This window comes from Ananas comosus, linkage group 13 (assembly GCF_001540865.1).
Source record: "Ananas comosus cultivar F153 linkage group 13, ASM154086v1, whole genome shotgun sequence".
In the NCBI taxonomy this organism is placed as follows: Eukaryota; Viridiplantae; Streptophyta; class Magnoliopsida; order Poales; family Bromeliaceae; genus Ananas; species Ananas comosus.
In genome coordinates, this window is record NC_033633.1 from 10,918,331 (window position 1) to 11,056,679 (window position 138,349).

Below are 138,349 nucleotides of genomic sequence, written 5' to 3' on the forward strand. Positions count from 1 at the left end.
AAAAATCAATAATAATGATGATTATTTATAAGACCCATTATTGTGGATGATTCAAAAAATAGTAAGCCTGACAATCTAACTTGCGGCTCGCACGATATATTAACAAATCAGCTCATGTTCGACTCGTTTATACATATGCATTCGCCCGATATATTAACAAATCAGCTCATGTTCGTTTATACATATATATCCGCATCACTAGTTTAGTGATACAGCATCCAAACACAACTAAGCATTTTCCCTTATCCTTCATAGTTAAATAATCGAAACACAAAGTGCTCAAACAATCACCCTACATGTTCACAACAACAACCAAAACAAAGCTTAGGATGGAAACAGTACAAAGTTCAGAGGATGCTTGTTTTTTCTGTGTTACTATTGAATCATAAATCAGATGCAGTTTCATCATCAGACAAAGTTCCCACACAATCAAGTAAAAGAAGATCATCCAACAACACTACTGCACGCGGTTTAGTGCCGTTTACATTCTAAATGAGTTCGTGGCAACCAAAGCATATATTTTGTAATTTCCGAATCCCCCGAATGTCCAGAAACTAATGTTCAGAACTGAATTTTACCAGCCAAGTACCAGGAATGCATGGCGAGGCTGCCGAATGCCAAAATGTTGGCGAGTGACGACAGTCCGTGGATCATCCCGAACTTCTTGTTCATCGCAGCGAGATTGGGGTTCGACTTCGCCACTTCCACGTTCTTCGACCATCCGACTTCTTCGCCGATGCTCAGATCTCTCTCGATTTTGTGCCTCTTCTTCATCATCTGTGGCCAAAAATAACAGTCAAAACGTTTAATCCCTGTTTAACATGTGGCCGACTAAGGTAAAGGCTGAAATATAACAAAATTTACAAAAATAAAGCGTCAAAGGATCGAATTGACGAGTACAATAATGCTAATGCTTTACCAAATTCTCTTTTCAAAGAAGAAAGACAGGTTATATGATCAATAAGAAAAGAATCTGGCCTCAAACTAGTAACAGGCCGGTACTAATGAGGGTAAATAGGATATATAATCCGACAAATCAAAAGGAATTCAAGAACCTGGTATTCTAATAGCACGACAATCACACAAAGAAAGGTTTTTAAACTTTTCTTGCTTCAATCACTTATTAAATAGTCGGCAATAAAGTCAAGAGCACATTTTGACAATCTAACACTCCCTGTAGTTCTCTCTTTTCAAACCTTTGAATGGTAGAATCATACTAAGGAAACGCAAAAAGCAACACATATTACTTGCAAGGCAAAAATAGATATAAGGAACAGCAAGTGTGGTAGTTATATTATATTTAGAGATAATAAATCTAATGTTGCAACACCAAATCGCAGATTGTGCTTTACCATATTAAGGACATGCCGCTTGATCATAGATAGTAGTTACCATCAACAGGACAATCACACAAAGAAAGGTTATTTACACACCCTTATTTGACAAAAAAAAAAGAAGAAGAAACGGGCAAAGAGTACATTTTGACCATCTAGTACTTGTCCTTAAATTCTCTTGTGATTCCTTTGAATAAAATATCATAATAAGAATATAATTTGATCGAGCAACACATAAAATCAACACAAATTACTTGTAACGAAAGAACGAGAACATTCCAATAAATCAGCAGGAACTCTCAGAAAACTGATGATCCATTTGCATCGAAAAGTGTTACCTCGATAGTCATGGGAGTGAAGACGAGGAGGTTGGAGAGATCGAAGCCGAGGGCGGCGACGAGAAACCCTAGCTGGTAGTGCTCCAGTGAAGAGGCCGACTTCCACGGGTGTAGATAAGCGAATGCCGCTACAGAGACCGCCGCGCATACCGAAACCAACATGAAGTACGCCGGAAACATCTTGCTTTGTAGATTCCCGAACTGGTGCCTCGGCAAGTTCCTTCATAATTTTTTTTTGTTCAACCGAAAAATCAAGTAAAAATCAACATAATTCATCATAAAATCCGATTTACATAGGAAGAACTTATCCCGATTACTAAAATGATGGGAGTTTCGACAAGAAATCAACTACTAAAACAGAAAAAATCAACTGAATTTTCAGAAAATGTGAGATTAATTTGAATTTAACTAGCAAATCAACAAAATCCATCAGGGTTTCACATTCCCCACCCCCCTATTTCTGTAGAAACATATAAAAAATCACTTAAAAAACGAAGAAAAAGGGAAATAACAATCACACCAAAATGAAATCCCCTAAGATTTCAGCAAAAAGTTGAGATTTTTCCAAACAATATCACAAAAATTTGGGACCAATTCCACTACTAACGCAATTTTTTTGAGAAAAATATTACAAAAATCACTGAAAAAAAAGGCAAAGAAATTGGAAGAGATCGGCGAGGTGAGGATGTAGTAGTTGTAGTAGCAGTAGTAGTAACAGGAAGATACTCGTTTTTTTCCTTCCTCTCTCTCTCTCTCTCTCTCTCTCTCTCTCTCATCGACAAAATTGAGATTTTTCGTGACAACATCACAAAATTCGAGACTAATTTCGCTACCAACGCAATTCTATGCAGAAAAAAACTATAAAAAAGTCACTCAAACAAAAAAGGACAAAAAGGGGGAACAAAAAACACAACAAATGGGTACGTCTTAAGGACAGGAATCGAACGGAAGGGATCAACAACAAGCACATCAACAACAACAACAACAACAACAACACGCACTTGAACATGACGATGCCCCCGATGAAGGTGACCCAGAGGGCGGCGCCCCAGGCGGTGGCGAAGCAGAGGAGGTGGGCGAGCTTCGCGGCGGATACGGCGATCGCCGGCGAGTCCGGCCCCGACCCGAGCACGTCCGGTGCGAACACCACCCCCACGGCCAGGAACGCCACCGCCGTAAGGAACCGCGTCGCCCACCCCATCGCGACGACGACGACGACGACGAAGAGGAGGAGCAATACGAATTCTAGGGTTAGGGTTTCGCGGAGAGAGAATGAGTGTGCTTGTGTGTGTGTGTGTGTGTGTAGGGGTGGGTCGGTGGGACGAAAACAATAAGGGTAAATTTCAAATACCACCCCGGGTTTTCGTAATTTCTCACTTTAGTACTCTATAATTTAAAGTGTATTGAGTTAGTATCCTATTGTTTCATTTTTATCTTTCCGTCGGTTTTTTTGTTAATATTTTATTAAATTATATACAAAAAATTTCAGATGTCCTATCTAGATTTATTAAATATTTATTTTAGTACCCTTTAGTTTTAACTTTATTATTAATTTAATGAAAAAAATTAGTGAAATCGATAATAAAAAAATAAAAATAAAATCACAGAATAGTAAATTGATATACTTTAACTACAGAATATTATAATGATAAAATGTGAAACTATAGAGATGATATTTGAAGTTTTTCCAAAGAATAAAGAGGATGGGAATGGGCGAAGAGTTGGTTGGGGGTCGTTGTGCTTTAAATTGATTATTATTATTATTATTGAACTTCAAAAACCCCTGTGGTTTCGTAGTTTCTCACTTTACCCCCATGTGGTTTAAAATATATCAATTTGCCCCCCTGTGGTTTCGTTTTTATCTTTTCAGTAGCTTTTTCGTTAATATTTCATTAAATTATATACAAAAAACTTCAAATACTCATCTAGATTTATCAAATATTCACTTTAGTACCCTTTAATTTTAACTTTATCACTAATTTAAAAAAAATAATGAAATTGATAAAAAAAAAGAGAAAAAAAAAAACCACAGAGGGGCAAATTGATACATAAACCACAGGGAGGCAAAGTGAGAAAATACGAAACCATAGGGGGGTTTTGAAGTTTTCCCTTATTATTATTATTATCATTATTATTATTGTGTTATTTAGAATGAATTGGTTTTTCAAAGCACTTTTTATAAAACCACATCCAAAAATTTGACAATTTATTTATATTTTGTGCTGGACTAAGAGCTTGTTTGTTTTGCCCGGGTCGGAACAAATCTAAACTTGTGAGTTCTGATCATATGTATAATATCGGTTATATTTGATCCCTGCTTTGCTGCGATAAAAGACAAAGTCGCACTTCCACGTCATACATGAAATGTTTTGTTGGGGTCGAAACTTGTGAGTTCCGATCATATGCATGATATCGATTACGTCTGATCTCTACTTTGTTGCGATAAAAGACAAAGTCGTACTTCCACGTCATACATGAAATATTTTGCTAGGGTCAAAATAAGTCGAAACTTGTGAGTTCCGATTATACGCGGGATATCGGATACGGCCGATCTCTGCTTTGCTGCGATAAAGGGCAAAGTCACACTTCCATGTCATACATGAAATGTTTTGTTCGGGTCGAAACAAGTCGAAACTTGTGAGTTCCGATCATACGCATGATATCGAATACAGGCCGATTTCTGCTTTGATGCGATAATGGATGAAGTCGCACTTTCACGTCATACATGAAATCGGGGTTGGCACTCACAAACCATATGTTTCCAACTGCACCCTACATTTGATCTCTGAGTTTGCTAGTGTGATAATAATTTGATAGTCTAGGTTGCAGTTTTAGAGGTAAGGAATAAGGATGGAGGAAAAAATAAAGAGATAATATCTAATATACTCTTCAAACTATCAAAAAAATATCTAATATAAGCTTCATTGACCAAAATGTTCTTATTAATTTTTAAAAATTTCTTCAAGTATTTTCGAAATTACTAATGAAATTTAGAATTTAGAAGAATATTTTGATAATTTTAGAATAAATTTAAAAATTTTGAGTAATAGTTAAGAATAAATAAGTAAAAGCCCCTAAAACAAAATGAGCTGAATTTTAATATATCAGCTCATGTTCGACTCGTTTAATAAGCGAACAAACACGAGCCGACCTGAGCTTGCTCGTGTTCGGCTCGTTGACAGCTAAACACGAACCGGCCTGAGCTTGCTCGCGTTCGGCTCGTTGACAGCGTTAACTACAGCCAAACTGAATAAGGCTCTATGTACTTTTATTGACTATGATAGTCTTTGAGCTACTAAGTCTACAAAATCTTTTAAATATAAAAATAGACATTCAAATTTTTTATTTATAAAAATAGACCGATAAAAGCTATGAATTATCTAAAAGCGATGAATCATTCACCGCTTTTATCATAATTTATATATTTTCTATATCTAAACTTCAAAAGACTTATAGTATTAAACACTAAAAATAGTTTTAATTCTTTAAAAAAAGTGGTAAAATGATTTACCGTATTTAAAAAACAATAATTTCTTCACCGTACAGACCTTGTAAATAAATTTTTTAGAGCACTATTTTTATAATTAAAATATTTTCTAAGTTTATTAATAAAAAAAAAATTCGAGTATTTATAAATTTATGAATTAGGAACCGGAGTCCTATCATGCCACGTGGCGGCGGCGGGGCGAGTGGGTGCACTCTCTTTTTTTGCTTTTTTTTCTTTCCGTTTCCTTTTTTAACTCTTTTTATTTTGAAGTGTTGTGGACCACATACAAAAAATAAAAACTTAAATTAAATTTAAATTGAAATTTTAATTTTAAACCGAATTTTTTTTTATCTTGATGAATTGTGGGTCGCATATAGAAATTAAAATTTTATATTTAAATTTAAAGTTTGAATTTAAATTAAATTTTAAATTTTAAATTTGAATTTTAAATTGAATCTAATTTTGATTTCAAACTTAAATTTTTTATTTTAATTTTGATATTTTAATTTATATTTAAAATTTATAAATATATGACTTGGAAATCAAAAGAAGAGCTCTCTTTATTCGAAAATTTTGTGAGTCCCATATTTTTTTTTTCTTTTTAATTGAGGGTTAATTGCACCATTTGTCCCGACTCTTGCACCATTTTTACTCTAGTCCCTAATATTTTTTTGCAATAGCGATTATGTTCCAACTGTTAAATCCATATAGTTTCGCACTTTCTCACTTTAATACCCTATAGTTTAAAATGTATCAATTTATCCCCTTATTTTGGAAGGGTTGTGGGGTTTATATGTAACTTTTTTTTATAAATTAATCGAATATTGGTTCCAACCTTAATTTTAATGATAATAATTTACTGTAAAAATACCTTCCCGCTACATCGCGCGGGCCCTTAACTAGTTATTATATAATCTACAACCATGAAAACCTCCATGAGTATTGAGGGACGACATTTAAATAAAACATTTCATCAGTTTTATGATCTATAACCAACAACATAAGATAGATTCATTAAGAGGGAAAAAAAAAAGTCTTTTTTTTATAACTAATCTTATCAATTTTTATAATTATAAAAATAGTTTCCTTAAAAAAATAATTACAAAAATAGACCTTTAAATGCGGTGAATGATTCACCGCATTCATAACTTCTATTTAGGAGTAGAAAAACAGTAAAAGCGGTGAACCATTCACCGCTTTTACCATCGTAGAATTATAAAACGAGGTGAGAAAAAGAAAAAAAGCGATGAATGATTCACCGCTTTTAAAAGCGGTAAACCATTCACTGTTTTTATAGGACTATATCTACAAATAAAAATTTAACATATTTATTTTGAAAATAAAATTTTAGAAGAGGACTATTGCACTAAAAACCCCCAAAAAAAACCCTGTTTTCTTCCTATAACCTTAAAATAAAACGAAAAATGCGAAAGACGACAAACTAAGATATTCTTCTCTTCCTTGCATTGCATTATTCCACAAGAAAACAGTGAGCAAGAGGCTACTTGTCAAAAGCTGTAACCTTCAAAGTTTGAACTGAAAGAATGGGATCATGCAGAAATTCAAACCAGGACTCTTCCCGGGATAACACCCGAATCTGCACGCAGAATATAAAAATCAGATGCGTAAGAACGGTTGTTACAGAAATTGTGTTCAGTTTTTGACTAATCGGAAACAAAAAGAAGAATAGGGCATAAGTTAAGACGAGTACAAAGCATCAGCAGCAGCCACACCAAGCAATTGAAAGCAAAAGAACATCTCATTTATTGCAAATTCTCACTTGCTAATCTCCACTGATGATTAGAGTTAAATGCTGATGGTTGTTACTGGCGATCACGAAAGATTCTACGTTCGTTTTACTCGAATCGAACTCGATGTTTATTAGCACCATTTTACTGTTTCCTACTATTGTACAACATTTTGAGGCCCCATTTAGCAATTTCTTTTTTTTTTTTTTTAACACTAAGAAGATATTGTTCGCAGGAGATGCTGATTTACATGATTCTTTTGAGGCTAGCTTAGATTCATCAGAAGGAAAGTGAGCCCTTGAAAAGTTGAAAGGATTATGTTCACATTATGCGCGGTTGAAGAAACATACTCCGAAAGCAAGGGTAGGGGAAGGGGAACTTTTGTTTCATTCACAGTCGTGTGTGCTGACGAATGCTAATAACCCAGTTACGAGATTCAAATCCAACCCCAAGTACGAGCGTTGGATCCTAAATTTTGAACCCAATATTCATCCAGATTCTCAACGGATTTAGCACGATTTCTACCTAGTTACACCTCTAATTACAATGAGGGGGTCGCTCTCGAGGTTGATTGGCTCCTGCCTCTGAGTGTTTCATGCATGCTCAAATGCGTTAAATACTACAAAGAAAAGAAGGCACGGGGCAAAAGGGTACTTAACACTGATAATGAAGGAAGGGATTACGACAGCGTCACAATGGAAAAGATATAATGCGAAAAGTCTCGACAGGATACCGGGTGGTGATACATTGGACAATTGCAAACAAAAAGTTTCCGATCATTGGTTATATAATAAGTGACGAAACACAATTGAGCAAATCAGCCTTGGCACATAATAGCATCTATTTTAACACAATTTCAGGCAAAAGAACATTGCGTAAACAGCGCGCAAATTTACAGCATTAAGCATAAGCGAAAACGCTTACCAGGGCTCTTTAGGAAGGCAGATTTACAATGTTTCAGCATTACTGCTTCTCCTCCTTCAAAGAGTAAATCTTTGTTCCCCTTCAACATTTCGATCCAAATCTTGTTTGTGATTAGAACATTCTAGAGGGCGGGACTTCATGCAAGCTCTTGTCCTTGCGAAAAAGAATGAAGAAGAAAACAAGCATCTAATTAGCCTCCTTATAATGAAAAAAACTATGAGAAAGAAGATTGAAAAGAACGAATTTAAGATGGTCGTTATTCTTACCTGTAATGAATGCAACCTGAATAAGGATCAGAAACATTAGCTCATTAAATTCTCAAATGCCCAAGCGACATAAGAACTTCATGTATGCATACTCTATAGTCAAACAGCGCCGCTGCTTGTTCGAAGGAGAAATATATATTTGCCTTCTGTTGCAACGAGATGAATCTTGCGAATCAGTAGTTCACAACTTTGTGAGCATTTTCCGATTCAACCTTAAACCCGGGAAAGGACCTCAAAGTAATCTCCTTCTTTTCATATTTATCGATGAACTCCTGGGCTTCTTCGGACAGGCCCAAACTACTAAGGGCTTCTACAATTGGGCCGTATGAATACGAAGTCACAGTACAACCATTAACCTCCATAGCAAGTAGAGTTTCTTTGGCATCTTTGATTCTCCTTTCATCACACAAAGCTTTAATTAAAGTATTGTATGTGTAACTATCTGGAACCACACCGAATCTCAACATGGCATCGAAAAGATTTTGGGCTCTTTCTACCTTCTTCATCCTACAAAAGTTTAGAATAAGAGCATTAAAAGAGAAAATATCGGGACTAATTCCTCCTTCCTTCATCCTGTTAAAGAGCTTCAATGACTCGCGAAAATCCCCAGTGGCGCAAAGAGAACGGATCAATATATTGTATGTGAGGGAGTTTGGAGAAACACCCCATTCTTCCATTTCGCTAAAACAATCAAGAGCATCATCTATTTGATGGGCCCGACAAAGCCCATCAATAACTGAGCTAAAAGTAACGACGTCGGGCTTAAACCCGTGTTCTAGAAGCATCTTTAAGACATTTCTCACCTTATTTACATCCCCTCTCCTCGAATAACCACCTATAAGAGTATTAAACGTCACTATGTTTGGCGAAAAACCATTCTCGCGCATTTCCTTAAGTGTCTCCATCGACCTGTCCATCTCTTCTGCTTTAACGAAGCAATCGATCAACATATTATAGGATACCGCACTGCGCAAAAGTCCATCCAAAACCATTTGTTTCAAATACCCATCAGCCACTAAAATCCTGCCCTCCTTTAGCAAATATTTAATAGCAATAAGATATGAATCAAATCCAGGTTTTCCGCCTTTCTTAATAAAATCATCTAGCAACCCACACATTTCGCTCGATCCCGATCCCTTTAGAACACAAGCCATCACAACATTAAACGTAGCAGTGTCCGGAAAGTAACCTCTTCGACCCATTTTATTCATAAAATCTTTCGCCTCTTTTGCCATGCCATTCTTTGAAAGGCAATACAGAACAGTACTACATGCATAATTTTGAAGAATTTGATCTTCTTCTAAAAACCTCCTTAGCATTTCATACGCCTTTTGCGGTTCTAAACACCGAAACGCGCCATGAATCAACGACCGATAAGTGGCCTCACTCGGAGGTACATTCTTCCTCCTCATCGTATTCAAAACTCGAAACGCCTCCTCCGCCTTATTCGCATTGAAAAACCCGTCGATTAGTATGGTGTACGTGAACACATTAGGGCTAAGTCGAGAACTTTCCATTTGCTTAAGTAACCGAAGAGCCTCTTCGACTATACCACGCTTACACACTCCGTGAATGAGAGTATTATAAGTAAAATGATCCGGCGCACAACTATCCGAACTCATCTGTTGGAACTTGAAATAAGCCGTATCAAGCGAATTCGCCTTAACCAAAGCCGAGATTACCGAGTTGTAAATCCGAGTGCTCGGTTTGAAGCCCAAGAAGGCCATTTGCGCAAAGACTTCATTAACATACTTTGCGAGCCCGAATCTACCCCAACTAGAGATCAATATACATAATAAATCCTCTGTAATTTTACATCCACAGCTCTTAATCTCCTTCATAAAGGAGAGAGTTAAAACTACAGGGCCTTTCCTCCATAACAAATCTGATAAAACCCTCTGAACCGATCGATCCTTCGCTAAACCCTCATTGAAACTCGATACCCAGATGTAAAATTTGAGAGAAAAATTAGGGTTCTCCGCATTTTGCAAGACCCTTACTGCCAACTGGGGATCCAAGTGCTCCTTGCATGATTTTAACTCTGCATTTAACATCAAAAACCAATCTTTTTGGGAGAGAATTGATGAGATACGAACTGGGTCGATGGATTTCGTTCGTTTATGACAAAATTTGCTGGAAAAGTCGGAGTTCGGAGGAGGTGATTGGGAGGTAATACCATTGGAGGCGAGGGTTTGTGCGCTAGGGTTTCTTTGCCTGAGGAGTTGCGCTCCGATCGCATGCTTGGAGGAGGAGGAGGAAGAAGATGATGAAAAAGAGGATCGGAGAGTGCGAGATCGAAACCCTAATCCTCGCATGCGTCGTCGTCGTTCTCCTCCGAATCGAAGAACACAAATTGCGAATTAAAATGCGCGACAATTCCCCAAAGAAAAAGAGGGGGGAAAGAAATTTTAGAAAGGGAGAGGAGAGTGGAAGGGTTCGATGATGCTTCAACGGAAAATTGCATGAAGCCGCCTCAGCTATATGATATTTTGTAGTCGTTCCTAAACTTTATTATTATTATTTTTTGATTCACAACTTTTTTAACTTTTTAATTTTGTTTCTATTTGCGTTATTTTAATTAATTATATTAAAAATTTCATCAAATTTCATAGTTTTATTTGCTATAAACTATTAATTTCTTAATTTTTATCAAAACACTATTTTTTAAACTATTAAGTCCAATACATTACACGAGCAAAGACACCCAACGTCAAAAGTGTCAATTTTATTAAAAAAATTAATATTTAAAGTTGCCTGTAAACTCCCTCTAAATACTTTATATTATCTAAGATTGAGTCTTTTTCTTCTTTTTTTTTTTTGGTTTGGGAGAGGAAGATGTAGGTTCCTAACCTCTTTTTCCATAGTAATTAACTTAAAGGAATAAAGTTAGGAATGAATTTAATTTATAACGTATCTAAAAAGAAAAGTATTTACGACAAAAATTAACTTTACTCTCTTCACTTTTGGTAAAACAAGCGCTTTCGTATCAAAATCAGATACTCCGTATTGGAGCTTCTGCATAGAGATGGTAAAATCTTTATCTTTGCTTCCATAGAAAATTTTTGCACAAAGAAGCTAATTAATACCTTCTTTTAAGATCACTTCATAAGATAGCACGCACCCTACAAAGAGAACAAGGTAAGAAGAACACACAAAAAAGCCCTACTCAATCAATCTGCTTCACCCCACAAGCAATTTCATCTCAAGTTCAACATGCTCTCAGTTTTAATTTAGCTTCAATAAAGAGCACAAACCTGCAGAAACAGTAGTTCACGACAACAGGCGATTCGACCGAAACAGCATATACAAGACCAACAATCCAGATAAACTCCTGAGCAGCAGAAATGTTCGGAAATCGACCAAAAAGTTTCATGAATTTTAAATTTACCTGTTTGAAGTAACAAGATCAACATGCTCTTAGTTTTAACTAGCTTCAGTAAAGAGCACAAACTTGCAGAAACAGTAGTTCGCAACAACAGGCAATTCGATCCGAAACAACATATACAAGACCAACAATCCAGATAAAATCCCGAGCAGCGGAAATGTTCAGAAATCGACAAAAAAGATTCGGAAATTTAAAATTACCTGTTTGAAGTAACAAGATCAACATGCTCTTAGTTTCAACTAGCTTCAGTAAAGGGCACAAACTTACAGTAGTTCACAACAACAGGCAATTCGATCCGAAACAACATATACAAGACCAACAATCAAATCCCAAGCAGGTGGAAATGTTTGGAGATTGACAAAAAAGTTTCATAAATTCAAAATTACCTGTTCGAAAAGATCAACATGCTCTTAGTTTTAATTAGATTCAGTAAAGAGCACAAACTTGCAGAAACAATAGCTCACAACAACAAGCAATTCGACCCGAAACAACATATACAAGACCAACAATCCAGATAAAATCCCAAGCTGGTGGAAATGTTCGGAAATTGACAAAAAAAAGTTTCGTAAATTAAAAATTACCTGCTTGAAATAACCAAAACATTACGAGTTATTCACAATCCTTGTTTTTGAAAATACAGCGAAGTTTGTGACTAAAATTGCACTGTAAGTTCACATGTGTACAAAAGAGTAGTAACTGGTAAATGCTGAGCAATTCGAGTGATACAAAGTTTACATCCTAACATTGGAAATAAAATAAGCAAAGATTAAATTTAATATCAATGCAAGGAAGAAAAAAGAAAAAATAGAAAAAAAAAACCCAAAATGGAAAACCATAAATCTCATCTGCTGTAAACATTTGAAAAATAAAAGAATGATTGTTTCAGGAATGAATGAGTTCGCATGGCCACAGTGCACCAAATTTTAACAAATTACCCGCTTCGCACTGATTCAGTATCATCAGTTAAATATAACTATCGACAAAAGAACAAGGTATAGAAAGAGAGAAACACGAAGAATATCATCAATCACCGTCAAATAGAGGAGGAAAGGAAGAAGACCATGGCATGCCAAAAAAATCACTGCTGGGAATTCTTTGTGTTTTAGATCATTCAAGATAACACCAAAATCGAAACCCTAGCGAAAACCCTACTTGATGTACTGGGAGAGCCACTTGAAGCCGTCACCATACCCCATCTTGCGGACGATGCTGCACATGAAGACCTCGAGGGGACGGACGTTCGAGTCCCCCAGGTTGACCTAATTATCATATTTAAATGAGTTACGACCACTCATATGCAAACAATTGCTAAACTATCTATTTTCAAAAATGTCTCTGCGATACCCAAACTTTCATATACATTCTCCACAAACTTCTTACGTTCCATACGCAGCATAGAACATACAAATAAACTGCTATTGAGAAACTTTTTCATGATAGAAAACCAGATTCCTAGCAAATAGAATTACTCCCCACCTCCGAGGAATACTATAAAAATTCAGATTTTACACGGGTTTATGTGCAATAGATGAGTGTTTCAAAGATATGGCCATAAATGGGCGCCCACCGGCACATGTAAAGCCATAACAAGCTATGTGTATAATTTAGTAATACCCCAATACTATCCCCTTCTGGAAAACTGGTAAATAAATCTATCTCATTAGCAACTAAATGATGATCTTTTCTTAATAATATATACCTTGCCCTTGCCGGTTGTGAAGTTGCTGAGGCCGAGGTGGTAGCGGAGCTCCTCCTCAGATGCCGCGTATGGAATGTCAATCTTGTTGCCCAGTATGAGGAATGGCACGTTGGCCAGCCCATCGTCAGAGAGCAGGGCGTCGAGCTCTTTCTTAGACTCCGCAAACCGCTCCTTGTCAAATGCGTCCACAAGGTACACCACTGCGTCAACCTGAACGTGACAGAATTGTTTCAAGCGAAGCATGCATCATTTTGAAATTTCATGAACAACACTGTATGCATATGTCAGCAAAACTGTATAAGTAGATGAGCGAATAAAAGAAAGGAATATACATGCTGAACCAACGTAATAAAGAAGAGAAAAGCAAAAAGGAACCAGGTTCCGAAAGTAAGTTGGTTAGGTCCCATTGAGTGAAAAATGGAAAATTCTCATTAGGTAATTTTTCACAGCTACGAAGAAATTAATCCGCCAAAAGAACTGACAAAAAAAAACGTCCAGATTATAATATGCTCATTTCAAAAGATGGAATCAACAGGAAAAGACGNCGTCAACAATTAAACTATGGATGAAAACTCTGTCAGCAATTCATTTTTTAGTTGCTAAAATAACAAAGCATTGTGTCGTATTCCGATGTAACGCGTAAGATTTCACATCCCATCTCAACTAATGTCCCAGAATATGTACTCAGCATGCGAAATAATGTAGACCCAAAGATAAATTCGCCATTAACAGAAAGAAACGAGCAAACGCAGAGAGGGTATAACACTTATCATTTAATAAACAACTAAAAAAAAAGTCATGTACTGATTGCATAACTAACAACTACAAGTGAAATGATAAAAATGTCACTAAAGAAAGGTGAGACCTTGGCATAGTAATCCTTCCATACACGCCGAGCGATCTGATGGCCTCCCAAATCAAACGCCTTAAATTTTATCTTCCCAATGCTCAGCTCCTCCGACGTTGGGTACTGTGTCGGCTGGTGCTGAACCAACCTCTGCCCGAAGACAAAGACCAATATTTTGAACCAACATTATATGGCGTGTTGTAAATTAACATAAGGTAAAAATATGTGCGGAAATGCTCTCAATCATAGACCATCTTGAAATAGGTCTCTGAACTCTTTTTTTGGCGCAACCCCTCAACTTTCATTTCTTGAGAATAGAATTGTTTCAGTCAATTAATTGAGAACTTCTCTAAATTAATCACTGATTCTATCAAATTTCATGCTCTAACCTACATTTTCAGTTTTCAGCTCAAGAAAATTTGAATTTTTGTTTTTTACTAATTCATGATCAATAGCTAAATAAGCTATTAATTAAACGAAATCTCAAATTCAACAATCAAAACAATTAAAATCTGAGGGGGCCCTCAATCAAAAGAAACAAAGTTGGGGGGTTCTACTTAAAAATGGCCTATAATTGAAGGGGACCCTGTACAATTTTACCTCAAAATGATCAAAACTAAAGGCTAAACAAGAATTTCACAGGAACTTAGAGGTAATATTTAACAATTAAAAGCAGCGAGAAGATAAAGAAGGGATCAGAGACCTCATCTTTGAGCATGTGAAGCAGCGTCGTCTTCCCCGCATTATCGAGCCCTAGGAACAAGATCTTCGCCTCCTTTTGCCACAACCCTAGCGAGGCGAGGACGCCGTAGAACCAATCGACCAGGAACATCGCTTCCCCAAAAAGAGGATCCCTCGAGGCGACGATCGGATCTCGCCGGGTCCTCGCCGGAGCCGATCGGATCCGGCGATCGCAGCCCCCTTTCTCCTCGTCGGAGATCGATTCGTCGCCCTAGAGAGAGAGAGGGAAAGGGGCTAGAGAGGAAACCCCACGAGAGAGAGAGAGAGAGAGAGAGAGAGAGAGAGAGAGAGAGAGAGGAGAAAACGTTTGAAACGGAGGAGACGAAGGGAAAGAGGAGATGACGTGGCCGTTCAACAGCTACTAGTATTTATATTTATAATTAATATTATATAATATTAATATAAATATTAAATACTAATATATTTTTTTTATAATTATAATTATAAAATAAAAATATAATGTAATAACGAAATTTAGGTAGGTGAGCTGGACAAACCGGTGGAAATGGATAGCCGTGTGGAAGGGGCTGTTTTACAACATAATCCTTTAAAGTTTTATAATTTGCAAAATAATCCCGTCAAATTTATATTTACAATCTACCCTGGTTAGAATTTTATATAGATTATATGAAAAATAAAAAAAAAATTGTTAGGATTATACGTGGATTATTATAATTCTTATTTGATTATTAGGATTGAATGGATAGATTATTATATTATAATTTTTAGATTGTTAAGATTATATGTAATTATTAGAATTATATGTGAGATATAAAAAAGTAAAAAAATAAAAAACGGTGAATAATTATTCACCACTTTAGTGGAAAATTAGACTTTATGAAGAAAATGAATTATTCATTGTCTTTAAAAAAAAAATTATAGGATCATTTTGGAAAAAAGTCTGGTAAGAGTGTGGAGTAGTACTTGCTGGCCTCGAAGTAAGTTCGAGATAGTTGGATCGGTCGTTCGTTTAATAAATGAGTTGAATCAGTGTCAACTCGCTCGTGTTTAACTCGATATAGCTCGAAATCTTAATGGAGGAGCTGAACTCAACTCGAGCCAAATAAAAAGCTTTAATTAAATCGGATCGTCATTTTCGTAATAGGCTTGACTCGAGTTCAGTTCGATAAACTAGATCGCTATTTTCGTGATAAACTTGATATGAGTTCAATTAATTAAATCGGGTCGCCATCTTCGTGATAGACTCGACCTAAGTTTGGTTTATTAAATCGGGTTGCTGTTTACGTGATAGACTNTATATATATATATATATAGAGAGAGAGAGAGAGAGAGAGAGAGAGAGAGAGAGAGAGAGAGAGAGGAGAAAACGTTTGAAACGGAGGAGACGAAGGGAAAGAGGAGATGACGTGGCCGTTCAACAGCTACTAGTATTTATATTTATAATTAATATTATATAATATAAATATTAAATATTAATATATTTTTTATTATAATTATAATTATAAAATAAAAATATAATGTAATAACGAAATTTAGGTAGGTGAGCTGGACAAACCGGTGGAAATGGATAGCCGTGTGGAAGGGGCTGTTTTACAACATAATCCTTTAAAATTTTATAATTTGCAAACTAATACCGTCAAATTTATATTTACAATCTACCATGGTTCGAATTTTATATAGATTATATGAAAAATTAAAAAAAAAATAAAATTGTTAGGATTATACGTGGATTATTATAATTTTTATTTGATTATTAGGATTGAATTGATAGATTATTATATTATAATTTTTAGATTGTTAAGATTATATGTAATTATTAGAATTATATGTGAGATATAAAAAAGTAAAAAAATAAAAAAAAGTGAATAATTCACCACTTTAGTGGAAAATTAGACTTTACGAAGAAAATAAATTATTCACCGTCTTTAAAAAAAAAATTATAGGATCATTTTGGAAAAAAGTCCAGTGAGAGTGTGGATTAGTACTTGCTGGCCTCGAAGTAAGTTCGAGATAGTTGAATCGGTCGTTCGTTTAATAAATGAGTTGAATCAGTGTCAACTCGCTCGTGTTTAACTCGATATAGCTCGAAATCTTAATGGAGGAGCTGAGCTCAACTCGAGCCAAATAAAAGCTTTAATTAAATCGGATCGCCATTTTCGTGATAGGCTTGACCCGAGTTCAGTTCGATAAACCAGATCGCTATTTTCGTGATAAACTTGATCTGAGTTCAATTAATTAAATCGGGTCGCTATCTTCGTGATAGACTCGACCTAAGTTTGGTTTATTAAATCGGGTTGCCGTTTTCGTGATAGACTTGAACCCAGTCTGATTTATTAAGCCGGGTCGTCGTTCTCATGATAGGTTTGACCTTGATCCAATTCGTTAAGCCGGTCGCCGTCCTTGTGGTAGGCTTGACCTAGTCTGATTCATTAAGCTGGATCGCCGTCCTGGTTACCTTTACAAATTTTTATAAGCACTTGTTTGGTTCGGGGTTAAGGGGTGGAATAACTCCTTAACCTCGAAGTTATTCCCAAACACCTAATTTAGGGGGTGGGGTTAGCTAACCCCACTGCTCCAACCAAACAAAATACTATTTTACCCACTATCCTTCTTATCCCACCTACTCCAACCAAATATTATTTTATCTATATCTGGACTAAATCCAATTCTTAACCAAATACAAAATTACTCTAACTCCATCTTAACTCTGAACTCAACTCTATTCCTGAAATAACAAATTTTTATTTAACCCAGAATCAAATGGTGGGTAAGAATTTAGTTTATTTTATTGGAGTTGATAATCGATATGACTTATTCTGTCAAAACTACCGAGGATTTAAACAATTGGGATCTAACTGAAACAAATGTAAAGATTAGGGACCAAGCAGCAAAAAAAAAAAAAAAAAAAAGGGTAGGCACCAAAATGAAAAATAGGAAACCGTTAGGAAACAATGTGCAAATACTTAACCCGTGCTATAAAACTCTCACGTGCACCGCACGTGCAACACGCACTTTTGTAACCACAAGGTCAATCTCGTAAATAAAACAAACTCCGAGCCCCTATATTTGCCCCTCCTCGTTCACAGAGAGAGACCCTTCCATTTTCCCGCGCAAATCCCTCGCAAAAACCCTAGAAACCATCTAGGGTTTTTGAATTCCTCGATCAAAAAAGCTTTTTTTTCCCTTAATTTTTTTTCTTTTTTTTTTTTTTTTTGTCGATTAGAACGCGGAGCTCGATGGGCGATCGGAAGAAGGACTCGATTTCTCCCCTCACTTACATGCCGGTCAATTTCTTTCTTGTGTTCTTTGCGCTTCTTTTGAATCCTCCTAGGGTTTATCGCTCTCATTTATTGGGAGTTTTGGCTAAATTTTGAAGCCATTACTATCCCGCTTTGTGATTCAAGAGATTCTTAGATGTTTCGTTGACCTAGCTGTAGAGGCGATCACATGAAATGTAGCTGAGATCGCCTGCAGAATCTAAATTGTTAGATCCACGTTGTTCTTGGATTCATAATCGGATGTTGTTGATTTATGTGTTTGGAGTTTTGAGATGTTTCCTGACATAGCAGTAGAAGTGAGGGCATGGAAAGGAGCTGAGGTTGTTGGTGGATGTTTAGTTATTGTGTTTTATTCAATCATCAGTTTTAATGAATTTAATACTTACATTTATTTATTTTTTGGGGTTTTGTGTGTGACTGTTGTTCTTTATAGATTAAACTTTAAACACATCAATCTTCGACTTCATTAGCATAGAAATGGTTTCTGTGACACAAATATACAAAATGTAGCATTTTCACAATGCAAGAAAATAAAAGAACAGTTATCAAGTTGTCAATTTGAGTAGAATATTTACCGCTCAATGAGTCACATGATTACCCAATCGACCACCTTTCCTGGGGAAACAGAGAAAATGAATCAACTAAAATAAACTTATAAAATTAATTATAAAAACAATTAGTAGAATGTAGAACAGGACATGCATTTCTGGAAGGGAATTAGTAACACCGCATACTTTTAATTTCTGCTTACAGCATTCCTTTTTCTTGAATCTTAGATATACTGTATTTACATGCATTCTTTAATGTGTCTTCGGTGGAGTGTACAGCTGCAGCATTGCAGTTGTTTATGCAGGCAATTCATGTAATTGTTGACCTATTTGAATATTGTTCCAGCAAGTGAAGGTATACTGCACCACAAAGGACGGCAAAAGGAATGAACAGGGATCGGGACATGTTTTTATGGAAAATCTTGAGGTCAAGCTTTCTTTACTGTTATCTCTGTAGTTATATTGAAATTGTAGGCACTTCTTATCTTCTATCTTTATGGATCTTCCACCTTAGCACTCATCAAAGAAAGTTATCTGTTTCTTTTAAACATTTTGTACTGTTAAGTTGTCAGTGGTGCTGCTTAATTTTTCAGAAATTTTGTGAAGATTATTTTACGAAATCTTAATATCAGCAATTTACTTATGACTTGAAATGCAGATAAATCTAAATTGTTAATGATGTAAAAAATCAAGAACTATGCTGGTTTTATTTAGAAAACTTGTGATTTTGGAATGTAGAGTATCTGTTTTAATACTTATATTATACAAAAGTATTGTCCCTGTTCCTGGTGGTTCACCACTTGAAGCAACACTAACATGACAATCTTTAAAAGCCGAGCTTCTTATGAATCAAAAGTATCTACTAGTAAAGCATATAATTATTTAGTTAATTTGTCCAACTTAAACTAATCTAACCTAAAATTGCCCAAGGGCCTTTAAATTTTTCGATTTTAATCAACATTGTTTAGAAAGTAACATCAGATTGAAGTGAGCTACATAATCTAATCTAATATGGTTTAGTTTAACCAATAGTAAATAAAAATATTTTCTATTTATACTAGATCCAAATAATTTATCTAATCCAAAATTGTCAGTGGGCTTTAGTTTGCTGTTTAAATCAACCTTTTTCAGAAAACTAGCACGTGTGTAGCATGTTCATATGCCCAGATAGTATAGTTCATTGCTTTATAAGCTTGCTGGGCACCTTGATTATCCTCAAATCTTTATAGCTAAAGAATAAAGGTTACGTGAACATGTAGCCATCTGTTTTTTGAGATTGTTAAATATTGCCACAAAATGTAATTCATACAAGATTGCAAAGGCTCAAAAATCCATGGTAAGATCTTGATGTCTATCATATGAAAATTCAAAAATTTCATCATACTGGAATGGAACCACATCTTATTACTGTAACATTATTTTCATGCGATTTCAATTCTGAAGTATATTCTGTCCTTTTTCTTGCAGGAGAAATAATAACACATTTTTGGTGATAATACATTTACTCATTGCCATTAGGTCATGTATCTTCTTATTGAATTGTGCCGAGTGACCTTACAGATTATATACACATTTGTCAAATCTCTTCTTGCTATCAACTGCTCACCAGAAATTCCTATAGATAATTATTCAGTTGGATTACCTGCCATCTTTTTTGCACTAGGTTATTATATGTACTTCTATGGGGAAAAAGCCCCAGACAACCCCACACTTTGCTTGAATTGCAAATCACCATCTGAAGTATGAGAAGTTGAACTTCACTATGTGAACAATCTATTTGTTTCAACTACTTAACGGGCCTGAATTGTTGTCCAAGTTTTCTAGTGTGTAATTCATACACTTTGGATACCATGTAAGTAAGCATCTCATTACCAAAGCTTGATTCTAGCAATAAGCATTTTTATGTACATGTGGAATCAAAGCTTGATTCTAGCAATAATCATTTTTAGGTACAGTTGGAATGGATCTCCATTTTCCTCAATGCTGAAGCATTAAATAGTTCCTGTTCTGTATCCTTGTGCATTTTGTGATTCTATTAATCTCTTAGATGTCAATGAGCTTGATTAGCACCATAAAAGAAATTATGATTAGTGTGAATGCCACAAAGTGTGTTTCTTATCCTACAGTTCTCACGCTTTACATCTATTCTGTTATTCATTCCTTTTTGTAGGGACTTTGGAGGAAGAAAACCTTCATTTTTCTTTCTTAGAGCTTATAAATCTTCATATAAACTGGTTTTCAGAGGTCAAAGGATCTTGGTTTGATTGTTATTGATGAAGAGGATAATACTACAATACTTGTTCATCGTATATCCTATAACTGTGCATATGAAAGACAAGGTGTGATGAACCTGCTACACCATTATTTTCTCAAAATATTGTATTAATTAATTAATGAACTCTATAGATAAAATGTTTACTTTGTTTTGCCCTATTTAACAGACAACATTATCTCATGGAAAGATCCAGACTCAGCTACCGAGTTGGTATTGGACTTTCCAGTGGCCAGCGCATGCTCCTCCATATGGTTTTCTATTCACCACTTCTTGTCATAGTGGCGGTTTTATGTGCTTTAGTGGTAATTCTTATGGATGTATTTGTTCATATATATTGGATTGTGTAGGGAAAATATCCAAAAAGTACGGAATGATATATCTACTAGACTGGGAAGTAAGTTACTGGGTAATGGGTATACATATTTGCCGATCATCTCTTGGTTACACTACTCGTATATGACCTTCTTCAGTTGGTGTTGAGATTGATAGTCATCCAGTGAAGGGACCTCAAGAAGCGACTACATCACAGTCACGTGGTAACTAACCTTTTCTCTATCATAATCAATCTTAAAGTGCTACATAGTTAACCCCTTCCGTTTGGTAATATTCTCAGTTGGTACTGGGAAAATTGTCAAATAGTTCGGGACGTAATTTACTAGGCAATCGGAATACATATATATTGATTAGTTCCAATTATATCATTTGTAAATGACCTTCTTCAGTTGGTATGATGGTTTATTCTCGTCGAGTAAAAGGATCCCAAAATGCTACGACAACAGTATCATCTAGTGGTAATAAACCTCTCCCTCATCATAATCCATCTTAAAGTACTGCATCACATAACCACCATTGAATTATCTTTCAGATGAGTCATTTCCTTCTGAGAATGATCAAGTTAGTGAGTTTCCACCTCTTGAGTTATCCACTCTTCCTTTAATCTTGAAGGTATGTATGATCTAGGTGATAAGCATTGGTGTTGTGTATCTGTTCCTTTAGTTCATAGCAGAGCATCTTGCACAACCACATGGCATTTTATTATTCTATATTATATTTTTTTCTCTATCTCTTCACTAAGGGAAGCAATGCTTATTATTTTTATTATTCTATGTTACATTATGGTTCTCTCTCTTCACTAATGAAGACGATGCTTATTATCTTTTGCAATATTATTTTTTTCTTTCAAAATTTTCGCAATTAATTTTCCTTCAATTTGGATCCATATGTATGCTGGACTTTTTTGTGATAGAACTTGCATGGTGCATGTGTTATGATACTTCCATTTTCATGGCCTTTTTCTGGGTCTATCTTTCCACAATTTGCTTACTCAAGACCCTAAGAAACATTTGATTCTTTTAATTAGTGGCACTACTGATGGTTTCTTGTTTTATAGATCGATAAGACCACTAGAAGGAGACAGATGCTACCAATATCTTGTAAAAATTACATATGCCACTTACTCGTTCCAGCTTCACGTCTATATTTTAAATATTTTAGTGCAACTGCCATAACAGTAGGCAGGATTTGTCTTTTGAAAGAATCTATGTCTACCTTATATTCTTTTATTACATGGGCCTGCAAATTTAAATACCCTGATTTGGTTGGATATGTTTTGCAGAATATACTCGAGTGCGACGATAAGGATCGAACATTTGTGCCAGAATTTCTGCTAAAAGATGTAAGTTTTCTGCTAATCTTTCTTAGTAACAGTTATGGATTATGAAATGATCAATTTAAAAGTAGTCTATAGCAGTTAATTTTCTTTCTTCTTTGAATCAGTAATAATATCTGGATGCATTTTGATATTTGTGGTCTTTTGTGGCGTCCTTTGCAAATCTATTAGTTCTTTTGCGTGAAAGAATTTTAGATTCCCCGTGGCTGTTAATGGTGATAAAACCACACACTTAAGGGCAGAAAAGAATTTCATGATGATACTTAAAAGTTTTAAAATGAATCATATACTAATAGCATGATAATAAACTATTTGGTGTCATCTTTGATAAAAGTGTGTTAATTGGCTGGTTGTTTGCTTAATGGGAAAAAGAGAAAAAAATAGAGACACTTCATGAGGTTTGGTGCAATCAAACTTATGGTTGTGCCACTGTTTTAGGACCTTTTTGCTTTTGGCAGGTTACATTTGCAAAAAAAAATTGAGAAAAATATCATCAAATTTGTAAAAAAAAAAAGATATCATTTATCTAGAAAAGAAAGGGAAAGAGTGACATAATGAGATTATATGAACCAAAGTTGCATGGCGTCTGCTATTAAAGATCTTACTAGTCTCAATTTTCTATACCTTGTGATACCAATATAATATAATTGGAAGAGATGTAACAGAGAGTATATGTACTGTGGACAACATGGTCGGTAGGTGCAATGATCTTTTCTTACTTTTAGATTATGTGAAACAACCGTTGTACTCTAAAAGTTTAAGCTGTTAGGGAACGATGTTTACGTATTTTTATATTTAACATTTTCCTTAACGTCTGGGCTCAAGACTTTTTGCAAGGCCCATGATGTGGACTTGAATTAAATGGGAGGAAATTAATAATGCTAGGAGTCTGGCGTGACTCAAACTCAGAACCTTCCGCTCTGATACCATGTGAAACAATCGTTGTACTCTAAAAGCTTAAGCTGTTAGAGAACGGTATTTATATATTTTTATATTTAACAGCTTAGAATTTAATTAAGATTCGCACAAAAAGCTATTCTAATTTCTAACACCACTGTATGTTTGGCTTGAATTAGTAATATGTTTAATATGCTCTTCTTACTAAGATTCATTCTTCTTTCTCTCTTATTATTTGGTCCAGTCAGAATTTTTCCAAAAGCTAGTAAACTTGTTTAGAGTCTGTGAAGAATCACAAAACATGGATGGCCTTCACATGATTTTTAAACTAGTCAAGGCGATCAGTAAGTACTTATTTTTATTTGCTTTTAATACATGTCTTTCAGTAAGTTAGCTAACATTTTTTTTTTGTGGATTATTTGCAGTTTTGCTAAATAGCTCGGAGATCTTTGATGGAATTTTATCTGATAAGTTCATTTTGGATATTATTGGTACTCTTGAATGTAGGTCAATTTCCTCTGTTGCTACTTATTTGGCATTTATTAGTGCTAAATGTTGTTTTTTTTTATCATTAATTGTATTAAGTAGTTGGATTGCCAAAGAGTACAATGTGAACGTTTATACCGATGTCAATATATCCTCAATTTCATACTCATGAGAGCTACCTTTGTAAATCAAACAACAAAGCAAAGTGATTTATAATCATATTACCAATTATTGTCCTTGAAGTTTGGTCTAGATTTCAATTTGTCCTTGTAGTTTTAATTATCACAATTTAGTCTGTAAAGTTTATTCTACATAATAATTAGGTCTTTCTGTCAATTTACCATCCAATAAGTGCCACATTGCCATCTTTGTTGGATTGTCCATTACTAAAATTGAAACTAAGAGGATAAAATTAGTACTAGAATTAAACTTTAGGTAGAAAATTAAACTAAGGTCAGATGTTGAGAATGAAATTGAAATTTTTAGGATAGAATTAGTTTCGTATGGGTTTAAAAGTTGCAGGAATATTTTCTGAAATAAATGCTACTCCTATAAAAAAAAAGGTTTTCTTTACTAATATCTAGTTACGTCATAAATGAAAGAAGAAAAGAGAGAAAGAAAGGAGAGAGAAAGGAGAAATGGATGAGAAGAAAGTGAAGCGAGAAAATAAGGAGAGAGAAATCAAGAAAAGAGAAAAGAAAGGCAGAAGGATGAGAGAGAAAGTGAAGAGAGAAAATGAGGAGAGAGAATGAAGGGAGAGAAAGGAAGGAAAAAGAATAAAAGGAGATTAAACAAGGAGAGAGAAAGGAATGAGAGAGTGTAGAATGAAAGTGAGGGGAGAATAAAGAGAGAAAAGGAATAGAGAAAGAAAGTGAAAGGAGGCAAAAAAGAGAGAGAGAGAGAGATAAAGTAGAGGTATGAGAGAGAATTCGAGAAGAGAATAAAGGGAGAGAAAATGAGAAAATGATGAGAGAAAGTAAAGACAGAATAAAAAGAGAGACAATGAAGGAAGAAAAGTGAGAGATAGTTGGGAGGGAGGAAGCAAAGAGAGAGGAGAGAATGAAAGAAGGGATGAGACAGAGTAAAAGGAGCAATAAAGAGAGAGAGAGTGAGAAAAAAATGGAAGAACGATGCAAGAAAGGTCAAAAGTTTCTCACCTATATATATATATCATATTTTTTATCTTCTTTAACCTCTTTTTAGCCAAATTCCTCTATGTTAAAAAACATCCATTATTGGAGGGTAATAGGAGTTGAAAATTTTCACTTTCCTTAAAAGTTCACCCAGGCACCAAACACAAGTGATATGAAATTAAAGTTTACCGGAGTAACGTATCACCCCTTTTAACCCTATATTAAATGTGCCTAAGGTCACACTTTAGGGCCGAATTATTACAAGTGAAACTCTAAGAACAATAGTCAATCTTTAGAGATTAAATTTGTGGTTCATCCCAAGTTTTTCTTTGTGCAGATGATCCAGACGTTTCCCAAGTGCGGCAGCATCGTACTTTTCTCAAAGAGAAAGTGGTTTTTAAGGAGGTGGATTGACTGTATTATGTTATCCGCTTATCATTTTTCTTGGGGTGGGGGGGTGGGAGGGGTCTTAAAACTCAATTGTCTTGCAGGCCATTCATGTAGAAAATGCTGAAATATTGTCAAAATTACATCGATCTTACATGATTGGTTATCTGAAGGTCAGCTTTCCTAATGTATTGTTTAGTTTTACTTTTTCCTTTGTTTTTTCCCGCTTTCCTTGTTATATTTTGGTATTTACTATTGTTGCAACTAATTTAGGATGATATTTTACCGGGAGTATTGGACCAGGCTACAAAAGTAACTCTTGAAACCATACTTAACACAAATAATGCTCTTGTAAGTATCGCAAAATTCACTTATGATTTTAAGTTATGAATTATTCCACTATATTCGTTACTATCAGTGGTATCTAATTCTCTTGTAGGTCATTTCATTGCTCAAAGATAATGATTCTTTTTTGCAAGAATTAGTCAATAAGATGAGATCTGACAACACCTCTGCGGAGTCAAAAAAGGATTTGGTATAACTACATTCTTCTTATATGCCACTTCTTATATGTGTGTTTGTTTTAATTTGAAGTTTCTCTCCCTCTAATTGGCTATCATTATCATAATTCTCTGTTCTTTTGTAGATTCACGAATGTAATTGTGGATTTACGGATGTAACTTAATTAGACTGATCTGGGTAGCCACCATTTCTGCTACTAATCATTACAATATTGCTATTTAAGATGCATAGCCAAAAACATGATGTGGAATTAAATTGAACTTGGAATTTGGAAATAACCAAAATCAATCCAAGAACCAATAATTATTTAGGAAGCAAAATATATCTTACCCAAGGACATTCCAAAAGGCTTCATTCATTCTGTGAAATTCCAACATCAAACACAAGCGACAAAGAAAGAAAAATTCAAAATCCAACTCGTTTGAAACCAAACTGAAGCAAAGAAAATGAGCGAATGGTTTTGTCAATTCATTGGATTCAAAATCAGGTCATTTAATGTTTGGTGAAAATTTAAAGGCCAATCTTATAGGAAACAGGAGCAAATAACTCAACCCAGTAGTATATGAGCGGTCAACGACTATCAGAGACTGCCGACGTTTCTTTCAGTTGCTTCAGAATTTACTGCATATAAGCTGCAGAAAATATGGGATGGTAGTTGAAACAAGGGCCGTGGTTGTGTATGCGACAAATGAGCTGCAGATCCAGTATATATAAAAGGATATGGCATAAAAACAACAAAAAAAAGCAGCAGTTATTTTGTCCTAAAAATTGCGGGAATTTGGCCACAAATGAAGAGAAAAGAAAGAAAAAGAGGAAAAGAAATGAAGAGAAAGGGTGAAAGGCACATTTATCACATGCTACAAGATGGACAGTTTTCATGAGTAGATTATATAAGCTGCTACTTACTATATGGTTATGCCTTCCTTTTTCTTTCAAATAAATCAGTTTGCCATACTGTTATTATGTGGTTTTTTTTTTCTTTTTTATCTTTTGTCCAATTTTGAAAAGAGGCACTGATTCCATGTCTATGTCATCCGTGAGCAGGTACTATTCTTGCATGAGTTTTGCTCTCTCTGTAAATATTTGTCACTTATGGAACAAGTCAATCTACTTCGGTGGGCTATTCATGTTCTTCTTTTGCTTTGTTTTGCTTTTGGTTTCCTTTTACCCTAACTATTATTTTTGGGGGAAAAAGTTCATTTGTTGCCTCTTAATCACCAAATAACCTACTTATAAAATTTCCAATTAACCAAACAACTTGTGGGAGTCTTAAGAGACTATCTTAGGGGGAAAAAAGTATGAAACTTTCGGTCACATATGCTTTTCACTATTTTTCCCTTTTAGAAGCCTGTAATTATCTATGAACTAGTGATATCCAACAGGGATCTTGCTGCGAAAGGTGTTATTGATATCACTGCTAATGTGTTGCGGAGTCATAACAAAAAGCTTGTGTCGGCGGGGTAAACTCTTTTTTGGTCATTAGATAGAGCAGTTTAACTTTTTGTGGAAACTTCGTATCAATCGGCCTTTGTTATTTTTATCTGTCTTTCTAACTTGGTTTCCTATCTGAAATTCAGGATAAAAATTCTTTTCTGTTTCCTTGATATCATTCCTAGCACTCTCAGGTCTTATGTTATTCAGGATGACACTTTCCTTGGGCTTTTGGTAAGCAACTTTACAGGTATTTGGTTCTGAAGTATAACAAATTCTTTTGTTATCAAACTTATGGACTTGATATTTACTAGAATTTTTTTAAATTTTTTTTTGCATGTGTGTATATTGATATACTATGTTGTTGTTAGCAGATCCGACTGTTGGAAGCCGTTAGGATGTAGAAAGGGACATTACTCATTAGTTGATACTTTATTGTGATGTTTGTCATAGATTCTGCGATGTCTAGAACTTCTGCGGAAGTGCTGTAGACAATAGAGCTGCTCGTGTAGCCTCAACAGTTGTTTTCTTATGTTTATATCGATTCGACTATCAGAATAGCTTCTCGAGCAAAAGCTATGCATATAAGTTGAATTTTATTTGAAAAGTTTTCAAAAGATGGCATTTCACATATATATAAGAACTTAAAAAGTATTTGAAGGGCATACATCAAAATGCAAAATTTGTAACTATGTGTACTTGTAAATACTTAAGTTCTTATATATGTGCCAAATGCCTTACTTTGAAAACTTGTTATAATAAATTCAACTTGTATGCATAGCTTTCTCAAGAGGAAGCTGCTCATATAAGTGGAATTTTACTAGGGAGTTTTTACCTGAAGTAATTTTGTGTACAAAAGGATTTGAAGAGCATATTTAAGTTGACAACTATGTTAAATTAGTCAACTATCATGATAATGAATCATAGAGAACAAGGAATGAATTGTTGGGCATCCCTGTGAGCAGATCACTGCTGTGGACTTCAAGTACAGTTGATTGCATAGAGTTTAGCATTTAGAAATTAGAACCATATTGGCATAAAAAAAGCTGAAAAGTAAGAGTTGTTGTTCCAATATAATTACTAAATAAAGTTGTAAGGCTTGTGGTACACCTTGACATGTTAAGCCTGTACATTTCATTTTTTTTATTTGGGTGCCTTCTCTAGCATCTCTATCTACTTGAGAATTGTTCTCTGTTGACATAAATGGATCTGTTTGTATCTTCTGTGCAAGGTTAAAGGTTTGATAACTGGCTTGGGATGTGACATTCATAATGAATTTCTTGAAATTCTTCAACGATTGTTGGATTCAAAAGATATGCCCACATTGCAGGTACTTAAGTTTATGCAAGCCTTCTTAAGTTAATATCTCTCTGATTTAGTACTACAATATCATTATTAGCACTGTTTATCGACCAGTCAACATGGATTTCAGCTGATAGTCCGATACTGTTTCAATGAAATCAAAGAAATTGGATTTGAGGATGAATTCTTTTGCTTCGAATGCCTTGTAATTGGATTGACTTTATTGTTTCCTTTTCCTGTTTTACCCCCTGCTGAATAAGCCAACTAGAAGTTAGCGAAGTCACTTCATGGTTAGTTTACACAACCCTACCTTCTTAAGTTAATATTTCTAATTCCTAAATTTCTTGCAGCAAGATAGAATTATGCACATTTTCTGTGAAGGATATTTGGACGAGTTGATGGATGTTATAGAATTATGCTGTCCTCCAAAGAATGGTTCTCGCAGAGCTGAATCTGATGCCGCATATAAGCCCGAAAGTTTATTGAACATATGCGAGCTGCTTCGTTTTTGCGTGATTCATCATTTCAATGAGATAAGGTGGTTTTTTTCTCTAATAATGACTTGTTCATTTTGCTATGCTATTTGTGATAGTTTTCTTGTACATTCTCAAATGTGCGTACAACTTCTGTTTTGTAGCTTCTACTTTTATTTGAGTGACGTCATCAAAAAGATCTTATATCTAACTCGAAGAAGAGAAAGGTTTCTTGTTGTGGCAGCTGTTCGGTTTGTACGGACTATAATCTCCAGTTGTGCAGATGTAAGTATTTTTGTTTTGCACTTGTTAGATTTGGATGATCAGTACATTCTTCCCTGTTTCCTGATAAATTTGCTTGTATTGATAAAATAGCTGTGGTATTATCTGATTTATTGTATTTTTTACTTTGTTCAGAAGATTATCATTCCAGATCAATCGACTTTTGGAAGATATTCAATAATGATCTTGAAATCTATCTACTCAAGATATTCTCTTGTTCAACACATAATAATCCCTTATAATATGAAAGAGCATTTTTTACTATCTTATCTAATTTTGTAATGATTGTTCTCATTTTTAAGCCCATAGTTATGTTTCTTCGGTTCACTGGGCTATCATTGAGATGCATAAATTTTAGAGATATTTGCATAGGTACGAACACACATTGTCTAGTTAGATTTTGTAACTGCGTAAAATCTGAATTTCGTGCATCTTTGAATAGTTAAATTCTTGCATGTATATCCTTATACTTACGATGACTTCTTTGAAACAACTTTGCTGAAAGAAATCAACTAACCCCATATTAATTGGATGACTACTCAACTAATTCAGTACTATATATATGAATAGGAGATTTTGCACTATATACATGCACATACATATACTGGCTAATGAAGTGATCTGGTTTCGTTCTTTAGGATGAGCTTCTTCTTCAACATATCGCATGCCACAATCTTTTGAAGCCAGTCATTGATGTTTTTACTGAAAATGGTAATCGTGATAATATGCTGCGTTCCGGAGTTCTTGAACTGCTGGAGTATATTTGCAAGGTAATATTGTTACGCATGCAAGTATTCTACTGCTTTTGAGATTTCTGTTATACCTCAAACTATCCTAACTTACGCAGGAGGACATCGAAGTGTTATTTGCATATCTAGTTGATAGATTTTGGGTGCAACTGGTGAAGTTCGAACATTTGGGAACTATTCGGGCCTTACTTGACAAACACGCGGAGGTGGAATCTCTTCCTATAATTCGATCTAATATTTTTCAAAAATGAAATGGTGAACTTACCTGAACTCTGTTGTGATATGAAATGAACCTTGACTTTCGAAATTTTGGTTTTACCATTGAACCTTCATAACTTTTGATTTCAGAAAGTTCTGTGATGTTACATTAGAACTTAACTCATTAACTGTTTCTGTGAAAAAATTATGGATTATTCTTTCAGGTAAATATATTTTTTTCCGGCTAGGTTGCGGAAGTTTCTCTCAAAAAAGTTGACTTGTTTTGTACCTCTACATTTTTTTTGGCTTTCTTATACATCTATGCCATTGAATGCGCTGGTGGATGGTCTTCTACATTATTGTTATTGTTCATCAGCTAGCGATGCGCTGCGGCTAGATGACGAATGGTGTGTAATTTGTCTTATTTAAGAAAACAAAGAAGCTAAAAAGATGTACTAGGGAGTTTCTTTTTTTGTTGCCAAACAAACCGCTTCCATTTGTAAGTTGTAAACAATCTGCCATCCACCAGCGCATCCAGTCATGAATTTGAGTTAAAAAGGGATAAAGAAAATGAAAACAGTACCAAACGAGGTCTAACTTTTCCTAACAGAGAGGTAATTACAGGAAACACATTATAAAATCAGGTAGTATAGAAAGGATTACATTTAATGTACTTCTTTCAAAGTGCCCTACAAGTTCAGGTAAGGTCTGCTATGTTGTTACGTATTGTTTATTTACCTACAAGTTCGGTAGCAAGCATAAATGTTAAGAGTCAAAAGATCAGAAAGGAAATGTGGCACCTAAATGACTTTGACATTCAAAGAGGAACTATAGTTTTGCTGACATAATGATGCTTTTGCAGTCCTCGCATAAATCTGAACCAAAGGATACCCGTGACACATTAGACGTCCGGAAAAACAAGGACAAAAGGTTTATCCTTTTGTATTATGCACATAATAGAGCTTTAATCTTATCATTGTTTTAGAATTAATATCCCTTTCTCTTTTCAGTGATGAAGGCGGCAGTGCTAGATCTGAATCGCAGAAACAAGATCAAACTGCTGAGACTAGCAAACCTGATGCCACAGAAGTTGATGAGAAGTACGTTCAAAGTTTAGTTTCGGCAAGGCTTCTCTCTCTCTCTCTCTCTCTATATATATATATATATATAATCATCTATTGACATATATATTCATATATACCGCTTAAAATATAGTTTAGTTTTGCCAGGTAAACAAAACGCAGATTTTAGATCGGTTTACACTTTACTTGTAAACAGATGATTTTGCCATGGGCATATGCATAAACATCTAATGTTTTTCCTAATAACTTACTTGAGTATACTATAGGTAGTTACAATCTATCCGTTCTCTTGAAAACATACTATTGCTTGTAATGGTGGATTATTTTCAATATAATCTTCTAGACTAGAACCACATTTCTCTTGGTAACTTAGCAGTTCACTAAGGTACACTTTTAACACTCAAAGCCTGTTTGGCTTGGCTAGAGTAGTTCGAAGGAGCACTAATTAATTATCATATCTATTAGCGTCTCCTCTACAATATGTTGCAAAAGGAAGCATAAGTTTCAAATTCGAGCTACAGCTTCTCGGGTCCAAAAGCTCATTTTAGTGACCCTCTGCACCAAAGGCCCCAGCCTAAGTGCCAGCCAAATGCATCGTTTAGCATAGAAGCCAAACTAGAAGCCAATCTGAAACAGGCACTTGGTTTGTTAAGCTGATGTTGGACTCTCCTATCATCCGTGTAATCGACTGCATAAACATAGAGCATGTTTTCATCAATTTGTATATCTACTGGAAATGCTGACCCAAATACCTGTGATAATGATGACGACCGCTGTAGTCTGCAGGCTAAGAGAACTAAACCACCTGCGGATGACGCGGAACCCTCGAGCTCTTCCGCAGCTAACCGCGAGTCAGAATGGGAAGTCAGTAAAAGAAGGAAGAGTTTTTAGAAGTGACGGTCGGTGCAGGAATCTGTTCAGAAACTTCAGATGATTCCCCTCTTCGCTGCTTATCAGTTTGGCAAGTTAGTTGATTGCTTGAGAAAACAAAAGAATGGATCAATTAAGCTGCCCAAATTTCATCAGTTTTCTGCGAGGGATCATCCGGATTCCGGAATGGCAGCAGCATATATCGTTTGCCTTTTTGATTTGTACACATCATTTTTTAGACCTGAGTTTTAATTGGAGCACCAACCTGTGCTTATTTTCTTGTAAATTTTGCTTTTTTTTTTATTTTGGCTGAATTTCATTTGCTATAAATAGAAGAGAAACAGCTCTGTGTATCAAGTGGTCATTGCAACATGTAATATCTCAATTCAAAATGATGTAAATTCTTGTAGCTTCGCGAAGAATGTCTAGTTATTCATACTACAGACATTATGGTGGTCCAAAAGCGATCGATTCGTCACACTTGAAACATCACCAGTTCTTTGTGTTTTTTGCCTTTTTTTTGGCTTACATGTTATTGTTCAATGCCTTCATATTTTCCGGGGGTTCGAATATGTTTCAGCAACAGTACTTTGTTATTTAGATTAAAGAAAAGAAAAGAAAAGAAGTTTGCCTAGGATTTCTTGTTTCTCGCCTTTTTCGAAGTTTCTTGTTTTGTTTCTTTGCAATGCATGCGTGCATGTGTGATTGTTTTTTGCGGCAGGTGTCGTTCGTATTTAGAGCGGGCCGGGCTACAGCACGTCCCGGCCCGAACTATCGGGCTGTGTTGGGCCTCTCCCCTTGGGCCCGACGGCTCGGCACGACACGGCCTGAAACGGGACTGAGCCATGCCAGACCAAGAGGAGGCCCGTAGCCCGGCATGACACGGCCCGCTTGGGCCGTGCTAGCATAGCCCGAACCTCGAGACCCAAGGCAACATGCCTTGTCCTTGGGGGTCTGAATTCGCCCTTCTCCCCAGGAGCTATCCTCCGCAAACCTTGGGGGAGGAGAGTTTTTGGTCAAACGAACCAAACAATGTCCTCTCAATTCTTCTTTTTTTTTTCAAAAAAAGAATAAAAAATTATATATTTTTTTAAAAAAATTTAAATATTTGTTATTTTATAATTGTTTTTATAAATTTCAAAGTTTTTTAATCAAAACATTAATTTAAATAGAAATAAGTTATTGTTTATATTTTAAATTTTGCATATCTTTTTTTAAAAATAAAAAAAAAATTAAAAGGCCGGTCCCGAGCACAGCCCAGCTTGGCACTGCCCGTGCTGTCCGGGTCCAAGGGCCGTGCTGGGCCAGAGACTTAGTACCGCCGGCCCGGCAAGGCCCGAATTTCGGCCCGGCTAGTGTGGGCCGTGCCGGCCCACATTACACCCTTATTTGTATTTTGAATGCCACAGTTAAGTTAGAACTATGCCCTCAACTTTTCTTTTTCTTTTTTTTTTTTATTGAGTTATTCTAATTTGTTAAGTTGAAAATTTTATTAAATTTAATCAGTTCATTAGCGACTAACCATTCATTTTTAAATTTCATTTAGTAAAAAGTGGCTAAAATCATTAAATTTGACAAAATTTTAATAAAACTTCCAATTTGATTGACGAAAATTATTTTCGAGAAAATAAAACTAAATTATGGTAAAATCGTCTAGAGAACCCTACAACTTTAATCTTTTCTGTTTTTGAAGATGTTTGAATTGGACAATCTCACTCAAATAATAACTTGGAAATTTTATCACATTCATCTGTGATTTCATCAAACAAAATAATTTGGACCGTTTTTCAGCAAATAAAACTAACACAAATTATTAGCTATTAAATTTAACAAGACTTTTAACCAAAATAACTACTCAAATTAAAAAGAAAAAAAAAAAGAAGAAAAATTGAATCAGCAAAGTGGGGATAGTTTCCTTCTATTTTTCATTTCTCCACAAAATAAAATATATGAATCAGCATTAGAGTGGTTCTCTTTAGTAGAATGACTTTCAAATTGCATTCAACACCTTCAGATTGATTAGGTTGTGACTTTTCAGTGGCAAATATTATTTAATAAACCAAAATAGCTATTTTAATAGTCTCACTTGTCCATCCCAAAGGAGCTTCAAGTAATCACAACAACGCGATTAAATAAACTCACCGACTGTCCCCGGCACAAATGGCCAAAGGCTTGGTGGTTGGTATCCGAAATCTCAAATTCGAATTCTAATTGATTCACATTTCCATGCTACCTATCTCTAACTCGTCAAAGGAGGAACCCTGGTAAAACCGTCTCTAGCCTTGCTGTAGGATGCAGTGCTGTTTGATAAAGCATTACTGTTGTTCTACAAGAGCTTTTGCTTCCCAATCTCAAAATCAAATCTTTGAGTTTTGCTGAAAAGTTTGCTTCAGACATTTGAAATTGCCAAATGCTCTGCTGGAGATAGCTATGTCAGGAAGCAGTCCCCTAAGTCACATGCCAGAGGCACCCATCATTTTCTGATGTCCCCATACAGAGTAGTCCCACATGATTTAATTAAATCAACAGGCATCTTTCCAGGAAGATTCTCCATAGGTCAATTCTGCAGCCAACAAGGGATGTTGGAGGCTCTTTATTCCTCACTCCTTGCCAAAAGAGAATTCTCCTCATCTATTCCACCTCCATTGAGAGAGAGAGAGAGAGAGAGAGAGAGAGAGAGAATCACACCTTTGTGTAGAGATAGAAAAAGAGTTGGACCCCTCACAAGCAGTAACAAGAGAGAAGATCAGCTGAGAAAGCAAGAAAGGATCCATCAAATTCCAGTTAGGAAGCTAACAAGAAGCAACAATGAGTACTATGAAATTTTGCAGAGAATGGTAAGATCTCAACTATTTGTGTATGCATGCTGCTAAAGAACTGCAGGGAGTGAAATAATCTCTTCCAAGGATTCATTTTCTTCTAATTCTTACTTGGTATTATTTATCCTTTTCCCTTTTTTGCTTTTTGATTTGGGTATGGGCAGCAATAACATACTGTATCCAAAGGAAGACAGGGAACAGAAGGTCCTTCTTTATGCTTGCCGCAATTGCGATCATCAGGTTTCACACACTACCTAATTTGTATGATCTATTACAGATGTGCTGTCAGCTTCACCTCATTAAATCCTTTCACAAATTTGATTTCTTACATTTTTGCATTTTATCACTTCTTTGTTCTTCAATTTCCATGTGATTCATTGGATTGAAATTTATTTCATGACAGCTTCATCCCATTTTCTTTCTTTTCCACCTCAAACTAACTGCTAAAGAAAAAAGTGGGGAAGAAAGAAAAAAATTTGTTTAAGTTCTTTGCATTCTGCGAATATCCAATCAATTTAATCATGGTGAAATCAAGAGTCAAAGGTCACTGGTGGGCATTCCCTTATTCAGGATTATTAAGAGAAATGCAAAGCCCTATAAGATTAACACAGATCATTTTTCTTCAAAATATTTCATAGCTTCATTGAAAGAGCTTCAATACGTTTTCAGCTTCGGCAGATATATCACAAGCTACACCAAAGATAATAACAAAGTTATGATGTATCTTATCAACGGCAAAAAATACTATTTCTCCTAAGTACAAAATAGATCAGCATACTTTGTACTGGTTCAGTACTATTTTTTGCATAATTTATGAATGATACTCACTTGTTCGTAAAGGAACCTTACTGAGTGTAGGAGGTTGCCGACAACAACTGTGTCTACAGAAATGTGGTGCACCACTCCGCTGGCGAGTTCACACAAGTGCTACAGGACGTTGCAGGCGACCCGACACTTCCTCGTACGAAGTCCGTAAGATGTGCCTCGTGTGGCCACGGTGAAGCAGTGTTTTTCCAGGTCCAGTTTTTGCTTCCCTCCTATCTTATCTTATCTCGTCTCATACAGCGTGCCATGTTCTTGTCTCATTTGTCCTGGTCTGGCATGTTATACGACTTTAACATGACATAAATTGGACGGAATAGGGAAATATAGAATCTTTTCCCGAACTGTTCGAATTGGGGCAACTGACCAACTGGTGCTGTCCATTTTTGATTGGAAATATCTCTCATCAGCATCAATTTTCTGGTCTACAGAAAAAATGAGGTGAAACACAGCTTCCTAAGATGAAACATAACAAAAACAGAAAAGAACGATTAAATCGAGTTGATGTGTAAAGCTGAAATGGAAAGAGGTCATTGATTTCATGAAGTAGCTGGCTTTTTGTCTTCTTTAGCAGCTGCTAAAGGGCAAAGGTCCAGTCACCTGCATCATGAACTTACTAGCACACCAGGAGAATTTCTAGAACAATATTCACTAAGGGGGTGTTTGGTTCCTTAGAGAATTGCGGAAAACTATTTTGCGGGAAAATTTTTTCCATGAAAAACACCCTTTCCACAAATTTTTTTTTTTGGATAAAATATTCAAAAAACCAAAAACACGACTTTTCTATGAAATCTGGAAAAAAATTTTTAGGAAAATTACCTTTCCTAGGAACCAAACTGAAAGAACAAACTTAACCAGCCAGAAAACTATTTTTTGGAGTATTTTTTGGGAAACCAAACACCCCCCATAAGTAAACATTATTATAATCATCCCCATAATTATCATGCGCATCAGACAATATTCAAATTTTGTAAGTGTGAATTTGTAAGAAATTTCCGGTGAAAAAATTGTGCCTAGTTATGCATTGCACCAAGAACATTGCCGCAGACTTGACGAAAATTCCATGTTAAAATGGACAGCGAACAATCAAAACTATCCCACTCTAGAAACGGTTTCCATTTTTGAGCAAAACCATCAAAGTTTCTTCTATCTTAAATAATAATTCAAATAGCGCATATTAATTTGTAATAACCTGAAAAGTCTACAAGTTATACCAACTACCAAAACTGTGTTAAGTTTTTGATAAATTAGCTTGTGTTATGCAGGCTACCTCAAGAGGTGAAGAAGGTATGACACTGTTCTTTGTTTGCTGCAATCCAAGCTGCGGCAATAGATGGAGAGAGTGATGAAATCATGCTAACCGGGGCTTCCGCACTGATACCGGACAGAAACCATTGTTCAGCCGAGATTTTGATGCTTCAACACTTTGATGATATCCTGATAAAATGCTATTATGCTGATTGAAATAAATAATCGACATTAGTGGATCAAGAATCCTCTGATGTTGCCGAAACATCACTTGCTTTCCCATCATCTTGATTCATAACAACTGATAAGGATATTATTCTTTGCACTTTGTTCTTTCTCTATTTAAGTGGTGAATTTTTATGGGCAATACAAGAACAAAGGATGGAAATAAAAAAAAGATGATAGATAATAAAGAAAGACAACTGCAACTCTCCAAATGCTAATTGATAGAAGAATCAATACTATAGAACGCCAGAAATTATTTAGGCAAGAGAAAAGAAAAAGGGTCCTTTCTTCATCGGAGATAATCTTTTGCAGGTTAATCTTTTCTGAAATCATCACCGCCTCTAAAAATTCGGATTGACCAAGTTTAATATCATCACCTGGTTGTAGATATATTTTGATTCGAGCAATCAATTTCTGTCCCCATCGTAGAAGAAGATACCACCTAGTTTAAATAAGTTACATCGCAATATTCGGAGAAATTTCTTGAAAAATAGCTTTAGCAAAAAGAACTTAATACACCTTGTTAAAAGCCTTCGAGTTTTGAAACTAGAGGTTCCAAGCTCCCACTAAAATATTGATGCAGAAAATATCATGTAATTCCATTATGAACCAATTTAGAATGCGCATCTCAATCTAGTATAGATCCATCCCACTAGATCAGTCAACATAGGTCCTGGATTAACTGGAGGGAAACACGGTATGAAAGCAGAACATTAAGCAATTGTAAATTTGCTGATCTCATTGAAATACTGAAGGTGCAATATAATGAACCTTAATTGATATTAGATATACATTGTAATTGATAGGGAAATATGCATAAGTTTGATATAAAAAACTGCTATAGAGCTACACTGGAAGTTCTCATTGAGCATCACAGAAATAATGGAAAAATTACATTCCTCGACTAAACAGACAAGTAGCAAGACCGAAACCTGGAAAAAGTAGAATGGTTTGTTCAGATAGATTGACAACTGGCATAAAACTTGTGTGCCGGAAGAATGGTACTTACTCCAGCTGCTTCTTTGTGGGAATTTTCACTGCTGAAACCATATTCTTAAAATTCAACATGGCTTCAACTGTCACAACACCACTTCACTCGATAAATAGAACTCCTTCACAAAATCAATCATCCTCGTCACTGCTTAAACAATCTGGAAGAAAATCTTTTTTTTATAAATCATGAGAGATTCCTTTAGTTAACTCACTTGCCCACAAAGGAAGAGGTGCCTGAAATAGAAGCGGCAAACTGGTGATAGGATGCATGAACGACAAGCTCTCTGCATGCAATGCATGAGCATCACAAGTCTCACCCTTCCATTCATAAACCCCACCATACTTTACATCTCCTTTAATCGGCATTCCCAAATATTGGCAATGTAGCCGAATTTGATGCGTCCTCCCACTTTGAGGATAAGCTCTGACCAAGATCTCATCCTTCTTCTCATCATCACTTTCAATGATCTCAACACCCTTCTCTTGCACTATAATTGACTCAATCTCCCCCTTTTCAATATCACTCCGCTCCCTAAACTTTCCTCTACCATTAATGCCCAGTACTTCAAAGGACGTTGTCATATGCTTCGCAAGAGAACCACCCGGAAGCGTTCGACCGACATCTTTTGCGGAGTACACACGAAAAGCCCCAAATTTCGATCTTCCATGACCGGAGCTTATCTTAATCTTTTCCCACTTCGGTGCATTACCGACGCAAAGAGCTAAATATGTTTTCTTCACCTTGTGATCGGTGAACGCCTTCACTAACTTCGCGGCTACCTTGTTGCATTTGGTTATCACCATGAGCCCACTCGTGTCGCGATCTAGCCGGTTGGCTAGATGAAGGTTAGATTGGTTTGTGGCAGCCCCTGCATGTTGTTTAAAGCAGTAAATGCTTGTTTTGCTTGGGTTTTAAGAAGGCTTTTCTACACTAAGAAGCAACAGCTAAGTGTTTGCCGCGAAATTAAGAAAGAGAAGGGCAAAAAAAAGAGATTTTGCTGTGGGGAGAAGCTAAAATGAGCTTCCTATTTGATGCTTCTCTACTGCTTAAGTAGGAAGCACTCGATTGGATTTTGAAGAAAAAGCTACTAGTGCTTTTCCGAACAGTTTTATGTAAGCTTCAATTAGGTCAAATTAGGCCCTAATTGTGGTTCCTAACCACCGAAACTAGTTAGCGATGATTCAGATGAGACAAAAGTTGTGGTAATCACTAGAAACGGATTAAATCTAGGGTTTGGATCGCGGATCGTACCGCGAGGATCGGCGAGGATGGAGAGGAGGGTCTCGCAGTAGATCCCGGAGGGCTTGTTGGCGACGACGAGCCACTCGTCCTCGAACACGACCTCGGCGGCGGCGCAGGCGCCGGAGCGCGCCGCCGCCGACATGGCCCGCCGCAGCTCCACCTCCTTCGACACCGCCGGGTACGGCGGCGACAGGGGTGTCGGAAACCCACCTCCGGCGGCGGCGGAGGCGGCGGAGGGCGGCGGCGCCGCCATGGGCGGAGGGGGAGGAGAGGGGCGGGGGAGGGGGAAGAGGAGGAGGGGTCGTAGGGTTTCGGAGGGGAAGGGGAGGTGGGAGAAGAAGGGGAGGGGTATTTTCGTCATTTAACAATGGAAAAAAATTTGGTGGCTCCGGTGTTGTGTTGGGCGCAGGAAAAGTTATTGGGGTAAATTATACTTTTTGGTCCTCAAACTATATGGACTTAACACTTTTGTCCTCAAATTTTGATTTATCATAATTTTCATCCAAACTTTTTATACATTATTATAATTAAGACTCACAATTTAATTTAATTAACTAAATATTTTGGTCTTGGAGAATGCAAAGTAATATAGCATTTTAATCACCGTCACATCTTAAATCATAACTACAAGGCTTTGATGATCTGATGGGTGCAGAAAAAATTATTAAAATAAATTATATTACCAGTGCTGAAATTATGAGGCATATGATACTCTAATATAATTTTTTACAAATAAGTTTCACATCCTTATTTAGTAGACTAAATATTGAGATATCTGCGATATGAAAATAATGCCATATTTTAATTATTGTTGTGCCATCAATAACAATATATATATATATATATATATATATACTATCTCATCAACAATTATTATAACAATTCAGCAAGTTTGAGCAAGAAATTATAAAAATTAAAATTTGAGAACTAAAGTGTCACTTATATACATCATAGTTTAAGTGTATATATCTGTAATATTACTCTTATTAATAGATGAAAATTTTTTATAAATCTTTGTGTTAGAATAATTATGAAATAATCTAAGCTTAATTTAATATTTTAAAGGATCTTTATGTAAAGTTAAATTGTTTACTTTTTGAACTATTATAAAATAAATTGTAGTTTTTCATTTAAACACTGAAAAAATATATTTTTATGTAAAATTACTATTTAATGCTTTTGTAAAATATCTTAATTTAAGTAGGATTACAAAGTCTATTATAGCAAAAAAAAAAAAAGTTTAATTGTTTAATATAATATATATATATATATATATATATATATATATATATAATATATATATATATATATATGTAATATATATATATATATACATATATAATTTCATTTTTTTTTCTTTAGATGTTTTTATAGTTTTAAATTTTTAACTATTAAGGGACTAAAATGCAATGCTAGATTTACGAGCAAATGGAGTACTTTGTCAAGTCGAAATTGTACAGGGACTGTCCATATATTTTACCCTCGACCTTTTCCCCCTCTCCCTCTTCTTCGAGTTTCACCTCTGTTATTGTTATGTTGTTGTTATTATTATTATTATTATTGTCATTATCCAATGCAATTGCCCTAAAAGAAAGGTAAAATCCCTTCTTTTTCCCCGCAAAACCCATCAAAATCTCCTCGTTTTTGCGAACTCGATCGTACCTTTCTCCGAATTAGGGCTTTTTGCGGGCAATAGATCGATCGCGGGATCCAAAGTTACGATTTTTATGTAGTAAGTGGGGTGAAAGAGGGGGTGGATTGAGATGGGTTCGCGCGTGGTGACCCCTGAAGAGGTGCTCGAATCGCTTATGAACGATGGGACGATCGATGCTATTAGGATGAAGATCATTGCTCAGCTAAAGGCCAATGTAAGCTTCCTGATGTTTCTCGATGTTTCTATGTACGTTCACCACCTGTTTGTTGATATGCGTGAACGAAATCTGCTTCAAAGTTTCACAATTTTGTGTGTAAATTGCAAACAAGTGAACTTAGTGCCCTGTTGGACTAGTATAAATGTGTTAAATTTGCTCATTCTATTGTTTTGGATCCACATATGCACCAAAGGCACAACATAGAGCTTACTATTTGATAAGTCAGGTCCGTTCCGTCGGGTTCTGAAAACGACCGATGCCCTTTTCAGATGGAGAGGAGCCTTCCAGCGCCACGTTTTCCCGCTAGAATAATGCTGGCCTTGTGCCCACTGTTGAATATAAATATTAAAAAGACAATTGTCCGATAGCGTAAGCTTTTAGAGACAAACGATTGATCCATATAATATAACATGGTATGAGAGCAGAAGGATCTGAATTCGAGTCTTGTTAGGTTCCTAGTGTTATTAATCTTCTACCATTTAATTGAAATCCACATCTTAGTCCTATTAAAATGTCTCAAGCCGAGACATGAGGAAGAGTGTTGAATATAAATATTAAAAACACCGTTCTTTGTCAACTTAAGCCTTAGAGATAAACAGTTGTTTCATATAATTTGACACCCACATTATCTTTCCACTGGCAAACTTAATGTCGGGTAAAGCAATTGGCCAATTTGGTACATTTATTAATACATGGGAGGTATTAAGTTGACTTCGAAAGGTTGGGGTCAAATTGAACTCCGGGGCCTAACGGTGCAGTTTACACATTTTGTACATATATGATGGTCATTGATTGAAGAAATTATTATAATCGCCATTATTTAGTAGTGAAATGGTTAATATGCTGATATCACTATATTAAGTCCAAGCTTCTATTTCAAGTGCTCTTTTTTTTTTGTGTGTGTGTCTCAATGGATTAGAGTTTCCGTGGTTGCTTCAAGGAGGTTATTCTATATCCCTCAACTATTGTTGCAGGAGGATATGAAGAAAAATACCATGATGATGGTGGAGCAAAGTAAAGTTCTCAACACTCCAGGAGCAGAGAAAAAGACCAAGAGGGAGTTGTTTGATGAGCTTCGGCGGGAATTAGAGTAAGTTGTCATGTTAGAGAATAAAAAGGGACCATCATTTTGATGCATAGGGTTATACAAACTTCTTTTTTTTTCCCTTCTTGGTGCTTGAAGTATTTTGGGGTTTAATCTCGATATATTCACATAATTTTCTCTGCGTATCAGGTTGCTCTGAATCATTGTTTGTAGTTCTTTGAGTGTGGAAAAATGCAAAATCGCTTGTTTTTCTCTGTTGGTTTCATGTCTTAGTACATTTAGAACGTCGGATCTACATTATTCTGAATTAGTATCACACTGATTTTGGAATGGGGAATCTGATAACCATATTGGGAATCTTGCAAGTAACACCATGAAATTGGGTACAAAAAGGAAACCTCCATTTTGGGTACTCGCAACAGGTTGTTCCCTTATTTATATATCCTTCAAATGCACATTGAGTTATTCTTACAGTACTGGAAGGAAACCATCGGAAGAGTAATGTTCGCAGAATTTTTTTTTGTTCTATACCGAAAAGTAAAATTGGTAACTATTTTTTTTCGAAATTTTATTCGAAGTATCATATGACACTAATGGATGGAGAGGGTATTTTAAGTGCTAATATTTGTGTATCATCTTACTCCCTTAGAGTAAATAGACAAGTGAAGTGTTTTTTTCTGCAAATACTCATAATTGAGAATTTTTCTACTCATGGCATTCGTGAAAGTGCTAGCGTGCACAACAGTTTGAAAAGTTTCTACACACTTGGAAGAACATTTTATCTTTTTTAAGTTGTATGGTGAAGGCCGTCGGCCACAAGTTAACATTTCCTTATTGAGCTAAAGGGAGCTAATAATGCCTTCTATGCAGAACTTCAGTTCTTGAAAAGGCCTCGAAAGCAGTTTGGGAGCTAATACTCGACAGCAGCGGCTTGGGGAAAGAGATCACTGAAACCGTCGAGAAAGTCTACTGCCGTCTAAGCGGCCAAGAGCCGCCCCCACCCCCGGCCCTTCTTCCGCTCCCCACCACTTATCCACAAGAAGAAAACGAGAAAGAGAGCAAAGATAAACAGGAGGGAGAGAAGGCCAAGGAGATGGACATTTCTGAGCCATCATCGAGAAAGAGGACCTTCAGCGAGATGAACGCGCTCGAAAAAGCAGAAGCAGTCGAGAATGGCTCCCCTGACCGCACTGTTGCATCCGAGGATGGTACGTTACCATCCACCAATGCTAAGACATAATGATATGAGCTATTGTATGCTTTAGTTCCTCGTTTGGCGACAAAACTATGTTTTAGTGAATGCTAAGGCACAGCGATACGAATGCAATGTAATTATCGTAGTTGAATTTGTTCCAGTTTGGTTTGTTGCTAGGTCGTAGAAGAAACTGTAGTACTATTATGAGGAAATTTTGATTTTGTTCGCATCTGTTGGTTTTCAATTATTTGAATTGCTATTCTTAGTAGTGATTATTCTGCTAGAATGTTTGCAGCCTCCTTCGACGAGAATACGTGTGTTTGTTCGATTTGAAAATCTTATGAAATACACTTATATGACACCAACAAATAGGTTACAATTATGACATGGGAAATACTATTCCCTGAGCTGCATATAAAATTTTTATCAGGAAAAAGTTATAATTAGTTGCTGTTTTAATATTGTGTAAGAATAAGCTGTTGAGAAGGTAGTGAAATATTACCTTTTTAACCAACATGGTAACAAAGTGCAAAACTATAAAATGATAAAATTATTATTTCTTACCACCCCTTAGTAGAAAAAAATTAAAATAGAAACTACCAGAGGCCACCAGAGTGCTATATTTTGAATCATTGAATAGTAAACCATAATTGTGTTATTTTGAAGTTTTCCTTGATAATTATAAACTCTACAAAATAACATATCATAAACAAAATCTAAGTTGAATTTGTATTTGAACTTCGGAATTGAATGTAATAGAAACCTTTTAGCATAAATAAAATAAACATGCAAGGTTTTTTTTTTTTTTGTTTTGATGTGGAATTTTGAAACCAATTATACAGTAAAAGTTTTCAGATTGGTTCGACAATTAATTAATGAACTCAACTGCGCTTAGTTATAGATAAATGCATCACCAGCAAAATAAACTATAATGTTACACTTCATTACAAACACAGATGTATGAATTTTCAATCGGTTGATAACGTAACATACTACATTATAGAGATAGATTAGGGTTTCAGTAATGGTTAGTATCTGCAACTGCATTGACTAGCAAGAAGGGGATCCAACAACTTTTTGTTGATATAATTCTTCTAATTTTCTCGTAGGAATGCAAGATGAACATCCGAAACTTGTTCAGCATTTAGGCATCAATGAAGCGAATGTCAAAGGTGTTGGGATGAATTTGCCACACATTTAGTGCGGCGTACTCTTCCAGGCACTCCTTCAACTGAGCCTCGCTGTATCCCTGTCCACATTAAGCAAATTGAATAAGCAAAAAGTATAGTTAGGAATATGGTTTCTAGGAAAACATGTAAAAGTAGTAACAAGGTGAACATCCTTTTTTTTTTTTGAAAAAGAAGGAAGCAAATATTAACATAGTTTTCTCATAAATTAAGGAAATATGATGAAAAATAAGACAAAGAAGCACCAGGTCACAACATTCAGATCATACAGAGTCATCAAACTGTTATGTATAACCTGAAAACTGTGAGTTCGGATTTTTGCAGGAAGAATTAACAATGAAACAGGTTTGAAATAGTTGCCAGAAGCAAACAGCGGTGATATTCTAAATATTGCTTGGTCATGAAAAGTTTACAAATCAGAAGATTGTAGGGTTTCATTTGAATTGAAATACTGATATTCTGCAGCAGAAATTAGGCAGAAAACTATTGAATTATAATACTGATGAAGTAAACACAATGAATAACATTGTTACTCTTAACTCGTGGGAGCGTATTGTTTAGTCATTTAGTGCTTGACTGCTTTTGTTAGGGCTCTTAAATTTGTTAAATATAGAAAGAAGCTACCTCATAAAAAAACAAAGGCAAACTTAGATGATTAGATAACACTACCTTTCTAGATATCCAATTGAGAGCATGGGCATAGCTCACATCCATGCTGTTTGTCCTGGCTGCTTCATCTCGCAAGATGGAATAGATATCAGAGATAGCATCTAAACCAGATCTCTGTCGATCGTCCGAGTATAGGGAGAATTTTGACATTTGCATAAGTCGCAGAGCCTCATCGACATCACTTTGGGCAACAGTTTCTGAAAATCGGAGCCTCGCTAAAGCCTGCGCATAAAAGTTTTCAATAGATACTCCTGCAAAACCATCTAGATGTACATAGCCCAGTGAAATCCAAATTTTCTATATGTACCGTTTGAAAGTGTAAATCCTACAAACAAATAAAAAAAGGCCGCAATCTCATTCATTGGGAGAACATAGCTTTGAATTAGGAGTTTTTAAAGGGGGCATTTTGTTTAAAGTACATACAAATGATTGATTCAGGATAAAGAAAAATGAGAATATAAAAGAACTTACAATAGATATGCGGAGGATGCTAAGAAGTGTTCTGACGGTTGTATAAGAATGTGGGGCATTTGATTTTGCTTCATCTTGGCGGATGCTAGAATATGCAGTTGCAATGTATTCCTCGAGCTCCCTCGGAACTGAAGGAACAATTCTTCGTGCAGCTGAAATATATGCCCTGTGTCCATGATGAACAGTAATAAGAATCATAACCAACTATGGAGCTAATTAAAGGGCAAACAAAGTATTAAAAGATGTTAGAATTGCATTAAAGAAGACATAATTCTAGTCTTATTCTATCAGATTCTATTATCTTCTTATTTGGATGCCTAAAAGGACTGCGTGGTTCATTTCCAATTTCAGATCTTTTCTACATTGAAAAAAAGCAAGGAATTTTGCTATCACGGAAAGTAGCCCACAAAATGTAGAAATTACATGCACCAACGTCAAATGGACTAGTGTTTTAATAAGTTTGCTTTTGGGAGACATAACAGTGCACTTTTTGGAAAGGTATGTAACAGTGCAGAGATCACATGCACTACCATTAAACTGAAACAGGAAGTTGGATTTTAGTAGTGCAGAATAATTCATTCACTTTCGTTCTTGTAAAGCATAGTTCGTTTGTTACAGAATAAAGGTAATATATCTCCCCTATTGCATGCTTTCTAATGTCTAAAACTGTACTGGATTGGTTACATTATTTGCTTCTGATGCAAAAGAAGAAATTTTGGATTAGTGAAGCTATCAAGTCCATTTTACACTACATGGAGATAGAAATTTACCTAAGAAGAGATGGTTCCAGCGGTGTGAATCCAAGTGAAGGCGATTCAAGATTTTGATGGACATGGACAACATGTCTGGCCATTTCAAGATCACAATCCATGTCCGCACGATCCAGAATTAGCCAGAGTAGATCAAAACGTGATAAAAGTGCTGGAGGAAGATTTATGTTTTCAGCTGGAGTCCTCCTCAAATCATATCTTCCCCTAACAAATATAATATAAAATGCCTTTGTTTAAGAAAAGCATAGCATGGAATAACCAAAAAAAAGGCAAAAACCTGTAGATATTACCTGAACTATGTAGCTCTTTTTGAAATGGGTGCATGAACTTCAAAACTCACAATTTCGATATCTAATTTTTCACTGTTTTCTATTTCACTATCTTCCGTTAGGTACTGTCGAAACTTAACAGTCCCCATCAAAAAGTTGTGGGATATTCTGTCGAGTAACAGAATATCCTGTCAAAAAGGTCATAAAAACAGTTTGATTTTGCGAAAGAGGCAGTGGCATCAATAACAATCAGCGATTAGATACTGAAATCAAAACTTTCGAAGTTTGGGTACCCATTTCAAAGTGCGCTTGCAGTCAGATAGTTTCTGTGTTTTTTTAAGCATAAGAAATTTATTGAGATTCTATTCATACCAAGCTGGATTTGCAGCAGCAAGGACTGCAGTTCTTGCATTGAGAGAGGTAGTAATACCAGCCTTGGCAATACTAACAGTTTGTTGTTCCATCACTTCGTGGATTGCGGTTCTATCTGACTCTTCCATCTTGTCAAACTCATCGATCGCGCATATACCCATATCTGCCAATACCTATAAATCAAGAATTTTCATCTCTCTCTATTCTGGAAGTTATTAAACGTAACAATGGAAATCATTTGTATGAGATGGCTTGAATATTACGTGAAACTGCATGGTAAAAAAAAAAAACAATTGGATGGGTTTATCTGATATCATGCATACTTCTGATTTTCATGCATGATAACCTCATGCTTTTCAGAACAATCAAGCAACTTTCGATGGCGCAATACATCTGATAAAAAAAAATCCTGAGAAAAAGCATAAAAATTGCCTGAGACAATAGCTATGGAACAACATAATTTGATCAATACCATGCAAAACGAGCTATAATTCAGTATATAATTTAATCAATTCCTTTCACGCAGAAAAGTCGGCCTTATTTGACATTCCCATACAGATTTGTGGTGAACTGTAACTGCTAGCAATTCGCAAAAGTGGTTGTTCACAAAAGCATACAGAAAATGTCTGAAATCCACCAACCAGGAAAATTACTAAATTCTGAATAATTGAAAATTTCTACGAGAAGGTATGCGTCTCACCAATGCCCCTCCTTCAAGGACCATCTCATTTGTAACAGGATCTTTCTGTACAGCGGCGGTTAGACCAACTCCGCTGCTTCCTCGTCCTGTCGTATATACTCCTCTCGGCGCAACATTTATTATGTGCTTGAGCAGCTGACTTTTCGCAACACCAGGATCTCCCATTAAACAAACATGTATATCCCCTCTTATCTGTACATAGCAAAAAACCACGCAATTTGAGTCATTTATTGGTCTGAAATTGTAAGACACAAAATAATCTGAAGAGTTTATACCTTCATACCATCGGAGAGCTTCCGATGCGGAGCCCCGACAAGAAGCAATAGAAGGGCTTTCTTGACATCTTCATGGCCGAATATTTCAGGTGCTAATGATCGTGCCAGCTTGTTGTATATATCACCATCTTCAGCCAGCCGTTCAATCTGCTCCTGCTCATCTCCTTTCAGTTCGTATCTGCCAAAGAGAAAAAATAATAATCAAGTCCAAGATAACAAGCAAGGAATTTAAAATGTTATATTAATTTGCAGTACAATTTCTAATGTCGGAGTCCCTGCATTCCCACAAACACACTAAAATAATATTTTGGCCTACTTCATGCATGCATACAAGTCTAGAGATGACCTTGTCGAAGAAAACAACTTGTCTAATGAGCTTCTACACTTAAAAAGGCAATTCTAAAGTAATTAAAACAAGCTCATATCTGAGAAAGCTGGTCAAATTTGAGGATAATTTCAAAATACATAGACGATGGTCACAAGTATTATTTTCTACATGAATAGATTGCATACTAAGAGTGTTTAAGGATCACGCCCACATATTAAGAGTGTTTAAGGATCACCCCACATCGCCCAGAGTAATGACTAAAATTTTGGATCGGGATTAGAGATGGCTTACTCTTCATATCTTTTCTTGAAATGGGTGACTGACATGGTTTCTAAGTATGTGTCCGCAACCAAGCCTGCACGCATAGCTCTGAAGCCAGTGTAGGGGATTGGAAGAAAAATGCCCGACAACTCAACCACATCACCAGGTGATACCTGATCAAATCAAGAAGCATGTAAGATGATACAGGACTGATTTAGTTGAAATCAACATTAACGAATTTAAAATGCATGCTCTCCGACATTAGAACAACATGAATAATTCATAAAAGAACTGATCATAGCAATTAGTTTCAAATACGGTATTTAAAAGAAATAATATTCTTAGACAATTGATTTGCCATTGGTCATCATTTTAATTTGTTACTTTTGGATAGTTGAAAAGCGAGCTAAGCAAGAGATTGAAGTTCAAGTTAAGATGAAATGAAAAGGTGCTGTGGTTGTAATTGAGACAAAATCCTTATGCTTTGTTTTGATAGATCAAAAAATTATTTACAAATAAGTTTTCCCCTCAAAGAATAAAACCCATTAAGAAATGTTCCGCAGTAGCATATTTCAGGTGCTCCAACTGTGGTCAAGGTGAGATTAAAACCTAAAACTTTGTCTTATTAGATTAGAAACTAATCACATAGGTTTTCCCCTCAAAGAATAAAAACCATTAAAAAATGTTCTACAGTAGCAAATTTCAGGTGCTCCAACTGTGGCCAATGGAGCAAAAGAACTATAGAATCAATAGTTCAACTTGACCAGTAAATAACGATAATTCAACTTGCCTGCTTAGTAGAGGGAGTACTAAGCTTCCATTCAAGACTATCCACCTCATTAAGAAATAAAAGTAAAACAGCACGAGAAAAATTCATAGAAGTTGAAAAGGATTCTGCTAACCTTCCTAGTAAGCTCCCCTCGTAGATGAACAGTCAGAGAACGTGGAATATGGCCTTTAGGAACATGCTCTGCTAATTCCTGGATCTTAGCCTATAGATAAAGCAAATAAAGAATTCATTAAATGAAAAACGAAAGAAAAAGAGATTACCTAGTATAAGAAATAGGCCTCTTGTAAGGTTATATATTAGAAATTATAGTTAGAAACAATCCCATTTTTTCCCACACAAGATAAATAATCATAGTTGCACTATTGGCTTTCAATTTTCAAACTTGGGATAAAAGGAGAGTTTCAAGAAAGTCACCTCTTGAAATTTCAAAAATTTGGAAGCTCTAAGCTGTAGAATGAGGTTTCCCTTTGCCTTGTTGGTTTTGCAGCGGTTAGATGGGCACTCAAATAGAGGCATAAATACTCTTGCAGTCACTTCCTGATAGCGTACATTCAACAGAAAAACATAAAGAAATTACTTTCAGAAGTTATCTTTATAGAATCAATAAGATACAAATCAAGCAAAGCACAAACAGAAGCTATCACAGAAGTTTTTAACTGCATGAGTAACAAGTAATTCGACACGATGGATCAGAAAGATATGAACCTCAAGTATTAGCTGCAGTCATAAGTGTTAACCACAGTCAAATTACTGGAAACTCAGATTCTAACAGTTTCAAGCATTTGCTTAGTGCAGTTTGGAATTGATACAGCAAAAGAAGATAGTAGCTTTTTTTTCCTTGTATAAAAGTGCTCCATTTCAAGATAAATAAATCAGGCATAGCATATGTTTTAATATTTCACGGTTGCAAAAGTGAAAAATAGCATTATTTATAATAAGTTCCTTCAATTTTGCATAGATAAAACATGTATAGTTCAGTGAAAAACAGTTGAATGTATCTAGTGCTGCATACTGATGTATAGACGGTGCTACAGTTGTTTCATTACAGCTGTTCTCGGGAACAAGTATGGATTTGTAAAGGCACAAGAATATGTGTAGAAAAAAGCACTTCTCTGAATCAAAGTTTGGGAGGAGTAAGATACCTGATAAATTTCAAATCCACAGTCCTCACAAGTATAAACAGCAACTTGCATCAAAGGCTTCACATCCGAACAGCGAGTGACAATGCCAGATATTTTCACAAGCTGGCCAATGTTAGATGCTTTGACTTGTCTAATCGTAAGCGGAGTCCCTTTGGAGAATGCCTTTATGTAGACTTCACTACAACCCAAAATATCTCACATTAGAGCCCACCGACAGGCAATGTAAGCAATTTAAAATTATAAGGAAGACTATACTTTTTCTATCTAGTATATACAAGTACATCAACGAAATTGAAGAGCAAAACTAACAACCAATGGAAGGCAAATGACTCCTTGCACTAGAAATTTTGTAATCTAATCAGCTACATCTAAAAAGCGCTAATAGTAGAATAAAAACAAGACAATATAAAAGATTCATATAGAAAATTATAGTTCATGCGATATGGTTAGAAGCACATAAAAAATAGGATATTTAGCACCCATTGCTCTGTATATCAACAAAATGAACCAAAGATCAAGTTCTTCAACAAGCTACCAAGCTTGAAAAAAGCAGGAAAACAACATGAGAAGAAGTAATAGCAAGGTGCCTGTTGACCAGGAAACTAAAAAATCCTTATGGACCCTAGTAGCAGAAGCTCCAAAACGAGACTTCTAAAATACAGGTCTCCTTCGAATAGCAGTACTAAGAAGGCATTTATGCAGAAGCTCCAACCAAGACATAGAGACCCTTACTAAAGTTGCCTATGACAATCTCCTAGGATGGATTCAACTAAAGCAATAATTTTCACTAAAAAGATACTCTTTTTACCATTTAGGCATGTTCTTTTGCAACAAAATCAGCAACTAGAACATCAAATTAGAGGGAAAAAATTTCAAATTTACAGCAGAGACACACTTCACAGCTCTACTGCACTTACAAGAACCGCTTGATTTCGGAGGGCATCTTCTGAAGCGGATCGGAGTTATCAGCGGCATCTGTTCCATCATCCACTCTCTGCGTCATCAAGATGTCGCGGTCCTCATCCGCCGAGAGCACCTCGGTGGGCTCGGGCATGAGCTCGTCCACAGCCTCCGCAAAGATACTGATGTACCTCCGCGTGTTCTCCGTGACCCTCTGCAAAAACTCCTCATCCAGGTCCTTGTACTAACAGCAGAAAATAGTAGAGATTAAAAAAAAGAAAAAGAAAAAAGAAAACACCATCTCTGAATTCAGATCTAGGGTTTCAAAATAACACAAAAAATGTAAGAAAAAGGCCAAATTTTGGAGAAGGGGACGAGAAACCAATACATTGAAGAGGTCATCGAGCTCGATCTGAACCGCACGGATCTTGCGATTGGCGACATCTTGCTGGAGCAGGGAGAGATGGAAGCTAGGGTTAGGGCTATTAGGGTTAGGGTTTGCGGATCACACAAATGAGAGAAGCGGAGATCTTACGAGGATGTTGAGGTACTTGGGCTCGCCGACGGCGTCGGCGAAATTGGTGAGGAAGTCCTTGGCGAGAGCTGTAGAATGGATCAAAAATTTTGGAAAAATTTGGACAAAAATAGGCGAAAAATAGGCAAAAAAATAGGAGAAAACTGTCGAGAGATCGCGATCGGAGAAGGGGGAAGAGGAGATGGAGAGATCGGAGGGGAAAGGGGTTACCTTTGTCGGTGGCGACGACGAAGGGCTTCATGGTGTCGACAATGGAGGAGAGAGAGAGAGAGAGAGAGAGAGAGAGAGAGAAATGGGGTTGGGGGGTGTTTTTTTGGCGGGAAATGGTGGCGGGAAAGGAGGGAGAGAGGAGGTGGGTTTTGGCGGGAAACAGAGGTAGAGTGGGGCCCAATAATTGCTATTGGGCTGGGCCGGTTGGGATTTTACTCTGAGCTGAACCGGTCGTGGACCGGCCCAGTTTATTGTATCGATGAACCGGGCCGGTTTATGGCGTCTAAACTTTATTTGTATTTTTTTTTAGCCTTTTTGCATTAAAATTCCACAAATTTTGAGATTTACAAGTTCAGACCACTTTTTCAGATTTTACAAATATTGAAATATTGCTTATTTTTAGAAACCTAGTCAAATTATCTCTATATCTAAAGTATATATGTAGTATACATATCAAACTCCGTATTTTTTAAAAATTTTGTTAGCTTTTAATTTTTCGGAGATTTTTTTTTAGAGTTTTAAGCACTTTTTGTTAAGTAAATTTTAAAATTGGTAAACTTCAAATACCGCCTCTGTAGCTTCGCATTTTCTCACTTTAACAACATGTGGTTTAAAGTGTATCAAGTTAGTGCTCTATGGTTTTATTTTTTTTCTTTTCGTCAGTTCCTTCATTAATATTTTGTTAAATTATATACAAAAAACTTCAGATACCTTACCTAGATTTATTGAATATTCATTTAAGTATTCTTTAATTTTAACTTTTGTCACTGATTTAACAAAAAAAAATATAGTGAAATGGATAATAAAAAAAGAAAAATAAAACCACATGATACTAAATTAATACACTTTAAACCATAGGGTGCTAAAATGAGAAAGTGCGAAACCATAAGGGTGGTATTTGAAGTTTTTTTTAAAAAATTAATGGTTTATAGCTGATAAATAAGAAAAATTTTGAGTTTTTCTAGCTAGAGTGATTTAATTAAATAAATTATATGTTAATGAGTATTGCTATTTCAAAGAGAAATTATAGAAAAGGAAAATTTAAGCCTAAATATCCTTGTTTTAAAAACGAGAAATAGTTAAGGGGTTCTCCATAAATTTTTAATCCGTTCAATAGGCCAACGCCACGTGTCGGCGGACCAATTCAATACAACTCTATACAACCACCGTTGTACGTACACTATTAAATCACTCGGAACAAGAATTTTACGGGGACGTTCCCGAGAGTGAGACATATCATCTACCGTCCATCATGTGGGCTGCACGATTATCAAAGCATTATGGACGGTGGATGGGAGGTCTCACCGTGGGGCAATCCCCATAAAATTTTTGTACGCACCTCGACCTTTTAAAACACTTCTCCTCTCTCCGTCTCCCCCATTCTCCTCTCTCTCTCTCTCTCTCTCTCGAACCCTCTCCTCCGATCCCCGTAGCTCGGCTGTGCTACCGTGCGGCGGTGCGGCGGCGGCGGCGGCGGCGGGGTGCTAACGTGCGCCATGGCGGCGGCGGCGGCGGCGGCGGAGGACAAGTACAACCGAAAGAACCCGGCGGTGAAGCGGATCCTCCAGGAGGTGAAGGAGATGCAGTCCCACCCCTCCGACGACTTCATGAGCCTGCCTCTCGAGGTCCCTGCACCCTAGCCCTAACCCTAACCCTAACCCTAAATCAGATGCTTATGCTTCTCTTCCGCTACCTCTCTTTGGGGTTTCTTCCCGATCCGTATGGTTGGGATCTCGAATATGGTGCATTTCTTTGATTTTTCTAAGTTTTTGGAATGGATTAGTTCATCTTTTAGGGGAAAAAAAAATCGTTTTTTGATTCACGTACAGGCTCAATCTAGGATCTCTCCAGGTGAAAAGTAGACTCTTACTGAGTGAGATTGGAAGTAGTTTCTATGTTGATTTAGTAGAGTAGAGTGTTTTGATCTTAAATGCTAATTCTTTGATATGCAGTGCTTAGAAAACTCAGGGTTATAATGGAAAATTATGTTTTGTTATTGTTTTGTTGGTTCTCTTGCTCTGATTGATCTTTGTGGCTCTGTGAACAGGATTATGTATTTAGTACATTTCATCTAATTAATAATGCCCAGAATTTGAACAGGAGAATATATTTGAGTGGCAATTTGCAATCTTGGGCCCTCGAGATTCCGAGTTTGAGGGTGGAATCTATCATGGGAGGATCCAATTACCTGCAGATTATCCGTTTAAGCCTCCCGCTTTCATGATGCTAACAGTTAGTAGGCTATCCCGCCACTCTTGACATCTTTGTGTTTCTTCTTTTGCTCGCTGATATACGATTAATACGTAAATCACATTATTTTATGAAATCTCTGATGGTAACTAATGGGTTTATTATTCTTCTGCAATTAGCCGAACGGCCGATTTGAAACCCAGACAAAGATATGTCTCAGCATATCAAATCATCACCCAGAGCATTGGCAACCTTCATGGAGTGGTATGCCTTTTAAGTCTTGTGTCTCTCTTCATGGCTGCTTATTATTCAACATAATAATAATCTCCGTGCCATGTTGTTTGTCGTGTTATGTCCAAACACTTGTATTTGTGCTGGATTTGTCTTCTTTTGAACCATAGTACTTTGGAGGCGAATGGACCTTGCTTTAATTTTATGTATGAATGATGAATGCTCTTATAAGGCACCATTTCTAGTTGAGGGCATTGGCGAGAAATATTAAGTTGATAAATCCAAAGTTAAGCCTGGATTTTTATTTTTTTTTCACCTAAGCCCATGGTTGATGGCGTATAGGTGTGATTAGTGATGGGAGCATATAGATTTGATAAGAAGATGAGTTTATTTTTTCTTAATGTTGCAAAATTATGCTAGTGTTCAAGAGAAAGAACTCTCCCACGTCAAACGCCCCTTTTATCTGGCCTGCTTTCTTTCTGTTTTCATTTGGATTTCTTTTTGTAGTTTCCATATGATTCAGCTGCTTCACGGTATCATTTTTTGTTTTCAATTATTATTTCCTAGGATCTCTCAAAATCTCTTTTCATTCGACAACCTTAGTTATTTGAATTGTTTAGCAAAGAATATGATCTTTTTCTTGTCATCCCATGTCCAGTCTAGCACCAAAATTTCATAGTCAGATCTTATTCAGTGATCTGTAGACTATACGAGCATGGTGCAACAATAACCTGATTTTGTTGTGTGGTATGATATTTTACTGTAAACATTAGTATGGAGTAGCACCAAAATATCATAGTCTACTCTTATTGCTTTTGAGTTTGGACTATACGAGCATGGTGCTATATTAATTCAGTTTTGTTCTAAGATTACTTGTTCGCTGTTCTGCCCAACAAGAAAGAACAAAAGTAACATCTGTATATTTTCTTGGTACTTATTGCAGTCACTCCCATGGAACTCAACTTGCATATCTTGAGATAAGGTTCCCTAGATAATCTAAGTGAAAAATTGGAGATCATAACATGAGGTTTTATTATTTTTCTAGATTTTTTTTTTGGGAAATTACCATGGGTTCTGTACCACGAACTTTTAGTATTGATTTACAATCAACAATTATTTATCTTTGCTACTTAAAAGGCTCAGTTTTCTTTGGAAAAGGGCAAATTTTTAGAGGTTTATTATTTTAGTTTAAACGTATATGTACCTTTTTTAAAAAATTTGCACAGGCGCATGATTTGATTCCCATACAATTCGAATGTTCTTACTAAAGATACATTTCCCCCAAAAAGAGAGCTTTTGTTAAAGAAACCCAGTTCCTAAGAAAAGCCAATATTCTTTTCCTCTCCAGTTAGGACAGCCCTAGTGGCCTTGATTGCTTTCATGCCGACCGACCCGGACGGTGCATTGGGCTCCTTAGACTACAAGAAGGAAGAAAGGCATGCTCTTGCCGTTAAGTCACGCGAAGCTGCTCCGAGATTTGGCACGCCAGAACGTCAGAAGCTTATCGATGAGGTTTGTTTGGATTGATTTATACCAAATTTGGAAATTCTCCTTTAAATAATATATGGAAAAACTATAGATACCCCCTTGATTCCTTTCTGCAGTTTTGATTGAATTTGGTTTACCATCCTGGGTTGTCGTTTCAGTTGCTCATCAGGACCCATCATCAAATGCCGTTGAAAATGAATACGTGAGAATAACGTGGCTACACTATATAGAAGGATTTAATTGCTAACATTTATTCCTTACTGGAAGTTGTTTGAGAAGTGAAGTGATTGTCACATACTCAACTTTAACGGCATTTAATGGTAAGTCCTAATGGACAACAGGAACAGCACTCTTAGGACAAGACTCTTTACAATCTAAACTGCGGGATTATTAAAGTGATATCAGACTATACTGCAAAAGGGTCATCTAAAGTACTACCTGAACTTCAAGAGTAAATTTGAAGCAGGCACCTGACCTTTGAAAATTTGAGTTTAGTAGCTAACCTTGCAGTATGGCGGATTTTAGGTACCTCTTGCATTTGAATTACACGGTATTTGGAACTTTTTTGGGTGAAATATCCTGCTGACGGTGCTTGTAACCTTTTTTTTAGGAATATTCTGTACTTAATGGAATATTCTGTTGTCTGACAGAATATTCTGTAACTGTTTCGACGAAAACCATTTGTTTTAGTAGAACTTGAGGTGCTAAAATCAATTTTGAAAAGATATCCATTTCAAAATGTCTATTGTTCCGGTAGGATCTACAACTTTTACCAACTTTATTTATATTAGATGTATTGCTCGGATTTTCATGAATTCTTCTCACAGATTCACCAGTACATGCTTACCAAGGCTCCCCCTGTGCCTCCGCTCCCTAAAACCCCAAACACCAATGAACAAACAAACGATTCGGCAAATGAAGCGACCCTGACAAACCCTAATCCCGAGGTAACAGCCCCGCCAGAACCAGTCCCTAACCCAGAACCAGAGCAGAGGATTGTGGAAGATGTGCGTGAGGTCCGGCTTAATGCTGCGGCGGGTCGCGTGAGGCTCAGCTTCAGTGCGGGAGTTAGGTTAACAAGAAGGGTTCCGGCAGCCGAAGTAGCCGAACAAGCCCACGGACACAATATGAGACCCGATGCAAGGACTGAAGTGAGGGTTCAGAAGCCCGGTATCGACGATCGATGGTTTACGGGGGCTGCTGTTGCGTTGACTCTTGCTATAATTGTCCTCCTTGTAAAGAAATATTTGAAGTCCCAGGGGATCGTCGGATAATACATGTGCAACATAGATTCCAGTATAATTTAGAATGTTGTGGTTGTTATAATTCGCCGTGCAAAAGCGGAATTATGAACGTAATGAAAGTTATTTATAGTGATGTCTATTCTGTATTTATATGCAGCATTTCAAATGTTTCACCTTTTGTGCAATTTTTCTTATCTCTTGAAGTTTGGTTATTTCGGGTTGATGTTAAAATTCCTATTTCTGGAGGAGCCTTTTGAATGTGCTGAACCATGCTTTTGAGAGATTTCGGTATCTGCTATCAATCCCTTCTTTTAGTTCTGAGTCTGCTAGGGCATTATACACTTGCCTTGATTCTTTCTTAGCAGGGAGCTTTTGAAAGCATTGTAGCTCAAGATGAGCCTTTTAAAAGCCTTTTCAATGAAGTATTATTGAAAAAGTGTTGCACGGTAGTGTTGTGCTGTAAACAAAAAGTGATAAAATTTAAGACTGGTGCTGTTATAGAAATGATGTAGACTGGTGGTGTAAGCTGCTAGAGAAGTTCACTATCAAAGTGCTGTTGCTTGTTTTGAAATGTTAAAATTACTCTCTTGTCCTTGGCCCAACTAGTATGAATGAAATCTCACTTGCAAAATTATATGGCCAACTCTAAGCCATTTCAGCTTTTATTTTTGAGTTCTTTTAGTTAACTCAGGTAATGATTTTTGTTGAATCAATTAACAATTTGATCAAATTCCTTGGCAACTACTATTTTTTCTGCTTAGAGAAGTGAGGAGTTTAAATTAATCAATATCTTGTTCATGTAGATCTGCTGTTGCCATATTCATATTCTGTTTGTTCTTTGGAGTATAACATAAAAAAGAGAAGACCTCATTTTCTCAGCAATATAAGGAAAAAAAAAAAAAAAAAACTTCCATCTTGGTACCAAAATGTGACAACAAATATTAGAAAATCCTGCACTTACAGTGACATAACACACACAAAATGATCTTTTTCTGCTTAAATTTCTTTATGTATTAATCTCTTTTTATTTTTTCCTTCCTCATGCTTGCCATTCTGACAGAATCATCTTCACAACAATTTGCTGCAATTGCAGATTTAACTTGCATATGAAGTAAACAGATTACATTACTGTATAGCACACAACCCTTCCCTACAGCAAAGCAAGACCAGAAATGACCTTACTCACATAAAGGAAAGAAATTACCGACACAATCCGCTTCAATCAACTACGAAAATAAATTTTGGATATGATAAGAATTGCCAATACAATTACGCACACGATAATCATTAGATCACAAAAAGGTCTGCAAAAAGAACTTCAGTAAGTTCATCATATTGCTACTTCCTAACTTTCGAAAGTGTTTTTTTACATAAGCCTTCAATTGCAGCTGAAACTGCCAACTCATGGTGGTAAGATTATCACAAATGCTACACCACAATGGGGGTATTCCCCCCCAGAAAAAAGAAAGAGATAAAAGAAAAGAAAAGAAAAGAAAATGTAAGAGGTAAGAAATTTTCAACAGGATGTTAATGGCTGCGCAGTACCCCGAACAGCCTTATAGCACTGTAGACTGCAAAGCGGAAGTTTAGTCTTAGAATCGCGATACTTGTATTCATTTGTACATGACGGGCCCGCACATTTCTCTCGCGGAGGGGGGTAACTGCTAACATGCCAGTTCAAAGATGAAGTATTAGCTAAGAAGCGCATGAACAGAAAAACAAAGTAATTCTAACATTAAACAAATATTTGTTAGGTTTGAGGTTGTAGCATATATGATAACTTTTTAATGCTATGTTCCTACCGTCCAAGAATAAACGACAAATATAATTTTGAATATGGTTTTAAATAATAGCATTATGCCCAATTCCTTAGAAGATTCTTCCACAATGGACTCTGATAAGTGAGATTTTATGTAAGTTTTTACAGTATCTTCTTTTGTTGGAAGAAGCGATTCATCGAAACAATGAGCCACCCAGCGGACGCATCTGAGATCAACAAATGCTCGGGAGTTTGTATATATAACTACAAGAATAACTGCAATAACAAAAGATCCCTGCCTTGGGACGAGGATAACTAGAAAAAAGTAAGAACAGCGCAATTTCAGAGGTTGGCTAGAATTGTAGTTTTCAGCTTCAAGCCTAGATTCACTTCGTTTCATCAGAATAACAATTTTTTAAACCCTAAGCACTTCCTATCTTTTGGCACAATAGTTGGGAAAAATTTTGCATTATTGAATTGTCATCCCCACAACCAAATACTGCCTAAGAAAATGCAATTAATGCAGCATAAGCACACAGCACAACCTTTAACAATGCATTAGGAGAAACAATTTGCAATCAAACTAGTAAAACAGGCACCTGAAGAAAGAACAACAGGTAGTAAAACAAAATACAAGTAAGGAATTTGCCGCAGTTTACGGAACTAAGAAAGGCATCTGAGTGGGATGGTAAGTATACTGACCTATGCGGCTTCGAGTTGAATATACTTGGGAGGCCTACATTTGCAGGGAATGTAACCACAGTTCCATTTGGTCCCATGACCCACTTTATGGTATTTTCCGCCATTTTTTGTGATTTAGCCGCCTTCTCCTGCATAATTCGTAATACATCCAACAAGGAATTAAAGATTTGTCAATTGACCTTTTTTTTTAATTAAAAAAAAAGATCTTAGAGCAAGTGTGCAAATTTTACTTTTTCTTCTCGCTCTTTCTGCTTCTTCTCTTCCTTCTTTTTGTCATTGTCCAGGCCCAATATTTTCCTTATTGCCTCAGCCTGCATGTTCGAAATTTTCAATTGCACCCCTGAATTCAAAGATATCAACCCATAAATAGAAACTACTATTAGCTTAGAATCCAACCTCCGATTCTCTAGCTGCTTTTTCTACTTGCATTTTACGCCTTTGAGCAGCCTCCGCCTTCTTCGCCTGTATTTCCACTTCAGAAAGCTTTTCCTTTTGCCCTATAGTCATAATGCAATGTACCAAGTCAATCACGGCAGAAAAAGACCAAAAGTATCTTTACAATAATAAGTAAACTGCCACAAAGCATGAGATATGGTTTTTACTTCTTGAAGGAGGCGGAGGCAAACCATTGGGGAACTCGATAAAACTTCCACCGTTCCCGCCCTTTCCTGATTGAAGGGCTCGCTGGCGAGTTGTGAGGGGCTCGGTTCGGGCCTCAACAGGCGAATCGGGCTTCTGCTTCTTCCTCTTGGCATCAGGTCCACCATCCGAACTTGGTGGTTCTTCCTCTTCGGCATACTCATTATCATTCGTCTCCCGCCCCGATTTTGACTTCCTTCTTCCGTCCCTGCTCGATCGCGACACGATAAAATCCTCGTCCACCTCGTATGGCATGTTCCTACTTTTAGGAATCTTGGATAGCTTCCTCTTCTTAACGCTATCCTCCCCAGTGTCCTCGAACTCTATAGAACAATCGAGGACAATTTTCGAAGTCCTTAGTTTTTCAAGATAGCGTATTTCATCATCTTCCTCATCGTCGAATTCGCCATCCAAAACCCGCTTTTTAGGGACCCTTTTGCTCTTACGAACAGGCTCTGAAGAAGAGGGCACATTATGATTTTTATCTTCATTCTCCTTCATCCCGTGAGCAAAGCTCGACCCAGCAGAATCATTCCAATAATCTCCCTGCAAGGTGTTTTCTCACTCCGGTGAATAATCACAGCAAAATGATTCTACAGTGAAGTCAAAACTAAGGCTACAAAGGTTTTTTCTTTCCATATATACCCCTACATCAGATATGCGAAATCATGTAACATATCCTTGTAAAGTTGATATTTGCATGTGCGCCCCAAAATTCGAAACCGTTGCTTATTTGCACGTGTGCCCCCCTGTGTTAACTATGCAAAGATGGTTTTTGAATATATTCCCTGGCAAAAGCATGGTTGCAGAGAAATAAGTTTCCCATAGAATGCACGCAAACATCAACTTTGCAGTGGCATTTGAGCAATTTCACATATCCGCAGCATTTTATACGGAAAAAAAAGGTCAAATTACAAAAATTCTCGGGGAACAGCCAGTAGGCTGTAGACATCGATCAGAAGTAGATATAAATCAATACATACAACACGGAGGAAAATTATATTGCTAACAAAAGCATCCTCGATTTCTTAGCAAACATAAGACCACTCAAAATCCAAAAAGGTTGTCGACCACAGCTTATGGAACAACTTCTTTACCACGAAAAGCTGCAATTATCATTAGGCTCCAGGAAAAGAGAAGTGCTGTGGCAGGAAACCGAAATGAGCTCTCGGAACCCCAAAAACAGAAGCTCTGATACTAAGCTACAACTTCTAAAGCAGCAATGCTATTCGAGAGTATATTGATGCTCAAAAGCACTCACAGCTTCATAGTTAAGCCTTCGAGAATACAAAGAGTTTTACTAGACATAATAAGTTAATTAACTTCCATAACATAGCGGAAACAGCTTACGGAAGCGCGTACTACCTGAGGACTAAGCTTTTGGCGATGTCGAAAGGCATCTATCGAATTGGGTTTTGTTTGTATGGTCCGCGTGACGCCACCAACCTTGAGCTTAACCTTTCTCAGCTTATTTTCACCGGACATATTTTGCTGGCTCATACTGTAAACATCACCACTCTTTCCTACATAGTATTCCTTTTCGGCGCTTTCCTTAATCTTACTCGAGCTTTTCCAGTTAGCAGGCGATAAAACACCCTCACTACACCGCTTCAAATCGGAACCTAAGTAATACGCATCAGCTCTATTACCAGAAGAGCCCCTCAAAGGGGGGTTATTTAGATAAAACTCCTTCCTTTTAAACCCATTATCCGAACTCGCATTATCATCGGGAGAGAACCTCCTCAAATTGCTCAGAGGAGGCGTAGGAGAAGGCGAAATGATATCATGGAACGCCGAATTTAGCTGGGCCTCGGGCCGAGGCCGTCTCGAAGAAACACTCCGCCGCTTCCTCACCGTCGAATTCGGAGCCGCAAATCCGGAAAATTGCACTCCTTCCATGGAAAAAATTACTACTTGAACTCACAAACTAACAAGTATGAGTAGTTTTCGAATCGAAGGAAGAGGAACCTGCAATAAAATCCCCCAAAAATAAGAAAAAATTAGGAGATTTAAGAGAATGCCATAGTAAGAACAATTTGCGTTATACTACCTATGCTACAAACTGTGAAAAATTTAGACTCGCCACATTGAATTGATACCTATGATAGATAAAACTAAAATAAACAATAGCAAAAATACAGGGATTAAAATAACAAATTATGAGAAATAACGCAATAAAAAAACCAAATTTTAAGCTCAAAATTCATGGAAGTAAAAGGGAGAAAAAAAAAAAAAAAAAAAAAAAGAGGAGGCCCGGAAACCAGAACACACAATGTGAATCACGAGACTTCACAAAACTAAACCCTAGCATACCAACATATCAACCGAAAAAAAAGAAAAAAAGAAAAAGAATAATCCGAGCAAAAAGGAAGCACCTATCGATCGACCCACATCCCAAATCGCACAAAAAAATCGTAAACAGAACAAAAGGATGGAACTGTACCTTGACCTCAACAATGGCTCCAATTGAAGGCGAGGAGACCCTCGAGAGAGTGAGAGAGAGAGAGAGAGAGAGAGAGGAGGGGAGAGGAGAAGAGAAAAAGAGAGAGAGGGGAAGAGGGCGACGGAGAGATGGTGCTGGAGCAAGGAATTCGAGAGAGAGAGAGAGAGAGAGGGAGGAGGGGGGGTGGGGATTGGGGAATTAGGGTTAGGGTTTGGGGGGGCGCCTCCTCGAGAAAGGTAGCGTTTTTAGCCTACCATGATGATGATGATGATGATGATGATGATATGGGCGAAGTGTAATTTTCTCCATTATCTCTTTCTCTCTCTAACCACCCCTTTTCTCTCTCTCTCTACCCCCCTCTCTCTCTCTAAAACTCTCTCTCTAGAGAGAGAAGATGCTTTTGGTTTTGGGGTTTCTCTCACTAACGTTCTCTCTCTCTCCTCTCTCTCTCTTCTTCCTCTCCAAACCCCCATAGAAAACCAGAGTGTAGCTTGTTGAGAACGAAACTGTTCCATGGACCCGGTGCACCATCTCACCATGTGGACCACCCAATGAGATTTTTTTTAGTTTCAATCTTATATTTTAGCTCTCTGCAGTAAATTTTCGTCAATAATAATATTCGTATTTGTTGGCGCCATAAAAATTGCGCCATATGGTGAGTCGGTGTACACCGCGAAGATGGCTTTCGAAGTTAAATATAGAGCGACATGTGGTGCGCTAGGATCCGAAAAAAACGCACTCTAAATCAAAAATTGGTTGGACGTGATGCAGTTGAGAACTTGAGACCGGCCCGGAATGGCCCGTAGAAGCACGAACATGGCCGAGGCACACCCCATAGTAGGGAATAACTGAATAACAGACAGGATTATAAATAAACAGAATACACCTGCCAAAGAGGTCTTTTTTCCTTGAGAATAAGAAGATCATTTTATTTTCTACACATTTCCGGTTTTTAGAAGTAATTTACTTATAATCTTTTTTTTTTCTTGCATTTCTTATTTTTCTAGAAATAATTTTAAGGTAGATTTTCTTGTGGATAAGAGCAACAGTGAGATTCATCATTCTGTAAACAACCTTCATTTTTGTAATATATATTGGAACTACTCGGCTCATTCCAGCCGAATTCACAGTAAAATGTCTGAACTTGGCTGATTGGATCTCTCATCAGCTGATCGCTTAATTTAGTCTTGAGCACAAATTTCAAGGGTCACCGTCAGAAGCCATTCTGCCTCCCTGGTCACTTCCCGAAGCATGCTGTTGACTGGGTCAACGGTCAAGAAATTCGGCTCGCAACAATACTACTCATAAATATAATTATAAAATCTAAGAGATAATATCTAATATATCCTTCAAAATTTTAAAAATATCTAATATATCTCTGATCTGATCGATTAAAATACACTTATTGATTTTTACAAATTTCTTCAAATATTGATTTTTAAAAATTTCTTCAAATATTTCTAAAATCTAAGGAACGGGGCTTAGAATAGAAGGATAAATTTAGAGTATTTGTTGTATGAAAAAATAAAAAACATAATTTTGAGGTAACAAAAGTAAAAATTTTTGTTCAAAATTTTTGGATTACACCAAATAAACCGCTTAGGTGAATAATTTTATATAATACTTATTGTATGAGTTTTAAATAATACTTGACTAAATTATTCTGAGTTGTGAGTTTTTACGGAAAGAAAAAAAAAATATTATCACCAACACCAAATTGAATGTACATAATGATCATAATTATGTAACACTTATTTCACATTTAATAAATTATCCTTCTTTTATATGCAAAGAATGAGCTTTTTTTCAATTTAGCCCCCTGCCAAATTTTTATTTTAAAAATAGCCCTGTTAAAATTTAATTTGCAAAAATGGTCCTGATCCTGCCACGCAGGCGCCACGTCAGCACCACGCGTACAGGGCTGGAGCCAGTGTGTTAAGTTGAACACTGTGAATCATTCACCGTATTCAAATACCGTGAATCATTCACCGTGTTTCATATTTATATTCCTTTTATTCTCTTTTAGAGATGTTAACGGGTCGGATTTGGATCGGATTTTTAAAAACCTGAAATCGAATCCGAAAATCAAATTAAAACCCAAATACGAATCCGAGCCTGGTGGGTTTTAAAAATCCATACCCATATCCATATATTAAAGTTATATGAGTATGGATTTTTAAAACCCGCTTCATTCGGAGATCCAAACCCGACCCGTTGACATCCCTAAAAGAGAAGAAAATGAATATAAATATGAAACACGGTGAATCATTCACCGTGTTTGAACACGGTGAATAGTTCACCGTATTCAACTTAACACATTAGCCCCAGCCCTACCCGCATGGCGCTGACGTGGCACCTGCGTGGCAGGGCCAGGGTTATTTTTGCAAATTAAATTTTGACAGAACTATTTTTAAAATAAAATTTTTTTAGGAGGCCATTGCAAAAAAAAAGCCCCCAAAGAATCATTTATAATTAGTTTTCTTTTAAACTTAATTGCTAAATTATCCACCTGTTGTTTGCTGATGTGGTGGACTATTACCAGGTAATAATTTTTAGTAGCCACAATGAGGTGTAATATTTTGTTAATAAAAAAAAAATGGTTCTAAAAAGTAATTTTGAATTATTATTGGTTTTTTATTTTAATGTTAAAACTACTTTCTTAGTTTTTCTTTTTCTAGATGAGTTTGGATTATTGAGTTGAAACTTGAAAATATGAGGGCATTGTAATAAAATGTACACAGCTGATGTGGTGCACTAGGTTCATTCAAGAGCAAATAAAGCAAAAGCCCCCTAATGGGAATTAGACTTTAGAAGGATATTTAAGTAATTTTATAATGAATTTGAAAATTTTTTATTAATAAACAGGAATAAATAAGCAAGAGCCCTCATTTTATTTGCTGAATATATACGTAATGAAAAGGCTAAAATACAGAAAACCTTTCTGTAAATATCCTCTTTTTCTTTTTTTTTTTACTTTTGCTCTCTAACTTTCAAAAATCTATATTTTATTCTATCAAAATTTCAAATTGATTCATTTAGCCCCCCTCCAACAGGTACTAAATTGATACACTTTAAAGCACAGGGTACTAAAGTGAAAAATTGTGAAACCATATGGGTGGTATTTAAAGTTTTTTCAAAAAACTTATAAGACAAGGATAATTTGGTGATTTCACTCTCTCCTTTAACAGGACATCCAATTGAAAATATTTGTGAAATTCTAAGGGGGAAATATATAAGTTTTTGAAAGTCGGAAGAGAAAAGTAAAAGAATAAGTATTTACGGAGAATTTTTCGTATTTTAGCCTAATAAAAAATAACTTTCTCTAATAATTTAAGCTTTTAAAGGCAAATGATCATTTCACATCTTTTAACTAGATACATCACAATTTGAAAATATACTCTATGATGTTCTTTACTACAAGTCTTGTGATTCAGGATAAAAACATGAAAAAGAAACAATAGAATTCAACTCAATTCAATTCAATTTAGTTGTATTCAGTCCAAACAAGGCATTAATTCCGACGCGAAAATCAATCCGACTCGAATTCGCGGAACGTCAAATGATCAAGCAGGGCCCAATTCCGCCGTGATTTCGGCGTGGCTACTATCGGAGCTAGACGAGCTCGGCGATCGCGAGGCAGTTGCTGCTCAGCTGGCTTAGCGTCTTGTCGTAGATCGCCAGCGTCGACTCCATCTCAAATTCCTCAAACCCTTGCTCGCAGGTATCGAAGTCCGTGACCAACGCACTCAGCATGCTGTTCAGCGTCCCCTTGTCGCCGGCCTTGAGAGCCTTCAGGGCGTTGTCGAGGGTGTCCGGCACGTCGTCGTACTGGTTGATGCACGCTTCCATGATAGAGTGCAAGGGCTCGCCCTCCTTCGTGCCGGCGAAGAACTCGGAGGCTGCAGATCTCGCGGGCTTGAGGTGCGTCCGGATGGCCTCCATCTCCAGCTTTAGCAATGCTGCGGGATCGAGCGAGCCCGACGAGGGTAAGAGCGATCGGATCGACGAGACGCAAAGGTCCGGGTAGTCGGTGTGGCCGCAGATGGCGATGGCGACACCGTCGGCCAAGTCGATAGACGAGCCGGAGTTGGGGGCGGCCGATTGAGGAGGGAGGGTGGTTGGCGGGGATGGCGGCGAGGCGGGGGGCGGTGATTCACAGGGAGGAGAGGGGAGGGGGGAGGACTCCGGAGCAGAGTACGGGGGCGAGGACTCTGGAGGCACAGAGGAACCGGTCAGATAAGAAGAAGAAAGCGATGAATAATTGACCGGCACCGCATAAGGAGATGTGCGGGGAACGCAGTGAGAGGCGGCAAGGCCGGAGAAGAAGCAGGAGACGGGAAGGAATACAAAAAGTGCGATTTCTGGCCTCATGGTTATTGGCGAAGAAAGGAGGCCAGAACCAATGAAAGAAAAGTAGATGAGTGAAAACAATGTATTGCACAAGAGTATATATAGAGAGAGAAAGAGAGAGAGAGGAAAAAAAAGAGTGAATGGAGGAGAGAGGCACAAGGGATGGACAATTTTGGTGGGAATTTGGTGGTTTGTCCTTGAAAGTAGGGGGTGGTTTGTGAATTGGGTAACATTTCACAACTAGTCCCCAAGCTTTCGAGCGCGTTTCATTTTGAACTTTAGAATTTAAACGTTAAATTACGACTAAACTTTTTAAAGAGTTTCACTTTAGTTCTTTTGAAAATTTACTATCGTACAACATATTATTGCCGACCTTTCTACGATTACGCACTATGTGCGATCGATCAGTTATTTCACCTCTCTTTTTAATTGACTCAATCACCCAGTAAGTTATAATCTTTTCTTTACTTTATAGTCGAACAACTTAAAATAAGAGTATAAGTTAAATGGACGATCGATGAATTATGAACACACGGTGCAAAATAGGTAAAACATTATCGACAATTCAGAGACTAAAAACAAAATATTGTTGAAAATTCACAAATTGGTCGGTCAAATTTAAAATTTTAAAGACCAAAATAAAACTCGAGTTAAAGTCCAAGGACTCGAGTTAATGGATGTTTGGTGGATATTACTTTTCTCGCTTGCTATATTTGGGGCTTTTCCATTTTTAGTTCCATGAGTTTTTTTTTTTTTTTTTTTTTTTTTTTTTTGTTCCATTGTTTTATTAGAAAGTATAAGAGAGTTAAGTTAATAAAGTTAATAAAACCACCTTAAGAAAAGGGTGATAGTTGAGATAAGTTTTATACGTACATTTTTTTTTATTCTGAAGTTTAACAGTTACAGCTACAGTTACAGTCTAAGTAACAGAGTAAATTTATTTAAATTGCCCAAACTGTTACAACGAGCGCACGAAAAAAAAAAAAAAGGACAGTCGCAAAATAAACAAACCACAAAACAGTCAAAATAAAAAATAAAACACAAAGATTTACGTGAATTTTTTTTTGTTAGAAACAAATCATGAGCGAAAGAAGAGACAGCTTCATTGTACGAAAAGGGGAGTACAATATTATGGAAAATTCAAAAAATAACTCAGTATCGCCTCTAGGGCAAAAAGAAGAAAGAAGTTTCTTAACGGATTTGTTCAATATTGGATCTGATCCGTACCACGGGGTGCAGATCATAGGGACAAAATCAAACTCGATAATCAGATTTCGAGACACATCTATCACAATACATTTAGCCATGGAAATGAGAACCAACACAAATTGCAATATGTCACAAGAAAATTTTGGTAATTCAACTAATTTAAGCATTAGCATATTATTTTTAACTTCCCATAATAACACATTATGAACCATGAGAAATGGAGAAAAATAATGAGGTTCCATTTATTTATCTCAACATTACATTTCAACACATACATACACCAATAACCACAATGTACTTAGTAAAAATGTCTCATGATCACTTGGAACTTCAAAAACTATGCATATAGTTTTTGGTTGAATGTATAACATGATACAAAGTTTATAGGAAATAATTAATGAGCTCAAAACCAACTTAAAATTTATATAACGAAAGAGCGAAAACCGCGAAAATAGAAGGATTAGCCTTCCTGATCAAAGCTTTTAATAACTGTTACTGGACATGTAGCATTGCTCACCACATATTCACTCACACTCCCCAGAAGTATCCTGCATCACAAATTTCAAATTCAAATTTAGCACACAAATTCACATTTAAAATGTCAAAATGTAAGGTTTCGCCGCAAAATTTTACAATTCATGGTTTGATGATCTGAGTTTTCATTGTACTGACCCGATCTCTATACTTCTTATCTTATTTAAGTGCTTAGTTTCTGAACTTTTATATATGTGGCACTTCAGTCTATAATCGTTATACAAAAATCAAAATTTTCGTATAAAATGAACATTAATTTAACTCTTAAAAAATTGCAAGTATTTGAGGAGATGTTAAATTGTTAACCTCTTGATCTTGCTGAAACCCCGATTTCCGATAATAAGGTAGCTCAGGGGGATGTTGTTGATCGCTTCGCAGATCTTTTCGCGTGCATCTCCCCAGTATATTTTCATGATAACCTGGACCTGCAGATAAACACAAAGTACGAATGATCGATCTGCATCGGTATCAAATTTGTTTAGATGATCTAAGACCGTTTCGTTGTGTCGGATCGTTGGCGCTAATCATTAATCCCAAAAGCTCGAGCTATTCAGCCCAACCAGCCTCACGTCATTTCAAACATGACTCGGCCCAATATTACCTCCCGCCAGAGGGAGGGATGCTGGCCCATTTAAGCCAACAATTTTCCCTTCAGCACCTGCACACATTTGTAACATGCGGGAATCGAACCCGTGATCTCTGGCTCTGATACCACTTGTCGGATCATTGGCGCTAACCATTAATCCCAAAAGCTCGAGCTATTAGAATACGCAACCAATTCACTTAAAGCGTATAGATACAGCACCCACGGGTTTCGATTATGACTCGGTCCAACCAGCCTCACACCATTTCGAACATGACTCGGCCCACCCAACCTCATACCATTTCGAACATGACTCGGCCCAATATGGTCTCCTACCATAGGACAAGATGCTGACCCATTTAAACCAACACGTTACATGCGTTACATGCAGTTATAACTATTGATGTAAGAGGTTTTTTAAAATTGTTTTGGAGTAAACATTGATTTAATTATGAGAGTTATAATTAATTATTACCTCTTTGTCCTTTGAGATTGTGTTAAGTATATCCAATGTTTCAGCATCAACCTTCACTCCATACTTCTTTGCTGTCCCAGCTTCAGATAATTCGGACAGTGGGATATAAGCTGCAGCAAATTTTTTAAAAAAATATGATCAAATTTTTAAATTTTGTTTTGAGATTTAAAATAAAGGGTCAAATTAAATGAAAATTATAGGTTTTATACTTCTGTAAATATTGTGCTATAAACATTCAAACAGAAAGAACAATAAAAAATGATTGGTAAATGAAGTACGGTATGGTTAACTAAATTTTTCTAATGGATTCTAACGGTAGGAAAATATTTAAAAACATCAGGACTTTTATAGGGTCAATATATAAAAGTTGAACTTTATAGGGATATATTTGAAATTTACTGTATTTATAGGGACCTGTATGTAATTAATCCTAAATTAATATTCCAAAGATAGATCTGGTAAAAAAAACAGTTAATTCAACACAAGTTGTTAAATAATATGTGAAACAATTATTTTTCTTAAAAACCTTGAGAGATTGTTTGTTTGGTTCCTCAAATGAGTATGAAAAAAGTTTTTCCGAAAAAATGCTTTTCATGTAAAATTAATTTTGCTGAAAAAATAAAATTTCAGATTTCATGGAAAATTAGTATTTTCGTTTTTCTAATTTTTTCTTTCACAAAATAAAAACACTAGTTTTCTATAAACTCTAAAAAAAAAGAAAAATTAAAAAAGCTAGTTTTTCTTGGAATCAAACAAGTGGAAACCTCGAAAAGGAGTTTTCCATAAAAAGGTTTTTTGGAAACTTTTTTTCATACTTTTTCACAAAACCGAATAGCAACCGAAGTCGTCAGAGAACAGTATTTTTTATATTCGATATTTTTTCTCACGTCTGAGATCGAGATATTTACCACATAGCTATTTGATTTCTCGAAAAACGTGTGAAAATATTTTTCAAAGAAACTTTTTAATTTTTTTATAAAATCCTCCTTTTCCAATTTTCCTTCCTTTTGGTTCGAACGAAAACAAGCATTTGAAAAAATAAATTTTAAAATATCATAAAAAATATATATAATTTTTTGTTTTTCTGATTTTTTTTAAAGAAAACCTAACACCGATTTTCCATAAAATATGAAAAAAAAAAAAAAAAAAAAAAACTATAAAAGCTTCTTTCCGAGTCTTTGGAACCAAACGGCCCTAAGTTTATGACGCGGGCTTGAAATAGGGAGGAGAAAATTAAATGATATAGAATTATGAGTCGGAAAAGATTCGAATTCAGAATCTCCTACTCTGATATCATGTTAGAGACATACGTGATCCGGTGTCCTGCCAGAGGAGGGACTCGCCCAGGTCGGAGCGGGCCTCCTTCTGGACGTGGACGACGATGAGGTGGTCGCCGGCCCGCAGCGCGTTCTCCGCCGCCCACCGCAGCGCCGCCTTGCTGCACCGCGAGAAGTCCAGCGCCGCCCCCACCCTCCGACCGTCCCCGTGCTCTGCCGCAGCCATCGCCCTTCGCCGACCTCCCTAGTCTTTCTCTCTTTTTACTACTACACTATTTTGTTTAGATCTAAAGAGATTGAGAGGAGAATAAATGTGTAGAACATACAAGCAAATTAAAGCTCCTGTTTTTAATAAGAGATAAGAAGAAGATAATTGAGCAAGTTGTTAGAATACGGCAACGACTTTGCTTTTTCTGGACCACTTGCTGTTTTTTTTTTTCCATGGAATATTTGGTGACTGGTCATTGATTGGTGGCTCCATCTAGACATTATTAATGTAATGGAATAAAAAGTCATGTGTGTGGAATTTAGGTACATTGTATCGTTTTAATGCGACTATCTAATTTTATAACTAATTATTTATTTTAATAAATTTATAACTCTAAGAATCGTATAAAGTATAATAACTAAATATGTAAATATAAGCGACAAATTTTTTGAAGTCAAAATATTTTTCACTGGCTCAAATCAAACAAACTGAGAGATTAGGATTGTCGAATTAAAATGGTGTATTTATCCGAACGCTTTTTATCTTGAATTTTTTTGGTAATTTTGTGTAACTCTCGCAACAATAAATTTATTAAAGTAAAAAATTAGTTTAAATTTTAAAGTTAAAATACTGTTAACTAACTCAAATCAAACAAATGCAAAAGTTGGACGGCAAAATCAAAATTTTTAAAGGTCAGGTATAGATTCAAAATGGTCCCAAATTGTCCACAGTTCAGGGAAAAAAAAAAAAGAAAAAAAATAGAAGTCCATATGATACAACAAAAAGAAGGATGGTAATAAAACATAGATAAACAACTTAAAAAACTGCATAAATGGCTACAAGAACTCTAGATCATCCTTCTGTTGTTCCAAAACAACTGTCGCTAGAGCGCGGCGGTACGAAGTCGATCTCATATTCCGAACTAGGACAAAGATCTCCGGCCTCCTCGATTGCGCCTCGATCCATTGTTGTTTTCTCAGGATGGCCAGAAGATTTGCATTGCAGAAAGCTACCGCCGCTCTCTTGTTACTGCTGCAAAACACAATATCACCCCATGATTATCATATTGACGGTACAGAAAGAACGGCCCTCGACTAATTCGCAGTCACAACTAGGTTCGTAGATTGAATCTTTCGACTATCACTTTTAAAGTTCATGCAAAAAAGAAAAAAAGTAAAACAAAGTCGAGTACATGCGTTTTGAGTGATTTATGACAGCAACATGATGATTTTATCCTTAACAGGTGTTACATGTTGGGCCTGTTTGTTTTGCCGCAAGTGATTTTTCAGGTTGAAAATGGCTTTCAGTTGAATTAAATTCAAGTGCAAAATCTTTTTCCACCCCTGTTGGTTTAATAAGAACTCGATTACTTTGGAACTGCAATTATTCCACTTTTGTATTTATTTTACTGAAAATATTCACAAAAGGACATAAGAGAATGAAATAAATAAATATATATATATAGCAGTTAATTTTTTCTTATTTTTCTCTATCTTTTTCGCTTCCGTAATTGACTTCGGCACTGCCCAAGGCGAAGTCAATTACGACGTTTTGGGAAAGTGGAGTTACGAGCGAATTTAGTTTCCAACAAACCAAACAACGGAAGTGGACATTTACGGCCAAAAACAATTTCATCTCCTTCCACTTCCGTTGAAACAAACATGCCCGTGATGTTTTGGTACAGCAAATATTGAGGATAATATCGTCATTTTAATGCCCTAAACCGTAAAGCTAGAGACTATCATCTATGGATAGGTAAAAATGAGAGAGAGAGAAAAGTACCTTCCATAAACAAAGCCGGTTGTAACAAACCCTATGGGCCATCTAAACGCCTCCTGGGCGAGATGATCTTTGGGCAACTGCAGCTCCCAGTTCCCAGACTCGAGCTGAGTGAAGAACGATCCGACATACGACTGCGGGAGTTGAAGTTGCCACAGTTCTTCGGCCTCGTTCCCCTTTTCTTCCGATCTGTACCCCATGTCAATGTTAGTACACTTGCCTGAGCAGGCAATAATATAGCCAAAGAAGAGCAAGATGCTTTATTCTCTTGTAAAGAAAAGGGAGCGTATGTAAGAAATTTTCGATGGCCATAACACAAAATCCTGATTTTACAGGGATACTTGTGTAGATTAATAAGTTTGCAGGGTATAAATGTGCATGTATCTCAACAAGAAGAAGCAGCTTTCAAAGGCCGCAAACCTGGTTTTCCATCTTGAAAGGTCCGCTGGAACTGGAGCACAAATGATTGCCCCCTCTTCAAAGACGCCTTCTCTATAAGCACGAAGTAGAACTCTGACAAGACACGGCTCTTTGTGAGAAGAAACCTGATTTTTGCCGTTGATACTTTCTGAATACTGTAACAAATTTTCAGCTGTCCGTGGTATAAATAGTGGGAAAGATGGACCATCCTTTGTCGATGAATTTATAAGAGAATTCTCATTAGTTGATCCACTGAATTCTTTCTCATCTAGCTCAAAACCCTTCAATATGGTGGACCCTTTATTGGCGACAGCTGCGAGAACATCCCATGGAGGAGGAATAGGAACTTTTAAAGGTCTCACTGCAGGAGGACGCAGCTCAGCCGCTTGATCCAATGCAGCTGCTTCATCGGTCATAAATGATAAATAAGCTTTGCAATCAGGAAAGTCGTATGGGAAAGATGGTAACACATTCTGCGAAAAACAGATTTTGTGTTAGCCAGTAAATGCCACATGTGAACAATTTGTCATGTCTATTCAATTTAAAGCTAAAAGAGGTTTTCAGGAATTCTTTGGATCAGAACAAAAGAAAACACCATAAAGAGGCACGGCACGATTTGCATAGGCACACAACAGTAAGTTGATAAAATTAGATATTTGCATATCTCCTATGCACCGCCTACAAATTATTTTTTCACATATATATATATATATATATATATATATATATATATATATATATATATATATATATATTTATAAGAAGTGTTGTTGTGCCCATGTGAGCGATCATCTTCTTTAGCCTCNATATATATCCTCATAAAATCTGAAATATCACACATACCCTACAAAAGTTTAATTTCTTAGATAACTATATACTTGTACTTCTACTACAACCAACTTCTCCCCACAAACAGGACCACTCCACAACTTAAGGGTATTGTTGTAAGAAAATGCACCTTCAAGGAGAATATATGAAAATTCAGATTTTACAGGGCCACATAATTTTGCAGGATAACACATAATAGCTCCTATTTTATGCACCATGTATTTATTGAAAAGAGGAAAGGAGGACACAGTTTACCAGGTTATTGAGGATAACCAAATGTATGAATTCCTTAAGGTGCCCACTGCACTAAATTTCGCTACATCTTCCAGTTTATATGCGATCAAAAAGCTCAGAACAACATAACTTCAAACACTTAGAATTTTCATGCTAGTCTTTGTGATGTGTAAGTAGGGCTGGCAAACGAGCGAGCCGGCTCGCGTTCGACTCGTGTTCGGCTCGATATTCGGCTCGCTCGAGCTCGACTCGAAATTAAATGAGCCGAGCTTGAACAAAATAAAAGGCTCGAAATTCATTTCAAGTCGAGCTTGAGTATTACTCGGCTCGTTCGAATTAGGCTCGAAAAGCTCGAAAAGCTCGAATATATATATATATATATATATATATATATAGAGAGAGAGAGAGAGAGAGAGAGAGAGAGAGAGAGCAAGGCTACTGTGTTATTAGGAGCACAGCAGCCCTTGTGCTCCTAACTTTCTAACCACTTATCAAGTTTGATGAATAGTTAGAATGAGAGAGAGAGGAGATATTGAGGAGAAATTGGATGTTTCAATTTCTTTTCTTCTTGAATTTCTCTTCAATATCTCTTTCCTTTCTCATTCTAACCATCCATCAAATTTGATGGGTGGTTAGAAAGTTAGAAGCCCACAGGGCTGCTGTGCTCCTAATAGCACAGTACCCTACTATAATATATATATATATATAATATTTATAAATATAATGTATTTTAATTATATATATGCTTTATTTAATTTGGGCTATTATAGTTGGCCCATAAAATTAACCCAACAAGTACAAACCATGCAATTGAGCCCAACTCTAAATTTACATAACACACTTCTCTTTCAGACTTTCACTGTTGCACATATCCTAAAACATGATAACATTCAAATTCCCAATCCCTAATTCCCCCCCTCTCTCTCTCTCTCTCTCTCTCTCACAGACCCTCACCCAGTCAAGCAGTCACCCTAGCTCACATTTCTTGCAATTATTTTGTATTTTGAACTATTGGACATGTTGCATCAAATTGTAGGTAATGTTCTATAAAATTAAAATATTGATTATATAATGTCGAGAATTTCAATCGGCTCGACTCGAAATTAGGCTCGCTCGAGCTCGGCTCGAATTAATTTCAAGCCGAGCTTGAGCCTAGATTTAGGCTCGAAATTAATTTCAAGCCGAATTTGAGCTGACATAAGCTCGCTTGAGCTCGGCTCGTTTCCACCCCTATGTGTAAGTCCAGAATAAACTTGAACATAGATCTGTTGTATTAACTTACGTTACATGCAATCCATCGCCTCTCTCTTAAGCCTATTGCATGAGCCCCATGCGAGACAAGAGAAAACCAAAAAGTTTTCACCCAACTCAAAGGTAGAATCACGGACCACCTGCAAAATATTCACAGTCAATGCTCTGAAAAGGTTAAAAATTACAGCAAAAACCAAATAACAAAAATGTAAGAACTTTTTGTAGAAAAGGACAGCCAATGTAGGTGCAAATTACTCAGCAAAACAATTTAACATTTCTGATAATAGGAAAGGTAGGAAATCGATTAGAAAATCAACAGTTCCTAAAACAATGAAGGTTGTACGATGTCAATCTTACCCCATACACGGACTTCCATGTTCAGCTTGTTTTAAAAGCAGAATGGGGCAAGCTCGGCTAAAACTATCATTTCCTTCAGTAGCTACAGTTTCATGTTCAGTGGAATCAAGGTAGAAATGTTTTAAACGCCTTTGGTGCTTCTCCTCGCAAAGAGTCTTTTCTGGAACCGGAGGATTCGTGTTAGAAATAGAATCCCACACATTTTTAAGGTCAAGAAGATAATTTTCATGGCTTCTAGGAGTTGACCCGTCAGATAAAATATCTTCGTTCTTGAGAGAACATTCAGTGGCTAAGCCATTTGAATTTAGATTGATATCTTCCTGCAAATTATCCAAAGCAGCAGCATCAGTTTCCTGACATGGAACTTCCCTTGGATCATGAACTAAGAGGGGTCGAATTGCATGGGACTGAAGTTGCTTCATTTTATCAAGCACAAAATCTTTGTGATGCCGAGAGCTGGTACAAGCAGTCAAAACAGGATCTTCCAATGTTGAATTTTCATGAGCTGCACTATACCTGTCAAACAAACAAATAATAATGCATTTATGAGAAAGATATATTCTCACAAGAAGTTCCCATTTGCCCTGGTTTCCCAGGCTGCTTCTCTACTCCAAGAAGCTGAACCTTCCAGAAACTAGTAGACAACTGGAAGATGATTGGAGCTTCTGCTTTGGTGCAAAGAGCAAAGGAGCTTTTGGGTCCCAAAAGCAGAGCTGCAAAAGCTTCTGCTTCTGCTGCAACAAAGAGCTGTTGACTAAATTTTCATCAAAAAAGCTATTAGTGCCTTTTGAGCACTTCTCACAAAGCTCCAAGCAATCCAAAGTAGATCAAAGAAGACACATACTTTGACGTAGGGCGTAATATTTTCTGAAGAAGTTCTATTGCCCTGGACCCCATAACTTCCAATTTCCCCAATTGTCCCTCAAGTGATAAACAACTAACAGAGACACCACACTCATGCACCTGAAATATGAAGAGTAAAGCCAAAATTAGAGAAGCCATTTACAGTTTAAGGAGAAAAGCTACTGTAATACACAACAATAGCATGTTAGTTTTAGAAAGATGCCACCTCAACCATACAAGTATATCAGCAGAATACAAACATTATGAGGTTAATGATGATTATCCAACATGATATGTATATTAACATTCGGTATGATATGTTGTTCTAAATATTTCTACGCTTCAGTAGTAGCGATGAAAGGGAAGAACTGCCGACAAAGTGTCTTTTTCCCCTAAATTTCATGTTCTCCTTGCATTAAAATTCACATCATCATTTAAAGGAAAAAAAAAATGAAAATTCCCATGTATTAAGCTATACGGCTCTGGAAATAAGAGGGGAATTTCACATTACCTGCCTCTGACATGCAAATCTTAGCGCATCAATTCCTTCTTCAAAAGCAGCTGCATGGATCCATATCCACAATTTACGCGTCAAAGTCCTACGTTCACTTTCCCCAGAACTACTACAAATATTGGATGTGTCATGTTGTTCAGTGGCATAATTCTTATTGTTGCTGAAATATGGCTGCCACATGTACATCACCGGGGCAACCAATTGAGAATGAGGAGGTCTAACATCATAAAGCTGAGGAATTAAAGTCAGAACATATCAATAAAACCCTCTGGAAATAGACTTTCAAGTTCAGTATTGAAAAAACACCAGCTATTCTTTATAAAAAATATATAATACCTACCATTGCATTTTCATAGCAAACACCTTGAAACACACAATGCTGGGGGTTTTCCGAGACCTGCAAAGGTTCTGAAGGTGCAGGAATTATTACCATTCTCAGAATGGCTTGTATAGAATCCTGAATACAAATAAGGTAACCGATAGTCACCAAGAGAATGAAAGTATTAAACCTGAAAACAAATAAGGTAGCTGATAGACACCAAGAGAATGAAAATATTATTGAATAAATGCAAATCCCTCTGGTACTAAACCAAGAGATAATACACTGTACACACCATTAGAAAAGTAATAAAGAAGTAATATCATAAATAAGAGTGTGATCTACTAGATATCATTGAAAGAAATTTGATCTATAAGCAGACTGAGTTGGGAAAGGAAAAAGCGAAATTGCCTGCCTCTGGACCCTCTAGTTGGATAGGAAGACAGTAGCTAGCATCATGTACAAGCGCACTATTTTTTAACCACTTCAGAACAGCCCTTGAACCTCTTCCTCTGCATGATGTGAAATTAGTGGTGCTAAGTTACGTACGATGACACAAAATGTATCGCTAAAAAGCTTCCAAATTGATATGCAAGGTACAAAAATCAACATGAGACAACTAAGTTATGACCATAAATAGGGGTAACGATGTAGCATCAAAAGAATAGATATTCATTGCTCCATTAGTATTTCCACAACAAATAAAGCAACAAGCATGGATACTAAGATGCTGCTCTCACCGTCCTCTATCATAATTTAGGATATCAATTCTGTTACCTTCATAGTCGAGTGCTCAGAACCAAGCCATTCTAAACAAAGCTTAAATGGCTTCACAATCTATGTTGTCATAATTAATGCACAAACAGGTTCCTGTGTCTTTATAGACATTACCTCTATACAAAAATAATCATGACCTTTTGTGGTTTTCCAATAGATTTGAATCCTTATGTATTGTCCCCATACTATCTCCAATCTAGGCATTTTTGGCCCAAGCAGAGCATCTACAGAGTTAAGTGTCTGATTAGAAATATTTGAAAAGGCACTAATAGATGTGGTCTAATTCCTCCCAATAGCTGCTTGTTACATCTAGAAACAAAACTTCATGTTGGAGCTTCTGCTTTTGGTCGCTAGAAGTTCTTCTCCACTTCCTATTCCAACTGGAAGGTCTGCACTTGATGCTCGCCAAAAGTTTGTCCTCCACTCTGGTAGTGAAGTTCTTTCCGAAGCCACACCAAATAAGCATAGAATTAACGCTAATTCGGCCAATAACAAACTATTACTCGATAGTCGAGTACCCTCAACTTATCAAAAAGAGTGTAGCTCACTCCTCAATTCAACCTTCTATATGTTTCATTACTAATGCATATTTTACACAGAAAACACTACAACAACAGGAGGAAAAAGATCCTCCCTTTTTTTTTTCTCACTTTACAGCTAAGTAGATAGTAGAGAAATATCAAATTGTATCAAAATTCAAACCTTCTCTCAACAACAACGAAGCACAGGTAAGAGAATTAACCCTAACTTCTCCTTTACCTTCCCTGAAGCCCAAGAGGGAGGTAAAACCCCCACCTCTTCACCATGGCGAACCGCTTCGCGTGCCAAAGGTGCGTCCTCAGCCTCTTCGTCCCGTCCCCCGACGTCGTAAACCCTAACGGCGGGTTGCTACAAAGCTCCCTTCTCCTCCTGACCCTCCTCGACACCTTCTTCTCCTTCCCCCGACCTTCCTCCGCGCCCGACGCATCCCCGTCGCCGCCGCCGCCCCTCCGCCGCTTGGCGCAGCGGTGCCCGGTGGTGCGCCGCCGCTTGCCGCGGCGGATCCGGAAGTCGCCGCCGAGGCGGCCGGAGACGACGGCTTGGAGGGATTCGAGCTCGGCGGCGCGGGACTCGGCGAACCTCTGAACGTTTAGGGTTCGAGGAGGAGCAGGAGGAGGAGCTTGCGATCGCGCGGGAGCCATGGGCGGGGTTCGGAGAAGGGAACAAAACTCTTAACCCTAGAAAGGCGACGAGGGAGAAGCGCGGGGTCGAACCAAATTTGGAGTAGGGATGCAAACGGATCCGGGTTGGTGGAGCTCCCGCCCCGATCCGCCCCGACGGGGGCAGAAAATGGGAGAAAATAAACGGATTCGGGGCGGGAAACGGGTAAATTTTACGATCCGAGACGGATTCGGGGCAGAAAACGGGAGAAATTTTGACCCGCCCCGAATCCGCCCCGCCATGATCCGCCCCGAATCCGCCCCGAAAAGTATTTATATTTTTAAAAAATATTTCTAAAAAATAATGTATTTATAAAAAAGTTTAAAATACAAATAACTTAGTACTCTCATTTCTAATGTATTTGAAATTTTTAAATTTTATTTTGAATTATAATTGATATTTTTTATTTTTATAATTAATATTATTAAACTATATATATAATATTATTAAAAATTATTAATTTATATTTTACAAAATATTAATAATATTATAATTTTATAAAAAATATTAGTTGGCGGGGCGGATTCGGGGCGCCGGCGGGAGGCGGGTTACAAGGCGGGGCGGATTATGGGAATATATTTTCTTAACACTTGTCACGGGATTCGGGCGGGAGGCGGGGCGGGTTAGTTTGCTAGACGGGGCGGTGAGAGGGGTGGAGCTCCCGCCTCCAGATCCGCCCCGTTTGCATCCCTAATCGGAGTGTACAAGTTTGCACATTAGTCCTTAATATGTTTGAATATTACGCTGTTCTTTAAAACTTGCTTTTTAAGTTAATATAATATTGGCCAATTTGCATAAAAATCCACTATTTTTGGGCTTTTGCAAAAGTGGACCACCTTTTTCGTTCTTGCAGATTCAGTCCGATTTTTCAGCAAACTAACCAAAATACCCTTGTACCTTTTTCTCTTTCCTCTTTTTTTTTTTCTCTCGTTCTTTTTTTTTCTTTCTCTTCCCAGAGAGCGGCGAAGGCGGAAATGCCACCCCCCTGCCCCGGTGACGTCGCCCTCGCCCGCTCCGGCGACGTCGCCGGCGACGAGCCCGCCTCCCCCGCCTCGGCCTCTCCCCCGACCCCTCCTCCTACCGCGCCCTCGCCCAGGCCCTCTGCTGCCGCGGCCAGGCCCGCTCCGCCGCCTCCCTGCTCGACGTCAAGCTCCATCGCGGCCTCGTTCTTCCTCCTCCTTCTCCGTCGGCGCGCCAACGCGAGACGAAGACGGAGGGATGCAGACTCGGCCCGGAGCCAGTCGGAGTCGCGGGGGAAGAGCGCAGAGAGGTGGGAGGCGCCGCCAATCCGCGCTGTCACGGGGTTAGCAGGTCGCTACCGCGCGGCAAGCTCGCGGTTCTAAGCAAGGAGGCACGCGAGGCGGCTGCAGAGCTCCTCGAGGTGGAAGAAGGAGGAAGAAAAAAAAAGATAATAAACAGAGGGAAAGAAGGAGAAAGAAAAAAAAAAGAAAAAGAAGAGAATAAACGGAGGGAAAGAAGGAGGAAGAAGAAGAGAATAAAAAATAGTGTAAATTTCACCCAAATAGTGCAACGTTCGACTAAAAAGTATAATTTTTGTCATCCCAAATAGTGTAAATTTCATCCAAATAGTGCAACGTTCGCCTAAAGAATGCAACTCTCGTCCCAAAGAGTGTAAATTCTGTCTCAAATAGTGTAAATTTTATATAAAACAGTGTATTTTTTTAAAAAAAATTGCACTCTTTGAGACAGAACTACACTGTTTGGATGAAATTTACACAATTTCTCTTTTTTCACCGCGGATGTAGGTCACCCTCCCGCCGCGGCCGCAGCATCTCCACCGTCCGCATCTCCATCCGCTCCCCCTCCTCACCATCACTCTCCTCCTCCTCCTCTGCTCGTCGTCTCCGGCATCGGCATCGGCGTCGTCATCTCCAGCGGAGGCTGCGAGGCTGCCGGAACTGTGCCCGTCGCTAGGGCTGCGGGCGCGCGATTGGCCCCGGCAGAGTGTTGAAAGCAAAATTTGTGATTTAATTGAAACCCAAAATATGGTACTTAAATTAGTGATTTAATTGAGACGAGAAAGCAAATTTTGTGAAATTAAGTTAGATTTTAGATTCAGAGTAGTTATTAATTAATTAATTAAATGGTGGCAAGGATGGAGCAAAGCATTGAAAGCAGCTGCTCGTCGTCTCCGACGAGGGAGGAGGTAGTGGAGCGGGGTTGAGGGGAGGCGCGGGGGACCCACGAAGCCGCGCGAGGCTGGTGCAGCGGAGGCCGGAGAGCGCAAGGCCAGTCGCGCGCCCGCAGCCCCAACGACGTGCGCAGCTTCGCCGCCGGAGACGACGACGCCAACACCGACGTCGAAGGTCAAGGGTAGGGAAGAAGGAAGGGTCGGGGGAGAGGCCGAGGCGGGGGAGGCGGGCTCGTCGCCGGCAACATCGCCGGAGCGGGCGAGGGCGACGTCGCCGGGGCAGAAGGGGGTGGCGTTTCCGCCTCTACCGCTTTCTGGGAAGAGAAAGAAAAAAAAGAACGAGAGAAAAAAAAAAAAGAGGAGAGAGAAAAAGGTACAAGGGTATTTTGGTCAGTTTACTGAAAAGTCGGACCAAATCTGCGAAAACGAAAAAGGTAGCCCACTTTTGCAAAAGCCCAAAATTAGTGGATTTTTTATGCAAATTGGCCTAATATATTTGAAGTTAATATTATTTTATGTTAATTATCTAACGAATAATTTTTTTCAGGGCTTTTTTTTTGCATTTGGTCTCCTTAAAAAAAAAAAAATTTCACAAATAGCGCCATCAAATTTATAATTACAAATTGGATCCTATTCCCGCTACATCAGTGCCACGCAAGTTGGAGGGGTGTTAAGTTGAACACAGTGAATCATGCACGGTGTTCAAATACGGTGAATGATTTTTCGTGCTCCATACTTATATTTCATTCACCATATTTAGACATGGTGAATGAATTACCGTGCTCAACTTATTCCAGCACCTTTCCTTGCTTGCGTAGCGCTTATGGTGACATCTGCGTGACAGGGATAGGGTCATAATTGTAATTATAAATTTGATGGGGTTTTTATAAAAATAATTTTTTTGATGGGGCCAAATGCAAAAAAAGCTATTTTTTCATCTCATTAAAAGATTTGACTAGGTAAAATCTTATTTATTTGTTACTAAAGTTTTTATTTATATAAATTTTGGCTCCTTTCGTGATTGAATTCGGATTTCATCCTTGGTTAGAGCAAAATTATATAAATATATACTTTCCATTTTTCGATAAGACAGCAGATTATACATCGTACTAAACTCATTAAAATATATAAGACATAAATAAAATATAAAAACACTATTTTTTTCATTGTTCGTGTAATGCAATCTCTCCGTTATATTACTCACTGCAATATGTACAACCTAAATAACTAAGTGAAAATGTATAAAACTTATATGAACTACGTACGAACCTTTTGAAGTAGTTACCTAATATTTCTAAATTATAATTATTTACTGTCCAACCTTTCAATTTATTTGATTTGAGTCTGTTGACAATAATATGGTACTTCGATTTCAAAATTCCGATACGTTGTTTATCTTTACAAATCAGTATACTTTATCTTATTCTCATAATTATAAATTCATTAAAAATAAATAATTAGTTTAAATTTAAAAGTTAAAGTACTGTTAATTAATTCAAATTAAATAAATTGGAAGGTTGATTAGTAAAATCAAAATTTTGAAAGGTTATATAGTGTATTCAAAATAGTTCATAATTCGGATAAATTTACACTTTTTACCTAAATAATATGCAAAAATAAATATTTTATAACAATTTATTATCGTACTTAACATAATTTATTTGTAATAAAACTATAAGGTGGCAACCAAATAACTCCTAAAACTAAAAACATTATGAGGACAAATAAAACTTAAATGGGCTTTCTAACGACGCCTCATTTAGAAGCCCTCAATTCAGTGTCATGTGTCAATTTTGTCTCTATTTAAGAGTTATAGTATGTTCTTAGGGTTTTATTTTTTTTAAAAAAAAATATTTACAATATCTAATAAATTTTTAAATAAAGGTAAAAAATAATACATGACATTGAATCAGAATTGATCACTAAAACGTCACTGGAAAGTGCTCCACCGAAGTTTTGTTTCAGAATCACCATCACTGTTTGGATGTCAACGAGTCAGATTTAGGACGAGTTTTCAAAAACTCAAACCCGAACCCCGGACTACCAAAGCTAAATCCGAATTCAAATCCAACTGATTTTAAAAATCCACATCCAAACTCGAACTCGAAAACCTTATATTACATTAAATTGAAATTTTAAAATATAAATTTAAATATAAAATCAAACACACACACACATATACATATATATATATATAGAGAGAGAGAGAGAGTAGAGCTATTATGCTATCGGAATTATAGAGAATCTAGTGCTTCCGACTTTTTGACCCTTAGATCAACCCCTTTGATCATTTTTAATTTTTAAATTAATACTATTATCCTGTGGTGACCACTTAATTCTAGGGATACTATTTAATCCTGAGGGGGACCGCAATCATCCAAACCGTATAATTTTTCATCCAAAGGTAAAAAAGTTGAAAGCAAAAAATCCTTTATACTTTCGTTAGCATAGTAGCTCTACACTATATATATATATATATATATATAGAGTGAGGCTACTATGCTATCGGAAGCACGGAGCCTTCCGTGCTTCCTGCTCGTTTTGAGCCTATTCGATCACTAGGCAAATGATATCGAAAAATAATAAAACTTATTTTCTAGATACTCCAAATACTCTAGATCAAGTTTAACGGAGCCGATCGATGATTCGAAAGTCGCAACGTCGAAAACGAGCTGAAGCACGGAAGACTCTGTGCTTCGATAGCATAGTAGTCTCACTCTCTCTCTCTCCTCTTCTCTCTCTCTCTCTCTCTCTCTCTATATATATATATATATATATATTATATTACAAACAAATTTTATATCCAAATTCAAATTCGCTGAACTTTTATTTTTTACAGGGGAAACTTCAATACGCCAACTGTGGTTTCGCACTTTCTCACTTTAGTACCTGTGGTTTCAAGTGTATCAAGTTAGTACCCGGTGGTTTCGCACTTTCTCACTTTAGTACCCTGTGGTTTCGAGTGTATCAAGTTAATATCCTGTGATTTTATTTTTGTATCAAGTTAGTACCATGTAATTTCAATTTTCTCTTTTTATTATCTATTTCGGGATATATAATTGAACGAAATATTAAACCACATGGTACTAAAGTGAGAAAGTGCGAAACCACAGGGTACTAACTTGATACACTTGAAACCACAGGCTACTAAAGTCAGAAAGTGCGAAACCACAGGTACTAACTTGATACAGTTGAAACCATAGAATACTAAAATAAAAAAATATAAAATGATAGGGAGGTATTTGAAATTTTCCTTTTTTATATTTGAATTAAAAAATTTATTTATTTAGTATCGAATAAATTCGATCTTATTCGAATTCTAATAAAATTTTAAATATCCGTACCCGCTGACATTTCTGAATGTGTCCCAGCAGGCCACGAGAATCGGCACGGAATCTTCCCGAAGACAGCTCGGCAACAACTCTCACGTGTGTGAGTGTCCCCAAGATCACCTGCAGCCGTCCATCCCTTCCCATTGCACCCCTCAAACTCTTCTCTCTCCGCCGCTCATTTTCTCTCTCTAAAAGAAATTATTCCATGCACCCAGTGTATAAATATATATAAGCACATTTCATGAGCGGATAGTTATAAACTTATAAATAGACAATAATGATATTACCCATCTCATTATACTTAAATTTAAAATTTAAAATTTTATATTTATATTTTTAAAATTTAACATTTAAAATTTAGATTTCAAATTTAGAAATTAAATTTAAAATTTGAAATGCCAAAATTTTAAATTTAAGATCAAATTTAAATTTAAAAAATATAAAATATAAAAAACTATTTTAAAAAAAATTAAAATATCAAATTTAAAATTTAAAATTTAAAATTTAGAATTGTGAATTCTAATTTTTTAATTTTAGAATTATAAATTATAAATTTTAAAAATTTAAAATTTAAAATCTAATTTTTTAAAATTTTAAAAATAAAAATAGGTGGGAACAACTATTTCTACCCCTATTCCCACTATTGTTTCCACAACTGTTTTCATCCTTAGCATTTTGTGTTTGGGGAACAAGAGACTATTTTCACTAGGTATGTTCCTATTTCTACTAGCTGTGTTTGAGGAACAAGCAGGTTTGTTTATTTATTTTAGAAATAAACTTAGCTGAAAATGTGAATTAATTAAGATTCGAACTTTGAACCTCAAATATCAACCACCAAGTCCTTTATCACTTTTCAGGAACAATCGGTATGATATTTTTTTAGAGAAATTCTTCAATACACCAGGTAGTAACTTGCTCAACAGGTTACTATTCGTAAGGGTAATATGGGAAAATAAATAAAAACTAATTACCAAATTTAATCAACCCTATACAAATATATGTTTTCTTGTTTAATTTTGTTACTTACCAAATTAGATAGTACTAATTTGATAAGTAATAAATCTTTATAAAATTGGGAATTCTTATAAAAAATAAAATTTGAGCTTAAACTTATTAATTGTGTATATTAAATTCAATTTTAATTTTAATTTTAATTTTCTGAATGAAAAAATTTATGTTTAAATGATTAGTATATTTCAAATCAAATTGTTATTTTGATATTAAAATGACACGAAATTTCAAATTAACAATTAACTTATTGAAATTGTAAATTATGCTGTATTTATAAACATAACTTTATTTTTTATTTAAATTAAAGGCTTCTATTTTTAAAATTAAATTCAAATTGTTCATTCGATAGTAAAAACAATATTAAAGTTCAAAAATATTGATTAAAATTAAATTTTAAATTTAGATTTAGTTTATATTATAGTTAAAAAAATAAAATTTGTTAACTATTTAAATTAAATTATTCTATGTTTTGAAAATTAACTTTCAAACATTCACTTGGGATAATATTTCATATTCAATTACTAAGAAATTGTATAATATAATTTTTCAGTTGCAATATTTTATATCTACATATAATTTTTAATGCAAAAAATTTTAAATTAGAAACAAATTTAAGAGTTTATTTCATAATCAAATCATACAAATAAATTCAAAATTGGCTAAACTTTTAACCTTGGTTTAAGTCAGGTTCGAGTTTAAGGGGTAGACTAAATGATTTCAATAATATATCATTTTTTATTTAAAATTTGAATACAATATATTAGTAAAGAAAAGTTAATTTAGGAAAGGTAATTACACACCTTCCTTACTTGTAACGCCAAACCTTTCTAGCTAAAGAGGATATGTTATAAGATGTAAATTTATCAAAATGCCCTTGTTGAAAAAAAAAAAATTTGCCCTGTTAAGAGTTGACCGGTACCGATGGTATCAAATACCGGTCATCCTCTTTTAAAGGGTGCATCTTGACCGTCCATTTAAAAAAATTTAATGGTTAAGATGTTTTTGGTGTACAGGAGCATTGCTCATTTTTTTATAGTGTATGAGATTTAGGGATAAACATGGTGCATGCAACAATTACTTTACCCTCTCTTTTCCACACACACACACTCTCTCTCTCTCTCGTCTTCTTATCTCCTTCCTCTCACCCACTATAACCCTTCATCTTCCAACCACTCACACCAATACCTTATCTCATCCTCTCTCTCTCTCTCTCTCTCTCTCTCTCTCTCTCTCTCCAAAACCCTTCTCTCTTTTTTTCTTTACCCTCTACCATGGCCTCCTCCTCCTCCTTCTCCATTTCCACTTTCCCCTCCCATCTCCTCTTCAAACTCCCCCCAAAATAGCATAGCAACCCTTCTCTCCAAGTCCATGGCTTCTTCAACTCCCCCTCACTACCCCTTCACCCCTTCCAAACCCCACCACCAAAACCCCCACCACCCCACCCCTCACACCCATTTCCACAAACACCCCCCAAAACCCCACAAATCCTCTTCCATATCCTCCTCCTCTTCTTCTTCCTCCACCTCCACCGCCCCTTCTCCTAACCCTAATGTCGCCGCCGCCGTCGCCGCCGCCGCCGTTACCGCCTCCGCGGCTGCTTCCTCCTCCTCCCCGTGCCCATCTCCTCAAAATCCCATCTTGGACCCCAATTCGCCGATCCCGGCGCTGTCGCCTTACTATTCGCGGCGATTCGGCCGGTCCCCGGCAGGGCTGAGCCCCGATTTCCGGCGCAGCCGCACGACGAGGGTGGTCTCGAAGAGGAACCTCGCGTCGCCGAAGGCGGCGCGCGACCACCACTCCCGCGCCGCCGCCGCCTCCCCCGCCGCCGCGAGCTGCTTGGCCCAGATACTACAATTGGGCCCCGATGCCCGCGCCGTGCCCGCCGCGCTTGCCGCCTTCCGCGGCGCCCTCGCCGCGCCTGACGACTACTGCTTCGTCCTCCACGAGCTCGGCGACCGCGACAAGCACCCGCCGAAGGCCCTCGCGGTGTTCCACTCCTCGATGCCGCTGATGCGGGGGCCGGTGGAGCAGGGGAAGCTGCTCACTGCCGCCATCGGCGGGCTCGGCAAGATGGGCCGGCCTGACCTCGCACGCCAGGTGTTCGATGCCGGCTTTGCGGCCGGGTACGGCAACACCGTCTTCGCCCACTCCGCTCTCATCTCTGCTTACGCCCGGAGTGGGCTAGCAGCCGAGGCCATGGCCGTGCTCAACTCGATGAAGTCCCACGGGCTGAAGCCCACCACCATATCTTACAATGCAGTGATCGACGCCTGCGGTAAGGGCGGCGTCGATCTCCAGCTCACTCTCGGGTTCTTTCGCGAGATGATCCAGCACGGGCTCTGCCCCGATAGGAAGACCTTCAACTCCCTTCTCGCCGCGTGCAGCCGCGCAGGGCATCTAGAGGACGCCCGCCGCGTGTTCGATGAAATGATCCATTTGGGCATCGGCCGTGATATTTATACTTACAACACGTTCATTGATGCCATCTGTAAATGCGGTAATATGGAGCTTGCTGTTAGGGTTTTGTCCGACATGGAGTCGAAGAATGTGAGGCCGAACGTTGTTACCTATAGTACACTGATTGATGGGTACTCCAAGTTGGAGCAATTTGACGAGGCTTTGAACTTGTATGCAAAGGTGAAATCTTTGGGGATTCGGTTGGATCGAGTATGCTACAATACCCTGCTATCGATCTATGTGAAGACCGGGAAGTATGAAGAGATTGCTCGGATTTGTGAGGAGATGGATGTGATGGGAGTTGATAAGGACACAGTCACTTACAATTCCTTAATTAATGGGTATGGAAAACAGGGAAAATTTGATGTGGTGGCTTTCTTAATACAAGATATGAGGCAAAGGGGGGTCGCCCCTAGCGTGCTAACGTACTCAACTTTGATCGATATTTACTCTAAGGCGGGCATGTATGGGGATGCAGCTAATGTGTTCGTAGAGTTTAAGGAATCGGGTTTAAGGCCTGACGTGGTTTTGTATAGCTCGTTTATTGATACACTGGCTAAGAATGGGTTGGTCGAGTGTGCTGTGTCGCTTCTTGATGAGATGACGAGAATGGGGATCGAGCCTAATGTGGTCACTTATAATACTATTATAGATGCATTTGGGAAGTCTAGGGCTTTTGTCGAGGAGGAGGAGGGTGGGAGCGATGTGGGGATAGGTGCGGTCTATGGTGGGCATGGTGTTAGGGTTTTAGGGCAGCTGACGAGGGGAATAGGGCGTCCTGTTACGGAGGAGGCAAGGAGGAGGTCGGAGGAGCTGTTTTGTATTCTTGAATTGTTCCAGAAAATGATTCAGCAGGGTGTGAGGCCTAACGTTGTGACGTTCTCTGCCATTTTGAATGCTTGCAGGTGATATGCAATCTTTTTCTTAATATTCTTAAATGCCAATTAGGTCTTTTTACTGATTTTTATGGGGATTGGAATGTGAATCGCATTTAGTAATGACTTTTAATTTATATTGAATAATTTTTATGCGGTAATTTGCTTTCTGCAATGATTTATGCAGTTGTTGTCCTGTTTACGTTATGTTTATATACGGCACTTAGAAGGACAACTAATGACCCTACTGTATCATTTTTTCTTCTCAATTCAGATTGTTGAAGTAAATAAATTGGTTAATGGTACGGTTGAGTATACCTAGTGTTCTGATAAATCTTATTTTCATTATTACGGTGTCCTATATAAATAAACCAAAGTCCAAAGAGGAGGTTAAGCCTTCATATTGATTCAACTTTCTTAGGACTTGTATGCTTGCCTGGAGCTTCTGCAGACGTGCTGTTTTAGTAAATCTACTTGAAGAAGTACTAGTAACTTCTACATTAGAATCTTCTTAGTTGCTTCTGCTGCAACAGATGCAGAAACTTCAAATCAGATTTTTTGGTTTGGGTCCCAAAATCTTGTTTTGGCTTTTACATCAAATGCTCCTGACTTTTTGTTCGGTAAATGCCTAATTTCTCTTTGTTTTCTGGAGTAGGATTCCAAAAGCCCGGCTAAACAGGCCCTTGTATGTAGGGATGTCAACGGGTGTGGATACCCGAAATTTTAACCGAACCTGAACCTGAATAGGGCGGGTGTACCCGGTGCTAAATGGATATGGGTTTGGATAGCGGCATGAAAAAGGAAAACCCAACGGGGGATTTGTGCATGGATTTTGTCTGTATCCGGCCCGAACTTGAACCATAACCGGAACCTGAATAGATTTTACATTATAATAACGTAGATGAATGTTGATGTTATATCTGAATTTGTATCTTGAAAATTTAGATTTAATATAGTATGTTTTGAAATATGGTAAAGAGAAATGATTGTTTCGGGTTTGGGTTTCTGGGTTCGGGTGTCGAGTTCGGGTTCGGATTTTTGAAAACCCTCTCCGAATCTGTCCCGTTGACATCCTGACTTGTCAATATGTTTCTTGCATTGTCTTCTCATCGATTTCCTTCCATTATTTATATCTAAGACATCTCATTATGTGCTATTTTTTTCCCCAGCCGCTGTAATTCATTTGAAGATGCATCATTACTACTGGAGCAGCTTCGCTTGTTTGATAACTTTGTTTATGGGGTTGCGCATGGGCTCCTGATGGGCTACCGAGAGGTTTGGGCCCAAGCCCAGTCTCTTTTTGATGAGCTGAGGCGAATGGATCCTCCAACATCATCTGCCTTCTACAACGCTCTTACTGATATGCTATGGCATTTTGGGCAGGTAAGTTTGAATGTTTGATTACAGACGTACTTTGCAACTCTTTACTAAGATTTCACATAAGAAATCAAGAATGTACTGATTTCTATTCTTACCCCTCAAAAGTATACCAATCTATCTATATCCCTCTAAATCATGTATTTGCACCTGCGCTCTTAGAGATGTGTTTATGTGTGTATGCTCCTCCTATATGTACAATGTTCATATATGTTTAACTGGCCAGAGTTAAACCTGAAAACTGAAATAATCTTACTGGAGGACTTGAAATGGCAAAGTTGCCTTCATTTCTATTGATATCACTAACAAGAACTTGAAATCAACTGTTAAGTGCCGGAGGTTTTGTAAATGTATCAAGTGCACTGATGCAATGAATGTAGGATTTTCTATATTCATTTAGTGGGTTTCTGTTTGTCTAATGTTCTGTGAAGAGAAAGTTGAGCGGAGGGGCATAATATGCAATTATGCATCATCGCTGAGGCTAGTGCAAATTTTTACTCGATGGGTATGGATGGTAATACATGTAACTTTATGTCGTCAAATTATCGGGCTAGCCAGTGTGTTGATTGCATTAAATGCAGTAACATTACTGTGGCTCGCCACATGGCTGAAATTCTTTTTTGGCTGAGGAGTTTGATAAAACATTTAGTTGTCTCTATTTTGTGAAGGTCACTAAAGAATAAATTTTCTGATTGTTTACAGAGGCTAGGAGCTCAGCAGGTTGTGTTCGAAGGGGTAAATCGCCACGTTTGGGAGAACACGTGGAGCGAATTCACTTTGGATTTGCACCTCATGTCATCTGGAGCTGCTCAAGCCATGGTTCATGCATGGCTTCTTGCCATACGCTCTCTTGTCTTCAATGGCCGTCCGCTGCCCGAGTTTGTTAGGTACTCCAATTAGACTACAATACTTGTTTATTCTTACAAGTTCTTATAATCATCAATCTTATTTTCTTTTCATTGTTGACTCTCGTCGAACAAAAAGGAAGTGCATGAAGTGCTTTTTTGTAACAAGAAGCCAGAACAATCTTATTTCAGATTCTAAAAGCAGAAGCTCCAATTTGAAGCTTTTTGCTTTTGCTTTTGCTCCGGGGCAAAATGTTAGGGATAAATATCAATATATTGTTGGAAGTCGTGCTTTTCCAAACAATTTCACTCAACAGCGCTTCCAATGAAAGCTCCGACCAGGGCGGAGCATCCCCTAACTTCAGTTAAAAGCATTTTCACACGAGTATCTCAATTGTGGTTTTGTCGCACATGATGGTACTGTATGAGGTGCCTTATGGGCTTGATTACAAGTAGAGTTGCCTTGTCATATACCCTTTTGTTGATCTTATCAATCTCAATTGCGAAGAACTCTTCTTTTGTTTACACAACATCCTGTTTCCGACAACATCCAACAGCTTTCTGGCGTCGTAGAGGAAGAAGCTTTATATTTGTGCTTCCGCTTTTGCGGCTTATAATCTCATTTTAGTTTTCCGTGCAGTAAAATTTTCACACTTCTTGTTTGTTGAAATCCTACTTTTTGTTTGTGAGAGTAGAGAAGCTATTTTAGTAGCCAGGTCAATAACCAACAATTGAAGCAGAGATGCCATTTAGAGCGGTATTATATAGTTTAAAACTTAGAGAGTTAATTTCTATTTAGCACAACAAATTACTTATGCTTAACACTTCGGCTTTTCCATTCAGCATTTTGACGGGGTGGGGGAAGCATAGCAAGATCGCCGGCGCGAGCACCCTCCGTCGTGTGATCGAGTCTCTACTAAACTCAATCGGCGCGCCATTTCAATTGGAAAAGTTCAACTTAGGCAGGTTCGTGTCGCCCGGCGGGGTAGTCGCTGCGTGGCTGAGGGAGTCTAACACGATCAACGTCCTTCTACTCCACGACGAGCGAGTTCGGCCTCCGCCGAGCACATCAAACCTAGTTCCGAGGCTACAGGCCTTACAATTGTAGATGTATAGTGGGGTGAATAGGCAATAGTTGTTTACTTGCTTTGTGAGATTGTTGTGTATTATGTGAGTAAGGAAATTGCTTATTGGCCATTTACTAGCTAAGATGTGTTTAAAGTTGTTTATGCATTTGGGAATTAGCTTTCATTTGGTTTAGTTTGTTAATTGTACAATAAGAAGGACAAACCGAAAAAAGGTTATTTTTTTTTCTCTACATAGGAATTGTTAATCTTTTGATTTGTTTTAAAATTTATCAGTAGTTTTTAAGGGGCTTGGTGTCAAAATTTCAAATGTTTGTTTTGAAATTTATTTAACAGACAAACTCAACTGCTGTAATTACATTGCATTTGTGTTGCGGTGCCTTAGCTAGGGGTATCGATGATGAAACGAGTTGAACACGAGCTGACTCGTTAACGTATCGAGTTCGAAAAATTCATTTTTATGAAACAAGCCAAATAAGAGCTGGCTCGTTAAAGTATCGAGGCGAAAAATTCAATTTTATGAAATGAACTGAACATAGTCGAAAATTCAATTCGTGTTTGGCTTGTTTATTAACGAGGTGAATACGAGCTGAATTATGAACAAATTAAAAGAATTAGAAAGGATATATATAGAAAATAAATTTATGAGATTTTATCTATTTGATTTTGATTTAATAATTAAACCTTTAGATATAAACGACTTTTTTATAATTGAGTTAGGCTGCATATTTAGATTAAGCTACAAAACTAATTATTTATTTATTTATATAAAAATATAAAATATATGTATTTTAGCTGTTATCGAGCCGAAGATAAGTGAGCTGACCTCAGCTTGTGTTCAGCTTATTTTTTAAATGATTGATTCAATCTCAAGCTCATTTCGAGTTGAATACGAGCTGGCTCGCGAACAGCGAGTTGAATTGCCACTCCTAGCCCTAGCTAGCATTCACCCAAATTAACAAAAAAAAAGAAAAATCAACGATTTCTGACGGTAGTTGGGAGAGATGCTCCCTTCCACAACGGAATGCGTGTTCACAGCAAAGGACTGCAATTGTCTCCCACCATCAATACTCGTCCTCACAGACTGTACAATCTATCTGGGATCCAGAATGGAGTTGAAGACGATGTTCAGCAGGTAGATGGTTTGCTCCAGCCAAGGACGCCGCCGAGGGCAGAATAATTTACAAAAAATAATGCAAAAGCATAAGAAGATGAACAAAAAACGGAAATAATAGATATACGAACCAATACTGACATCTGCGCAATGGGCACCAGATAGCATTGCTAATGTAGCAAAAGAGAGCAGACAATACGCACCTGTAGAACAAAACTGTTATGGACACACCCGTAATCAAGAAGACTTCTGAATTTGGAGGAAAAAATCCTCCGTACGGACTGGAGAATATAGTACCAAGCATTTTATGCTATCGAGTTTTCAACTGTTGGATTGAAAGATATGCGGTTAGAATGATAGTGGTCCGCTAGGGTTGACTGGATGGTTGGTTGAATAGTATAATATAACGGATGAAAATTATGATTAAATGATAAATCTAATAGCAGAAACCTTAATAGTATTAAAAGCTTGATATTATCGATAGTACAGAAGTCCGACTCATATATATATATATATATATAGAGTCCGGCTACTATGCTATCGGTAGCACGGAGCGCTCCGTGCTACCAAGTTGTTTTCGATGATGCGGCTTCCAAATCGACGATCGTCTTCGTTAAACTTGATCTACACTATTGAAAGTATTTGGAAATTAAATTTCCGATTTTTTCGACATCATTTGACTAGTGATCAAAAGATCTCAAAATTGACAATTTTAATGGCCGATGTGGTGTGTTTTTGAGTTTAACGGTGTAAAACAATCCAAATGCGATGAAAATTTTATAGAAAATTCTTTTCACTATTTAGAGTAAGATCAGTATATCTGATCTTGAATTTAAATCTTTTATCATCATTTTTCATGAGATTTTTATTTTCAGCCGTTCAATTTTAGACTACTTGTTTGATAGGTAAATGATATCAAAAAATTATGAAATTTAATTTTCAAATACTTTCAATAGTGTAGATCAAGTTTAACGGAGCCGATCGTCGATTTGGAAGCCGTATCATCGAAAACAACTTGGTAGCACGGAGCGCTATGTGCTACAGATAGTATAGTAGCCTAGTTCTATATATATATATATATATATATTATCGTTGAGCTTGAATGTTATTAGTAGTAAACACGCTCTACTGCCACCCAAACAACAAACGAGAGAGAGAGAGAGAGAGAGAGAGAGAGAGAGAGAGAGAGAGATGGATAGAGATTAAAGAGAAGAGTCCAAAAGAGGAGCCATCTTTGAGCTTAAAAATAAAAAAGTCGCCTTTTTAAGTTCCTCTCTCTCTATTCACCACTCAAACTGGTTCCCCAAAAAGCTCAAACGAATCCTCTTTCTCCCTCCACACCAGCCGCTCTATTATACTCGCTTCGTCTCCTGCTACTGCTACTCCGCGCACCCCCACCCACCATTCGCTCAGCAAAAGCCCAATTTTTGTGGTCCTCGCGGAAGCGGTTCCCCTCCCCATGGACCGCTCCGGGGCGCGGCGGGCGCACTCGGTGTCGCCGCGGCGCTCGCCGGCGGCGGGGTCGTCGGCGGCGGCGGCGCCGCCGACGAGGTGGCGGAGCGGGGGGTTCGAGGCGGCGTGGCGGAAGGGCTCGGCTTCGTTCGGGCACTCCTCTTCGCGGCTGCAGCGGGAGAGCCGCGATCCTGGCGGCGGCGCCGCCGCGGCGGCCGGAGGGGGTTTGGGGCTGTCGGAGAAGCAGTGCCTTAGCATTCTACAGTCGATGGGGCAATCGGTTCACATCTTCGATCTCGAGGGCCGCATAATCTACTGGTGCGCGGAGAATCTCTCTCTCATTTCGCTCTCAATTTCCCCAATTTCTGGTAATTTTTGGCTGCTTTGTGATCATATCTCAACAGGCTCAAGTGGGAAAATTTCGTGTTCGTCGCCTCAATGGATATGTTGTTTGTGTAGGTTAGGTGTTTGATGTTATGCCTTCATGAAGCATTTACTGGTGTTACTTCTGTGTTTACCTTTTCCAAAACGTTAGCTTCATTTGCTTCAGCATTCTAACTCTGGGGCATAACTAAATAAGAGTGCGTAGAACTGCGCATGTTATTCCGGTAAATAATCTTTTAATTTGTTGATTTTTCATGCCCTGTTGCTCAGAGGGAGTCACTGTGGATCCCTAACTTTAGGGTCCATTTGGGTGTACGGCGTGAGCTTTTGCGCAAGTGGTTTGACGTGCAATCGTGATTTCGCACAGTAAGTAATAGCTCTCCTTATGGAGCTTTTGCCACAGTTATGCGGTGTGACCGGAGTGCGGGCCGTACCGACGGGCACAGAGGCCCTTCATTTGGTTGTTTTGTTCAATTGCAATGTGCAATTATGCTTATGTTCTTAAAATGGTGTAGTTAGTGTTCTTGTCATCCTAGCCTGTTTTCTTTTTCAAGCAAATCACTATATCCACCTACCGCGAAAATCATGTTATCTTGTTTCTTCTTTAGGAACCGATCTGCAGAAAACCTTTATGGTTACCCTCCGTCAGAGGCTTTTGGCCAGGACGCCATCAACCTACTTGTTGATCCCCGCGACTTTCATATGGCGAGAAATATTATCGACCATATAACTATGGGCGAGAATTGGACTGGGAAGTTTCCGGTGAAGAATAAGTCAGGGGAAAGATTTTTAGCTATTTCCACATATACCCCTTTCTATGATGATGATGGTACTTTGGTCGGTATCATTTGTGTGTCAAGCGATGCCCGCTCCCTTCAAGAAATGGATGCACCTTCAAACTATACGAAGCCCCAAATAAGAGGTGGTTCTGATTATCAACCTCTCCAAGTTGCTATTGCTTCTAAAATAACAAATTTGGTAAGTACCTATTTCCTTCAAGGAGACAAATTCGATGTTTTCTCTTAGGTGGAGGAATTCGACATTTCTTTATAATTTATTTTGAGATATGCGCATGTGCGCCCCTGCCAAAATTATCTATTTACATGTGTGTATAAATCCCTGCAAGATCTGAAATTTCATGAGTACTGTTCCAAAAAATTAATCTCAGACAAACACCCTTGTAGCTGTGAAAATTCCCTTTTCAAAGAACATGTTTTGACACAACCAACTTCCTCCTCGACGAATTGGATGAGTCCCCAACTTCAGGGTACTTTTGTAACAAGTAGTATATTTTGATTGGCATATATATTGAAACTCAGATTTTACATGGGTATATGTCTAGATAGATGACTTTTTGCTGAGGGAAATGCATGTAAAAAGCCCCTTTATATATATTTTTTATTCTAGAATCATAATTGCAGGCTAATAAGGTCACAAACAAAGTTCGTTCTCGTATTAAGATGGGCGAGAATGGCACAGAACGTGAAAGTGGTTTTGGTGATAGCCAGAATTCTGATAATGATGGTAGTTGCACAGACCACAAGGAGGACACAGCATCTAGCGGTGCAAGCACACCAAGAGGAGGTGTACCACCATGTCCTTTCGGTGTACCCTCTTCAAGTGTGGATGAAAAATCTCCTAAAAAGGAACCCAAAAGTAATAATGAGGCCGATGGAAAAGCAGGGATCCACAAGATTATAAGCTCAAAAGCGGAGGCTTTATTTGCCAAAAAAGGGATATTATGGCCATGGAAAGCGAATGAGAATGACAAAAATGATGGCAAGACTCGTTCGTCGTGGCCTTGGCTACATGGTGAACAAGAGAATGATCAAAATAACAAAAAGGCTTCCGAGTCTAGTGAAAAGGCAAAAAACCAAATGGGTGAAAGCAATAGAACATTCAACAATGAGGCATCAGGGTCGTGGTCTTCTTTTAATGTTAATAGCTTAAGCAGTGCTAGCAGCGGAGGAAGCACTAGTAGCAGTGCTATCCATAGGGTGGATTCGGAAACCGACTGCTTAGATTACGAGATTTTGTGGGAGGATCTTATAATCGGAGAACAAATAGGTCAAGGTACTTATCTCTCGCAGATGTGTTTGCATTTACGTCTTGCGTATATCAATAATTATTGTGTATTTTTTCTTTTCTTATTCTTGCATGCTTTTAGTCAAGGTTTTCTTGATATTTTCTTTTCTTTTTTGAAATCTGACGCTTCCAATGTTCACAATTATTATGGCTCATGGGACTTTCTAATTATCTTCAGGTTCTTGTGGAACAGTATATCGTGCTCTGTGGTATGGCTCGGTATGTTTATTTCTGTTGCTTTTTCTTATGATGAAAACCTGAAAAATTGTTTCGTGGAATCCTTGTTGAGCGATTTCTGTGCAATGAGCAGTCTGTTGCTGTATAGAATTAGTTATAAAGAATTATACAGCATACTAGTTTGTTTATTTCTTTACCTATGTCATCTATTATAACTCCCTCTATTCCAGATCCTTTTTTAAGAGAGTATACAACCCAGTTTTCAAGAAACCAGGTCAATGCTTTGCAATTGGTTTTCACATTAGACCTGAAATTATTTTACTCAAGGATTTAAGTGCCGTAGCACAGGGTCATTCCAAAAACTTGTCGGCATGATACGGCACAGTGCGTACCGGACCATGCCGATGCGTGTCGGTCACAAAAAATACATGTGTGCCGACACATAATGGTATGAAATATTTATTTTCTTTAGCAACAAAATACTCTAATTGCTTATTATGTATTGTGAAACAATCGTTGTACTCTAAAAGCTTAAGCTGTTAGAGAATGGTGTTTAAACATTTTTATATTTAACACTCCTCCTCACGTCTGGGCTCGAGACTTTTTAATCGGCCCATGACGTGGGCTTGAATTAAATGGGAGGAAATTAATATGTTAGGAGCCTGGCGTGACTGGAACTCAGGACCTCCTGCTCTGATACCATGTGAAACAACCGTTGTACTCTAAAAGCTTAAGCTGTTAGAGAACGGTGTTTAAACATTTTTATATTTAACATGTATCTTTATTAAATATTTTGAACTTTATTGAGAAAATTACTTACTAATTTAAAGAATATAGAATTTTAAGTTGTGCCATCGGCACGAGGGCTGTATCTTGCCGATATCTTGTTGGCACGATACAGTACAGTGTATACGATCTGTGCCGATGGGCACTTAAATCCTTAATTTTACTCCATTGCAGGATGTGGCGGTTAAAGTGTTTTCAAAGCAGGAATATTCGGATGACGTGATACTATTTTTTAAACAAGAGGTATTTTTTCCCTCTTAATTTTAATCTTTCACGTTAAGGTATTATAGCTATTTCGATTTTTCTTTTTTAAATTTTTGGGTACTGTCATTATAGCCTTCTTATTCAGTAAGCGAAGAAATTAGAATAGATTGAGACTTCAACTAGATCTCATTTTACGAAACATCAATGGCGATCCTTCTCATAATCTCACTCTCTGTTTCTCCTTTGTCTCTTTGTTGTCTTCTTTACCTCATTTCTGTATGACTTCTTATAAATATGTTTAGTTGTGAAAATCATCGCTCTTATTTATAGTTATTTCTAACAAGTTTGCTCTAAACTATAAGCTTGGTTTATGTCTCCTCGCCCCCTCCCAAAAGAAAAACAATTTCAATCATTTTACTGTCACCTTGTTGATGTTAAAAAAGTAAGATAAGCAATTTATATACTTTTGTTTTGATATTCATCATCAGCCAAAAATGGTCATTATATGACTCCAGTAATTGAAATATCCTCTATTCTCTATGGTGTCCAGCGTATCTTTCATTCAGCACATGCAGCTGAAAAAATTTGTTTGGAACAGCATTTCTGTAATGAATATCTTTATGTAATTTTGAATTAAGGTTTACCCAGTAAAAGTTAACTATATGATGTTAGTTAGATTAGATTTTTTTGTTTGTGTGTTGGAACAAAAGCTCTGTCAAGAATGCTGTAAAAGTATTATTCATTGTGGAGTAACTTTGTTTAACAAGCAATCCCCAGATTTAGTAATGAATGAATTGCTTTGATTTATCTAATATATTTTGTATTTGAAGGTATCATTAATGAAAAGGCTAAGGCACCCGAATATACTTCTCTTCATGGGTGCTGTTACCTCTCCTCAACGTCTTTGCATCGTGACAGAATTGCTTCCACGGTTTGTGCTTTTCTTTTCCTTCAAAATTGCCCTTCCCTTTTTAATTTCTTGGCACTTTTTTCTAATAGTTATGTACTTGCAAATCACAATTCCAGTTACAATTAAAAAAAAACTGCATTTTCAGTTCTTTTCATGGTAAATGAAAATGTAATGTTTTCAATGATGAGTTAAAAATATAACTAGAGTATAAAGTGTAATGAGAGAGGGCCTACTCGCATTCTCATAGATTACTTAGTAATACACTTGGCCTACTAAAGATTTTAATATTCTCCAAGGAACAATGTTAAATAGAAAACCTACTTGCAACTACTGTTTTGGAGCTCGTTGTCGATGAGATATCTCCAATAACCTAACTCTGGATTTTAAATTTTGTGGCTTCTTGATTGAATAAGAGGACTATATAATTTTTCTGGTGATTGAACAAGAGAACTATATAATTTTTCTGGTGATTGAACAAGAGAACTATATAATTTTTCTGGTGATTGAACAAGAGGACTATATAAATTTCGTGTGTCATCTTTGTCAACAACTAACCACTCGATGTCATTAATTTATATCATACTATCATCTGTCTAGTGTCACGTACCTTTCGTTGGATGTGCCATAATTAACAATTATCGTCATGTACCATGATTAATAATTTGATCAGTGTAAACATCTGTTTAGTGAAGAAAGTAGTAGGGCGTATATTCTTTAAGTCATTCAAGTAATTTTTTTTTATGTTGTTTGTGAATTAATAATATCTTAAATGCAGTGGGAGTTTGTTTCGGTTGCTTCAAAGGAACGCTGCCAGGCTGGATTGGAGACGGCGCATTAACATGGCTTTGGATGTTGTGAGTACTTTTACTGAAAGAACAGTAGATTGAATTTTGCTTAATTTGTGTGTGCATGCATGCACGTGCACGTGCTTGTCAGTTAATGCACACGCACAGATACACGATATATATTTATACATATATATATGAGTCCGGCTACTATACTCTTATGAGTACGATCGCCTTCGTACTCATTAGTCGTTTTCAATGATAGAACTTCTGAATTGACGATCCATACCGTTAAACATTATCTAGAACTTTTAAAACTTCTAGAAATCAAATTTCATAATTTTTTGACATCTTTTACCTTACGATCAAAAGATCTCAAAATTGACAATTTTTAATGGCCGGTATGAGATACTGGTAGTTTAACGGTGTAAAAGAATCGAAATCGGTTAATTTTTTAATAGAAAATTCTATTGACTATCTAGATAAAGATCAATAACTCCGATCTTAAATTGAAGTATCCGATCATCCATTTTTAGACGTCATTCGATTTTGACCGTTCATTTTATGCCTGCTTGATGGACTTTATTATAATTTCGAAAAATTACGAAATTCATTTTCTAGAAATTTCAAATAATCTAGATCATATTTAATGGTGTGGATTGTCAATTCGGAAGTTCCATCATTAAAAACAACTTATGAGTACGAAGGACTCTATACTCATAATAGTATAGTAGCCCCACTCTCGCTCTCTCTATATATGGAGCAAGGCTACTATGCTATTAAGAGCACAGCAGCTCTTATGCTTTTAACTTTCTAACAATCTATCAATTTTGATGGATGGTTAGTATGAGAGAGATAAGAGAAATTAGGAAGAAGTTCAAAGAGAAGAGAAATTAAGACGTAATTTCATCCTAATTTTTCTTCTCTCTCTCACCTTAATTACCAATCAAAATTGATAGATGATGAGGAAGTTAGGAGCACAAGCGCTGTTGTGCTCCTAATAGCACAGTAGCTCTACTCTATATATACATATACATATACATATACATATACATATACATATACATATACATATATAGTCCGACTATGCTGCTTCTGGAAGCACCATTCATGTGGTGCTTCCAATTTTTTAACCCTTGGATCACCTCTTTGACTATTTTTATCCCTTGGATTAATATTATTCCCCTAGAGGGACCACTAAACCCTAGGTAGGACCACTATCATCCGAATCCTACAATCCTTGATCCAAGGGCCAAAAAGTCGGAAGCACCAACTCCTTTATACTTCTGAAAGTATAGTAGTTTTACTCTGAAAGTATAGTAGTTTTACACTATATATATATATATATATATATATATAGTAGGACTTGTGTGCTATTTAGGAGCACGGAGGCCTTCGTGCTCCTAAGCCGCTTTCGATGATTAAACATCCGAATCGACGATCAACTTCGTTAGACTTGATCTAGCGTATTTGAAGTATCTAGAAAGTAAATTTTGCGGTTTTTCAATATCATTTACCTAATGATCGAAAAGGTTCAAAATCAACAATTTTTAATGGTTGACGTGTGCTGTTTGCAAGTTTAATAGTGTAGAAATATTCAAATCAGACGAAGTTTTGATAGAAAATTCTTTATATTATCTACAACAAGATTAATATATCTGATCGAAAAATTTAGTGCTATACTATAACTTTTTGTGAGATTTCTATTTCTAATCGTTGATTTTAAACTCTTTCGATCATTAGGTAAATAATATCAAAAAATCGCAAAATTTATTTTCTAGATATTTTAAATACGCTAAATCAAGTCTAATGGAGTTGATCGTTGATTCGAAAGTTTAATCATCGAAAACGGCTTAGGAGCATGGAGGCCTCAATGCTCCTAATAGCACACAAGTCTCTCTCTCTCTCTCTCTCTCTCTATATATATATATATATATATATATAGTCCGGCTATGGTGCTTTTAAAAGCATCAAGCACTTGGTGCTTGTAAGTTTTCTGCCGTTAGATCTACCCCTTTGATCATTTTCACCCGTTAGATCATATTATTCAATTAACCACCTGTTCAACCCTAGGAGACCACTATCATCTTAACCGCACATCCTTTAATCCAAAGGCCGAAAACCTACAAGCATCAATGGCTTGGTACTTTCAAAAGCATAGGAGCACAATTCTATATATATATATATCGATCGTTGATTTGGAGGCTTCATTTTCGAAAATAAATCGGCAGCAACGGAGCCCGTTTGTTACCGATAGTAGTTTAGCTCAAGTCTATATATATAGAGAGAGAGTTCGGCTACAATGCTATCAATAGCACCAAGCATTTTGTGCTACCAAGTTTTTCACCGTTAGATCTATCCTTTTGACCATTTCCACCGCTTAGATCATACTATTCCACCAATCAAAACCTTAGGGACCACAATCATCCTAACCGCACACCTCTTCATTCGAGGGCCGAAAATCTAATAGCACTAATGACTTGGTGCTATTAATAGTATTCTAGCCTAGTTCTCTCTCTTTTTCTCTCTCTCTCTATATGTATAGTGCGTCTCCTGCGCTTTTGAAAGCATAGAGGCCTCTGTGCTTTCAAGTTATTTTCGATGATGAGACATTCGATTCGACGATCGGCTCTATTACGTATGATCTACACTATTAAACCATTTAGAAACCAAATTTCAGAATTTTCTGACATTATTTACCTAGTGATCAAAGGGTCTCAAAAATGACTATTTTAACGGCCGATGTGGCACGTTTGTGAGTTCAACGGTGTAGAAGAATTCAAATTATATGAAACTTTAATAGAAAACTTTACTTAACATCAAGAGCAAGAATAATACTTTCGATATGAAATTTGAGTCTTTTATCATTGTTTTTCATGAGATTTTTTATTTTCAGCCATTCATTTTGAGGCTACTCGTTCACTAGGCAAACAAAATCAAAATATTATGAAATTTGGTTTCTAAATAGTTTTAATAGCATAGATCATATCTAACGGAGCCGATCATCGAAGTGGATGTCCTATCATCGAAAACAACTTACAAACATGAAGGGCTTCGTGCTTTCGAAAGTGCAGGAGCCTAGTTCTCTCTCTCTCTCTCTCTCTTTCTCTCTCTCTCTATATATATATATATATATATATATGAGTTGAGCTATTATACTATTGGAAGCACCAAATTCCAACTTTTGGGCCTTTGGATCTATACTATTATCACCACCAACTAGTAAACCCTAGGGATCCAATGGTCCAAAAGTTGGAACCTTCACTTCTAGTAGTATAGTAGCCCCACACTATATATATATATATATATATATATAGAGAGAGAGAGAGAGAGAGAGAGAGAGAGAGAGAGAGAGAGAGAGAGAGGAATGCTATCAGTAGCAAACGGGCTTCGTTGCCACTCATTTATTTTCGATGATGGAGCCTCCAAATCGACGATCGGCACCATTGAACATGATCTGTACCACTTGAAGCATCTAGAGTAGGGCTATTATACTCTTATGAATATAGAGTCCTTCGTCCTCATAAGTCGTTTTCGATGATAGAGCTTCCGAATCAACGATACATACTGTTAAATATAATCTAGAACATTTGGAACTTCTAGAAACCAAATTTTATAATTTTTTAAAATTATAATAAAGTTCATCAAGTGGGCATAAAATGAACAGTCAAAAACGAACGACCTCCTAAAATTAGAAGATCGGATTCTTCAATTTAAGATCGGAGTTATTGATCTTTAATCTTTATCTAGATAGTGAATAGAATTTCTATCAAAAATTCAACCGATTTCAATTCTTTTACACCGTTAAATTAGCAACTATCCCATACTGGTCGTTAAAAGTTGTCAGCTTTGAGATCTTTTGATTGTAAGGTAAATGGTGTCTGAAAATTATAAAATTTGGTTTCTAGAAGTCTCAAATACTCTAGATAATGTTTAACAAATATAGATCGTCTATTCGGAAGCTCTATCATCGATAACGACTTATAAGTAGAAAGACGATCATACTCATAAGAGTATAGTAGCTGGACTCTCTCTCTCTCTCTNACACCATACTCTGAACTTGGAAAGATTTGCGCATCAGAGTAGGGATTTGTACTAAAGGCGGTGAACGATTCACCATCGTTTTGAAGAATCCCTGACGTAGCGCCCACATGGCGAAAGGAGGGTTAGTTTTACAAATGAAATTTTGGTAGGGTTATTTTGCCAAATTCGAATTCCTGGATGGTCATTTTATAAAAAAGCCCATCACGGACACTTATGTAAGCCTTATGTGTCCGTGTCGGGCGCGCGTGTGTCTGTGTCGGACGCGTGCGTTTCCGTGTCGGACACGTGTCTGATGTGGACACTCCTTGGATGCTAATTTAATGCCAATCCATTGTGCATACAATTAAAATATATATATAGAATTGAGCTAGAATACTATCGATAGCAAACGGGCTCCGTTGCCACCCATTTGTTTTCGATGCTAGAGCCTCCAAATCGACGATAGACACCATTGAACATGATCTATACCACTTGAAGTGTTTAGAAATCAAATTTTAAATCTTTTCAACATCATTTGCCTAATGATCAAAGGATTTCAAAATTTGTAATTTTAATGGTTAATATGAGGCGTTTTCTCGTTTAACGGCGTAAAGATATGCAAATCAATTGCATTTTTGTTAGAAAATTCTTTAAATTATTTAAAACAAGATCTATACTCTTGATCTTGATTACAAGACTCCTATCATCATTTTTTAAAGAATATTCATTTTCAGCCGTTCATTTTTGTGTCCACTTGATGAATAAGAGAACAATATCGAAAATGTATGAAATTTGATTTCTAAACACTTCAAGTGGTATAGGTCATGTTCAATGGTGCTAATCGCCGATTTGGAGGCTCCATCATCGAAAACAGATGAATGGCAACGGAGCTCGTTTGCTATCGATAGTATTCAAGCTCAACTATATATATGTGGCAAATAACAATGTCACATTGTATGGCTCACAAAAGTGGGACTCGGAAAATGAAGTGTAAGAGTTAAGGAGGGAATGTTGGTAGACGGGCAATCAGGCAGAGTAATAGTCTGTTCATCTTGGCTGAAGCTTCTTCAGTAGTGTTATTAAGTAAAGTTGTTTGAAAAGCACTAACAGTTTCTTTGAAATCCTCAACAGCTTCTCACTGCATGAGAAAAATAAGCTTCGAATTGGAGCTTTCGTTTCTGGGGTTAAAATGCTTATTTCATTTCCTGCCACAGCAAAAGCCCCAGATTTTCTGTTTCCGAGATGCACAGCTTCTTATTGATCTTTTTTTCCCCCTTTACAATTTGGCAGGCACTGGGTATGAATTATCTTCATCATTGCAACCCACCTATTATTCATCGTGATTTGAAGTCGTCAAACCTGTTAGTCGATAAGAATTGGACAGTGAAGGTATACTGCTTATTTCTTCATTAAGTTGCCTTCTTAAACACTTATATACCTCTCTTACTTTTATTCTTGGTAAACAGGTCGCCGACTTCGGTCTTTCGCGTCTGAAGCATGAAACTTTTTTGACAACCAATAATGGGAAAGGAACTGTAAGTATAAGCACAATTCAATTAGCACCCCCTAAATTATCATGATTTTCACTGTGCTTTCATCACATATTGACGCCCTTAAACTGCAAGGTTTCATTGCTTCTGAGTGTTTTCACTTTGCTCAGAGATCAATGGGGTAGAATGTAGATTTGAAAGATTCAGGGGGGCAATGTGAAAATCTCTATATCTATCAGGACTTTCTAGTATTTCGTTTGGAAATTTAGCTTTTCAGCAAGATAAATTTTTGTCTTCACCATTTCTTTGCCTTGATATTTATCTTTTACTACTCTATCCAGCCACAGTGGATGGCTCCGGAAGTTCTTCGAAACGAACCTTCAGATGAAAAGTAGGTTTGCACACAACATTGTTTTGACTTGTTGTATGGTCGCTAAAATGCAGGAATTCCACCTAAAAGTTTAGTACGAACACATTACCACATAATGTGTTATCGCGAAATAACGCCGAAAAAGGATGCAAAACAACGACATCATGTAGTTTAGGGGTTAATATATAGGTTTCCATATTTCAGGGATGGGGTGAAAGTGAAAATCGCTATATTTTTAGGGGGTTACCTGCAATTTAGCTTTCCTATTTTTTTTTTCTGTTGTTATAAGAAGCAATATCTTGAGAGTTATTTTCCTTGGTTAAATTATAGGTCCGACGTGTACAGCTTTGGGGTGATATTGTGGGAACTTGTAACTGAGAAGATCCCTTGGGAGAACCTCAATTCAATGCAGGTAGTTTTCTGGATTTCTTATAAAATCGCGGAGGTTTTCCGCATTATGGAATTTCTGCATTATAATTCGAGAGGGGTCTCGTGCAACTTGCAATATTTTGAGTAGGTTTTTCTCCAATTTAGCCAACCATTTACAACGCAAATATTATTTCCCCTGCGAATTCATTTGTTGTTTGTGTCATGTATAACCTTTTAATTCTGGTTCTGGTTGGAGTGTCGACAAGATGTTTGGTGGACAATCCTTGTTATGTTTTATTTTGCATTACAATAATCTACAAAGGTTTGCAATAGTTTTATCGGAAATACGTGCATCTAAATTAGTCTTATTTTTAGAGTAAATTATCCTTTATGCAGGTTATTGGAGCTGTGGGGTTCATGGATCACAGGCTGGAGCTTCCGAATGATTTGGATCCTCAATGGGCTTCAATTATCGAGAGTTGTTGGCACAGGTCACATTACCCATTTTCCTTTTTCTTTTTCTTTTTCTGGGTCCAATTTTCTTATCCATCCCTTTTATTTTCTAAAGAAGTATATATCTATCTTTTGTCTCTGTAAAAGTTGTATTATCCTACTCATCCTTACATATCCATCGGAAACTGCTCTGTTTTCCGTCTAAATGAAGAAGTAAGCGGAAAAAGGAATCAGAAAAACCTGAGTTTAGGGAGATAACGAGAATGTGGGGAAGCGCCGCCCTTGTAAATTAACAACATTTCGCCCGGCGGGTGAGGGCAGTTTTTGAGGATAAAATGGTCGTTTAGGCAAATAACAGTCTAAATGAGAGGCAGTATCTGATAGTTTTTGAAATTTACGAGGATAAATTTGCCAATATCAACTTTGGAATCATAAATACATAATTTCGTTTACAGTGTATACGGTAATGCCTCCGCCTCCGTAAACAATTTATTACTCATCTGATTAATCGTTTCCTTGCTGAAAACAGCGAGCCAGAGCGGCGGCCAACGTTTCAAGAACTACTGGAAAGATTCAAAGATTTACAAAGGCAACATGTGCACTTGCAGCGATCGGCAGCAGCAGATAAAAAGCAGGCACTGGCAAAATTGAGTGTTCAAGATTGATGGTCGGCGTCTGCACGCTTGTTCGATAACTGGCCCTAAATTTGTTTGGTCATAAATCCGTTTGCGAAAAATGTAGAGTCCTATGTGGTTCTTTTTGTGATATTATTTGTAGCAGCGGTACGCTCTTTTTAGTTTTTACGACTCGGAGCCAGTTATCTCTTTCCATCAACTACAACGCCGTCGGTCATGATCCACAGGGCAGAGACTCGCCACCAACACGATCGTGGGCATCCTAATCCACAAACAGAGACATTGGTCCGAAGTTGTAAAAATAGACAATGACGAGGAAAAGAAGTGCACAGGAACAATGAAATATAATAAGTGAGACTGTTTTGGAGAATTCTTCCGTTCTTTTTTCTTCTCGCGAATTGGTCGGGCTTCGTCGGATTAACAAAAAAAATGTTTATGCTTTTGCAATTTAAGGCTTCTGGTGGGTATTGATGGGTAGTAGGGTTAAGCTTGTTTGTATTTTCACCAGATTCCTCTTCAGCTGTAAACAATTTTTAAGTGTATTTTGTGTCATTATACACTAAGGTTGTACATGTTTATTAGGAACAAATTCTCGTGCAAGATTCTTATTTTAGGACTCATTGAAGTTTTTCTTTGTTTAGATTGTGTTTGATTGTCACTGAACTTACTATTGTAAAGATTTGATTGGATCATCTTAACCATGATTTGTTGTTATTGATGCATAAATATCAATTTCTGATTAAACTATTTCAATATGGTCATTTGTTGCACATCAAGTGATTCATCTACCAAATCAGTGCTTGCTAAGTGTGTGATGTGAAATAAAGCAGCAATACTCGAGTCCTTGCAACGGCATGATCGCTGAATCGACTGTCGCATCATTGTAGTGTCATCTCAAGACATTTGAGTGTATGGAGATGCTGTGTGTATCATGTGCAGAATTTTCTAAAGAAAATTGTTATTTGTACATCTCTATGCATTGATATCAATTGTATTGTAATGTCCTAATCGTTCGACATCGAATGAGAATATAAGATGAAGCTATTTTAATGCTAATTAATAATTGAGCTTAAATATTTTGGATCAGTGATTTGAATTTAATAAATTATTAGTGTTAATGGATCAAATAGTAATAATGGGGTGGATTACATAGTGTAGGGCTACTATACTCTTATGAGTATTTGGGCCCTTCGTGCTTATAAGTTGTTTTCGATGATGAAGCTTCCGAATCGACGATCCACTCCGTTAAATATGATCTAGAGTATTTGAAATTTTTAGAAAATAAATTTCGTAATTTTTGAAATCATAATAAAGTCCATCAAGCGGGCATAAAATGAACGGTCAAAATCGAACGACGTCCTAAAAATGGATGATTGGATCCTTTAATTTAAGATCAGAGTAATTGATCTTTATCTAGGTAGCGAATAGAATTTTCTATCAAAACTTCAACTTATTCCGATTCATTTACACCGTTAAACTAGCAAGTATTCCATACCGGCAGTTAAAAATTATTAATTTTGTGAGTTTTTGATTGTAAGGCAAATGATGTCGAAAAATTATGAAATTTGATTTCTAGAAGTTTTAAATGCTCTATATAATGTTTAACGGTGTGGATCGTCGATTTGGAAGCTCTGTCATCGAAAACAACTTATGAGTACGAAGGCGTACTCATAAGAGTATAATAGCCAGACTCGGATTACATATACATCTCTTTAATTTTTGGGTTTGCAAAAACTCCAACAAAGGGTTCTAGTGAAAATATGACACTTAACAATCCGTGGCGCATTAGCTGTTGCATTCAAAGACAATATATAATACATATTGCAGCATCTTTTTCTCAAACATATAAATTTAAATCCATAGCATTCAAATAAAATATTTCAAAAAAAAAAAAAAAAAAAAAAACTAGCCGTTGCATGCGCCCTCCCCTTCCTCTCCGCCTCTCCTCCTTCTCCCCCGACCCACACCGCGCGCTCCTCCTCCCTCCAATCATGCTCGTCCATGGCGCACCTCCTCGAGCTCCACGCCCACCTCCTCCGCTCCCACCCTCCCTCCCCCCCGCCCCTCCGGGCCGCCCCGAAGCCGCCGGCGCCTCCTCCTCCGCCGCGCCGCGCCCTCGCCGGCCACGGCGCGAGCCTCCGTACGCCCGCCACCTGCTCGACAGAAATCCCGCCCAAGCACCCCCTCCTTCAACGCCCTCCTCCGCGCCTCTCCTCCTCCCCGCCGTCCCCTCCCTCCCCTCTTCCGCGCCGCCTCCTCTCCGCTCCCCCCCCCCCGACCGGCTCACACCTATCCCCCCCCTCCTCAAGTCCTGCGCCCGCCTCTCCGACCCCCTCCCCGGCCTGCAGCTCCACGCCTTCATGCTCAAGTCCGCCGCCGACCGCCACCTCTTCTCCTCCAACGCCCTCATCCACATGTACGCCTCCTGCGCCCTCCCCGCCCTCGCCCGCCGCGCCTTCGCCCTCGCCCCCTCCCCCGCCCGCGACGCCGTCTCCTGGAACTGCCTCCTCTCCGGCTACCTCGCCAACGGCCTCCTCGCCCGCGCCCGCTCCCTGTTCGACCGAATGCCCCGCCGCCGCCGGGGCCCCGTCGCCTGGAACGCCATGATCAGCGGCCACGCCAAGCTCGGCCTCGTCCGCGCCGCCCGCGCCCTGTTCGACGAAATGCCCCACCGGAACGTCGAGTCCTGGAACGCCATGATCGCCGGGTACGCCCGGTGCGGCCGCGTCGACCTCGCCCGGGAGCTCTTCGACGCGATGCCCGCGCGGAACGCCGTGTCGTGGAGCGCGATGATCACGGCGTGCGCGCGGGGGGACCGCCCGGCCGGCGCGTTGGCTCTGTTCGCCGAAATGGAGGAGCTGGGAATCACGCCGAATTGGGCGGCGATCGTGAGCGTGCTCTCCGCGTGCTCGCAAATCGGCGCGCTCGACCGGGGCAAGCGAGTCCACTCCTACATCGTGGGCAACAAGATGAGGATGGACTCCATAATCGGGACGGCGCTCATCGACATGTACGCGAAATGCGGTTGCATAGATAGAGCGTTCGAGACCTTCCTTGCGTTGCCGGGGAAGGACGTGTTCTCGTGGACGGCGATGATCGGGGGGTTCGCCGTCAACGGGCAAGGAGCGAAGGCCCTCGAGCTCTTTCGACGAATGGAAGAGGAGGGAATTCGGCCCAACGAGGTCACTTTCGTCGGCGTGTTATGCGCGTGTAGCCACGGCGGCTTCGTCGATCGAGCTAAGAAGTATTTCAATTCGATGAGCGAAGTTTACGGGCTCGAGCCCCAAATCGAGCATTACGGTTGTATGGTCGACGCGCTAGGCCGTGCCGGGCTTTTGGAAGAGGCGGCGGCGCTAGTTCGAGCCTTGCCCCCCAACCCCGTTTTGTGGGGTAGTTTATTGGGTGCTTGTTGGATCCACGGAAACGCCGAGGTAGGGGAGTGTGCGGCCGATCGCCTAATCGAGCTTAAACCCGACGATGCCGGTGTTTACGTCCTCTTATCGAACATCTACGCGATGCGAGGGAGGTGGGACGATGCTCGGAAAACGAGATTGCGAATGAAAGCAAAGGGTCTCGATAAGAGTCCCGGTCGTAGCTCGATCGAAGTTCGCGGCGTAGTTCACGAATTCCTCGTGGGCGACCGATCGCACCCCAGAAACGTCGAAATCCATCGAATGTTGGACGAGATGAGCTCGAAGTTGAAGCTCGAAGGGTATCAACCGAACACGACGCCGGTCTTGTTCGACATCGAGGAGGAAGAGAAGCAGAACGCGGTGGCTCACCACAGCGAGAAGTTGGCGATCGCGTTCGGGTTAATCAGCACCGATCGCGGGGAGCCGATTAGGGTTTTCAAGAACCTGCGAGTGTGTCGCGATTGCCATACCGCGGCGAAGCTAGTGTCGAAAGTGTATGAAAGAGAGATTATTCTGAGAGACAGGAACATCTTTCATTACTTCGCGAAAGGTTCCTGTTCATGTAGGGACTACTGGTGATCATTTTACGGTCTAGGTCGCGTCGAAAGTGCGACGATACTCAGCGGAGACGATGCAGCTTCTCTGTTTCTCCGTTCTTGTCTTCTGCTGTGGTTGTCTGATCCCGCGTGCGTGCGTAGGAAGCTCAGATTTCAGCTTTCACACTTCGAAAAAAAAAAGCGAAAAAAAGAAAAAAAAAGTGCTACAATTTCACTTCATGTTTTCCACCAGGTCCAAAATAACCGGATCGGGTCGGGCCGGGCCGGGCCGGGTTACCCACATGAACTCAGATAAAAAAAAAGAAAAGAAAAGAAAAGAAGTAAATTTAATTATGAATTTACCTTGCTTTTACATCTCCTTTAGAAAGGATCTAATTATTATTTTTTATTTGAAATTTTTGCATGTTGGAGTCAGATATAATGGATAAAAATTATTATTATCCGTAAATCGTCATCGAATGGTCCAGATCATTTTTAAGAAATTCATTATTATCATTTTTATAAAAAGAATTAGAAAAAAATTCCATTATTTATTTAACCATGATATCATGAAAAATAACAAAAATATTAACTATATGCAAAATAAACACTTCAAAATCAATTATGTAGCTTTGAAACTTAGGGCTTAAGAACTTCTTTATAAATTAATAAAAAAAAATGATGAGTCATTAACTAAAATGTTCTAGATGAATCAGAAGGTTCTTTCTTTTCTTTTTTTTTCTTTTTTTTTAAGCATAATTAAGTAGAATAAAACTTTGATTTGATGTTTAATAAATGCATGTTTTGTCCAAATTAGTTGGACGGTGCCATTAATGAAATTGACCACTAATGAAAGGACAAATTTCATATATATATATATATATATATAATGTTTTAACTCTTTAATATAGAAAAAAAAATTGTAGAAAGGCCCCTAAATTATAGCACTTTTTCAAACAAATATCTCAATTTTAATTTTGGCATGGACCCCCTAAACTTGATCAAACAGCTCAAAAAAAAGAAAAACAATCATGTAAAACTTGTACTGTATACTAGGTGTCACGACACTCATACGAGACACGGGACACGACACGATTCGGACAATACAATTCGGCAACTTTCAAAAAATTAAAACACGAACACGATATAGACACCGCTAATAAAATATAATATTATTAATATAATAATATATTTTTATTATATATAAAATATTAATTTTGATAAAATATTATTATATTTCTCGTACAAGTGAAAGTTAGTAAAATTTTCATTGATAGTTCATATATTTAAAAAAAAATAAAATTTTTACCATACATAATTTATTTATATTGTCAAAAAAAATATACATTCATCAAAAAGCTAAAATATTTATTATTATCTTACATTATACATGTATAGGAAAAATAAACTAAAAATAGGTATATATTTTTTAATTGTATGTGTTATGGATCGACATTAAACGCTCGTCCAAGAAGTGTCCATATCGGACACGTGTCCGACATGGACACGCGAGTGTTCGACACAGATACGAAAGGCTTATAGAAGTGTCCGTGATACATAGATTGTATGTAATCTAATAAAGCTTTAAAAAATACACACATGAAAAAGAAAAAAAAATGCTATTCCTATTCTAACATGTGAAAAGCAATAAAAATTCAAGATAAATTCATCTTATTATTTAATCCTAATGCTTAATCATTAGAGTTAAAAGAGGATAATATAGAATTTTTATGTGTTTTGAAGTTACACAAAATTATATATATAAGACGTGATCAAAATGGCTGTTCAATTAATAATACACCATAAAAAAATTATATATAATAAAATTTTTCTAAATTGTAACTTAATTAAAATACAATCTAGCTTTAAAAAAATTTAATTTTACTCTTAAATCACCTCTATTTGGTTACAAAATAATTTTTATTTAAATTTTTTTTGGCACATTAGTTGTAAATAAATAATATATCACGAACAACTAACTAAAAGGATACACACATACACTTTTCCAGGACCTTCTAAAAAAGTTGTAATAAAATAATAATAATAATAATAATTTTTTTTTTGTAAGAACAGGAGTCAAAGTGGAAGCTTCTAGAATTATCCATTTAATAACTAATTATTTTCTTAATCTTTTGCTTAATTGATTACATGTTTTAATCTCTTATTGGTTCATAATAATAATAATAATTAGTATAATAATACTAAAACTAATAACTAACACTATTGTTCAACAACCATTTAGATTTCCTTCAATTTTTTTGGATAAACTTTAAATACCACCCCTGTAGTTTTTTATTTTTTTATTTTAATCCCCTATATAGTTTTAATTTTATCACTGATATAAAGAAAAAAATAATGAAGGGGGTAACGGAAAGAGAAAAATAAAATTATAGAATAATAAAATAATATATTTTAAACTATAGAGTACTAAAATGAGAAAGCGTAAAACTACACAAAAGTTTTCCTTTTTTTTATTTAATTCCAACAAGAGCTTTGATGATGTGGGTGTTTGGGTTTCTCTCTCTCTCTCTCTCTCTCTCTCTCTCTTAGCAAGGGTTTTGAGGTTATCTACTATGTCACATAGTCAGTTAATTCAGATTTGACAAAAATTCGGTACGGGTATAATACGCATAAAATTTATTTTCTAATTTTTAAACTCGTTGAATAATTTGGCTTAAAAAACGGATTCGGTATAAAGTAAAAAATATAAGATATAAAATATAAGATAATTTATATTTAAGCATAAAAATTATAAGTTTTTTATTCAAATTTTCAATAATTCGTGAATAATTCACGAATTATTCGGGTGGTCCAAAAATTCACGAATAATTTTGTTTTTTTGGAAAAAATTCGTAAACGGACTATGTAATTCGGATTTTCAATAATTCACAAATAATTCACGAATAATTTGAGAATCAACTAACAAAACTATGTCATTAATGCATCTAATTAATGCAACAATAATGTACATGTGTCACATTCACTTCTCATTTCAATTAAGGTGGTGCTTGGTTGCTCGAAAAAGCGTGCAAAGTTATTTTTAGAGAATTTTTTTTTTTTTTACTGAGAACACTTTTTTCTATCGCTTTTATTTTTCAGATAAAAAATTTGAAAAACGAAAATGATACTTTCCATAAAATCTGAAATTTTTTGAAAATTATTTTCTAAAATATTTTGAGAAAAATCGGTGAAAAATATGTCTAGTCCCCTCGAACATTTAATTACCTGATTATTCTTATTTAGCTAAAGCTTAAAAATTATAAATGAAGAACAAAACTATGCGTACTTTCGATTTATTTCAATCAGAAAACTATTTTCATGTTTATTCATTTCTTTTAATACCTAGATAAATTAGAAGAGGTATTTGAGTTACTTGATCTTTATCTAAATGTAAATTATTAAGTTCAACTAAAAAAATTTGGTTTAGATGTGTAATTTAAGATGATTTGAACTTTTTTTGTATTGTTTCTTTTTAACTATTTTTAAAGTTCGGATAACAAAGTGTAATCGAACCAAAGTTCAAATGAGCGAATCAACTAATTGATGAATCGGTACGGGTTTAACCCGAATCCGACAAACAATCATGTATATAATAATTTCCATAAACCCAATCTTATTTTTATATTCGAGTCATGTTACTAGTATGTTTCGGATTCGGATTCAGATATTCTAAAATTACCGTTCCAAAAATTAGAAAACAAAAACTAATTTCTTTCAACAAAGAAAAGTAATTTGCAATACTTTTTTAAATTTTCATAATGTACTTTCGAATCTATGAAAGGAGATTATCCGCAATAACTTTGTGAAAAGTAAAAAATAATTGTAGGAAAAGAAATAAAGAATATTCACATAGTTTTTACTTTTTGATCTTTTCTTGTTTTTGATTCTCAAATACCTTTGCTTTTGACTCTATGAATGAAGAATATTCTCAATTCTTTTATCTTTTTTAGAAAGTGGTAAATAAAAGAGCTCAAGAAGAAAATATTGAAAAAAAAAACTTTAGATTCTCTAGGGTTTATTTAGAAGTAGTGGATAAAAAGTAGAAAATGAAAGAGCTTAAGAAGAATTAATGTCGAGAAATAGTTTAGATTTGTTGGCTTAAATGGGCGGCCATCTTGCCTCTGGCTGGAGGTTATATGTGGATTGAATTATGTTCGAAATGACGTGAGATTGGGTTGGGCCAAGTCATGTTCGAAGTGCCGTGAGGCTGGTTGGGCCGAGTCACAATCGATATCCGTGGACGCTATATCTATACGCTTTAAGTGAATTGGTTGCGTATTTCTAACAGCTCGAGGTTTTGGGATAATGGTTAGCGCCAACGATCCGACAAGATTATCTAGGGTTTATTTTTGAAGTTGATAAAAAGTAGAAAATGAAATGAGCTCAAGAGGAATATATTGAAAATGAGTTTTGATACTGAGACCTCCGTTTGGTTGGGGGTTAAGGGGTGGAATAACCCCTTAACCCCCATTTTATTTCCAACCCATTTTATTTCCAAACACTTCTAAAAATGGGTGGGGTTAGCTAACCCCACCTCAAATGGGTTATCCCTGGTTACCTAACCCCACCTAACCCCACCAAACCCCAACCAAACACTATTTTCTATTCATAATAACCCACTATCCTTCTTATCCACATACTCCAACCAAATATTATTTTTCACTATCCCGCACTAACTCCAACCCCCAACCAAACACAAAAATACTCTAACCCCATCTTAACCCTAGACTTAACCCTATCTCTGGAATAACTAGTTTTTCCTTAACCACGAACCAAATGGTAGGGTTTATTCGGAAGTAGGGGAGCACACAAACACTCATTTTTAAGTTTATCTAAAATGCTATCATTCCCCCACTATCAAAAGTGCTTTTGAGGCAATCATTTTAGAAGAATGGTAGGAGGTCTCTAAATAAAAGAGGAGGATTTCAAATTCTAGATTCCTTTCCCTTCATGTTTCTAGACTGGTAGATTAAGAACTTGTTTAACTTGATCTAGATCGGTAAATTTATGAATTTGTGGGATGAAATAGTTTTATCCTTTCGTTTTTTTGGAGTCCACCTATGCTGTTTCCAGAAGCACCACTTATACAGTGCTTCTAATTTTTTAACCCTTGAATCAACTTTTTTTTATCATTTTTATCACTTGGATTAATACTATATCCGTGATGGGACCATTAAACCCTAGAAGGGGTCAGTATCATTCGAACCCTATAATTTTTTATTCAAGGGCTAAAAAGTCGGCAATACAAATTCCTTTGTACTTCCAAAAGTATATGCGGTACCATTTTTCCGCTACAAAGCTGTGCCTAAAATTTCTTATTAAACTTTTTCTGTCATAGGTCATTATCAACATATTCCACCACAAACTATAAATTGATATTTGACCTAAACCATGTGACAACCTAGCTAGTAGTTTCTATATATATAATAGCATTAGTTATTAATTAATGCAAAAGGATAATAATGAAACTTAGGCATTAAATGTGATCTTAACACATTAACAAACCCCCTTTTGTGGACAACAAATGAGAACTCAACACACACCCTTTTGTTTTTTTGGGTGGTGACATTGGATTAGTCAAAAATTACACGTGTGAGGAAGAATCCGGTAACGGACAACAAGTCGTTGCCGACTTCTTATTCCGGTTTCTATTGCCTTCCATTCCATGAATCTTTTGGATTGAAAATGATGTATCTTAGGCTTGATTCTTCTCTCTCTAGATCTTGTAAAAAAAAAAAAAAAACTCTCTTTTAAATATTCGCTTTTTCATTTTTTTTTCTAACTTTAAAAAGTTTACATTTTGCCGCTTAAAATTTTAGAAATATTTTCAGGGTATACTGCGTTAATAAAGAGTGCAAAATAACTAAATTATTTTTACTTCTTCTACAAAAAAATAAATTTTTAATATAATTCTATCATTCAGAATGACATTTTCGATATAAATTATAAGAAATAGACAGAATAATGATGTAACCTGATGGAGGGGGATTAAATGTAATAATTTGAGATGTTTGGGTATAGATTTTGAAAGTTAGGGAGGAAAGTGAAAAAAAAGATATTTATAAAAAAATTTTCTGTAATTTAGCCAAATATTTTAGAAAATACTTTTTTGGCTGAAAACTATAATTCATCGGTTTAGTTCCTAAAAAATTAAATTTACTAGAAAAGCTTTCTTTTTTCTAAATTTTATGGAAATGTAGATTTTTTTCACGTATTTTTTATCCGGAAAACAAAACTACAAATATATATATATATATATATATATATATATATATATATATATTTTTTTTTTTCATGAAATTTTTACCTCAAAAAGTAGTATATATTCCACACTTTTTCAAGAAATATCTCGCCAGTTTAGTTTCTAAAAAAATAAGTTTTTCTTGATAAGTTTTTTTTTTTTTTCCAAATTTTATGAAAAGTTTGTATCTTTGTTTTCCGAATTTTTTAGCTGGAAAACGAAAACTAATGAAAATGTGTTTATCGTGAATTTTTTTTTCTTTCTCAAAAGGTATTTTTCCACAACTTTTCGAGGAACCTAAAAACAGCGATTGTTTCACATAATTTAGCATGATATCATAACAGAAACTTCCGAGCTGTAATTCTGCCAAACTCTTAGCTTTATTTAAGTTTTCTTTCATTTAATTAAATTCTACATCTTGAATATGTTAAAATAACAACAAATGAAGCGATTTAACTCCCACAAGAAAAGAATATTTTACCTATTTTATTACTAGAGTTGAGCTTATATACTTTTAAAAGCACAGAAGCATTTGTATTCGTGACTTTTTAGTCGTCGTATTGTCTCAAAATTTATGCAACATTGTTAGCCGTGTGTCTCATTAAGTCTCTTTTACTAGTGCTGCACTAATCTTGAGCTCATATACGATTTGACGATTAAAAAATTACAAGTACGTTGAGTTTCTATACTTTTAAAAAAGCATATTGAGTTAAATTTTTTATGCTCTTGATCTTGATCCCACCAATGAAAAAACTATATCAAAGTTTTAGATTGGGTTAAGTTGCTTTAATATTGAGTTAAATTTTGATGTCTTTCGTGATCAACAGCCAAATTTCATATATCTGTCGTATCCGTTATGCATGTGAGTGAAAGTGTTCAGTTTAAGTTCGTTCTACGAAGGCATCTTAAAACGAACGCTACATAATTAAATTAATTAATTTAATTTTCACCATTATTAAGAATATCAAATTAACACAGTAATTGCCTCAAACTAAAATGGCATGCGTGGCATATATGACATGAAAATTTAATTCTATAATGTAGTAATTTAACCCATTGGAATTTAATATGTGGATCTAAGCTATTAAATACGCATGGATTTAAGCTATTTAATATTTAAGCTATTAAATATTAAATATTAAATATTTAAGCTATTAAATATTAAACATACGAACTCACAAAATTGTCGAGAGAATTCAGCTACTATCCTTTCCTTTTAGGAGGACGAAACTTTTCGTCCTCCGAAGTCATTTTTGATGATAGGAATTTTGAATCGGTTATCGAAATCGTTAAAGTCGATCAAGAGTATTTGAAGTGTTTAGAAACTAAATTTTATGAATTTTAAAAAATATTTATGTAGTGATCAAAGAATCACAAAATCGATAGTTTTTGACGGTCCGTATAGGCCATTTGCTTGTTTAACAGTATAGAACAATCCAAGCAGCATGAATTTTTGATGAAAAATTTTTTATACTATTTAAATAATGTTTGATAATTTCGACCATGAATTAAAAAAGTATAATATCTATTTTTACAAGGTTATTCATTTTTGACTGTTCATTTTTTGACTTTTCAATGAGCTTAATAACGAATTTTAAAATTTATGAAATTTAGTTTTTAAATATTATAAATACTCTAAATCAACTTTAATAATTTTGATCATCGATTCGGAATTCCTATCATCTAGAACGACTTAAGAGGATGAAGACCTTCATCTTCCAAAACGGATAGTAGCTGGACTCTTATTAATACATAGGAAGTGGCACAAGATTAATCAATATGTGTTATGGCAAACGCACAAACGAAAATAAAATGGCGAACACGAAACAATCAAACCACAAGCAGAAAATAAAGAGAACACACAGATTTACATGGAAAATTCTTTGCAGGGAAAAAAACCACGGGTAAGAGATGAGAGAACTTCACTATCAAAACGAAAAAGGGAATATAATGTTCAAAGATTACAACCAACCACGATCTCACGCTTCTAGGGCAAAAACGAAGAGGAAAATTCTTAACGGGTTTCGGATCCGATCCGTACCACATACATTCATTTTTTCTTCACAATTTTATTTTTCCAATTTGGTCGCACCGCGAAGCTGTCGGCGAGTCGAAAATCCGAACTCGAGTCGATTATCAATTTCGAGTCACATCTTACAATATGTATATATATATACACACACACATTACATTAGGACATAAATAAAAACAATTTATTAATTGAATAAATTCCTTCACATTTCCATCTTTTTCCCACAACCCAAAAGGAGGCCTCTAGTAGGTGCTGGAGATCAAAAGCTCTAGTAGATGCAGTTCCTTTCCTTTTCTTTTTTTTTGGTTGGTGCTTTAAAAGTAGGAAAAATGAATTAAAAGTAGGAAAAATGAAGGATTCTCTCTTACTTTTTAGTAGGAGGTACTAAGTTAATATTTCTTATTTAATTGATTTAATAGAAGAGATAATATTAGTGTTAAAGAAAACTAGAAATACAAAACATAGTATATTTAAGTGATATAACTAAAATCACATAATACTCGAGCAGAAAAAAATAAATCATAAGAAAGGTATCTGAAGTTTTTCGTAAAAAACTTAATGTTCAACTAAATATATCCATAGTATATATATATAGTACATTATATAGTTAGAGAGAATTAATACAAATTTATTTATTTACTCTTGGAAATAGTTTTTGTTTTTTTAATTCTTTTGTGACAATGTCCCTAGATTCCACATACATTAAAAAAGAATTAGGCTTGAATAATCCAACCCCAAAAAAGAATTTTTTTTTTTCCTTTGGGGAAAAAAAGAAAAACTCTCTAACATATTTGAACTCTCCAATTCCTAATAAAAGTTTATCTCATCATATTAGAAAATAATTATAAATTTATAATATAAATTTTTATAATATAAAATTATTTTTTCTTATTTTTTTTCCCTCGTTCAATGTTCTAGAAATCAGATTTAACAGCGACAAAAAAATATTATTGGATAAAAAATCACTCGTTCAATCAGTGGGTCAACCACTAGTTGAACCAAGGACATTAGCATGGCATCATAAATGTTTTATCATTATTTTTAATTTTATTATATATAAATATACATATATTATTATTTTAGTATCATAATTAATTATAAAAATACTAATTCTTATATCAAATTAGGTAGATACAAGTTTTCAAGCTTCACTTTTTATAACACTATTCTATGCTTCTAGAATATAAAATCAGCTAAATTAATTTAAGCCGTTGGATTTTGATAGGATCTAATTGAAAAGATTCGGCCGATTTGACTAAAATCAAACCGGTTATCCTGTTCAATAGTTGAACAGCCGGTTCAAACGGTTCAAAGTAATTTTTTAACTTATTCACTTCGAATGGTTGAATCGAACCGCTTTATAGACTGGATCATGGTTGAATTCGAATTTTAAATTGTTGCTTTATTAGTGCTTTAGATTAATTATGCAATTGTAACCTAGGGGCATTTGTGTAAAAAACCTCCTCTAGCTCCTTCCACAATTATATTTTTGTCATAAACTACATATTTTTTTTCCTTGGAAATTAAAGAACAAATATTCCATGCAATGTTTGTGGATTCTCTTGAGAGTTCTAGATACTTCACCCTTGTACCTACCACACCTTTTTTTCATTAATTGTACTATTTATTTTAGAACATTGGTTTCTACAAATTAAAATAGTGTATAGCATGATGCAATATTTGATTTTAAAGTTGTTTCCATCAAATAAATAAAGAATTTAATTAAATTTAACAATAATTTTTCTTAAGTTAGCAATTAGCAGCTAATAGAACTGTCAATTTTTATAAAATTTTTAAGTTAATTGAAAAAAAAAAACTCAAATCAAAGGAAATAAAAGTCACACGTGTGAATAGAAAAATCAAATTGAAGGGTCTATTTTTCATAATTGCACTTTGTTCCTAAATTTTTTTACACACATACCTTAGTCTCCAAGCTTTCTATATATAATCTAAAATTTTCACAAATTTTTTAATTCCATGTAGATGGAATAGGATTGAAATAGTTTTCTTATATTAAAAAGAAAAAAAGTCAAAGTTTTGAGTTTTTTTTTCTTTTGTTCTTTTAACAGGAGCCAAAGAATATTATACTTCTAAAACAATACAAATATATCAAAAAAATGAAGATATATATATATTTTTTAATCCTCATATTTCTAGCATATATTAATTTGAATTATATGAGATCTACTACTAAAATTGTTATAAAATTGAACTTATGATTATGGTTAAAGGATAATTAAGGGTTTCCTTTTTCCCTTTCACTATCCATTTCAAAAACATATTTCTATAGCTGAGATTAGGAGTAATAAATCCACATTTTGGATAATGAGAACTTAGAAGTTGGAAACAACAAATTAATAATATTGATATATAAATAGTATACATATTTTTTGGTCATTTGATTTGTTTTATTTTGGCTCATATAAAAATAATTAGAGAGAGAGAGAGAGCCATTAATTCCCATTTTTAAAGGATTTGGAGATACTTCCATTTATTCTTTTACTTTGTAAAACATTTGCATGAGTAAAGGAAATAATTCTAATTTGAGCAATATTGTGTGCAATAAAATGGTAAAATAACTTTAATTGAGATAATATATTTATCTTTTGTATTAGAGAGAATCTATTTGGGAAATTGTTTATAATTGGATTTATATATCAAAATATAAGGTACAAAAATATAATCTATAGATTTATTTAGTATGGCCCTTTTTTAATGTATGCCATGCAAATTATTAGGTGCTTTTATTTATACCCCTTCATGAACATTCCAAAATAAAAATAACTAGTACAGAAATCCGCGCGATGCGGCGGGTAGATAATAGAATCCCAAATTTAAAATTTTAAAAAATAAAATTATATTTAGAATCCTAAATACTAATTTTTCTAAATTATAAAATTTGGAATGAAAGTTATATGGCTCCAAAATATCACTATTCTTCAATAAATTGTGTCTAGAAACTTTAAAATTTTACCAAATTTTAAAATTCATACTATAAACTTCATGCTATAAAGTTCAAAATAAAATAAGTCTCTTACACATATCCTTCAAATTATAGAAATGAGATCTTATGATAGTTTTGCTGGAAAAATCTTCACTTCTCTTCTTCATCGGAATCAGAAGACTGGATTAAACTGCAAATAAGAGTACACATTCAAGTTATTTAAGGCAATATTTCAAAACTTCTTATGAACATAATTTTGAAAAGTGTGTATAGAAAATAATGTTAGTAATTAAATTTTTCCTGATGAAACAATTAAAATTACTATCTACTTTGCTTTTAAAAAAAAATTTCTAAATTACCTGAGCATTCTTTTTTTTCCTCTTGATTTCCTCGCAGTTTCCTCCAACTTGTTATTTGAGCTTCTCATTTTGATAATTTTAAAATTGTATATACAAAATAATTAAAATAAATAAACAAATTAAACTTGACGAAGATGGATTAATTAGAAGTCTTGTGGAGGAAAAGTGAAGGATCGTAATAAATTAATTAGAAATAAAATGGTGAGAATTATAAGGACAGAGGGAACATTTAAATACATTAATTGGAAGTTTAGCAGTGCGCCATTTTAGATGTATTAAATAGATACGTTAATTAAACATTTAATGGAGAATTTAAATACATTAATTGAAAGTTTAGTAGTGGGCCATTTTAGATGTATTAATTAGATATGTTAATTAAAAATTTGATGAAGAGAAGGGGAAGAATCACATGGTGGTGAAGGTGAAGAAAAACTTGATAGAGAACCATTTAAATACATTAATTGGAAGTTTAGTAGTAGGCCATTTCAGATGTATTAATTAGATACGTTGATTAAACATTTAATGGAGAATTTAAATACATTAATTGGAAGTTTAATAGTAGGCCATTTCAGATGTATTAATTAGATACGTTAATTAAAAATTTGATGAAGAGAAGGGGAAGAATCACATGGCGGTGAAGGTGAAGAAAAACTTGCCACGTGGCAAAACATATTGAGGATTCATATAATTTAATAGATATTTTCCCCACCTAGGATTCACTTTTTTTTTCTTTTTTTTTTTTGGAGAGTACACCTAGGATTCACTTTAACTCACATGATGATCTCTAATCCCAATATGAAGGAATAATTTTATTCTACTATGCTATAAATCCCTAATTATTAGGAATAATATAAACCTTTTTTTTTTATAGATTGAATGCTAAATAGAAAACAATTCCCTACATATATCAAAGAGTATTTGTTCAATCTCATCCTTTTTATTTTATTTTTTTGCCAAATTTAGGTCATTTTTGGATAAAATTATATAAAACTTACCTTAACTTATGTAATCTTTACAAATATATATCATTTAGCTTTACAAATTTAATTAATATATTTTATTCTATTCATGTAAATTCAAATTTATTAAATCATTTGGGACAAGCAAATTTAGAAATTAGGTGCTAAAATTTAAAATTTTAAAATATTTAGCAGTGGAACTAACTAAAATAGTATATAATTCAGATATATTTTATATAATATTATTTTTTATCTTAATAATTTTTAAAGCGGTTTTCATTAATTTCAACAATGTTTGCATGTTGTATGAGTCATGACAAGTGAAGCGAACGTGACACTTGTCTCTTAATTTTTGCATTTTCTTTTTTTTTTTTTTCCTATAAATATGAGATAGATATATATAGGGTTGTCAATGGGTATGGATATCCGAAATTTAATCCGAACCCGAACCCGAATGAAACGGATATATCCGGTGAATATAGATATGGATTCGGATATGGATATCAAAAATAGAAACCCGACGGATATGGATTCGGATATGGATTTTGATTGTACCCGACCCGAACCCGAACTCGAACCCAAATCCGACCCGAACCCAAATTTATTTTGTATTATATATAATATATATATATAAATTTGATGTTATATTTGAATTTGTATTTTAAAAATTAGTTTTATTTATAATATATTTGAAATATTGAAAAATAAATAAATTGTTTCGGGTTCAAATTTCGAAGTTCGCGGTGTCGGGATTCGGATTTTTGGTCGGGTTCGGATTTGGATATGGATTTTTAAAATCCGTCGGGTTTGGGTTCGAGTTCGGGTCTCGGGTTTGGAGTCGGGTTCGGATTCGGGTTTTTAAAAATCCGCCCCGAATCCGACCCGTTGACATCTCTGTATATATATCCCTACCCCATTTGTTAATAATTCTATAGCTCCTTCTAAGCTGCAGCTTCTTTCAAGTTCTCAACCTCTTTGATTTCATTTCAATGGCTCCACCACCAAACGACCCAATTGCTTCTGTGAATTCCACAACTCACTCTGCTGCCCCCAAAAGCGGGGCTTTCTCCCTCAGCGAGGGGAAGCTCTTCCTGAACAACATTCCCCTACTCTCCGACGTGCCCTCGCATGTCACACTCTCTCCCTTCTCCCTCCCCCACTCCACCAATGCACCTCCCCACATCACAGACCAAGCGCAAGCCCAAGCCCACAGGGGCTCCTTCCTCGGCTTTCGCCTTCCGCACCCCTCGCACCGCCCCGAGACCTCCCTCGGCCGCTTCGCCTGCCGCAGGTTCCTCAGCACCTTCCGGTTCAAGACATGGTGGTCCACCATGTGGGTCGGCTCCCGCGGCCGCGACCTCCAACCCGAGACCCAGTGGCTCCTCCTCCACGTCCCCGAGCTCGCCTCCTACGTCCTCATCCTCCCCCTCATCGAAAACAAGTTCCGCTCCGCCCTCCGCGCGGGCGACGACGACGATCATGATCATGTCGTGCTCTACGCGGAGAGCGGATCTTATTCTATCCAATCCAATTCATTCCGCCGCATGGCGTACATGCACGTCGCGGACGACCCGTATGAATTGATGCGCGAGGCGTACCGAGCTGCGCGGGTGCAGCTCGGCACGTTCCGGCTCGTAGAGGAGAAGGCGCTGCCGGCGCTCGTCGACAAGTTCGGGTGGTGCACTTGGGACGCGTTTTACTTGACTGTTGATCCGGCCGGGGTGTGGCATGGGCTGAAGGAGCTCGCCGAGGGCGGCGTCGAGCCGCGGTTCCTCATCGTCGACGACGGCTGGCAGAGCGTCAACTTGGACGGGCAGCCGCCGGACGAGGACGCCGCCCGGCGGCTCGTGCTCGGCGGCGAGCAGATGACGGCAAGGCTCCACCGGTTCGACGAGTGCGAGCGGTTCCGCCGGTACAAGGCCGGCGCCTTGCTTCGTGAAAATGCGCCGCCTTACGACGCTTCGCGGCCGAGGAGGATAATTCGCAAGGCGGCGGAGATCGAGAGCGTGGGGAAGGCGCGCGCGAAGGCGGCCCGGTCCGGCGCCGCCGACCTGTCGAGCTTCGACGAGAAGCTCGCGGCGCTGCGGAGCGAATTGGACCTCATGCTTGAGGGGAGGAAAAGCGCCATTGACTACAGCGGCGGCGACGGCGACGGCGAGTGTTCGAGTGATCAAATGGGCCTCAAAGCGTTTGTGAAGGATCTTAGGACGAGGTTCAAGGGGCTAGATGATGTGTACGTGTGGCAAGCGCTTTGCGGGGCTTGGGGAGGGGTGAGGCCCGGCGCAACTCACCTCAATGCGAGGGTGGTCCCCGCGAAGATCCCGCCGAGCTTGGCCGCGACGATGGACGACCTCGCGGTCGACAAGATCGTCGAGGGCGGGATCGGGCTCGTCGATCCGGCCCAGGCCGCCGATCTCTACGAATCGATGCACTCGTACCTCGCGAGCGCCGGAGTTACCGGCGTGAAGGTCGATGTCACGCATGTAAGTTCAAACAAGTGTGGTATCATAGCAGTAGGTCCTTTATTTTGTAATTCGTTGTTTTCGCTTGTTGATTTCGTAGGCGTTGGAGTATGTTTGCGAGGAATACGGGGGCCGAGTCGAGCTCGCGAAGGAGTACTATGATGGATTGTCCAAATCACTTGTGAAGAACTTCAATGGAACAGGGATTATCTCTAGCATGCAACAGTGTAATGACTTTTTCTTCCTTGGAACATGGCAGGTTCCAATGGGGAGAGCAGGTAACAACCTAATTACTTATTTATTTAGTTTTTTTGGGAGAAATTATGTAGCTACCATGTTCATAATTCGATGAAATATCAAAGAATTTTATGGGGATTGTTTCTTTTTTCCTAGATACAATTATGTAATTGCCATGTTCAGAATCTGAGAATTCAATGTTTTCTGGGTGAAATCTTAGATGGGTTTTCTTTTTTTTGTATAAATTTTGAGTACCATGTTCATAATTCGATGAAGTATCGAAGAATTTCATGGGTTCTGTTTCTGTTTTCTTGATACAATTATGTAACTACCATGTTCAGAATCTGAGAATTCAATGTTTTCAGGGTGAAATCTTAGATTTTTTTTTTATTTGGTAGAAATTTTGAGAACCGTGCTGATAATTCGATGAAATATCGAAGAATTTCATGGGTTTGGTTTCTGGTTTCTTGATACAACTATGTAACTAGCATGTTCAGAATCTGAGAATTCAATGTTTTCAGGGTGAAATCTTAGATTTTTTTTTTTTTTATTTGGTAGAAATTTTGAGTACCATGTTCATAATTCGATGAAGTATCGAAGAATTTCATGGGTTTTGTTTCTGTTTTCTCGATAGAATTATGTAACTACCATGTTCAGAATCTGAGAATTCAATGTTTTCTGGGTAAAATCTTAGATTGTTTTCCCTTTTTGTTTTGTAGAAATTTTAAATACCATGTTCTTAATTCGATGAGATATCGAAGAATTTCATGGGGATTTTTTCTTTTTCTTTGATAGGAGTTATGCAATTACCATGTTCAGAATCTGAGAATTCAATGTTTTTTCTGTAGAAATCCTTGTTCTGTACTTCAATTGTTTTCAGAAAACAAAAGTTTCCTTTTCCTCTGGTTTTTTTTTTTTTTTTTTTTCTGTAGTTAGAATCTGAACAAAACCATGTTCGTAATAATTCGACGAAATAACTGAGAATCCGACGACGTTTTCAGGCGACGACTTCTGGTACGATGACCCGAACGGCGACCCGATGGGCGTGTACTGGCTGCAGGGGGTTCACATGATCAACTGCTCCTACAACAGCCTGTGGATGGGCCAGTTCATACAGCCAGACTGGGACATGTTCCAGACCGACCACGCCTGCGGGGCGTTCCACGGCGCGTCGCGGGCGGTCTGCGGCGGCCCCGTCTACGTCAGCGACTCCCTCGGCGGCCACGACTTCCATCTCCTGAAGAAGCTTGTGTTCCCTGATGGAACAGTTCCAAAGTGCATCCACTATGCTCTTCCCACCAGGGACTGCCTCTTTGAGAACCCTCTCTTTGATCAGAAAACAGTTCTCAAAATTTGGAATTTGAACAAGGTTTAGCCTTTCTCCTTTTCTGAGAAATTCAATCACACATTTTTTTTTTGTTTGTTTTTAAATGGATTTGTTGTTTAAGTTAAATACACAACTTAATGCTCTGGTTTCATGGAACTTTTCAACCATATTTTGAATCCATTAGGTACAATTAGTTAAGTGTCCATGTAAGTGAAATTGTTGATATATATATATTTGACGCTTTTTATGTACCAATGCGAGAATTGCAGTACGGAGGTGTTATCGGAGCATTCAATTGCCAAGGCGCGGGGTGGGACGCGAAGGAGCGGCGGATCCGCGGATACTCGCATTGCTACAAGCCGGTCGACGGTCGGGTCCATCCGACCGACGTCGAATGGGGCCAGAAGAAGGAGACGGCTGCGTTAGGCCGGGCTCAGAAGTACGCGCTTTACTTGCACCAGGCCAATCGACTAGTCCTGACGAACATAAGCTCGGGTCCGATCGAATTCACTCTCGAGCCGTCCGCATTCGAGATCTTCACCTTCGCGCCGATCGAGGAGGTCGGCGGAGGTGTTGAGTTTGCACCAATTGGGCTAGTGAACATGTTCAACTCAGGAGGGACATTGCAAGAAGTGGTGGTGCACAATGAGGAGGGGGAGGAGGGGATTAGGGTTAGGGTTAGGGTTAAGGGGGGAGGGGAACTATTGGTGCACTCTAGTGTGGAGCCAAAGAGGGGATTGGTGGAGGGAAAAGAGGTTGGATTTGAATGGAAAGGGGAGGGAGAGGTGAGAGTGGATGTTCCTTGGAATGAGGAGAGCCATGGTGTGAGTGATATTGTCTTTGTTTATTAATAATCATGGTTTCATGAATTTAGAAGCTTCTAGAACCTTCTAATTAGGGTTTGTTAGTTTGGCTTTTGAGGATAAGAAAAAAGAAATGTTTGTGTTTAAAGCACAATATAAATAAATTTTCTTTTTGTTATGTGATATCTTGGATTGCACTTTTATTTGGTGTTTAGACCTTTGGAAATATTATTGGGCTTTTTTGCTACACTTATTTGGATACTAATTATGTGGTTATTAAAATTGTAATTTTGGCATCATTGACTTAATTGGCCAAAAATAAATAAAATTTAGGGATTATATTAGTTAGCAATATTGAAAAAAAAAGTAGGAATTATAATTGTCAAATAGTGTTTACTAAATTTTGATTTAGATTGATTTTGATCATGTCCAATACATCTATCAACCAATTGTCTTTTCTAGTTTAGTTTATACTAGTATAGTTTCTGTCTTTTGTAATGGATATAATTTATAAGTTTTTAATTATATTTTAAAAATATAATACGTATAAATATAAAGTCACTTTGCAGATATAGAGTACTGAATCTTGTCAAATAGAAAGAGCTTGTCCCTACAAGGTCTAAGTGAATTGGAGACGTTTTAGCACGAAATTGATACGCAAACAAATTCAAAAGTTCTAAAGCTACAAGGATAAGATATAGACATATATCATAGCACTGTACACAAGTTGAAATACTATACATCACTAAACAAAATCATAAAAGCCTCAAATCCTAAAAAGTAAAAGTACAAATAAAAGACCCCGGCCCTCGCCAGTCCAGATGTGTGTAATACAGAACAACTCTTAGAATTGATTGTGCACACATACACATGGCAGTCTGTTGTCGTTCCCATGGGCTTTTGTTGTAGAATCGGAGCGTGACAATAGCATGAAACAGAAGTGTCCATTTTTATACAGCTATTCATCATATAATTTCTAGGCATTTGATTTCAAACTATGAGTATTCTTTTGAAATAAAATAGTGAAATTTGTATTATGCTTATTTTTAGGCTATTTTGTTTAAAAGATACATATATTTTTTTTATGTTTTTTTGCTTCTCACTTTTGTGAGTGTTGTAGGTAATTTTGGTGGACTGATATAAACAAAATAATAACTATTATACTTGTTAGGAATTCTTAAAAAAATTATGATAAGATTTGATCAATATTTTTGTTGATTTTCAATTTTTTTTAATTTCAGCTATTCTTTTTAATTAACTTAAAATTTTGATGAAATTTGACTATTTTATCACCTACTAATCTTAAGTTTGACAGAATCCTCAATAAATTTGATAAATGTTGGTTTAAAATAACCTGATTTTCAAAAAATAAAAAGCTGAGTGGTCTATTTTAAAATGGGTGAAAGTTTGAGGAGATCTCAATATATTTTTATTTATTTTTAATTTAACTAACAAGAATATTTTAAGCTAAAAATATTATAAATTGAGAAAGTATCAATTAATTAAGGCCAATTTGCATAAAAAATTTACTAGTTTTGCAATTTTGCAAAAGTAAGCCACTATTTTGGATTTTGCAGATTCTAGCGGAATTTTTAGAAAACCGACTAAAATACCCTTATTCTCTTTTATCTCTCCTTTTTTTTTTTTTTTTTTTTTCTTTCTAACCCTCCTCCACCACTTCCGCGGCCCTCTGCAACGGTAACGAGGGCGGCGCTACCTCCTCCTCCTCCGCCTCTGCCTCCATCGGTGTCGGCACAGTCGTCAGCGGTGGAGGAGAAGAACTCGAAGCCGCCTCCGCCAACGCTAACACCGATGAGGGCGCTGGAGGAGAACTCGTAGTGGGCATAGGTGAGGATGGAGAGGACGGAAGCAATGAGGTCGTGGCCGAAGAGGTGCTCGCCGCCCGTTAGGATGAGAATGAAAACGTGCCCATCTTCAAGGAGCAAAAAAAAATACAGAGAGTAAAAAAATAAAGAATAAAAGAATAAAAGAATAAAAAAAATATTGTAAGACTATTATATATCGTCGCTATTACAGAAAAAGCCAAGAATCAAAGAAAAAGGAAGAATTTAAAATAATAATTGCACTTAAAATAAAGTTGCATTGTTTTACAAGAAAATTACATTATTTAAAATGAATGTTGTATTTTTTAAGTTGTAAATTATATTTTTTGAAACAAAAGTTGCACTCCTCCGACAAAATTTATACTGTTTCAGAGAAAATTACACTCTACCTTTCATGGCAACCACGCTCGCTAGCAAGAGCCTCTCCACCCTGCGCACCGCGTCGAAGTGCCGAAATTCGGAGACGACCCACTACTCTTGTGTGCGGCTCGCGTTACTCCCACGAGGCTGCGGAGCTCCTCCATCGCCACCACCAACGTCGGCGCCATGTTCAACAATATCATCAAGCGTGGCGGCCGCAAGGTGCCCACATACGAGTCCTCTTGCCTCAACTCCTCCTTCTTTCTTTCCGCCCCACTCGTCTCTATCAACCATGCCTCATGCTCCACCACCGTCGTCATCACTACACCCCCGCTCTCTCCGGGCTCCTCATTTGTCGCCATCTCCGTTGCTGCCTCCTCCATCGCTTCCGCAGCCACACCAGGGGCATGAAGGCAGCCACGTCGCCCACCAAGTATTCAAGATTGAGCCCTTCCCCCTCCTCCGTGACGTGCCTGCGCTGGACCTTCCCGAACTGCCCTGCACTCTTCCTCCATAATCTCCAAATCTAGTCCTTCCTCTTCAACTTCTCTGATCCCCTTCGCTCCCCGTGCTAGAAGGAGGTGAAGCGCTAGACCTTGCGCAAGCTCATCAAGTTCGTCAAATCTAACTCCTTGAGGCACCTCCTGAGCCCCTCTAGAGCGAGCTCCAACATGGCGCGCGGGGTGGAGAGGCTCGTGCTGATGAGGGTGGTCATCATGGATGGTATGAATGCAATTTTTTCTAAAACAGTATAACTTCTGTCAAAAGAGTGCAACCGTCGTTTCAAAGAGTACAATTTTCATTTCAAATAGTGTAATGTTCATCCTAAACAATGCAATTTTCTTATCAAACAGTGCAACATTCATCTTCTTCTTCCTTCTTCTTTGATTTTTGACCTTTTTTGTAACAGTGACGATATATAATAGTCTGTTAAGGAGAAATTTTTTTAATTTTTTTTATCCTTTTTTTTTTCCTACCCTCTGTATTTTTTTCTGCTCCTTAGAAATGAGCGCGTCTTCGTCCTCAGCCTCACGGGTGGCGAGCACCACTTCGGCCACGATTTCATCGCTTTCGTCTGCTCTGCCCTCATCTACGCCCATTCTGAGTTCTTCTCCTCTGGTGCCAATGTTGGTGCTGGCGCAAGCGGAGACGGAGGCAGCCCTGAGTTCTTCTCCTTCGGTACTGACGTCGCTCCCGGCATCGGCAAAGACGGAAGTGACGGAGGCGGAGAAAAAAGAGACAATGCTGCCCTCGTTACCATCACCGAGGGAAGCGGAGGTGGTGGAAGAGGGACGTCGGAAAGAAAAAAAAAGAACAAAAGAAAAAAAAAAAAGAGAAAGAAAGAGGAATAAGGATATTTTGGTTTGTTTTCTAAAAATTCGATCCAAATTTTCAAAATCCAAAATAATGGCCCATTTTGCAAAACTGAAAAACTAGTGCATTTTTTATGCAAATTGGCCATTAATTAAAGAAGCCCTATTTTAATATACTCTTTTTATAGGGGATGATAATAAATATATTTTCACTTTATTTTTTTTAAAAGGTACATTTTTACTAAATGAGAAAATGTCAACTTCAAGGGTCGCTTTCTCTAGTCCCTTTAGAAACTACTCGGTAGAAATGTATGAAGACCCTCTCAACTATAAGCGTTTTCAAAATACCCCCCCTTGACTTTAATTTTTCACTAAATTACACTTTTGGTCCTCAAACCGTGAAGGACGCAATAAATAGGTCTATAATTTACTTGACATACCAGTAATGTATCGCTAATATGGTAATGATACGATTATATTATTACTGATAATTGTATTAACATGATGTGACGTTAGTGTAATATTATTATAAAAAATATTATGCTGTAAAATTTAATTACAATAATTTATAAGTTTCGTATCATAAAATTAAGACGAATTAAATATAGTTACTCAAGTGTTACTGACCTTGTCGTTTGAGGGCCAAAGGTATAATATATAAAAATTGACATGATGACATCTAACTTTTTATTTTTTAAAATTAAGTGATATTAATCAATTAAAATATAAAATTATCAAATTTTTATAACCTAATTAAATCTAAAGACTAGTTAATACTTAAAGCTAGTTAAATTTAATAAAATTTTTATTTTAATTAAATATGAGAAATTTAACTGAAAAAGTACAAGTTGAGGGGTCTCAGATAAAAAGGGTACGGAATTCAAAATTTCTTACAATTGAGGGGGTTATCATACATTTTCCAGCAAACCAGTGAACCACTCTGCGTCCTGATAAAACCATTTCTTCCGACACCAGAAAACGAAACCCACAAAATAAACCAACACAAATGACATATGCCACGTCATCCAAACCAGTATCCGTACAGCGGAACTAACTTTTAATAATTAATAATAATAATAATAATTATACTACAATAATATTTTTAATTCTGCAAATATAATCTGCACGTTCCGTCATGTTTTGTCCTTAAATTTTTAATTTAATATAGTTTTTATATGAATATTTTAAAATATTTTATCATATCTTACGGTTTATTTTAATTAACTTAATAGTGATATAACGCTGAGGTGACAACGATGTGATAATATTATAGTCGTGGTAAAATCTAAAATGTTACTATTGTCGTATCAACGTTATATCATTATCTAGTCTGCTTAAAAGTTTGAACAAAAAATTACAATAAATTAAGATATGAATATCAAACTGTCACTCATTTGATAAGTTGAGGACCAACAGTGTAATCTGGCCTATAAAATACATCTGACTAATGATCTAAAAGTTAGTCAGACTGTGACCCGGTGTATAAAGCAATTTGATTTAATCCTTTGAAGCGAATAAGTCAAAAAACTGTTTTGAACTGTTAGAATTAGGGGTTCAATCATGGAACTCATGAGCTAGTCCGATTTTAATCAAACTAGCTGGATTTTTATTATCAAGTCATATTAATCCAACAACTTAAATTGAACTAAGTTGATTTTATTTTCTATTAACATAGATTAATTTTATAAATAATAAAATTTAAAAATCTATATCTATTTAACTTGATTTAAAAATTAATATTTTATAATTAAGTATGATACTACAATAAAAAATACATGTATATTTTTCTATAGATAATAATATTAATAATAATTAAATATTTATAATGTCATGCTGTCGTCACTGGTTCAATCAGTTGTTGTCTTTTGATCCAATAATATTTTTAGATCACTATTTGACTCGATTTTTAAAATATTGCATCTAACGAATCAAAATTTGATGTCGAAACCTTTATTATAGCAAATTGCGAAGTGCGGTGTATGAGAAATACTTAAATACTCCTAAAATATTTTCAAAAAATCGCTATTTGACCCGATTTTTAAAATGTTGCGTCTAACGAATCAAAATTTGATGTCAAAACTTCCATTACAGCAAACTACGAAGTGCGCAGTGTATGAGAAACACTCAAATATTCCAATAATATTTTCGAAAAATCGCTATTTGACCCGATTTATAAAATGTTGCGTGTAACGAATCAAAATTTGATGTCCAAACCCCTATTACAGCAAATTGCGCAGTGCATGAGAAACACTCAAATAGTGTACGTGACATATTTATGCACCGGGCGCAGGGAAAATTTGTCGTACACCGAGTCACTTACGCGGTCACTCAGTTTTAGGTGCGCATAATTCGCGGGCGCGTAAGTGGATATGTTCGGTATATATGGCATTGAAAGCTCCACCCAACATACCAAAATTCTCCACCCCCTCTCCTCGCTAACGTGCGCACCTCCCCCCACCCCCTCACGCTATCGTGCGCACCCCCTCCTCCTCCTCCTCTTCCTCCTCCTCTCCTTAACAATGGCGAGCTAGGGCATCGTCCCTCTCTCTCTCGCGGGCGCGGTGGGGTGGGGGGGCTCTTGAGATCGATCGAAACGAGAGGGGAAGGGATTAGGGTTAGGGATCAATCGTGGCTAGAGATGTGGGATGCTGGACGCGCTGATGAGGCTCCTATCGGCGTGCTTTGCGCCCGCGGCCGCCGGAGGTGACGGGGGCGGCGGAGGAGGAGGAGGAGGGGGAGGGGGGGCGGAGGAGGGGAGGAGGGAGGGGTTGGTGTGGTACAAGGACATAGGGCGGTGCGCCGGGGGGGAGTTCTCGATGGGGGTGGCGCAGGCGAACCAGGTGCTCGAGGACCAGAGCCAGGTCGAGTCGGGGCCCTTCGGCACCTTCGTCGGCGTCTACGACGGCCACGGGGGCCCCGACGCCGCGCGATACGTCTGCGACCACCTCTTCCGCCACTTCCGCGGTGAGACCCCGCGATCCTCGGTCGATCGCCTTTTATTTGCGCCAAATTTGATCTTCTTTTGTTTAATTCCATGTAAATGTGCAATATTTATATATATGTTATGAATGTTTGGTTTCTATACAATGCAATTTGCTTGAGTTAGCTTGTTGCAATTTAGGTGTGTGTTACTTATAATAATAGCTTACTTCTTAGGAGACTAAGCTTTAGTAGTTAGTACATGTTTATGTTGGTATTGTTTATGTTCTCAAGTTATGAATGATTAGAGGTAATGAGTGTGAATTGTTTCATTGTAATGCTATTATATAATTGTGAAGCTCATCTTTGTAGAGTAACGAAGAAACGGAAATATGGTTAGCAAATATTTTGTTTTTGTTGTTGTCCAAATATAAAAATGGAGTTTGCAACCAATCGGACTATTGTAATGTTGAGAAAAATCATCGAAAGTGTCTTTTATTATATAGAATGTGGGGGAAAAAAAAGAAAAGAAAGTGTAAACAATGAGCCAAATTAGCACTTGGATTTTGCTTATAGGTTTATGCCGTTATGGTTGTCTGATTAATTTGGTGGATTTATTCATTTAGAGATTTCGTCGGGCCCACAAGATGTGACGGCTGAAGGCATCCGAAGGGCATTCTTGGCTACTGAGGAAGGGTTTATCAGTCTCGTCTCTCAGCTATGGAGCACCCGGCCGGACATCGCGACTTCTGGCTCCTGCTGTCTTGTCGGCGTGATTCGCCAAAAAACTCTTTACATTGCAAACTTGGGTGACTCTCGTGTTGTGCTCGGTAAAAAAGTTGGGAATACCGGAGAGGTTGCCGCCATACAGTTGTCCACCGAACACAATGCGAACATGCAGGAGGTGAGGCAGGAGCTCAAGGCGCAGCATCCTGATGACCCTCAGATTGTGGTTCTCAAACATGGAGTTTGGAGAATCAAAGGCATTATACAGGTCAGTAATTTGCCATTTTGTACTCTCAGTTACTGTGTCACTTGACTGTTTGGCCCTCCTACAGTTGTGTCCTCATTCGATTCGATGAAATGTCTTCTGAGTACTGCTATCAGAAACACTATATTAGAATCTTCCCCCAAACAGCAACAGCTTCTCTCCGGAGTGACAGTAGAAGCTGGAGCTTCTGCTTTAAGGGCATAGAATCCCATTTCAGCTTGCTATTGCAGCAGAAGCTTCAAAAGTTGCTGTTTGCCAAATGCTCTACTAAAGGGGTTGCAGTTGAAAGAAAATGCTGAAGGGGGCCCCACCAACATGCAATTAGTTTTATAACCTATATATTGTCGGTAGGGATTAATATCATTGGTTTTACATGTTTATTTGGATAACTTAAATTTTTTGTTGTTTATTGCCTTTTGGTTAATCAACATGTGTTGATGTATTCATTACTATGGCTTAGTGAAGTTTGTTCTTTGTTTTCCGGGTCAAAGTGGTGATGAGTTAAGAAAGAGGTAGAGGCGGAAAACCGACACAGCTAGAGGTGATTAGGAAAGATTCAGTTCCAATTTGTTTATGAGAGGGCAGAACTAAGACAGAATCAAGTTGCGAAAGGGAATATGTGTGTGTTTCTATTGAGGATTTAGGACGAAGGCTGAATTGATTAAAATTGGTTGCTAATGTCTGTGTTTTGTATTGTTGTTTTAGTCTGTGAAAATACAATTGTACTTTGTT

The 138,349-nt window shown here is 36.9% G+C and overlaps 19 protein-coding genes across 26 annotated transcripts in view; 10 read left to right on the plus strand and 9 right to left on the minus strand.

The window, feature by feature from the left end:
• Positions 277–2,980, minus strand: LOC109719838 (transmembrane protein 205). The gene is made up of 3 exons (XM_020246674.1): positions 2,674–2,980; positions 1,673–1,892; positions 277–777 (listed from the first exon to the last, which is right to left on the minus strand). Exons 1-3 carry the CDS (start codon positions 2,871–2,873, stop codon positions 562–564), a joined length of 636 nt encoding a protein of 211 aa, XP_020102263.1. The 5' UTR covers positions 2,874–2,980; the 3' UTR covers positions 277–561.
• LOC109719766 (putative pentatricopeptide repeat-containing protein At3g16890, mitochondrial) lies at positions 6,466–10,555 on the minus strand. Its single transcript, XM_020246577.1, has 3 exons — positions 8,098–10,555; positions 7,832–7,984; positions 6,466–6,756 (listed from the first exon to the last, which is right to left on the minus strand). Exon 1 carries the CDS (start codon positions 10,410–10,412, stop codon positions 8,271–8,273), a length of 2,142 nt encoding a protein of 713 aa, XP_020102166.1. The 5' UTR covers positions 10,413–10,555; the 3' UTR covers positions 6,466–6,756; positions 7,832–7,984; positions 8,098–8,270.
• LOC109719808 (GTP-binding protein SAR1A-like) lies at positions 12,308–15,066 on the minus strand. The gene is made up of 4 exons (XM_020246624.1): positions 14,732–15,066; positions 14,047–14,178; positions 13,182–13,391; positions 12,308–12,741 (listed from the first exon to the last, which is right to left on the minus strand). Exons 1-4 carry the CDS (start codon positions 14,858–14,860, stop codon positions 12,631–12,633), a joined length of 582 nt encoding a protein of 193 aa, XP_020102213.1. The 5' UTR covers positions 14,861–15,066; the 3' UTR covers positions 12,308–12,630.
• LOC109719258 (suppressor of Mek1-like) lies at positions 17,801–32,775 on the plus strand. The gene is given in 26 exon segments (XM_020245830.1): positions 17,801–18,014; positions 18,903–18,983; positions 20,799–20,895; positions 20,998–21,082; positions 21,179–21,315; positions 21,317–21,367; positions 21,554–21,622; positions 21,697–21,776; positions 22,447–22,506; positions 23,642–23,741; positions 23,823–23,900; positions 25,354–25,421; positions 25,508–25,576; positions 25,677–25,754; positions 25,843–25,938; positions 26,970–27,040; positions 27,308–27,385; positions 27,503–27,606; positions 28,595–28,686; positions 29,009–29,196; positions 29,296–29,416; positions 30,052–30,183; positions 30,261–30,368; positions 31,223–31,290; positions 31,371–31,471; positions 32,222–32,775. Coding segments are annotated over 26 exon segments (2,415 nt in total). The 5' UTR covers positions 17,801–17,966; the 3' UTR covers positions 32,377–32,775.
• LOC109719257 (DNA-directed RNA polymerases II, IV and V subunit 9B) lies at positions 34,906–37,529 on the plus strand. Its single transcript, XM_020245829.1, has 4 exons — positions 34,906–35,149; positions 35,296–35,371; positions 35,990–36,148; positions 37,219–37,529. Exons 1-4 carry the CDS (start codon positions 35,121–35,123, stop codon positions 37,297–37,299), a joined length of 345 nt encoding a protein of 114 aa, XP_020101418.1. The 5' UTR covers positions 34,906–35,120; the 3' UTR covers positions 37,300–37,529.
• LOC109719256 (RNA pseudouridine synthase 1) lies at positions 38,155–39,935 on the minus strand. Its single transcript, XM_020245828.1, has 2 exons — positions 39,672–39,935; positions 38,155–39,288 (listed from the first exon to the last, which is right to left on the minus strand). Exons 1-2 carry the CDS (start codon positions 39,913–39,915, stop codon positions 38,597–38,599), a joined length of 936 nt encoding a protein of 311 aa, XP_020101417.1. The 5' UTR covers positions 39,916–39,935; the 3' UTR covers positions 38,155–38,596.
• Positions 41,167–44,017, plus strand: LOC109719780. Its single transcript, XM_020246595.1, has 3 exons — positions 41,167–41,530; positions 42,508–42,623; positions 43,449–44,017. Exons 1-3 carry the CDS (start codon positions 41,426–41,428, stop codon positions 43,816–43,818), a joined length of 591 nt encoding a protein of 196 aa, XP_020102184.1. The 5' UTR covers positions 41,167–41,425; the 3' UTR covers positions 43,819–44,017.
• Positions 44,883–52,753, minus strand: LOC109719779 (DNA replication licensing factor MCM7). Its single transcript, XM_020246594.1, has 15 exons — positions 52,653–52,753; positions 52,443–52,510; positions 52,296–52,355; positions 51,925–52,151; positions 51,008–51,185; positions 50,280–50,402; positions 49,978–50,067; positions 49,106–49,248; positions 48,487–48,664; positions 48,212–48,403; positions 47,512–47,684; positions 46,871–47,074; positions 46,101–46,266; positions 45,630–45,851; positions 44,883–45,022 (listed from the first exon to the last, which is right to left on the minus strand). The coding sequence occupies exons 1-15, from the start codon at positions 52,681–52,683 to the stop codon at positions 44,918–44,920; spliced, it is 2,160 nt and encodes a 719-aa protein (XP_020102183.1). The 5' UTR covers positions 52,684–52,753; the 3' UTR covers positions 44,883–44,917.
• LOC109719722 (ubiquitin-conjugating enzyme E2 32-like) lies at positions 54,037–57,999 on the plus strand. Its single transcript, XM_020246513.1, has 5 exons — positions 54,037–54,277; positions 54,753–54,884; positions 55,022–55,106; positions 56,422–56,585; positions 57,389–57,999. Exons 1-5 carry the CDS (start codon positions 54,149–54,151, stop codon positions 57,833–57,835), a joined length of 957 nt encoding a protein of 318 aa, XP_020102102.1. The 5' UTR covers positions 54,037–54,148; the 3' UTR covers positions 57,836–57,999.
• On the minus strand, positions 59,023–63,797 carry LOC109719525. 2 transcript variants are annotated; one of them, XM_020246264.1, is made up of 7 exons: positions 63,349–63,797; positions 62,271–62,873; positions 60,869–61,451; positions 60,663–60,763; positions 60,497–60,577; positions 60,267–60,394; positions 59,023–59,469 (listed from the first exon to the last, which is right to left on the minus strand). In XM_020246264.1, the coding sequence occupies exons 2-7, from the start codon at positions 62,802–62,804 to the stop codon at positions 59,322–59,324; spliced, it is 1,575 nt and encodes a 524-aa protein (XP_020101853.1). In that variant the 5' UTR covers positions 62,805–62,873; positions 63,349–63,797; the 3' UTR covers positions 59,023–59,321. The 2 variants fall into 2 exon arrangements, with proteins under 2 accessions (XP_020101853.1, XP_020101854.1); XM_020246265.1 differs by having other exon boundaries at positions 59,054–59,466.
• LOC109719662 (putative pectinesterase/pectinesterase inhibitor 26) lies at positions 66,734–67,771 on the minus strand. The gene has a single exon (XM_020246444.1). The coding sequence runs from the start codon at positions 67,717–67,719 to the stop codon at positions 66,961–66,963; it is 759 nt and encodes a 252-aa protein (XP_020102033.1). The 5' UTR covers positions 67,720–67,771; the 3' UTR covers positions 66,734–66,960.
• LOC109719055 (universal stress protein PHOS32-like) lies at positions 69,126–72,226 on the minus strand. Its single transcript, XM_020245562.1, has 5 exons — positions 71,810–72,226; positions 70,500–70,609; positions 69,748–69,866; positions 69,277–69,455; positions 69,126–69,221 (listed from the first exon to the last, which is right to left on the minus strand). The coding sequence occupies exons 1-4, from the start codon at positions 72,000–72,002 to the stop codon at positions 69,368–69,370; spliced, it is 510 nt and encodes a 169-aa protein (XP_020101151.1). The 5' UTR covers positions 72,003–72,226; the 3' UTR covers positions 69,126–69,221; positions 69,277–69,367.
• Positions 72,651–80,559, minus strand: LOC109719568. Of its 3 annotated transcripts, none has more exons than XM_020246329.1 (10): positions 80,066–80,559; positions 78,945–79,041; positions 78,551–78,667; positions 78,208–78,441; positions 77,698–77,816; positions 76,854–77,369; positions 76,528–76,636; positions 74,184–74,656; positions 73,767–73,952; positions 72,651–73,013 (listed from the first exon to the last, which is right to left on the minus strand). In XM_020246329.1, exons 1-10 carry the CDS (start codon positions 80,485–80,487, stop codon positions 72,821–72,823), a joined length of 2,466 nt encoding a protein of 821 aa, XP_020101918.1. In that variant the 5' UTR covers positions 80,488–80,559; the 3' UTR covers positions 72,651–72,820. The 3 variants fall into 3 exon arrangements, with proteins under 3 accessions (XP_020101918.1, XP_020101917.1, XP_020101919.1); XM_020246328.1 differs by having other exon boundaries at positions 72,651–73,016; XM_020246330.1 differs by lacking the exon at positions 78,945–79,041 and having other exon boundaries at positions 72,651–73,016; positions 80,066–80,155.
• On the plus strand, positions 76,159–93,875 carry LOC109719565 (pentatricopeptide repeat-containing protein At2g31400, chloroplastic). 3 transcript variants are annotated; one of them, XM_020246325.1, is made up of 5 exons: positions 76,159–76,183; positions 88,357–90,363; positions 91,503–91,716; positions 92,413–92,597; positions 93,399–93,875. In XM_020246325.1, the coding sequence occupies exons 2-5, from the start codon at positions 88,370–88,372 to the stop codon at positions 93,661–93,663; spliced, it is 2,658 nt and encodes an 885-aa protein (XP_020101914.1). In that variant the 5' UTR covers positions 76,159–76,183; positions 88,357–88,369; the 3' UTR covers positions 93,664–93,875. The 3 variants fall into 3 exon arrangements, with proteins under 3 accessions (XP_020101914.1, XP_020101915.1, XP_020101916.1); XM_020246326.1 differs by having other exon boundaries at positions 76,167–76,187; XM_020246327.1 differs by lacking the exon at positions 76,159–76,183 and adding an exon at positions 88,209–88,224.
• On the plus strand, positions 81,481–82,478 carry LOC109719294 (translation initiation factor IF-2-like). Its single transcript, XM_020245868.1, has 2 exons — positions 81,481–81,817; positions 82,273–82,478. The coding sequence occupies exons 1-2, from the start codon at positions 81,481–81,483 to the stop codon at positions 82,476–82,478; spliced, it is 543 nt and encodes a 180-aa protein (XP_020101457.1).
• LOC109719469 (dual specificity protein kinase shkB) lies at positions 95,977–109,575 on the plus strand. 3 transcript variants are annotated; one of them, XM_020246177.1, is made up of 15 exons: positions 95,984–96,524; positions 96,611–96,661; positions 96,861–96,956; positions 97,199–97,568; positions 98,012–98,663; positions 98,854–98,894; positions 99,813–99,881; positions 100,673–100,773; positions 101,528–101,606; positions 106,851–106,949; positions 107,027–107,095; positions 107,392–107,441; positions 107,751–107,832; positions 108,186–108,280; positions 108,772–109,575. In XM_020246177.1, the coding sequence occupies exons 1-15, from the start codon at positions 96,214–96,216 to the stop codon at positions 108,905–108,907; spliced, it is 2,301 nt and encodes a 766-aa protein (XP_020101766.1). In that variant the 5' UTR covers positions 95,984–96,213; the 3' UTR covers positions 108,908–109,575. The 3 variants fall into 3 exon arrangements, 2 of the variants coding, with proteins under 2 accessions (XP_020101766.1, XP_020101768.1); XR_002218712.1 differs by lacking the exon at positions 107,392–107,441 and having other exon boundaries at positions 95,977–96,524; positions 108,772–108,813; XM_020246179.1 differs by lacking the exons at positions 96,611–96,661; positions 96,861–96,956 and having other exon boundaries at positions 95,988–96,524.
• On the plus strand, positions 110,794–113,256 carry LOC109719295 (pentatricopeptide repeat-containing protein At3g62890-like). Its single transcript, XM_020245869.1, has one exon. The coding sequence runs from the start codon at positions 110,794–110,796 to the stop codon at positions 112,867–112,869; it is 2,076 nt and encodes a 691-aa protein (XP_020101458.1). The 3' UTR covers positions 112,870–113,256.
• LOC109719199 (stachyose synthase-like) lies at positions 126,302–130,368 on the plus strand. Its single transcript, XM_020245745.1, has 4 exons — positions 126,302–127,844; positions 127,924–128,101; positions 129,062–129,429; positions 129,657–130,368. The coding sequence occupies exons 1-4, from the start codon at positions 126,351–126,353 to the stop codon at positions 130,236–130,238; spliced, it is 2,622 nt and encodes an 873-aa protein (XP_020101334.1). The 5' UTR covers positions 126,302–126,350; the 3' UTR covers positions 130,239–130,368.
• LOC109719485 (probable protein phosphatase 2C 42) overlaps positions 136,116–138,349 on the plus strand; it is a 6,363-nt gene continuing 4,129 nt past the window's right edge. The window contains exons 1-2 of the mRNA XM_020246208.1: positions 136,116–136,671; positions 137,253–137,620. Coding sequence (XP_020101797.1) covers positions 136,353–136,671; positions 137,253–137,620 — 687 coding nt within the window. The 5' untranslated portion in view covers positions 136,116–136,352. The remainder of the gene's footprint in view (positions 136,672–137,252; positions 137,621–138,349) is intronic.

What these genes read in the sequence shown, in the direction of transcription:
- LOC109719469 (XM_020246177.1), top strand. Translation starts at nt 96,214, where the DNA reads ATGGACCGCTCCGGGGCGCGGCGGGCGCACTCGGTGTCGCCGCGGCGC. An exon ending in CGGAGAACAAATAGGTCAAG is followed by an intron (nt 98,664 to 98,853) that starts GTACTTATCTCT and finishes AATTATCTTCAG; the next exon opens with GTTCTTGTGGAACAGTATAT. An exon ending in GTGACAGAATTGCTTCCACG is followed by an intron (nt 100,774 to 101,527) that starts GTTTGTGCTTTT and finishes TCTTAAATGCAG; the next exon opens with TGGGAGTTTGTTTCGGTTGC.
- LOC109719256 (XM_020245828.1), bottom strand. Translation starts at nt 39,915, where the DNA reads ATGGCGGCGCCGCCGCCCTCCGCCGCCTCCGCCGCCGCCGGAGGTGGG. An exon ending in CATCCTCGCCGATCCTCGCG is followed by an intron (nt 39,289 to 39,671) that starts GTACGATCCGCG and finishes AACAACATGCAG; the next exon opens with GGGCTGCCACAAACCAATCT.
- LOC109719838 (XM_020246674.1), bottom strand. Translation starts at nt 2,873, where the DNA reads ATGGGGTGGGCGACGCGGTTCCTTACGGCGGTGGCGTTCCTGGCCGTG. An exon ending in GGGGGCATCGTCATGTTCAA is followed by an intron (nt 1,893 to 2,673) that starts GTGCGTGTTGTT and finishes AAAATTATGAAG; the next exon opens with GAACTTGCCGAGGCACCAGT. An exon ending in TCACTCCCATGACTATCGAG is followed by an intron (nt 778 to 1,672) that starts GTAACACTTTTC and finishes TTTTGGCCACAG; the next exon opens with ATGATGAAGAAGAGGCACAA.
- LOC109719295 (XM_020245869.1), top strand. Translation starts at nt 110,794, where the DNA reads ATGCGCCCTCCCCTTCCTCTCCGCCTCTCCTCCTTCTCCCCCGACCCA.
- LOC109719766 (XM_020246577.1), bottom strand. Translation starts at nt 10,412, where the DNA reads ATGCGAGGATTAGGGTTTCGATCTCGCACTCTCCGATCCTCTTTTTCA.
- LOC109719294 (XM_020245868.1), top strand. Translation starts at nt 81,481, where the DNA reads ATGCCACCCCCCTGCCCCGGTGACGTCGCCCTCGCCCGCTCCGGCGAC. An exon ending in CGCTGTCACGGGGTTAGCAG is followed by an intron (nt 81,818 to 82,272) that starts GTCGCTACCGCG and finishes CCGCGGATGTAG; the next exon opens with GTCACCCTCCCGCCGCGGCC.
- LOC109719808 (XM_020246624.1), bottom strand. Translation starts at nt 14,860, where the DNA reads ATGTTCCTGGTCGATTGGTTCTACGGCGTCCTCGCCTCGCTAGGGTTG. An exon ending in GGAAGGATTACTATGCCAAG is followed by an intron (nt 13,392 to 14,046) that starts GTCTCACCTTTC and finishes TGTCACGTTCAG; the next exon opens with GTTGACGCAGTGGTGTACCT. An exon ending in TCACAACCGGCAAGGGCAAG is followed by an intron (nt 12,742 to 13,181) that starts GTATATATTATT and finishes TATGATAATTAG; the next exon opens with GTCAACCTGGGGGACTCGAA.
- LOC109719779 (XM_020246594.1), bottom strand. Translation starts at nt 52,683, where the DNA reads ATGAAGCCCTTCGTCGTCGCCACCGACAAAG. An exon ending in CGTCGTCGCCACCGACAAAG is followed by an intron (nt 52,511 to 52,652) that starts GTAACCCCTTTC and finishes TCCATTCTACAG; the next exon opens with CTCTCGCCAAGGACTTCCTC. An exon ending in GCATCCTCCGCATATCTATT is followed by an intron (nt 45,852 to 46,100) that starts GTAAGTTCTTTT and finishes TTTTATGCGCAG; the next exon opens with GCTTTAGCGAGGCTCCGATT.
- LOC109719780 (XM_020246595.1), top strand. Translation starts at nt 41,426, where the DNA reads ATGGGTTCGCGCGTGGTGACCCCTGAAGAGGTGCTCGAATCGCTTATG. An exon ending in TTGCTCAGCTAAAGGCCAAT is followed by an intron (nt 41,531 to 42,507) that starts GTAAGCTTCCTG and finishes CTATTGTTGCAG; the next exon opens with GAGGATATGAAGAAAAATAC. An exon ending in GAGCTTCGGCGGGAATTAGA is followed by an intron (nt 42,624 to 43,448) that starts GTAAGTTGTCAT and finishes CCTTCTATGCAG; the next exon opens with AACTTCAGTTCTTGAAAAGG.
- LOC109719257 (XM_020245829.1), top strand. Translation starts at nt 35,121, where the DNA reads ATGAGTACTATGAAATTTTGCAGAGAATG. An exon ending in ATGAAATTTTGCAGAGAATG is followed by an intron (nt 35,150 to 35,295) that starts GTAAGATCTCAA and finishes GGGTATGGGCAG; the next exon opens with CAATAACATACTGTATCCAA. An exon ending in GCCGCAATTGCGATCATCAG is followed by an intron (nt 35,372 to 35,989) that starts GTTTCACACACT and finishes TACTGAGTGTAG; the next exon opens with GAGGTTGCCGACAACAACTG.
- LOC109719568 (XM_020246328.1), bottom strand. Translation starts at nt 80,487, where the DNA reads ATGGCTCCCGCGCGATCGCAAGCTCCTCCTCCTGCTCCTCCTCGAACC. An exon ending in TTTGCTATGAAAATGCAATG is followed by an intron (nt 78,442 to 78,550) that starts GTAGGTATTATA and finishes TTAATTCCTCAG; the next exon opens with CTTTATGATGTTAGACCTCC. An exon ending in ACCGGCTTTGTTTATGGAAG is followed by an intron (nt 73,017 to 73,766) that starts GTACTTTTCTCT and finishes TGTGTTTTGCAG; the next exon opens with CAGTAACAAGAGAGCGGCGG.
- LOC109719055 (XM_020245562.1), bottom strand. Translation starts at nt 72,002, where the DNA reads ATGGCTGCGGCAGAGCACGGGGACGGTCGGAGGGTGGGGGCGGCGCTG. An exon ending in CTGGCAGGACACCGGATCAC is followed by an intron (nt 70,610 to 71,809) that starts GTATGTCTCTAA and finishes AATTTGCTGCAG; the next exon opens with CTTATATCCCACTGTCCGAA. An exon ending in GGTTTCAGCAAGATCAAGAG is followed by an intron (nt 69,456 to 69,747) that starts GTTAACAATTTA and finishes TTTGTGATGCAG; the next exon opens with GATACTTCTGGGGAGTGTGA.
- LOC109719199 (XM_020245745.1), top strand. Translation starts at nt 126,351, where the DNA reads ATGGCTCCACCACCAAACGACCCAATTGCTTCTGTGAATTCCACAACT. An exon ending in TGAAGGTCGATGTCACGCAT is followed by an intron (nt 127,845 to 127,923) that starts GTAAGTTCAAAC and finishes TTGATTTCGTAG; the next exon opens with GCGTTGGAGTATGTTTGCGA. An exon ending in AAATTTGGAATTTGAACAAG is followed by an intron (nt 129,430 to 129,656) that starts GTTTAGCCTTTC and finishes CGAGAATTGCAG; the next exon opens with TACGGAGGTGTTATCGGAGC.
- LOC109719525 (XM_020246264.1), bottom strand. Translation starts at nt 62,804, where the DNA reads ATGGAAGGAGTGCAATTTTCCGGATTTGCGGCTCCGAATTCGACGGTG. An exon ending in AAGCAGCTAGAGAATCGGAG is followed by an intron (nt 60,578 to 60,662) that starts GTTGGATTCTAA and finishes TCGAACATGCAG; the next exon opens with GCTGAGGCAATAAGGAAAAT. An exon ending in TTCAACTCGAAGCCGCATAG is followed by an intron (nt 59,470 to 60,266) that starts GTCAGTATACTT and finishes CTGGCATGTTAG; the next exon opens with CAGTTACCCCCCTCCGCGAG.
- LOC109719662 (XM_020246444.1), bottom strand. Translation starts at nt 67,719, where the DNA reads ATGAGGCCAGAAATCGCACTTTTTGTATTCCTTCCCGTCTCCTGCTTC.
- LOC109719565 (XM_020246325.1), top strand. Translation starts at nt 88,370, where the DNA reads ATGGCTTCTTCAACTCCCCCTCACTACCCCTTCACCCCTTCCAAACCC. An exon ending in TGCTATGGCATTTTGGGCAG is followed by an intron (nt 91,717 to 92,412) that starts GTAAGTTTGAAT and finishes GATTGTTTACAG; the next exon opens with AGGCTAGGAGCTCAGCAGGT. An exon ending in CCGCTGCCCGAGTTTGTTAG is followed by an intron (nt 92,598 to 93,398) that starts GTACTCCAATTA and finishes TTTTCCATTCAG; the next exon opens with CATTTTGACGGGGTGGGGGA.
- LOC109719722 (XM_020246513.1), top strand. Translation starts at nt 54,149, where the DNA reads ATGGCGGCGGCGGCGGCGGCGGCGGAGGACAAGTACAACCGAAAGAAC. An exon ending in TCATGAGCCTGCCTCTCGAG is followed by an intron (nt 54,278 to 54,752) that starts GTCCCTGCACCC and finishes GAATTTGAACAG; the next exon opens with GAGAATATATTTGAGTGGCA. An exon ending in GTCAGAAGCTTATCGATGAG is followed by an intron (nt 56,586 to 57,388) that starts GTTTGTTTGGAT and finishes TTCTTCTCACAG; the next exon opens with ATTCACCAGTACATGCTTAC.